Genomic DNA, 144,179 nt, shown 5'->3' with positions numbered 1-144,179 from the left:
TATGTTGGACGGCCAAACTTTTAGTTACCCATTTCCCTGTGGGCTGTGAAATGGATTCTGCACAGCAGATATTGGACGGCAGAAACGAAAATAAAAAACCCTGTCTTCTTTCCGTACAGCAAAAAGTCTCCACTCTCCTGTGTCGAACACTATTTCAGTCTGTGGGGGAAATTCATGATATGTAAATAAGTGATCTTTCATTAAAAAAAAGGCTGTTTGTTTTTGCCACTGTGTGGAATTAGACAAACTTGACAGCTCCGGTGCAGATATCAGAAACAACACCGTGGCAGATGCTATGTTTTTCCATCCCAATATCACAGTTTCTCTGGGATCGTTACTGTTTTCAAAAAGTTTGAAAGATGACACATAATATGTTTTTTGACACTGCAGCCTTATTTGAATTGCCTATATATTGGAAATTCAGGAACTTACTGTTATTTTAAAACTGCATTTTCTGCAAATGGATTGACAGAACCCCATATCAAATCACAACTTATCCTCATGAGGCCAAACAATCTGTGCAGCACACCACACCCTTTGACCATAAAAGAAGGTGCGGGGAATTGACAAATAGATCCAAAAAAACTTGAGTCCTGAATAATGCGTCCTCTCAACCGTGAAGACCTGGAAAGAGGATTGACCGGACAAGCATCATTCACACATTTTGGAGGAGAAAACACACACAAAGCAGATTTCTGATTAGATTTTGGTGTCTGGGGGTCACAGTGACCTCACATCCCTGTGAATGAAATATATCAGGACCATTCATAGGGAATTTGATTGCATCTAACACAATTCACTTGGACTCATTGATGACCTAGAGTAGAATTTGGTGGTCAATGGTCAAGGTCACGTTGTTTTTGGATTTTTGAATTTGACGTCTTAAGACGACCTTGAGGGAATTTATTCAACTTTTGATCAGTTGTCATTTGAACTAAACAATGTAGTGATTCGATTTTCAGTGTTCAAAGGTTAAGGTTGTCATAACCTTGTATGAATCCAGGGGGGAAAAATTATGTGGAAAAAGGTAGATGGAAACTGCAGTGGTTGGGAGAGGCATCATTTTTAAGTTAAAGTGTCATAACTATTTAACTGTCAAGGCACAACAAGGCGCTAAGCTGCAATAGGAGCGATCGTCTGCAAGCAATCTCATACAGGAAACATTTGCATTTGGTTTCCTGGGAACACAGAGTACGTGTCTTTTGGTTTATCTGTGTCTCATCACAACAAAGCCCCTTAAAAGATGGTCATAAACAAACAAAACCATATCCCTATTCTCTGTAGTGATGCGCCATCCTGCAGCTCGGTGAAATAAACCTGCACAGCTCATCATTACCTCCAACAGGTAAGGGACCAAAGACAATTACATCAGTGCTGACTCATCCATCTGGCAAACTTTGTGATCTCATACTGCCTCAACAAAATTGCTGCCGACATGGATTACAATGTTGCTAAAGCTAGTTGTTAAGCCTCATGTGACGCATTAACTGTTTCTACAGGTAGAAAGGGAACAGCGATCCTGGTGATGATAATCTTACAACGTTGATGATGGATTTTCATAATATGTATTGTTTAACCCTGTTTGCATGAGTGACAGCATTAGCTCACCCAGATAAGGGACCAGACACTTTCCACTTGCGTTCTGGAATGGGAACACCTGTATTTTTCCTGTCTCTGGGGCACAGACTGTGCTTTTTTGGAAGGAAAAGCATGCTCACTGAATTCCAGTAACTGTTGTGATGTTATTTTTTGTCCTCCTCTCTGATCAATACACAGATATTCACTGGCGTTGGAGCAGCACAGTTTGACAAAATCACGGGGTGCTATTTGCCGAGGTAAACACTTTGTGCAGCTGGCTGACAAAGCGGTGACTGGGATGTGTTTGTGGGACGCTACACTGGTAAACAAACCAACAGAGCCACGGGATAGTCAGTCACCTCCTGTACTTTTTGAATTGAACCTTTAAAAAAAAACACTGTGAGCTGAAACTGAAGTACTCACTTACCTAGAGTGGTGTGAAATGTGTGTTTGCTGGTGGTTGGAGAAAGAATCACTCGGCACACAATGCTCATGACAAATTCACCGAAAAAAATGTGGACCGAGAAGACAGTGTGTGGGTGTAGCGAGAGCTGTGCATGCATCAGTGCCGCAGCACCACTTTAATTATGAATTACCAAAATGATAAATTACTCATGTCTCCTGGTGCTTTGGAGCTAATGCATTGATTGCAGGCTGGGGAATGGAGGAGGAAACTGAGACAAGAGATGTCACATTAAAGCACACATTTATAGATTTAATGACTTCTACTACTGTTATTACTGATTTCTCACAGCTCCATCCACTGTTTTTTTTTGTATGTTTATGGATTATATAGAGCAACAAAGTGAAACGGGGGGGGGATTTGGGTGACTGGATTGGTCAACAAAACAACACACTTGGCCACAGGAGACGTCTCTTTGTTTACAGTGTGAAACTGATGAGCTTTTCTTTTTCCATGACCCTAACAACATCATTTTTTATTGTTGTTTTAACTAATAGAAACGGCCATGACTCAGCATAAAACAAAAAAGGAACTTAAATCTAGCATTAGCTTTTTAACAATTATTTCTAGAGCGGGACATGTTTAATTCATATTCCCATTTCCTATTCAGGGTAAAAATGGGGGCATAACAATCCCTTTCTTGACCAAGTAAATACCATATTTAAAATGATTTAAAAGAAGTCCTAGATCCAGATTGCTCTACGGACGAGAATAGTATCATCTACATATGAATGTGAATATGAACGCATTACCTTCAATATTTATAAAACTTGAATAAAAAGGGAACCAGTGCTTTTTACCAGACAGTGAAGGTTCTTTTATGTCCTCAGATAAATTCCAGCATAATTCATAAAAGTCATAATTTGATTAGTTTGAATTCACCATTGACTGAAAGACACAGACTGACTGACCCTGAAGACCGGGGCTGATATTTGCCATGGCAACAGCATTTATAGAATCACTACCTGTTCGGAAGTTTGGTAACGAAGTTGAAAGCACAAAGTTCGTTTTGTTGTTGCGATGCCATAAAAAGAGCGGAATTAAAGTGCTGATATTTCTTTTTGAAAAGTTGTGAAGTTGATATGACTTGGTAAGGCCAAAGAAATCGAAATTTGTAAATGATATTGTAACTTGTAATATTGTAACTATGACAATAAATGTTCTCTAACCCTAAGAACTGAAGTGTTCTTGGGCAAGATACCGAGTCTCAAATTGTCCCTCGTTGCACAATGACTGCTGATATAAAACATATTACCTCCAATGACACGACTAACAATCTAAAAACATCGGGTAAATAAGTGTCCTTTACATTAACATGTTCAGGAACGTATTGATCACTGTCTCTGTGATGATTATTGAATTAAATCCACATTCATTCTTTCTATTTGAACTTAATTTAAAGCCTGAATAGAAATCAACATCAAGGCTGCTATGGTTGGATTTATTCAGCATTTTCAAACAAACATGGTTTAATACATCGGATTGGGGTAGTGATGGAACAACCGATACAAATCCCCCTGTGTGTGTACCTAGGAGGATCAGTACATCATATCCTTGGAAAATGTTATTATTGCAGGATCAAATCAAAGTCAAGGCTCGCCCAGAGACCAGGCACTACTCTGGGTTTTTTCACTACTCTCGATTTTTTTTTCTGCAGGGGATCTCCTGTCCCACCCAGTGAGCGCACCGACCATATCAGACACCACATCCACTGGGAGTTGGAGCAGAATGGAGCATTTATGCCTACCCACTTCCCTGTGGACCAAGCAGGAGCAGTTATAGGACAGGCCACTTCCAGACTTGGTTTTAATGAGACATCAGAAGAATTGGGGCTAGTAAAAATAAAAAAATCCCAGAATCCCCTAATTTCCCCCCTCATTAATTAGACAGGATGTGCGATCATCAAAGGGATCCTGCTCTGAATCCTCTTGGTGGGGAAGTTGGCCCGAGAAGAGAGGAGCTTGTTCCAGCCTCTAGATATTATTGACCTATGAGTGAAATGGGTTGGCCCTGGTGCATATACTGGGGCCAGAAATATGGTGTAATCAGGTTGAATAGTGGCGAATATTGGAAATATGTAAGATGTTTTTTCAGCGAGAGGAATGTTTGACACAATTTAGAAAACACATTATTCATATTTTAAAATTTCCACATGGAGATAGATTGATCCACTGATCAGGGAATCGATCATGTTTGAAGATTCATTCTGATGATGATGATGTAAGTAGCCCAATCTATGTGTGTGCAAACTATTTAGATTTATCCAAGACTTGTAGGGGACTTGACGCTAAATTGATGTGAAAAGATGGCAATCGAGTTAAAAGTGAAATTATCTTCTACAATTCATTATTTAAAAAAAGTTGTGGATTCAGAAAAACTCCTTAAGCCACATGCTGGTTCCTATATTGGCAAGTTGTTGTACACATCTACCTACAAATTACACAAACCTCTGTCTGTCTATGGAGCGCATATCTCTGCAAACTGTTCAACAATTAACGTCACACTCTGCATGTATATTCTAAGCAGTCGTGAAAGTGCAGCGCTGAGTTTGGTGTGATTTAGACACGAGATACATTCAATATTAATGCAAATTCTATATTTAAGCAACCGGCGCTCTGTAGCAGTTAGTATGAGTGTGAGAGTGGGTGGGATGGGGGGGGGGGTTGCAGTGTGCTATAACGATCAGTCCATGGACCCAGTTGAATGTTATTCTTTGTTTTCAGTGGTAAGCAACTGGATCAACACAGCCAACACAGGTTATGGCATCAAAGTAAAAGCACAGTTTTGTTGCTGCACTGCTTCTTACCAAGCTGAAATAAAGAGCTTTTATTTTGTGAACTTGGATCTAAATATTGTGTCAATTGCTTAACACACCTTTGAAAAAAGCTGATATGTAACAGCAGTTAAGTAAATGATTCAAGCTTATATGTAAGCCACATACCTGGACTATAATAGATGTCGGTGTAGGATGAATGCACACTTCTCTAACGTCACTCTGCACCATAGGCTGCATATAAAAAGCTCTGCACACAATGTCAAAAATGAAAACAATAACAAGGTGACAGTATATTGTACAACAACTAAGGAGGACTCACTAATGACCAGGTATTTTTCTGAACACAGGACAAGCCAACAGGCCTGTTTAGAATGGGCACAGCACTAAAGCCACTGATGTTCTGTTGTGCTGTGTTGTTGGGAGAATTCTCGATTTAAATCTTGACCTGAAAACTATGTAGCAGGATCCACAGTGTCTTATGTAACATAACCATCTACATAACCAGACAATCTGCAGCTGCAGTTAACAGTATTACTTCCAATCTGACTTTTGCAGGAGAGAAAACGCCACGTATATGCTGAGGCAGCTCTTGTGACATTTGGCCCTTTTAGAATCATCTAGCCCTATTGGAGAGTTATTGATTCCATAATCACTGCTGTGCTTCTGACCCTCATTGTACACAAGAAAGGCCAAGTCACCATGTTTCCACGAGCATAATTAGAATGGACCTAATATCTTTTTTATATGCGTCGACGGCTCAACCGTGGCACACTGCAGCCTCCCCCCCACTGCCAGACCTTTATTTATCCGAGTAGGCCTGCCGCATTTTGATAAGAGCCTCTGTCTGGAGAAATGAATGTAATGCCTACCCGAGGAGAGGAGCAGGACATATTCAAATGGTATGAATTCAAGCAAAAATGCAACCGGCACCTCATCATGTACATGAGAAGAATATAGAATTCTTCCCCTCTTCTGAAACCACCTGCTTATGTCTGCCTCGCTGATTAGCTGTATACACTTCCATATTCAGAGCATCCATCCTCTTTTGGCTTGATGGACTGTCAGCGTGTACAGACCCGCAGCTCATTTGTGCACATTACCAACTTAGTCTTTCTTCGGTGGGGGGGGGGGGTCAAAGTGCTGTCCGCATGGCCGAGCAAACTTAAGATGCATCTGTAGGAGGCAGCTGGCTGAGAGGGCACTTGTGTCGCTCCTGACGGATGTAACCGGCATTTACTCATGAATTCTAAATCACCCGGGGGCTAATTAATGTGGAGAGGCCACGCTACAGCCAGACACCCTTTGGAAAAAAGCCACACACAACATATGTATCGCATGACAACGTATAGAACATGAAAAAGAAGAATTGTCAAACTGCTCAAAGGAGAAAGGGGAAATGCAGCTTTATATCCAGCCTGAGGTCGTCTCCACCTCCTTTCCTGTCTTCTTTTGATCTTTTCTTCTCCTCCTCTCACCTCATGTCCTCACATCACTTCCCTTTCCAACATCTCGGTCAGTTTCCACATCTTCCTTCTTTCTTCTCTCCATCCTTTTACTCTCTCCTCATCTCCTTCCTTGCTTTGTACTCCTCCCTTCTATTAACTGTCTTCTTTTCCTCCTCTTTCTTTCCTTCTTTTCTTATTTCCCTTTCTCCTTCCTCATTCTCTCTTCCTTAGCTCTCCCATCTTCCTCTTCTCCTCTTCTTCACCCCTTTTCTATAACTTCCTGTCTTCTACTAGCTTTCTATAGCCTTCCTTCTGTCTTTCTATTCTTATCTCCTCTCTTTGTTTTTCTCGTTATTTACTCTTTCTTGTCACTTTATGATCAATTTCACCTCTCTTCTTTTTCCATCCTCCCCTTTCTTATCTTTCCTCCTCTTTCCCACCTTCACACTTTCATAGTCTATTTGTTTGCCATCTCCTGTCTCTTCTCCTCCCTTCCCTTGTTCTCATATATCATGCCACACTCTGTCATCTATTTATTGCCTTTGTCTTCCCCCTGTCCTCCAACTTCATCTGTTTTATCTTTCACTTCAGTTCACGTCTTCTCCCTTTCTTCTTTCTTATCTTGTATCTTCCCCTTTCTGCCCACTTTGTTTTTACCCTCCCTTATAATCTTGCCACTCCTTTCTCTCCTCTCTATTCTCCTCCACGTCTTCTCTCACCTGCCACCTTTATCTTGTGCACTCACCTGTCTTCTTCTCCCCTCTATTTTTCTTTCCTGTCCTCCTCTTAACTCATCCGTTAGCCTCTCTTCTCATTTTTTGCCCTCTATTCTATTTTTGCGACCCTGCCTTTCTTTCCTCATCTAATGACAACCTAAAGCATCACTTCTCATATTCTAACTTCATTTTCTCCGCTGCCCGAGTTCAAAACTGTAAGGACACACTGGCTCTCCAAAGCATGGAAACAGAAACCCAGAGACAAGATTAATATCCCACTCAGATAAAATGATGTTAAAATGAATGTGTACACTATCCAGAGAAGTTGTACTTGAGACAACATCCAATATTCATTCTAATATTGGATGTTCACTGAACACAGACAAGATTCAATGATACAAGCTCAGTATGAGTTGGTGGTTTTTCAGAGTTGTTGTGCTGAGCTAAGACATATATGCATGCATTAATATTAAGCACTTGACAGATGAAGAAAAAAAAGAGATTGAAGTAAAAAAAAATGAACACACACTGGAATCAGAATGTTTAATTACATTACTTTGACACCAATTGCTTCTGAAACACATCAGGTTTAACTTACATGTACTATACTATCTCTAATACATTCCACATAAGTAATATAAACTTCTGCCCCCCTTTATACCAACAAAAAGCAGTACTTACTAAAAGCAAGGTTTATGTTTTAGATAAACAAACTCGTTTGCACCGTTTGTGCTAGAAGGGGAACAGGGTCAACTGGGGCCAGCCCGAAACATGGGGTATGTTGGTGGATAAATGCGAGCAGCTTTTAGCTCCTTCACAAATTGTCTCCACCACAAGACCTGGCCGCTCTGCATGGTCTAACATCCTGCTTGATGTCTACTTGACAGTACCTGTTAGGGAGGCTATGGATGAAGAGAATAAGAGGAAGAGGCTGTGCTATCATGAATGCAACTCGGAGGTTAACTAGTTTTTGAGCTGTTTTGAGGATTTGAGAGAGATGGAGAGAGAGACAGACAGCGAGAGAGAGAGAGAGAGAGAGAGAGAGAGAGAGAGAGAGAGAGAGAGAGAGAGAGAGAGACTGATGCCAGTCCAAGAGACAAGATTCCATTTCTCCTAAAATCACAGTTATCTCCCTTAAGTTTTAGTAACAGATACTTATATCATCATAATAAGACATTAGTTTGTCTTATTTTGTCTTAGAACCAATGAATAATGAGTCATAATTTATTGTGACCTGATAGACGTTGTAATGCTGTGTTTAAACGTCTGGGTCAGTGACATGTTCAGTTAAGGTCATTTCTGCCAGAAAGACCAGTGTTTTCAACATAAATAAATGAAATAAATAACAGAACAGAAGGCAACTTTCAGATAGCTATTTTTTGGGCTTTCTTTTTGAGCTCAGAATAAGACTGTAAGACAAATCAACCTACCTTTAACGACCCCTGCAATCATGTTGGCTCCTTCTAGAGGAAAAGCAAAGAGGAAATTTTAAGAAGTTTTGAAATACAATCTAATAACAGCGCTGTTTTATAATATCAGCTTCTGTTTCTCAATATGAGAGCAGACCGCAGTAACAAGTAAAGTAGAGGTTGTGTTCACACCCCCTTTATTATTCATGTATTCCTTGACAAACTTGTTAATTCACTACCTGGAGTTGGTGAGTGTGTGTGTGTGATCTGTCAGCAACTGTTGACAACAGTAAATCTAGCTAAACTAATTGGTAATTTGCATAAACCAACAGGAAGTCTGATATATGTGAAAAAAGGTGAAGTCAGTCAGTTAGTTTAGAAGAGACAAATAATTTGTCTTTAAAAAGCGCTTTTCTAGTATTAATTACCAATCAAAGCGCTTTATAATACAGTGACAGGTGGTATCCAGGTACCTGTCTCTCCTCAGCAGGATAATCAAACAAACATAGTTGTTAGAAACGATATGGCCACGTCTGTGTTTCATTACTCTGATATTCTTTGGACACTCTGTCTGCCTTCCTGCATTGCTAATGTGACTTTTATCTCTGTTCCAAGAACATCCAGCCATGCTTGAAATAACTGCTCACCCGGTCTCCACACTCAGCCTGCTCCCCTGCTGCCCTTTTCTTGAGGTCGTTGTTTGGTATTCTGTCCGCCAGTTGGTCACTGGACTCTGGACCGGTTGAAGAAGACTTTTGGATGTCCTACCTTGCACCTATTTCATGTTGTCTTTACGAGACTCTGTATTTGGACTTTCAAACGCCTTTCTCTCTTGAGTTGTGGTCCCACTCCAGTCCAGCCCAATACCTGTAACAGACGCCTATACGCAGTTGGGACTGTATATCAACACAATTTCTAAACTCTTTATCAACATTTGTATTCAGTGGCCAGCTGCACTGATTCATCTTAGGCTTGGTATCAAGCTTAGTCCATCGTCACTTGGCCTTCTAAGTTCAGGAGCCTACTAAGAATGTGTGATAACAGCTATTTATGGCTACTAAGTCTCTTTAGTCTCTCTAAGACCTCTTCTGCCCTATTTCTGTATCAGTGAACACTTGCCGCTGGATGGCAAATATGGTGGGGCTGATAACATCTAATATTATACTGATAGCAACAACTTTTTTATAGATCGCTGGACAACATGCAGATCCTCTGGACTTCGGGCTGTAAATGATCATTCTGACCATCATCGGTGCACAAATGTGTTCTCAATTCTCTGGTCTACAAAGACAGATTTTTTAAGTACAGACAAGTACATGTACTTAACCATCTGAATGTATATGACTCTCCAACATTGTTTGACTTGGGCCCAGCTTGACTGATTTGCTGTGTTCTGGCTGACCTGCTTTCTGATTAACAAAGGCCCAATCTGGATAACCACATGTTTACTTCTCGATCATTGTGTTTCTTCCCCCTGTGGATTCCTTTTAAATTTGTTTTTCCCTTTATTGAACTTAACATGAAGCTGAAGCACCACATGAAAAATAAACTCACAATTTCTGGCTGATACTTCAAGAAAAATGGAGAAGAAATCGTTTTGATTAACAGGTGCTTGTAAAGAATCGGATGTTTTTGTTATCATTGTGTTGTGCATGCCCATTGAATGTGAGCTCTAACATGGCTTCAAGAAAGCACAGTAGTGGGTTATTCTCTGCATCTTTGTGAGAAACCAGGTGCAGCAGATGTGGAGCAGACACAATAAGAATTTGTTTTAAATCTACCCATTTAAAAAAATCTATTTCAATGCACATCATCAAACAAACATGATCCATACAAATCTTTACCCCTTAAAATCATCACATTCAGCCCTTTTCTGGCTAGACTCGCCATTCATTCTGAATCCTCCCTGCTGCTGTGTCTCATATTTAATTGAAAGGTAGATTAAAGTTTAAACTCTACATTTGGTACATTGTTATACTGGCTTTTTTCTCCCTCAGCAGGGAGACTTGCCAGACAGTTTAAAGTTGACAGAGCAGAGCGTGAGGACCTTGAGAGGGCAGGGGCTGAATATGTGGCTTTGACTGTGGAAAATCCACTAAATGCTGTCAGGAAGCTACACTGTAACACCAATGGGCCTCACACAATTTCCCACTTGAGTCACTTATGCAACATTTAGATATCCCTGCCTTTTATATCACCATCTGCTCTGGATCGGGGAGGTTTGTTCCTTTTCCTGTTACACTTTTGCCCGAGGCAGGAGCTCCTTGAGCCAACATTTTGAGTATTTTATCATGTGTACAGTAAATCACCGCCAAGAAGGCTGGCTGAGGATTTGTTGATGCCTCTTGAATCACGTGACTTCATGTCACTCCTCATTGGTGGGTAGGATATAAATCATCACATCTGAAGGTGAGAAGTGAAAAGCAAATGTCAACAAACCAAGTCAAATGAATTCAAAGGAAAGTACCAGTTTAAAAATAGGAGTTTACTTGCATGTTGACCACATATATACATCGTCTTAAAATAGATTGGTATATTACGAGCAACCAAGGTCAACTACCAATATTTCACAGTCAGGTGTTGACTAACTAGAGTTAGAGCTTCTACCTGTGTCCTTTTTCTAAAAGAAAAAAGAAAGAGAATTCCCTTCCGTTCAAATTTTGATCATTAAGACTTTTCTGAGGTGTTGTGTCACCACAATAAACAACTTCTTATTGATCCAAAGATTGTATTTTAATTTTAGAATGATGAATTGGCTGTGTAGTCTGTATTTATTTAAAGGAGCTGTTAATATTCTCCAGATATTTTACCCACCAGTATGATCTTTCCCCATAGATGCACATTTTCATATAAACACGCTGGCACAAGGTAACACTTTGTAATCGACCCCACAATTTTCAGTTGACGGTAAAATACTGACACAGCTCAGACTGATATTAAATACAGTGGAAGACTATGAGAAACAAGGGAGTACCACCTATGCAATATCTTATAATAAAAGCTTCTAACGGCTGGACACCAGATTTTCAATTGGGTCAACCTACGTAATGACTGCCAAGAGCAAAGTCCTCCATCCTTTACTAGAAGGTGCAGCTCCTACTCTGTCATCGAAAGGACATAGGCTGGACCCTTACACTAAATCCACATTTCTGTCAGCTTATATTTAAACAATTAAGTCCCCAGGAAGTATGTCTGACTATATTCTAAGATTTGCTCCCTATTCTTGGTGCGTAATACCCCACAACTACATTGAGGAGAACTACTGTGATAATTTCAGCAACGTTACCCATACTGCTTGTTCCAAACTATATTATGTATCTTCAATTTTTCAGCCTCCAAAGCTTCTTTTCCTTTCGTACTGTCCCTGTTCAGGTTTTTCTAGCGCACACTAACTGTGAAATATACCATTATTACTTTATGGGCTTGGCTGAATATCAATGTTCTTACATCAATTTTTCCCAAGCTGTAGATTTGTCTCTGAGTATTGCACACCCAGACTGTACCCAGGATTTACCGATTTCTTTATTGTTAAGTCCATTCTATAGACATAGGCAGCACCACCAAAATAAATATAAATAAAACGGTTAAAAACAGCCATAGTTATGTCAACTTAAATGTCAATTTACTTAGAGCTTAATCAGGTGCGACATCCTTTGCCCTTAAAGGGATAGTTCACCCAAAAATTTTAATATATATCGGACACTTTGACCCCATAGAAGCAGAATGGAGGCATTTTGTTTTTTTTTCAATTGTTTTTGTATGTTTGAAGAAGAGAGTCCCATGTCTCTTGCAAAGTTATAACTTCTCTGTCACGTGAACTTCTAAATGTCTCGTACCGTTTAGACAAAAATAACAGATGGCACTAAGTCTGACAGACAGCCAATTGAGAATTTCATTATAACTTGCTGATTACAATAATTCCTTTGAAAATCATTTGAGACATAAACACACACACACTGTTCTGGCATTTAGTTTCAATGACTTGTTGAGTTCCTGCTACTTATATGTACTGTGTATGTGTACTTCTACTCGGAAGAGATGAATGTGGAATACACAGACACAAACCTATAGCCTTCTTCCTCATCTCTATTTCAAAGATTTTCTTAGGTCAGTAGTTTGTGACTGGTTTCCAGTCTACAGCCGAGGGATGGATTGATGGTGGCCGTTTAATTTCATTTAAATGGAATTTAAGAAAACCTGTGCCAATAGGCAAAACACAAGCAAATCATCTACAGATATTCAACCACACAAATTGTAGAAAATTACATCGTTTGTAATTAAAATCATTCATAAATATTGCACAGAAACAAATTAGTGATCCCTGCCTCATTAATCCTAAATCAGAAAACTGCAAAAAACAAAAAAACATGTGAAAGTTAAAGTAGAAATATTCTTCTCCTGCTCATTCCCGGATTCCGCGAAGCAGGGTTTAATCGTTCCAATTAAAAAGATCATCGTGCAATGGAATTTCAAATAATTCTTTGATTATTTATAAAGGCTTTTTCTACCCAGCGTGACAGGGCCACTAGAGCGGGTTCCTTTTACTGCATCAATTAACCCTACATGGTTTCAGCATTAGCTTTCTGGGACTTGCACTTGTCATAAAACATAGAAACCTTCAGCTGACTGCTTCAGTGAGCAAATGAAGAAATTAAGGCCTCTTTCTTTTTCCAAGGATCTCACATTGTCCCTGCTGCAGGACGACTTCATTGCTCAGCCCCCAGCTCTCTTTACGCAATCCAGAAACGGCAGACTGATCCTCACGCAAACCCCCCAAAGAACAGAGATCCACATTAATGAGATAGCAAGTTGATTCGGTAGAAAATGTAAAAAATGCATGTGCTGCCGACGTAGCCGAGCACTGAGCTTGCTGTATCAGTGAGGAAATTGGAGCAATTCTCTGCAATAATCATTAAATATAACACAGCTTGTAATATTCTGAGATTCCTTTCCAATTTGCTGCAAAGTAATTGGCATCCTGCTGCTGTGCTGATTATGACACAGAGCACAGTCTGCATGAGAAGATGTGTCAGCGTCTATGGAATGACTGACACGGAGTTAAAGAGTGATGAGACCCACTGAAAGCATCAAATCTTGTTGTGGGTAAATAAGTGGCAAATGGGACATTTATTAATAATATTCCATACTTAACTGCATTGATGGATTACTGACTTAAGCAATTATACATGCACCCAGTGACCAAATCTGTCAGTATGACCCTGAGACTGTAAAGCTTGAGTCAGATATGAAGTCCGGTGAATATCCTCAAGATTCGGTCTGGACATTTCCCAGTGTTTGCCTCTATTTTCTTATCAACTCATAATTGTAAGCCATTATTATTTAAAGTTTTAAAAAAAGACTTATAGCTCTATAAAAAAGGGGAACAGTTTATGCTCAGGCCAGTTGGTGGTCCAGAGTAAAAGCTCCAGCTCTAAGCTTACTTCTAATACCTGGCTTGTTTATTCTATGAATACTATTAAGTCAAGGATAATTGTTCAGTTGCACAGGGTTTCCAATGTTTTGCTTATAGAGGTTTGACAGGTCTGGAGTACACATACATGCCCACTTATATGTTTCAGTGTTATAACGGCACAGTCCAGGGAGGTTGAAAGGTTCCAGCAAGTAATTAGCTATTAACAATATTCATATTTGTACAGTTTGGTGGAGTCCAGAGAGCAGGTGAAAAGGCTGCTACTTACTAACTGCTTTGTCCAGATCAAAACAGTTAATTAAAAATAATTAAATGGTAAAGTTATGTAAGGAGAGAGCATTTCTGAGGTATTTGTGTAGTAGCCCACTGGTTTCAAAATATTATTTATCGAAAGGAAAAGAGAAGTTGCTGTTCTGATTTTTAATAATAAACTGAGATGTTTGTGATCCTCTGCTTTGCCATATTTTTGGGCCGCATTTATATTTGGTGCTGTTTACTCTCCAGCCTCAGGCAGATTATTTTTGTCAAACTCGCTGAATCACTATTTCTCCAGGGTGCTTCTACTGGACCATGTAACTGTTAAGAATTTCCTGGTGCAACATGATCAATAATTGGAGACAAAGCACTACACAAACCAGATGTCACATCACCTCCGGACAGAGGGAAGGGTGGTCGGTAAATACGCACTAATAAATCTGCCCCGTCTTCTAAGGACTCTCTTACAGAATGAACAAAGCTCTGGAAGCTACGGAGTCCTAAAAGTGAATGTCCATCTCTAATGACTAGATATACAAGTTTTACAAGATATTTAGCGTTTCCAAAGAGTGATATATTGTGTGTACAAGATATGTATTGTGTTCAAACAAGTTAATAACATGTGCACATGTTCAAATATCAATAATAGTTAAAGCTACTTTTAAAAATGGCAGTCTGACAACAATATGTCCACATAAATTTGATCTGAAAACAAACAAAAATACTTAAAATCCATCCATTTAGATACAGAGCAGACGTATAACCTTGAATTAATCTTAAAATGACTAAATTTATGTTAGTCAGATTGCCATTTTTCGCTTGTTGCATGTTTATTCAAATGTTATTAATATTTAAGATATCGTGTCTTCAAATCCGACAGTGCACTTCCCGGTGCCACTCATGAAACAAGTGTTAAGCCGGTAAGATGAACAGTTCACAAGATTTGCGTTCCACAGAAAGACGGACATTTAGATCGATTTTAAACATAAAAGAACAAATTAAGAAATCTGGAGTTTGCATGTTCTCCCTGTGCCTTCCTCCTCACACAAAATAGGAATGGATGGGTGGACTGATGACCCTCCATCTTCCTCTGCCTCATATTGAATTGGCACCACACAAAAAGGACGTATTACAAAGCTCTCTGTGTTGTTGTGGTTTATAGCATTGTGCAACTGTTCATGCTGACGTTCAACCCTTTTATCTGTGGACGTACCTTAATAGCAGTAATTGCAGGAAATGGATGTTTTTGTATGTGGTTCCTGAGAAACGAATCAAGATGAAATTTCACATTAACTCAATCTATGTTGTTTCATAATATTTTATATGTACAAATCTGTAACCATAGCGTCAGGGTTATAAAATGTGTATGTTTTGTTGCGTGTGCTCAATACACCGTCCTCTCCCTGACTCAGTGTTTAATGAGTGTGAACGTCTGTGTGTAATCCACAGATTGTTTATTGCCAGTCGCACTCGTTACCCCACAGAACCTCACAGCATGCCCTCATCCCATCGGTAACAAAGAGGATGAAGTTGTCTGTCGTCGCGGGTTTGAGAAAAATAAGCTCTGCAGGTGTGTGTGTAGGAGATACGGTTCCAGTCAGTGCTTAAGCAGCAGGGATGAAGTGGGATTGAATTAGACCGGCTCCACTGTAGAGAGAACTGCATTTCAAGAGGCTTTATGACTGTAGAACAATGCTGTCTTAACCTCAGACATAGGAGAGGATTGAAACATATTCAGATACCCCCTCCTAATGAATCATATTTTTTAAAAAACCACACTCCTGTAATTGGATAGTATGTATGAAGGTTCAAAGCACATCTAGAAGACGGTTCTCTGAATTCAACTAGCGGCTGGCTTTAGCGTAAATCACCGGGCTGAAAGGATTTTATAGAACAGCTGGCGGCGCACGGAGCTCTGGCCAAACAAATTTACTGTGAGAATACAGACAGGCACAAGATCAATAGTAATTAGATTTCTAATGTGTTTCACACAGCACAAGTTTGTTTACATGGCACAACTTTGGTTATAAACGTCCCAAGGTGAAAGTATCCATTGGAATTCATAAACCTTTAACACCTCCAGTAGCACAGGAGACGGCAGGAGAATATTGTGGCTCAGTTCGCTAAGTTTGTCTCCATTTCCGTATATCACGCTGTCCCCTGGAAATTGTTTTGACTCATCATCTCATTTGCTTCTATTCATTTTCATTACAGTCATGAGCTAATGGAAGATGTGCAAATGTGCCGTGACACGCCAAACATGATTGCAGCCCCGGTAAGAGTTGCTTGACAAGTGCGGCCGGCCCCTCGCCTCCGCATGCCGGGCAGCAGATAAGTGAAATGAGAGCTGTCACGAGAGAGGCATGCCAATTCAACCGGTTCCAGGTACAATCCTCTTCTCACCCAGATGGACTTGCAGCAAAAACACCAGCAGCTATAAAGAATAATGATCATGACAGCTTTTTGAAGAGGTTTATATTTTCCACTTTATACACACGTCATAAATCAGATGCACACATTTTATGGATAGCTCTGTTTGTGTTTTAGTATTATTTATCTCATCGTCCACATTATTGCACACCTATCATGTCTGTAAAAAAAAATGAGACACTCATTTAAACACATTTACAAAAAAAAGTAAATGGTTTATTTAATAGAAAATATATGAATTTATAAGAAGAAGAAGACGCGATATATGGCAGTAATGCATCTTGATGTTGGTTGCCACTTTCCAACATCACTAGTTACACCAGTGATCCTTTTTTGTCCTCACTAGTGTGACTAGTGAGGCTAAAAGTCTTTACTTGAACCTAGGTCATAAATTGAGGGTTTCTATTGGCTGTCCAGAAAGAAATCTGCCCAGCTGAATTTGAACTCTTTAGAGCCTGACTGGTGTTAACTGCCAGGCCTACTATTTATAATACTAAAACACAAAGCTCCTGGATATAATCCTTTCCTAGAGAGTGGGTGTTTAACTGAAAAGCAGCTCCTCTGCCTCATTTCTTCTTCATGACTTCCCTTTCAATAGAAATACCAAGGCAGCAGGAAGATACTTTGTCTTAGTGGTGCAGCAGAATGCAGAATTAGTGAAGACAACTTTGGGGGTTATCAAGGATATCTAAGACACACTATATAAAAACAATGGTCCTGTCCAACATGCCAACCTTGAGGCTTCAACATGGCACTTCAAAAAACCAATGGGTGACATCACTGTAGGCTGTGACTCAGGCAGCAAAGAAAACTGGATAATCCAACACAAAGGAAGCATTCATAGCTGTGTCTTACCATCAAATGATGCACTTTAAGTGTTTAAACATGTTCCGACTGATGTTGAGAAGCTCCCAGGGGCATATGTTTTATCATTAAGAGCTGTATTAGGGAACATTTAAGCGCATTAAAGGTCCCCGGACTATGACCTGCAACATTCCAGATTAACGGCTGGCAGAGACCTCTGTTGCATGTTAATTGTCTATCCTGTATTTAACTGATAAAGAAATGCTCAGAAAATAATCAAAACTTGGATCAGCATGTTATGCTGTGGACAAAATGTGCTAATACATCCCCTTGTGTTTCCTTTGCCTCCGATGCTGTGTATTTATATTAAAGTTTTTAAAACATTCAATCAGTTTTTTTTCTCATTGAAAACAGAATCAATCAAATTGTATTTGTATAGCCTATATTCACAGAACAGAATTTATTTCTCTCATAGGACTTAACAAGGTAATGGAAACGTGTGTAAATATTTATAAATAAGAATATGTCTGATAGAAATGAAGTGAGCAGCAATGACAATTGAGTTTTTGCCAGTAATGGTAAAATAAGCGAGTTGACATATTGTATATCAAGCAGTCTTGTTGTAATCACAATCCGTCACTATGATCATGAATGGCCCATTACTGCCTGCTACATCTAAATACGATGTCACCTCCTTGCCCTAGAGCTACGATTCAGGTCAGTCTGCTTGTCGCCATCTTCCCAACTGGTTTTTGATCGATTTTCAGGGGTCACATTTATCCCGGGGTAATAGTGCGCTGCTAATTGACCGTGCAGCAGATCCCTGTCAGTTTCTCAGGGGGAGCTGGTGGAGTATGGGCTGGGGTTGGTGGTGGGGATCATTAGATTGGTGAAAAGAATCAGCGGGAACAGCTGCTGCACCATCACCTCTACCGGCTCCTGTGGTGGGATGTCAGCTAACTTCGTCTCAGTCAGAAAAGGTGTGGATCCCTTTGAAGCGAAATGGGAGAAATCAACATTGACTATGATCCCCCCCCCCCTCCCCACTCCCAGCAGGAATCGTGGTCTCTTGAACTGTATTCATGGTGGCTGATGAGGTCGCAGCGGGGGGGCAGGACACGCTGCAGGAAGCCATGTCCCTCTGATGTACTCAGGCCCGAGGTCAGCGACTCCCTTAAACTGACAGTTCCACAATTGATATGGTGAGGCTGTCCAGCCATATGGATATGATTCCACAGTGGAATCACACTCATACACAATGTGAGACATGACATGCAGCATTAGTCAGGCTCTGACTATTATGTCCGTCAACAATTACATGACAGCTACAGTACAGAGTAAAAAACCGAGGAGGCTTGATAAATAAATAACACCAGGAAAAACAACAACTACAGCCACGACTTCCCTCAATACACCAGCACACATGTTTCCAGGTTCCTGACAGGTGGACAGACTGACTCCATGATGTGGAGTTCAGGGTCTTTGGGGGGGGGAGGGGGTCACACTCTCTGCAGGACTCCTTGTTCTTCACTCTGAAAACACGTTTGTTTTTTTTCTGACCCCGGCTGAACTCACTCTCCTGCAGCCGGAAGAAACTGGGACAGATGCTTGCCCGGTAGAAGTGTGTGATGGACAAGGGTCCACACATTCAGGTGCCAGACATCTCAGCGCAGCACTGTATCTCTAATACATTTGCTTTTTTACACAAATATACCAGGTCACCATCACAGTTGTATTGCAAGTGTGTCTGTGGTAAATCCTGCCATGCCCGTACTTAGAGTTCTAAAAGGATTTGAGAGAATTTGGATAACGGTTGAACCTTAAAAGAAAGATTAGTTTTGAAAACTGATGACTGATCAGTTTGTGTTTGCAGCCATTGTGCCACGGTTCCTGTTCAAAGGGAATGCTTGCTGCAAATCACATTTAGTGAAATAATCCAGTGGAGTTGGAATATGCATTCATTAAAAAGTACATTATCACATTATTCATCTGTAGGTTGGTTCATCTGGGTAGCTAATTAAACTTCAAACACACTGAAACATTGACTTTTTAAATTGAAGTAATTGAATTAATTAATTCAAAAATTGACTGAAACTGTCAATTATTTCTACACAGGCAAGACCTGCACCAGATGGGTTAAAAGCAGAGGTTAAATTTCCCTCCTTGCATGAGTGTGCTTGTGCATGTCTGTGCATGTGTTTGGGACAAATAAATGTATCTTAATGTTTTCTTAATGTTTTTTTATTTTGAGCTTCATTCTATAAGAGTCTTCAGTCGCTTCCTCAAATTGGCCATAAAAATAAAACCAGTGTTTGTCAGAACACTGTACTGGACGTCACTCATTTTGACAACCAATTCATATCAACTTCATGTGAATGTGTGTGTCATGGCCAGGTACAGTATGGATTGTGGAGTTGGCTATTGATTCAATATTTGGCTGAAAGAGAGTGATTTTAGGGTCGGCTGTTTCTCAGTGTGCATCAATATCAAGCAGCACATTAGTAATTACTGGCTGACGCTGACCAAAGTGTGAACCAGTCACCGACTAACTTGGAATTTGGTTGTAGGGCAGCTAAAAGAATGATTTTTGAATGAATTTCTGGTACATGCACGAGTGTGTCATCTTAATAAGCACAGCTGAATGATCTCTAACAAAGCTAAATGAAGCGCGGAGCCTTAACTCCTTCCACTAGAAGCAGTGAGCGTTCTGATCTCTGTTCACCCAGGCTTACATATTGCATTACATTAACATCATCTTGTAACACAAGTACGTAGAGATTATAGGTTAAAGTACAGCTCGTTTCCATGTAAACAGCTCAGCTCTTTATCAATAGCCTATCACTGCTGAGGGATCAGATACAAACAGATGATAGAGTCATTTATATCATCTGGAGTCTGGCTTGTCAGAACCCAGTAAAACGATGGATGATATTAGCCTGGGGCCGGTTCAATACCTAATTTAACCTCCCTCTCTACTGTCTCAAATGATAGATCAATCAAATGCAGTTATTCGATTGATTTACATTTCAAGAGCAACAGACGCAGTCACATTGAACATGAGCTCTGCTTCATACACAGACATCTCTTTACCCGAATGTATTTTTCAACCGTAGAAATGGTTGAAAAAACAATATTCGGCCTTGGGCAGTTACAAATATATTTTTTTCTATTTAAAAAAAATAAGTTATAAAACACTGTTTTAACCCTAACCCTAACCCTAACCCAAAGTGTTTAAAGGGAAATTTGAAGACTGCATGTTTTTTGCGGCCTTGTTGTATGTATGAGAATGTAAACGTGCTAGTGTAAATTCATCATCTGCTCCAGCGTAAGAACCCTCGTCTTCACTCCTCTGCCTCGGCTGCTAATTGGCCACTGGGTTAGTTTGCCAGCCGTTTCCGCCTCGCCGGAATCCTGCCATCCTGTCTCCGGTCAGATCAGTTCGCACATCGGTGCTCGAGCCGAATCATATTTACTGCAACATCTTTTCCCATAAAAATCTCTAACCTACAATAAATGTATATGTTCTGTGTTTATGTATCTTTTTCCTCTGTGTCATAGAGTTTTATTGTCTACAAAAATGAACACACACACACACACACACATTGTCCTGCTGAGCCAGATTCTCACTAGAGAAACAAGCATTTGGATTTGCACAATTTGCATGTAGTAACCAATGCATTTCTGAAAGGGCAGAAAGTACAAAATAATGTATTTACCTGAGACTGAAAAATCATAAAAAGATTGTAAACTTCACATAACCAGTACAACAATCTAAACATAAAACATGTATGTATTATATTTTAGGTTTGAAGTGGGGTGCGAGTCAGCATCAAGTCTGACTTTTACTGTACATATCTTTTAATAGGCTAATTGTATTAGGTTAGTATAGCAGTCTTTCACCTAGGATTGTGTGTGTGTATTCATCTCTGTCGCCTTTTATACACAAGCTATCACATTTATTAAGTTATCAATCGCACACACACACATTGTCCTGCTGAGCCAGCAGGACAATGGTGTTGTCGATGGTGTTGGATCATGAACTGTTCTGGTCACTTAAACACTGATGTCCTGGTTGTGCACGTCTCATGTTGTCTGTTGCAGGTAAACTGAGTTCGCAGAAAATGTGTCAATGTGTTTAAATAAAAACTTTGTTTTAAAATGAGTGTCTCATAAACTCTCAAGCGAATAAATAAACAAATTAAACTTCAGTACTGTTCATGGCCCTTATGACTTGTGAGAAACAAGTCCAAGAAGTCCAGCTCCTGCAGGTCTTAGGCAGTAGGGTAGCAGGGTCTCAACTTGGAGATGTGGGCAACTCTCTAGTCTTCATCTGAAGCCTCCAGAACCACTGTATCATTCACAGGCCCAACTTTCTATACTACCTGATATGGTCCTTGCCATTTAGGGACAGCATAGGATTTCTCTGAGGATGGGTTCATACCAAGACTCCTGTCCCTTAAGCTCCTGGTCTGGTCTGGACTGTTGAGATATGTTTGTCCCAATGCTTATGCTGATCCCCAGCATAGGATGCAATCATGGTCTTTAAGGTGCGCTTCACTCTCTCTCTGAGGTTGGTCTGGGGAGTGATATCTGTACACTGTTTGGAAGACCGAAGAGACAAACTGTGCCCCACGATTGGAGAGTATAATGTTGGGAATGCCCCACTGGGGAAAGGTGAGATGTGGTCTATGCAGTGGCATTTGTAAAAGGGAGCCGTTCCACCCTCCAGCAATAGAAGTCCATGAAAGTAGACATTTTGTAAGAAGCTCTCTGGAAATGGACACATCAAATGTATCCGTGCATGTTTGCTGAAGCTTTCCTGCTTGTTTTTTGGGTTTGTAAAATTGTTATATCTGACCATTTCTGGACATCCTTGTTCAGCTTCAGCCAGTTGCCCAAGTGTTGTTGTCTTCGGTGGCTTTGGGGTAGTCATTGTAGAAATACTCCAAAAGCTACATCGGTAATCTCAAGTATGAAAAGATCAAGGCTGTTTGGGTGTCTGTGTGTTCCAGAGATTTAGCGTTCAGAGTTGAATCCATACATGTATAAAGTACCTTCAGTCTCGACCCCAAACACAATTCAGTTCAATCCAGTTCAACCAAGGCCAAACAAATACAAAAACAGTCTGCTAAGGATTTTACAGTGGATCCTCACAAAGCATCAAATCAGGCAATTAAATCGTCTGTATCGAAGTTCAATAACAACAGTGTTTCTATATTCAATATACACAGGGAGCTCGCTGTCCAGTTGATGGTCAAGTCAGTCACTCAGTCAGGCATAAAGCCTCAGCCTTAACTCCGCCAAGGCCAGCAGCTCTGAGAAGCCTCCACAGGGAAATAACAATCCACTGAATGGTCATTCCTGACTGCGGCTGCATCGAAGAGACGTCCGCTCCCGGGTGGTGACAATCTGCTGACTTTAGCTTTCGTTAAGGCAAACCTGACAATCCTCTCCTGCTGTCCTCTCCGACCCACGCACTCATCGCTCCTATTAGTCACTTCCGTATGTTGGTTCAGACCTCGCTGTGGTGTGGGGTTGTGATTAGAATTTTTAATGATTGTGGATGTAACTGGGGAGAACATGACGGAATGAACCCTCTGACAAGTGGGCGGTGAAATGATTCAACACTGCTCCATACAGAATGCATATGTGTGTGATCTTGAATGTGTGAACTGTCTGTCATTTGCAATGTGCTCCGCTCTGTGGCCAAATCCAATGTCGTTCAAACAAATGAGGCATACGGAAAACAAAACCACTGTAGGATACAAATGCAAAATTATGAGATGCTTATGAGGAGGTACAGCAAACACATGGATTTAATACACACGTTAAGGAGACTTATGCAAAACTAATACAGTCCAGACAGGTTATCAACAAAGGAGGGAAACCAGATAAAGAGATGATGTGAAGTGAATAAGACACTCATGGAAATACGCTTCAAAATAAAAGAGGAGATAAAGAAGAAGATAAAATGGCGACAAAGATATAAACCGGCAAACCAAATATGGGCGGCTGTGGCTGAGGGGTAGAGCGGTTGTCCTAAAGCCTGAAAATTGGTAGTTCGATCCCAAGCCTTCCCTATCTGCATGCCGAAGTGTCCTTGGCCAAGATGCTGAACCACTAGAACAACAAGGTGCTGCTATTGGAGGCACTGTGTGAATGTGTGTGTGAATGGGTGAATGTAAAAGAGCTTTGAGTGGTCATCAAGACTAAAAAAACTATACAATGTATATATAAATACAATACCATTAACCATAACAATGTAAAAATCAATAATATAACTACTTTACCCTGCCCGCCTTCTGACAGCTCTGCTTGTAATTGTGCTTGAGCCTTTCAAAAGAAGTTGACTCAAGGATATAGTACTTCAAACTGCATTAACTCTCAAGTTCTTGCTCATTGTGGGAACTGTTATATAATTGTAAAGGTCTTCTATGTAAAGTGCCTTGAGGTCATGCATATAAATAAAATTGAATAGTATTGAATCTCTGCATATGACTCATAACTGCTTGTCGTGCCGTGTCGTGACAACATATTAAATAGAAAAACAGGAGATCAATGAAGAGCTGGCTCATAATTACACAACAATTTGTATAATAAGACATTGGAATTGAGTGAGGAAGAGTTGGATGGGTGGGATACAAACTTAAAAGAACAGAACCCATCAAAGCCAAGCAGACTGAATGGAAAAAAACTATTAAATCTGACCAAATAACCTGTATTCATTGCAATTCATGATAGAAAAGGAGCGACTTTATCCAAGTTTGTTCCACAGTTTTGCTTCATTCACATGAATTTCTTGCGTATTAAGAGATGAAACTTCTCTCTGAGACTTGTTATTTCTCTGTTTATTGACTTTGATTCTCCATTTTTCTTTCATCACCAGTCATGCAGAGGAGAACACCCATTTCAGAGGGAATTTTCACACTAATATCCGAACCCAGAGACACAAAGCAATTGTAGTGGGCAAACAGCTTTTTGATTAAGAGTCCCTGGTTGCCTAATGAAGAAAGCGCTGTGTGTTAACCCCCGTCCTGCTCAGTATATATATATAGTTATATTGGAGGGGAGGTTGGAATCTTTTAAAATGGAGAGCTCTTGTCTGGATATGTGAAATGGTTAGTGGAAAACATGTAGACCCCTGGACGTGAGGGATGAAGCAGGGGAGGCATTACAGATGGATGGAAGGTAGTGGGCGTATTGATCGCACCCCAAAACTCATCAAGCCATTCCAAGAAAATGTCCAATGGATCCGACAGCCAGTCCACTCAGCCCCCATGATTCCCTGGGTGGCTAATGACAAATCTACGGCTATATGTCATATAACCGTAAGGCAGGCTCTAGCATTTGTCAGCAACTCCTGTTCATATTTTTTTCTCTCCCTGCTAAGACGTTTATATACTTCAGCTGTCGTCCATGTGGCCGTTACGTGACGAGGCTGTGATGTCAACAGAAAGGCAAAGGGCAGGGGAAGCTGTAAACAAACACAGCTACAAATGAAAACCTTAATATATACGCGTGGATGAATGCAGACAGAAGGAATGGAAATTAGGACATATGGTGTGTGGACAATGGTTACTATTGGAAACGAGTAACATCGTAGTTTTTCATTTCAAAAAATATTTTTTTAAAATTCTCTGAGAGACCACTTGCTCCCAATCTCAGAGTTGATAATCACATACTTTATTTAAATTGTTCCTGTGACCATTAGTTTTACTGTATTGAGAGTAAGATGTTTTTCTCTCACTTTTGATGAGTTGGTTAAATTATAATCTCAATGTCGTTTATAATCTTAACAGAGACCCATACTATGAGGCTACGATAGGTATTATATGTTAATTTAATGTGATTAACTCTCCCTCCAACTTTTAGTGGCAACATTGTTCCACTCTGCTCATTATCATTTGTAAACTCTTTTGTCACTGTCAGCATCCTGTAGATTGATGACTCATGTTTTCCAGGGATCTTGGTCCATTGGCCGTTTTTCATCTCTTTATTAACTTGCTTCAGAGCAGGTTAGCGGTTGAGCTAGTTATCCTGATGCCCACCAGTAACAAATGATCCAGCTTGATAGCACATAAAACCCAGAGTTAAACCTGAAGTTACCTGGATAAGTGCAAATTCCGCTTTGTAGAACAAACCCCTGCACACTCAGGTCAGGCCACAGCCGAGCCAAGGTTCTCATGGAGAATACATGTGGTATTTGTGATATCAAGTAAATGGTCTGTATTTATATATCACCTTTCTAATTTTCCTTCCCACTCAAAGCACTTCACAGTACAGTTTACTGCCATTTACCCGTTAACACACACATTCATACAGAGCATCTATGTGCAGCACAAGTAAAGGAAAGCCATTTGTATCTATTTGATTTCATTGATACAACTTATGGGCAAATGCTATTTTCCTCCTGTATTGAATCTTTGCTCCGCCAATTAAAAATAAATTGAGTTGTAACCAAACTGAATTGGAAACAGCTCTACCGCAGAATATGAGATTAATACAAAACCCTAGAAACATAAATCTGATAAAGATTTCTGAATGTTGCAGTAATTTAAAAACAGTGTTTAATGTTAATCTGATGCTGAGGAGGCTCTCAATGATGGAAATGGCTGTTTTTACCTTTTTCTGATTTTCTGAATAGCATTTAAGTAAGGAACTTATTTTGTTATATTTCTCAGGACCTTTGTATTACCCCTGGATTTCCCGGGACCTCATTTGAAACACCTCTCCGGTGTATCCATCACTCTGTCCATGTGTCCGGCCTTGCTTCTCCTCTGCTTGCCCTTTCTGGTTTCGTAAGAGGCTTTCTGTGTCAGTGAATTTTCTTCACCCATGCGTCCCGTCCACACACTAACCCCAGGGGCGCAGCTTTATTTTATGCATGCCCTCTCCCCGTCGCAAGGCCCATAAATGGTCTCTCAGCGGGGAGAAGTGGGCCAGTGCTGCTGCATGTCACTCATGATGGTCTGCCCTGAGCCCTGTTTACTGTGTCTGATTAACCTCCTCCCCATCCTTTTACCCATGTGTCCGCCCTCCCTTAATATACTCTCAACCAGTGCACCCTCTGACTCCAAGAAACTGGCTGTGAAACAGCAATTGCATGGGTCTTGCACTGGGAAACGAGTTCATTTTTTAGAGTAAAAATATGACACATTAATCCATGACTCAGTCTTTTCAGTTAGAAAAGAGGGTAAAAAAAGTTGTGATGAGGAGCCTGAAATTCTTGGGAATACATTTTGTCTTGACATTCAAACAGATGTTGAAGGGACACAAGTTACATCATAAAGACTGCAGATAGGATGTTTTCCTTTTGTACAACATCCATATTTTGAAACCAAAAATCCTCCACACATTTCCCACGACTATAAATGAGTATTTCAAACATTCAGCATCCACTCCAGGGGAGATGACTCTGCAGGACAGGACTCGACAATATGAAGCCTTGCATCTTCCAGTCCTGCAATAATAAAAATACAATCTTTGTTGAAACAGATAAAATCAGAGTGCATTTACACTGAAAAAGTACAGGACGCGTAGCTAATAGTGGTGTTGGATCCTGATACAGATATCTCTTCAATTCATTCGTCATTGGTGCTCCTTTCATTTCTATCTGTCATTTTCCTATGAACAAATAGTTTAAACATTGACACACTTTTCCATTAGATCACAAACTGTTTATTCTAATCAATGTTGTAAATACTGTTGTTTTGCTGATGTTCTCGGTTACACGCGGTATCAATTTCACTGTTTATTTGCCACGCACGCTGAAAAAAAATAGGTGAGACTCTGAGTGTGGCTCATAAGGGTGTAATGGATTGCTCTTGCCTGAACATGGGCGTCGAAATGAAAAGCAAAAAATAATACAGTAGACAAACACACTACAAAGGAATGAAGAAAAATGAAGAAATAGTCGATACATCTCTTTGGAATTAAATAAAGGCTGCCTCTGTAAACATCAACTTTATTACAAATCTCTTTAGTGTCTCCAGGTTGTATATTTTTTCTACATCTCTTTTAGACCTGAATAGAGAACTTGCAAAACATTGATCCATAAAAATGATCGAGTCAGATTTTGTGAGAGAGAACAGAAACACTCTGTGTCACTGTCTGCAGATGATAACATCTGTCTTCCTTATATCCGTTCTTTTGGCTGTGCCACTGTACTGTCCTCCCCTCTTTTCTCTTCCTGTATTGTTGAGTGGAGTAAGGAACAGCTTAATGGAAGTCTGAGATGAAGATGGCACGGCTGAGGGTAATGGGAGGCTGATAAAGGTACAGCTCTCACAGTGGGAAGCACAGATGGAAAAATTAAGGAAGATGGGCTGATGTTGTGGTCTTCTTTTAAGCTTTGCCTCCCCGGAAGTGTTTGGTGGCAGGACAAATAGGCGAGGATCTGCCACACTGCCAGAAAACAGAGTTGGTTCTTTCTGCAAAACGCCGCAGGAAGCTTATCAGAACCGGCCACTGGTGCTTCTGGAGCTGAAATACCCTGCTTAAGAATTCCTTTGTCCTGGGACTAGCAACGCCTCCTGAACCTGGGAAAGACAAAACAAAAACAAACAATAAAATAAATACACGAGAGGTTGGGATCAATTGCTTTTTGAAAGTGATTTATTTGCAACAGAATGCCACAAATGGAGTCACACCTTTACTTGTATAACTGATTTACAGCAACTTAATATAGAGTTACACTCCATGAGTCAGCGATATTGTCCTGTAAAATGATTCAGGCTGAGATGTGTAAAACATGCTCGGCATTGCCCATCATTAAAAGCATATATGATACATGCAGTGGATGACTGTTTGTATTGACAACAGAAATAAACCATGTACTCAAACAAGCAATTTCGTATTGAAAAGTCTGCCCGGCAACCGCAAACTATCCATGTCTTGGGTGAGTGGTCAATCCTTGGTTGTAGCTGGGGCGAATTCTGGATGCGATGCAAGCCCTGATTGGCCGGAGCATCCAAATCCTGGTTGATACTCAGAAGAGGCCAGAGAGGTGATTGGCCCGTCAGAACCAAGATTCAACTCGACTCACATGTGGCAGGAAATATGCAACCAAAATCAATGATTTCTGCTGAAGTAACAGCGGCAAAACAATATTTAAAAATTAATTTACACAAAAATGTATATGGAACCAATGTCTAATAAAATTGACAAACAATTTAGATCCTTGCTGAGTCAACGACCGTTTTGAAATGGTTGAGTTACTCCATCTCATTACTGACAATCATATTCACATCGTTGACAGTGGATTAAGTTTGCGACCAGAACAGGTTCAAAAACTTTCACATTATTAACAACCAAAAGGTAAGTCAGTCCCAAGACTCCGCTAAATGATTGTCATACTCATAACAATCTATCTGAATAAGGGACCAGCTACTTGTATGGGATAATCACCATCTAGTCCTTATTCTAAAATGAAAAACATCTGAATCCACTGGTTTAGTCTTTACTCATGAACCCGATTCATAAATACAATCTTAATGTCATTTTAATATGATTATAAATGAAGCATACATAAGTTTGACAATATTTTCCACCTCGAATGAGAAACTTCACTGATATTTAAACCCTCTCGGATCTGAGCAGCACACAATCAAGACGCAGACCCCCTGTGGCTGGAAATCCCCCATTTGATGTCTAACAAGCAATCTCACTCCACACATGTCTGACACTGATTGGCAGGTGGGGGCCATTTTTGCAATTAATCAGGAACTCATCAGAACTGTGATTACATAATAGTGCTGTTTAATCTGCATCGTGCTAATCACCAGCTTCTACGTGTGTTTGTGTTTCACAAGGGGAAATAAGGATTCCTGCTTCCGAGGCAACATGAAATGGGAAACCAGGAAAAATTGACAAAGACGTTGAAGATGAAACTTGCAAAGGTCATGATTACTGTATAGTTAATGATAACCTTTCAAACAAACACGTGAACTGGTACAATGTGTGATTCACTGCGTGCTCCTTTCCTTCATAACCACATATTCATATTGTAATTTCTGTGATTACACTGATGAGCCGAAACATTATGATCACTAGGGGCGCTTCGACCAGTCTGCGGAAACAAAGCCCAATGCAGCAGTGTTTAATAGACTCTGTGTTCTGTCGGTTCCGACCAGATCTGGAAATGATAGTACATTTTCGAACTGAGCTGAATAGTTCATGTTATGGCTGCATCCGTGAGTTGTCATTGGTTTATCACCTCAGTTGTCTCTTGGATCATAATCCATAGGTATAATCAATTATTTCACCATATATCTAACCAGACGCACATTCAGGTATGTCACGGGTGCTGATCTCCACCATGACATTCAAATAATCAAGTCCTCTTATGAAAGTTGTCATGAAAGTAAATGCACAATGTCCATTTTGGTTCCGTAATTACTTTATAATGAGTATGTTGAGCCTGCTGGGCCACCATACTATTAGGTTGAAATGAGGACATTTACAATAATAAGGAGAACTGACAGCTTATTATCATGTATAGGTGAATAGACTGTTTTGCAGTCACCGACTTGTTCGCTTTCTGATATTCAGGATAATGAAAAAATCGAATGGTTTCTAAGTTAATGCAGCAATGTAATGCTGGCAGTCTCTGGATGCTTCCTGAAACAGATAAATTAGCTGCAGATTGCTCTTTGCAAACAGAATAAAAAAACAGAAACCACAATGTCTCTCTGTGGAAGTTTGGGGCAGACTGTAATGTCTCTTCGTTTGTATGCATTAACATCACAGTGCTTGCTGGGAATGTGCTCTGCATCAGAAGGAGGGCCGCCTCATGTTTCCACTGATCCCCCGGACTGAAAGTTCTCCTGCTTGTGAATATACACGTTGACAGTCCCTAGCAGTAAATAGGGTTGAGCCGAATTCTTGGATAAAACGATTATCCGGTACCGATAATTAACTTTTACGAGCACGTTTTTCCAATCAAAGTCCGTACGCGTGATGAATGAAAATGTTCACAATCTTGTTGTCGTCACACCCACTCTCTCCACAGGGACACTAACCTGTAACATCCTTATCTATGATCGTGTATTCTCAGCATCCACTGGTCATAGATTAATATACATAAATGCCTTTTATATGAATGTATCAAATATTCCAAATGTTAATAAAAACTAAGACTGTGATCCTACTCTATATTTCAGCTCTCACAGTAGGTTGTGAAAGAGAAATACCAAATGATGACAAGCACAAGAGCACTCAGCCAGGAGGAGTGCTTGCAGGTAGAAGGATTAGAGTCTCCTTGGAAGAGACCCCTTTTAAGTAGAGCCTTTATTGCTTTATCTCTCCCATATTCTCAATAGGTTTATGACCACTCACAGACCCGTCTGCTAAACTTAGGGCGACTAACAACCCTCCAAGCAGCAGACCACGCAGCTTCGGGAGTTAAAAGTCCTTCAAAAAAAATTAATTTATGTAGGCCAAAACGATGCTGCTAAAAAATTCACGGCGGAGGAAAAACATCACTGGGGGCCTGAGTGAATACTTAACAGTCAGCCTCCGTGTTTCTTTAGCACAGAAAGTGATGGGGTCAGTGCAAACTGCTTTGAACCATTTCATGGCCGAGCTTTAGCAGTCAGGTAAATCCCGCCGAGGCTCAGATCAAAGTGTCAAAAGACAGGCTGTGCAGCAGCGTTGACCAGCAGTTGAATGTCCCACTTGGATCTGCAGGGGATATTTTCTGTACTGTAAACACAACTGATAAGCTGTTTTTGCCTCTTATTTCTTTTGGGCCATTATCTAGAGATCACTGCTTAATTATCTCATTATGTAAACATAACAGATGGTGCTTTTTTTTTCCTCCAGCATTCCATCATCACGCCTAATATCGTCTGCAGACATCAGGTATTGTTCTGTCGTGATCAGAAAATGTATGTCCAAATATCAGGATACATTAATTAATGTGCTATCATGGTTCATCAAGTTTGCTTCTCATATGTTACAGAATTTATATGGAAGAGTGTGTCTAGATTTAACCTCAGTGGTCCATTTTCCTCTTCCTTTTTACGAAGAGTGCATTGCCTCATATCCCTCCCTCTACACGCCCACATTCAACTATAAATGGTCAATGCAAAGCACCTTGTGAATATTAAATTAATCTGCTGACCGATGGGTTTATACGGTAAGTCATGAAAGGGTCACGGCATCAAGCGATGAGGAGAGGAAGCGAAACTTTCCGACACTGAACATCGAGCTGTTTGCTAGCACACTGTCAGAATGTGAAGGAACTTGTTGTATCGCCTGTAAGTGTTTTATTTCTCCAAACCTGCAGGAATATAAAATTCAGAAACAGATGTCTTCAATCTATAACATTTTACAGAATAATATTTATATGCTTCGGTTTTTTACTGGGATGGTTCAGTTCCGTCGGATGATCTGTGTGATACTGGACTCAGCTCAGCACAAAGATCACAGATCACAGATCTATTCAATCGATATCAGCTGATCAGTCATCATCATGGGACAAAAAATCTTTGTGGTCGCTGAACCCTTGTTCCCTCCTCATCCTTCCATGCGCATGCATCCATAATGCGGCATTACGCACGAGTGTCACCACAGTATTTATATATATTTAGAACAATTGGACCCATTACTTCACACATCAGTGGATCCTAACCTCCACTTATATTTCAGCTAAAGCTGAACAGAAGAAAAAGAGGGGTGTGGTGAATAATCAGAAAAAAAAAAAGTCTTATTGGGAGCTGGCACCGTTCATTGACCAACCAGATCATTGAAATCCTCTGTGAAATTGTAGAATATGGAATTAAAAAAAACAACAAACAGAATATGTTTATTCTATAACATATGGTTGTCCCTCAGTCTTTGATCTGTGACTTCCCCTCTGCCATTTATCAATGATACTTACTTGATACCAGAGCTTGACAAAAATGAGACGTAAACAAATCACCCCCTTCCATCAGCCCTCTTTCCGTGATTCACTCGCTAACTTCTGAGTATCGTCTCTTCGTCGCCTTCATTTGTTGATGGCTATCGGTACACGAAGAGCATATCAACAAATACATGAAGTGTTTCAGGAGCGACTTACAAACGGTAACTTAACTGTCTGCCACTGGGATCACAGGTTCAATCACACAGTGGTACAACAGAGACATTATTTACTGATTGTTTGGGACAAAGAAAAGCAAGACGATCCTCCATCCCACACAAAAATTGTCGTTACAGGTTATCAAAGTGCAGTCCAGTTTGATTATCGGACAAACACAGACCAGAGGAACAATCGGGAAACCAACAAAAACATTTTTTTACAAGATCGACAGGGCAAATAGGGGCTGATTTGGAATTTTAAAGGAAACACTTATTTTTCAAAGGATCCATCATTTTGGAACTGTTTCCTAAAAGGCTTTCGTGACAGAACAATTCTATTTGACAGTAATTCCAGAAAAAGACTGGGGCAGAGAAGTACATATTTATAAATTTTTCATTTAATTTCATCAATGTTGAGATGATTAACAGACTTCCTGGGTCACAGAAGCGTTTCAAATGAAATAATTGAAAGTGCATCAATTAAATTCTGTCTCCATTCTCCCTATAATTGCAACAAAAATGCACAGTTCTTTCTAGGAACTTTCTCGAAAAACATTATAGGAAATAATTAATTAATTACAGAGCCGTGAAATAAGCCATTACCTCCATGACTAATGCAATAGGAAGAAGTTAAGTAAATACACTGCTCCTCAGCAGGTAACTGTTGTTGTCTGTTGTGTATCCGTGTAATTTTGTATTTGTGTGTGTGTTGTGGCTCCATAGCTGAGGTCAGCAGTGCAGAGCGGGAAACTGTGCATCATCCTCTTCAGACCCCTTCCTGCTCTCTGTAGGGTTCCACAGGGGTGGGAAACAGCATGTGCATTGAGACCCAGTGAAAATGAATTCAAGGCCAACTGTAAAATCACAAGGAGTTTCCATCACTCATGCTAATGAGACGGCAGTCAGAGTGCCAACCTCCATAAGAGCTGAACTATTTCTGAACTGGAGTTCCAGCCGGCAGCATCGTTTCTCTCTCTTAGATTTACCTTAATTGGCCTTCTTGACCCTCAAAACACACCCTGAGGATCTGACCTCTCGGACAGCTTCACAGTTCAGACTAACTTGAGGTATTTTTGGTAGAGATGCAGATATATGTTATTATCTTTGGTCCAAGGTCTGTCTACTTATTTCTGAGAGATGACACAAAAATACAAATCTTAATGCCGGACATTTTAAATAAAATGCCAAATTAAAGTATTTCCCTTGTCAATTCTAAGACTTTCCTTCTAAGACTTATATGTGAGGTTTCGTGTATGACTATTGTAACTCTTTCAAATAAAAGTAGGTCTATGCACTCGACCAAATGCTAGGACGTGAAGCTGTGCATCATCGAGTCCTGCGATAACAATATAATCCTTGAGAAAACAAATGAGTATAGATTCAGTCAACATAAACCCTAGAGTTATTTTACTGTGAAACGGGTAGGAAGTATTACAAATAATTTTCGTGACATGTTTGACGGATAGGCACTAAAAGCGTTCATTTTGCTGTCAAACTTAGAGGCTGATGTTTCTCAGATCACCATTTTTTTCTTTTCCTTGGCCTAAGGGGGAAAAAAATATTGAACTGCTCACCAAGATACTTACAGCAAACCTCTCCTCTTAAAATTTTGCATTTGACTCCTTTAATAGTAAGCACTTTTTTAACTTGCTTTTATTTTTATTTAACTACTGCTAAGCTGTTCACTGCAAATGACAAATAAAACTTTAAACTTAAAATATGTAAAGATCTTGAGTATCTTATCTTTTCACAATTTTACTAAGCATGCGTTTCTCCTCTACATAACTATGCTTCAGGTATATGAGGTTTCAAAGAGTGTAACATCAGACTCCATTCAGGACAGAGCTACAGTTTGCTACTATTTGGCTGTTGGGGGTGATATGGGTTGGATTCCTGTTCTGAGACGAAAACAGACAGGCTGTTTAATTTGAGTGCTTATAGGTTGGTTAATATTGTTTCTTAAGTGTGGAAAATAAACCTCAGGAGGGTTGATTTGTTTAGTATTATTTGTTATTTATGTCACCATTTGGGATTGTATGTTTTGGTCTTCCATTTGAATGATTTTCACTTTGTTGTTATTATAGCATCTGCTTTTGTTTTATTAATGGTATCTTGCAAGCCTATTTGGGCTGGGCATGTTTAATTCATGACACAATGATAAAATATCATTAACCGCTGGGACCTAACTCATGATATTTGGGCATGGGTACAGCCTTGTCAGGTCACCAGTCCATCACAAACTGACATATATACAAACACTAAACATTCACACTCCCACACACCTACGGGCAGGTTTGCATCACCAATTACCTTAATATGTCTTAGGACTTTTCGAAGGAAGCCTGAACAACCAGAGAAAGCCAACGCACAGTTTAACTTCCGGGTTTAAGTGACCTGGGAAGTTAAGGACGACTCAGAGCAACAACAGAATATTGTGATATAGAGGGACTCATACCTTTTTACACGACAAACACCACCGTCAACACAGGCGGGTTCCAGCCAATCAGCAGGCACACAGATTACTTTAGAGCCCAACAAATAATCCATCTTAATCTAACATGGCAGCTGTGTGTCTGCAGCCTCCCACCCTGCCACTTAGTGTCCAACAGATAGTGCTCTAATGCAGCTATAATGAACATTTGACATACTGTATTTTGTTTCCTCACGCTGCTGACTCACACAGCTTGGAGACATGCGTGATCGCACAAACTAATGTCCGCAGATTATGATTTTATGTGATTAAACAAGATTCCTAAAACCAGGCAGTGAGAGCTGCAGCAACCACACCACCTGCCAGTAACTAATGGGCTCTCTGTGGCTGGGGCCTGTTTTTACAGGTCAAGGTCGCGGAGTCATTTTGGTACCAGCTTTACATTCTGGGGTTTGTTTCAGTTCTCTCCCAGTTTCAAATACCCAGGGAGTCCCGGCGCTGAAATATTAAAGTCAGATTTGAATCCCGGTTGTGTGGGGGTCATGCAATGTAGAGTTAGCATCTTCTCCCCATGTCTGCATGGGCTTCTCCTCATACTCTGTCTTCCTCCCACAGTCTGAACCTAGACAGATGTGAGTGTAAATGGTTGTCCACCTAAGGAAAAGTGTTATAGATAATGGACGGATGGATGTTTGGTTGCTTTTCAGAGTCCTCAACTGTTTTGTTAGTTTCCCAGACATAATTCCTGTTGATCTCTTAGTGAGTCATATAATGGAACTTATAATAATTATAGCCAACATCAGCATCCAAGCTTTTAATAGTAGTGTATAAGTTTATAAATAAATGTTTAATAAGTATAATATAAACGTAATCAGTATAAGAATGTAGGCCTACATTACATATATTATATGGAAGACATATATTTCTTATCCTTAACTTATACATTTATTAAATACCTTCCATGTACAATTACATTTATTAATGGTATAATTACTTTTTTAGAATTATGACATCTCAATCCACTGAGATCCATGAGATGTGTTAATTTGTTTAAAACTGTTTATAACACTTTGTTTGCATGTAATTGTATATCATCAAGTATCACTGCAGGTATATGAACAAGTTATTGATTATTTATATATTTCTTGAATTGAAAAAGTACTTCAAGTGGCTGTGGCTGAGGCGGAGAGCGCTTTTCCTCCTACCGGGAGGTCGGCAGCTCGACCCCTGTCTTTCTAATCTGCATGTGGAGGTGTTCTTTGGCAAGATAATAGAAGACGAGTGCTGCCAGTAGATGCAATGAGTGAATGTGTGTATGAATGGGTGAATGGAAAAACTGTACTGTAAAGAGCATTGAGTGGCCATCAAGACTAGAAAAGCGCTATATAAATACAGAGCATTTACAGAGTGTAGCTTTATTCGAGAATCATATTACTCCTGTCAACCTGAGTTGAAGAGGATGTCATACCAACATGAATACTGCCATGAATGCCTTATCCAAGCTTCCCGCTGATGTGTATGGTTGAAATAGTCAAAAGGAAATTCTAGTGATGAATTAAATCAGCCCCAAGCAAAAGGGACAGAGAAATGGACTATTGCCGTACAGTAGGCTGGTCTGTTTTGGTGACCGTTACCAACCATGGAGGTGGAGCAACACCATGAATTGCTTTTCATTTGATTAAACCTTAATTTATGGTTTCACATGCAAAACATCTTTCGTGGACCCCTCTATCCACCCAACCTCGTCCTGAAATGGACTTTGTCTCTTGACTTTGTCCTATGCTTCCTATAATAAGCATTATATTGCATACAACAAAACGTGACTGTGATTCTTAATAGAATGAGAAGACACAACTGGTTTTACCTAAGTAGAATCATAAAGTGATGTTAAGTTCATCTGATTCTTCTTAGTGACTCTTTAGCACAAACCAAGGGGTGAGAGACATCTTATGTCTAATAACTTACAAGAGTGTTGACCTCATCAAAGTGGATTTGTTCTTGCAAATCCACTTGTTTCGCTGCATCGCTCCAGCGGTAATGACAAAATCAACTTTAATTTCACCTGTGTATTTGCGGACCTGCAAACTAGGCACACTGCCCTGTCTTTATTGTAGATCCATTGCACTTGGAAAGCATTGGCACCCTGATACACTGCATCTGGGATTAGTAAGGACATCACCATTATCCCTAAATTTATCTTTATCAGGCAGACAGATCCTAAAAAACACAGAATATGAAGTGCAGAACTTTAAGCAATCGTGGTAGGCACAACCTAGCATACGTGGATCACGATGCAATGCTGCACAAAGATAGGTTACACTTTAGGTTAGGGGTAGGGTATTTATGATAGACCCACTCCCTACAACAGTGGTGTGGCATATAAACACAACTTAAGACTTTTAGGGGCAAATTTGTCGGTTTCCTGTAAACATGCTGAAGAAGAATTGGACAATATCCTGAGATCAACTATACCACATAGCTAGCAACATGTTCTGGATCTTTGCAGTTGAGTTGGATTGCGAGTAAATTGGATGGATTTGTGCTCTTTGCCTGAAATATTTATCATAGTGGTAGCGATCGTATTCTTTCAGAATTGCTTCATGCATTCATTACACCTGTTCACTCCCTCCATCAGATGCTTAGATTAAAGCCAACTGGGTGTTGATGGACTTGCCGAGAGATTGTTTGGGGGATTGGATGCAATGGCACAGAAAAGAAAGCAAAACAAAGAAATGAATGACAACTCGGCTTATAGGATGAGACAGGAAAGCCAGCGAGAAAGGAATTGCTACAGGACAGCTTGTGAGAGGGTGAATCCTGAGTAACAATGCAGCAGTCGAACCCCATTCACGCCTATTTAAATACAATTATTGCCCTTATAGTCATTAAAAATGTTGATCAAAATACACAACAAACCCAAGCTGCAGTACCGGAATACGTGCTTCACCTTAGACTCCACGATATCCTGTACATACTGTGATCCATGACACCCCCATCTGTCTGTCTGCCCGTTCCCTATGGCAGCTGCCATTTGCGATTTGGATCAAAGGCCCAGTTGGTCAGTGGATTGCCTGGAAATTTCTGCGGTCTAAGGTCGGGGACAAACTGTGGGCTACATCAATCCCAATTTATGAGAATCGCGGATGACATGGTGCAGCTGCAAGGTGCACTTCACTATTCGAGATGCAAGGATCACTAACAGGTCAAGGAGAGGGACGTGGGGAAATATCCACGCGAGTCAGAGACAGAGGAAATAGTTTTGGCATAAAAAACAATATATACAAATTCGAATACAAATATTTGACCGATCTAAACTTCTTGGTAGCCATTATTTCAACATTTCTAATAGCGGAAGAGGTGAAAGCAAGCATTTCAAATTATCAGCATAAGCTCCAGTTGCGTTATGTTATGACAAGTCAGAAATTACGCACACACGCAACCAGAGGAGACTGCTCTCATACTGCCTGTGTTAAAAAAACATCTGAATTATCATAGTCCTATGAAAAACATGATGTTATGTCTAGCTCCAAGAGCAAATGGCATCTGTCACAATAGTATTCCACTACATGTAAAGAGTGCACTGCATTTTAGGGGGGAAGTAGCTTAATAGGGTGAAATATAGCTTTATTAACAATTATATGTGGTGCGCACTTTCAGTATTTGTCCAGTGATTTATGCTTAGTCAGCAAAATACATTCTAACCCAATCAAGAGTTTCTGTAGGCGCAAAATAACCAGAACTTAAGTAGGGCAAGCAACAAAGATATGTAAAAGTGACTGAGAGTTACTTTCTGACAACAAAACTTTTTACAAAAAACATGAATTTGTTTCAGTGCTGACACGGCATGACACTGAGAAGCCAGTTGTAGTTGCTCAGTTAGTTGTAATACCTGGGCCACGCTGGCTACAATAGCAGCACTACTTTATTTCCTCAACTATATGACAGGACTCTTCGGTATGAAGCTGTGTATCTTCCACTCCTACAATGACAATATAAACCTTGTTTAAATAAAATCTTATGATTTGAGTCAAGAGAAACGCTAGAGGAAGTACTGCAAATATCTTTGTTTGTGATATATTCAACAGAGGTGAAATATCATTTTCCCTGACTATTGTGCTGTGAATCACGCACGGTACACAGAGATAATTGGAGAGACGCTGACTTTGTAGAAGAGCAGCGCGGCTAATCTCATAACATGGATGTCGGAATGAAAAGCAAGACATTCCGCCCAGCGTGGCTCGGACGTAAAACCGATTTCCTTTTAATCTCAACTTTAAGAACACAATAATCCACTATTCTGTAAAAGGGTGCCATGTAAATCAAAGGAATGATCTGAATGGTTTCTGAGGTTAAACACCAGTCGTACAGGGCAGCGGCTCCTTCACTGCTGGAGAGGCCTGAGTAATTTAACCTGCACCCCGGAGCCATTAACAATCAGTCGCTCGGTTCCCATTTCCAGCCTCTGCCAGGAGGGTTTTGATTGTCTTGGTCAGAGTGGGAAAATGGTTGCACAAGAAATTCACACTTGTGAGAAAGAACAATTGTAGCAGAGTTGGGTGCGGGTACAAAAATGTCCAACAGCAAATAGTTTTTATCATCAATATGCTGAGGTTGCAGTTATGGTAAATAGTTTGTATTTATATAGCACTTTTCTAGTTTTGATGACCACTCACAGCGCTGTACAGTACAATTTGCCATTCACCCATTCACACACACACACACACACATTCATCTTTTACCAGCACTTTTTTTTTTCCAAAAGGGGATCGAACTACCGACCTTCTGGCTGGAGGACATCCGCTCAACCCCTCAGCCACCCAACTGTTTTATTCCTACACCAAATTGTTGTTACACTTTAAGAATTTATGTGCCATTAGAACAAAACTGGGGATCAAACTATACACACGGCTCTCAATACATTCCTGTAGATTTGCAATTTCCACACTACTTCAATCTTCACAATTCAGATTCATTTGGATTCCCACACAGCACTAATTGAATCAATACAAGAATATAGCCATGTCATACTCATCCCTCTGCTGCTCGTTTCCAGTGTTTTCAGCATTTATATCATTATTAATCATGGTAAATATAGAAACTGATTTAATATATTGTTTTTTTACTTCTGTGGTGGCACGATACAGGTCTAAATGGAATGTCTCTGGAGAACCTGCCTTATAGCTACTTTAATTGAAGACACAACAATAAACTATTTGTTAATGCAGGCATTAATATTCAACAGTTACGCCAGAATTCAAAGCAGTCTTATTATTTCACTATACTGTATTTACTGATAGAATAAAATGTATGAAGTCTGTAGCTTTGCAAATTAACCCATCTGTAAATATCGACTGGGAGTCTCCTAGCTGGGGGAGATCATTTAATCCATACACTTCTATATTGTGCATCACTGTGTGTTTATGATACCTGCAGATTGTGCGTTCAGGACACATTAAAGGATGTGGAAACTGGAGGTGCAAACAGGATTTCCAAGTGAGTGATACCCTTAACAAATTGGTCAAGATGTATATGATCCATAGTCAAATGTTTAACCAGAGTGGCAGCCGACATACAAGTTAAAATATCCTTAAATTAAGATTGTATCAAAGTGAGGAACAACAAAAGCTAAAAGATTGAAACTCACTGAATCAAACCAGGGTTTCCAGGGTCTTAAACTAAAAACATAGATAAAAGGGACCTTGCAATTGATCATGTAATCAGTTCTACTAAATTAAGAGTTGGAAACATTTGATTATAGTCCTATAAAATGCAGCCGGACTGCCTTCAGTCTTTTAAACTTAGGCTAATCCTAACTGAAACTTTGAGGGCATATTTTATTCAATGCAGCTCAGACACCATGTAAGCGTGAAGAAATCAAGTGGTTTCATGATTAATCCCCCCACTTAAAAAAATTTCTAATTTGTTACCGGTGATTATGTGAATGACTTTGAAAGGTCATACAGAATCAGAATCATTTCATAATTAAAGTCGGTGTGTAATATTTTTGGTGAACATGCGTGACCCTCATCTGAACTAGAGCAGGGACAGCAGGAATCAGAGATCTGTACATTTCTTAAGGGGGGTGAATTTGGTCTAGTCCGGAGTCCAGAGCAACATGTGCAAGTAAACTGAATTGTTCCTTTAATAACTCACAAATAAGTAGATAGAGGAGTGAATGCCAGAGGTTTGAGTGTCATTTTGTCGCGCTAATTCAGTGAACCCAAGCTCTATATAGGCTAAGCATGATATATTTCCCACCTCTGTTCCATCCTTCTTGGTGGAGTTTACCAGGTTAAATCACCATGGTTACTTATGCTCCAACAGTAACTTGCACTGGAGCAAGTTAAATTCAAGATAATATCTAAAGGGTGCTGACAGGGAAAAGAGAGTTTACACAGAAGGTCTGTGGGCGGCTGTGGCTAAGGGGACAGAGCGGTTGTCCTCTAGCCAGATGGTCTGCAGATTGATCCCATTCTTCCCCATTCTGCATGTTGAAGTGTCCTTTGGCAGGATACTGAACCCCAAAATTCTCATAGAGAAAGTGCTGCACATATAGATGCACATTATGAATTTGTGTGTGAATGGCAATATATGCACACCATTTATTATTTGACATATGTTCATGTTTTATAGAGAAAATAGAGTTTATAGTTTACACATCAATCGAAAAAACATTTTAATATCCCAGACTTTCTATGTGTCCACCTTGGCTTTAAAACAGAACATTTAATATTCAAAGGGATTGTTTGTCATACTAATTGAATACATCACAGGGATTTGCTTCATGTTCAAATGAACAAAAATTCTTGGATTCCTGACACAATTCTTCAATCTTAATGTTTTTATTTTATTTATAAAAGTTTTAATTGCTTTTATTCTGTCGCTGTGTAGTTCATCAGACAAAATCTTGTCTGATAAACTACATGATTAACTTCTAGAAGTAAACAAATTGTCACAAAGTGATAGATGTCCTATTCTATTCATGAAAGCATATTGTTTATAATACACTTTTGTTTAACTAGTGCAGTGCCCATTATAAACCCGACTGTTTGCTCAGCCTGTACTAATGCTCTGGAGCCTACTTGATCATTATTCCTGCCAATTATTCCAGAATATTTTTTTATAAACAATCAATGGTGCAGGGCTGCTAAAGAAGGAAATGAATGAGTGAGTGAAATTAATATAAGTTGAATGACAATGGCAATGTGGTTTTGGTGGTTATTTTCACCTCAAATATGAATATGACTAAGAAAACACTTTTCTGTGATGATGACAGAATCCATAATCCTGCCACATTCCAAAGTGGGCTAACTTTGACTTTAGTTTATGGTTTGCTTGGCCTACTCTGTGGCAGGGTTAGCCTACAGATTGTGGAGTTTTCCCCTAAAAGTTGAATCACACCAGGCTAAAAGATGTCAGCATGAAATGGGCTACTTGTGGTTAATTTCCTGCCTAGAGGCATTATTATAAAACATAAACATTGGTTAAAATAGACATTTATCCCAGGGCTAGTAGAAGTGCAGTTTGAATCATGTAGCCCTGGGCTTCGGCTAACCCTAGGTTAACACCGTGTTTGTGAATAGGAGCCGTGTTATCCCAGTGGTTCAGGCAGACTGGACCAGATTTGTCTAAGTAGAACAGTGCAGGACACATTTTCTTCCTCCGTGTATTGATCTGCCCTCTTCCCTTTGTGCAGAGTTAAATCAGACTGAAGGTTGACAGGTGAAGTCAAAAAGCTCCTTTATCCAGCCAGTTTGAAGAGAGGGCATGGAACTGACTGCTCAATACGAAGTGTGTTTTTTTTAAATGATGTCTCATTCACAACTCACAACTCTGTGGCCTGATGCTGTTGCCCACTGGGCATCCTAAGTGCTGCAGGTGTTGAACCCTGCCAAATTCACCTTTACAATTTTATTCTGAGTGCGACTTTAACCCTTACATACTGTTCGGGTCACCCGTGAAAATGCCCTAAATCTCGTTCTTTTAGCCTGAAATTTGATGACAAAATAAACAAAAATGAGTATGCTTAGAAATGTGGTACATATTTTTGTACATTGAGGTTGTCCAAGGTTATAATTTCGTTTTAGGGAATCTTGAAACTGTGAAGCTGTATATGCCATGTCTTGTGTGTATTTTTCACACCACATTTGTCCAGGTTCCTGCAGAGACAGGCACCTGCTGGTCTTTGAAAGGTCAGGGGCTGGGGAACAGATAGTGATTTGGAAGAGGATGTGTTGGAGCAGGAAGACAACATGGAGGAAAACTCTGATTACAGCCCATCAGTTTGTCCTCACTTCCACAGCAGGAAATTGTTCGAATGACTCGGTTGGAATGGTTATACATGGTTATATAATAAATCCCAACAGTTCCACAATGTTCTTGCCATTCTTACATTCAATAAAATATATTCCAATAATTTTGGCTGTTAAGTTGTCATGTCTTGGATAAAACAGGACATGATATTGTGTGGTGGCAGATGTTTTTCTCAAAAAACGATAGGTTGTAAAGGTAAAATAAATACTCTCCCTGCTCTCTGAAACATGAATTAAGGATTAATCATCCATTTATTACTGTCAGATAGTCTATTTATACATTCTAAAGAGATCCAAATTTGATATGGACACTTATGATGAGGGAAATTATTGGCCTGGGTCAAAATTGAACCGTGCTGTGGTCTCCACTTTAAAATTAAGACACTGACTAAGCACAAGCCTATCACCAGACAAGGATGTTTCATATTGAATGAGCTTGGAAAATCCTGGACAATGTTAAAGTTTTAATATATCAGCACTGTGCACATACCCTGACTACAAACAGACACTCAATACAGGTCCATGCATTGTAAAAACACAAAAGCTAGACACTCAACAAAGCCAATCCATGGCCCAAACCTCTACACAGCCTACTACAACGTCACATATATTCTCAGATCAAGATCTCCTCTAAAGGTTGGGTGGTGCTATTACATCATGCTACTCCCTCTGCTTCTGAAACCTATACAGTCATTGTTCACATAGCCATAGACTCAAGATGTATCTGAGTGTGGAATGTTACTTTGAGAGGAAGGTTGGGGCAAGTTTTTATCACAGCAGAATTGATTGCTGATCCCTTAAAGATTAGAGTTTTCTTTTTCAAGAAGGAAATGGAAGCTATCCGCTCCGTCTCTCCCTCGTCAACACAGAGACTTCTCCATGTCAAAAATCCAATGAAGGCAGACAAACGGCACTTGTTGCGAAGTACTCGCTGAAGAGACCTTGTCCTCGTCTTCACGTGTCAACACCAGAGAGCTGGCTGCGCCTGTAGAATCCCATTGTCATGCCTCAGCGGCCTCTTTACCGCCTTTATGTATCTGTTTGCTTCCCCGAGGCGACAGGAATCGTCTGTGCTTAAACACGGAGGAAGAGAGGAGTCCTCGTCGTCTCAGATCCCCCCCCCCCCACTCCCTCCCTCTCCCCTGTCTCTGTCTCTCTGCTTGCGGTTACTGCCACTGTTTGTCTAAATCATCAGAACGGAGCTTGTCGCCTGTGAAGTATGAAACGCCACACTTCTTCTGGTGTTTCTTTACGTCTCCAGGTCTGACAGTGTCTTTACTTGGCCACACACCCTATTGATTCCCACACACACACACACACACACACACACAGTCTATCCACTGTTGGATTTACACCGGCCTCAAGTCTATTTTGTCTCACTGCAGCATACACACAGACATTTGACGTGAAAACAATTGTGTTATTTTCCTGTGAAAACAGCAACTTCATAGTGCCGATGCTCTTTCAATACAAATAAGCCTGATGATGTCATAGTGATGTCATGAGGTTTGACTCCTTTTTAGGTCAAATGCAAATATTCTACTGTGTTGCATAATGTAAAATGTTTTTTGGAGCTTAAACTCACACTAATGACTTATACTTAGATTTACTTCTTTGTCTCACCTGAGTTGCCATCTTTATGGAACTTTACCACTAACTTGGTGGAGTAAAGACACAATCAGTGATATCCATGTGAATTTAGGCTACATTTGAGCAACACCATACATTATATCAAGGCTCTTCAAAGACTACATAAGGTTGAAACATTACAACGTTATAGAGAAACCCAACAGTTTGAACTGCGGAGAGTAAGAGATGTCCTGTTAATGGGTAGGAACCTCTTGACCCAATGTGGGCGGCCAAATCTGGTTAAACTTCTGTTAGTATGCTTTGGAACACAAATGTACTGCTTTGTTCTTGTGGTTTATGGAAACGTTTTGGCTTGGCTACATAGGAATAACTTGTAACATACTATAGGCAGTCCATTTTAAAACAGAACCAGTCCTAATATATTGACATCAGTTAGTATGCATTATTTACAGTGAAAGTAGGTTGAAGTGACAACCTGAAATTATTGTGCTTTGCTTCATTTGATTCAGGGAGAGGAACATGACATTTAATGAGCTATAACACTCCTCCCATCATGTAACGCTTTATTTAAAAAACTTTAAAAACCTTTCTTGAGGTATTGAAGCGAATCTCTAGATAAGAACCATATGGTTTATATGTCAATATGTCTAAACAACAATGATTTAATCATTTTAAATGAAAATACTCGATCCCCAAATAGATATGTTAGATAAGTGATAACACACACAAAAAGAAGAAGAGAAACATCATCACAAACCTTCCTCATTTGACAACCCAATTAAATGAATGACTTTCTAATTAAAAATGTATATCCGGAACATAAATCTAACTATTGTATAAAACCAGGCTCTTGTTATAATTTGATGACTTATTCGAGTCAGAGTTTTGTCTCTCTTTTTATCACTCCATGAATATATTTGTACTAATCAGGCTGAGAATAATATATTAACAGACCCCTCAGTAAAACCACTCACAATATAGATAGGAATAAAACTGGAGGTTTTAGTCACTTTAAATGAGAGATGAGTTTGATTAAGGACGAAATCATTAAGAAAAACCATGTTGTAATAAGATATGATTGTGTTTGGATCTATTAATATTGTCCTGGAGAAAGAGCTTTAAAATATACCTCCGCTAACATGATGAGAACTCCACTAACACAAATAGACAAAGTAAAGTACAATAAAATCATAAATGTGTATTTTGCGAGTTTTCAAATAAAAATAAATCAAGAGCACGACTTTAGTAGTATCCCAATACTCCGTAAAAAGGCTGTTGTGGCTGCATTCTGGATGATGGAATCACCAGTGACGCCACGTGCAACCTGTATGCTAATAGAGAGGGAGAAAGGTCACGTGTGTCACATTCAGAGGTCCATGGCCACAGGTCACAGGTGGATTTGTAATCCTGCCAAACATTTGATCTGGCTTCACCCAGGGCAGCAGTCACAGCCCCTCATCAGTCCCAGGAAAGTCACACAGTCAATCTGGGCCTCGCCGACGACTGAAGCCGAGACTTCAGAGGCGTGGGGAGGATACCCCCCCCCGACCGCTGAGGGTTATGATGTGGGGAGAGGGAATAAATGATGACGGCATCAAAGAGAGGCCTGCCTTCTGTGCGGCGCTCAGCCAGCCTCCTCCGGGCTCTCTCTCCGCTGTGCAGTCATGCTATAAGCTTGTTTTCACTGACATCATGATCACTGCAATCCATGACTTTACTCATGCTTATGTGAGATGAACTTGACATTGATATGACACGATTACTACTGCAGCCTTTACAACCTTTTCTATTTCTATTCCAAATATAGGCTGTTGAAAAAAAAACTGGGAGAACTGCTTTCATCTGTGTATAAAATAACAATTATACTGGAAAGGCAGAAGTCATTAACTGGGTTTGGAAAGATAAAGAAGACTTAAAAGGACGTGTATAAAATGTTTCATTAATAATGTCCCGTGTCCAAGTGCATCATTGAGCATCCTAATGTCCTGGAACCCCAAATTAATTTCGGCTGCTTTAAATGAAAAGCCCAGTAGAATAATAGCCAGCGATACACCCATATGCTAGAGAGGTGTTAAGTGGAGCATGACTTAGTTATAGCCCTGCGAAAGCCTTAAATGAGGAGGTCAGAGTGGATGGTTAGCACACAGAGAATTATACTTGATAGACCAAATCCTCTTAGCTCAACTGAACAATAGGCTTGTCATCCTACTTGATGATGTCTCATTCATTTTAAAATACATATCTGTATTAATCTATTCTTTCTCTGTGGCAGTCAGTGGGGGTGGACCATTGTGCCCTCAGACTGTGGACTGAGTTTCTTCTGCAGATGCACTACAGCAGTGGTCCGTAACTGGGTCAAGCTGTGGGTCAAAGACACTGCCAGATCGTTTTGATAATTTAATCATTTTCATTTCAGACACAGACACTCGGCAGCAAGAGATTTTATTTTGAGAAGTTGGGTCTGAAGATTGTGACCTCTGAAATATGCAAAAATAACAGCAGTTATGTAAACAGATATATTATATATAATGAATTGTTTTCGCACCCCACACATGGGACATGGGGTGATATGTCTTTCTCAACCTGGCCTGGGAGTTTGAGGGTTCTGCGCAGTACCTTAGTTGTTCCTGGGACTGCAATTTTCTGGATAGAGTCTTTAGATGTTGTACCTGGGATCTGCTGGAGCCACTCTCCCAGTTTGGGGGGCTACAACCCCAAATGAGCCTACTATCACTGGGATCACAATGTATTTCACCTTCCACATCTGTTCAAGCTGTTCTTTCAGCCCTCTGTGCCTCTCGGTCTGCTCATGCTCCTTTTTTATCCTGACGTTACTATCTGCTGGGCTTACCACATCTATCACTTGTTCTCAACCATTTAGAGTGGTATGTCCAATCAGGACCGGGGCACCTCCAATCCATAATCAGCACAGATGTTCCTGTACACCATCCCAGCCACTTGGTTATGCCTCTCGGTTTATGCTGTCCCAGCCTGAATCTTACACCATGCTACTATTTGCAGGGCCGTCTCATGGGGCATCTTTGCACAGCCTGCACCTTTGGTCTTGTCTGCTGTGGTCGACCCTATAGCCTCTATGGATCTTGTGCTTAGGGCCTGTTTTTGTGTTGCCATAATTGGGGCCGTTGTGCTGTTTGTCAGACCAGCCTTTTCCTACCACTGGTAGGACCTGTTTATATCATCCACTTCCTCTATTTGTCGGTGGTACATGCTGTGCAGCTCATCACTTGGGGCCATCTTCCTGATGTAGTCCTGGATTTTCATTGCCTCATCCTGGATAGTGGCTGTGACGCACACTAGTCCTTTGGCTCGGACATTATTCTTTCCATTCAGCGGACTTTTCAGGACTTGCCTTACTCTGTGTAGGTATTTGACTGTGGCTGATTTCATTGCAGCCTCCTCAGGGTTTCCATTTGCCTGTGGGATCCCAATGTATTTGTAGCTCTCCTGAACATCTGTTATGTTGCCTTCTGGTAGGTCTTGCCTATCTTTGATATCATCCGACCAGACTTGTCTAGTCCTAATGACATTCAATCATTGCTGTATAGATTCTGGTGGTGTGGATCTGTAAGTTGATGTCTCGTCCACTTTTAGCATACGTCCATGTAGAGAATGACACAACATGAGTTAAATCTTATGAAAAAACTATAAGATCGTCATTGCAGATAAACCATGTAGGAATAACACACAGTTCTAACTTCAATCGGAACCCGTAGACTCTTAATAAATAGCCCTGCACACAATGCTCAACATATTCACAATAACAACAAGCGACAGGGTATTGTAGAAATGTTTGAAAAGGACTCATTAATGGAAAGAAATACTTCTGAGGTAGACTCTGCAGCATCACCACAGGCCAAGCAAACAGCCCATTCCCAACAGGGAAGGCTTAGAACAGGCACTGCAGTAAATGTAAACCCATGCAAAGCTCATACAGCAAGTAAAAACAAACACAAATATGAATTCTGTGAAATAAAAACAATACATCGTGAGCACGTCTGCACATCGAAAGCACAAACCCAGTCTCCAAATTGCCAATTTAATAATTTCCTGAGTGTATAAGCTCTGCTGATGAGATAACAAAAAATGAACGAGGGGAAAAAAAAAAGTTGATTCGGCAGTTATGAACGTTTTTATTAATGAAGTACGGCTTTCATCAAAACCAATTAAAAACCAATTCCAGTCAAATGAGTGATGTGTAATTGAGCTCCCACAGCTTGCCCTGAGGTCACGCATTGTGTTCACCCTGCCCTGAGCAGACAGCATGTCATGGGCAAGTGCAGCAGACAACGAGTATGAAAAAGAAAAGGAATAATTTTTCATGTGTGGCCTGTGGGAGACCCGGACCCCGGCTTTTTGGAGAAGCAGCCGGTGCCATGTTCCAAGCTCCATGCCAGAGCTGCCACAACACAGCGGCTGCTTAAGGGTGATGGAGAGAATGCGGCAATCCATTGGCTGCAGGCTTAGTAAATTTCAGTCGGTGTAGTCCAATGGCAAACTAGAGAGAGAGTGAGAGAGAGAGAGAGGGGGAGCGAAAGAGAAAGAGAGAGAGACCTGGTTTCTCTATCACTAATCTCGTCCTCGCAATACACTCCCTGTATGAGAGCAATTAGATGCAGCACCGTTTCCAGTGCCTCTGCAGTGACTCATTGAAATATCTTCCGTGTTGATAAAGCTGCATCTCTATTCTGCCCCAGCACACACACACACACACACAAACGCACACACACACGCACACACTCTCGCACACACTCTCGCACACCCGCGCGCGTAAAGGACGTATAGTTGGGCTGCCTCCAGTGCATCGGGACTGCGCGTCTTACTTTGGATTTGCTGAGCAGCGGGCTGGACGTGGACTTTATTCTATTTTTTTCTTTTTTGTGTTACTCCCTCTGTGGTGCGCATTTTCGCCTGAAGTCGGGACTTACATAAAAGACTCGGACGGCGGAGATACAGGCTGAGGTAAGTGCGCCGGTGTCGAGCCCTCCAGCTTTTTTCCCCCCCCTCCAGCCAAGGAAAAGCAGACTTAAAAAAAAACAAGTGGCCGAATTTGTGTGCGTCTCCAGGCGCTGAACCCCCCCCACCCCTCCTCCTCTTCCTCCTCCTCCGTGTCCTCATCCTCATCCTCATCTTGTCCGGACGCACGGGATGAATCCCCCCCCGATGGCGCACGATCCACGGGGGGGGATTCATCCACATACGTTCGTTGTCGAGCTCGGCTTAATAGTCATTCTTTTATTACAATCACAACTTCTTTTGGGAAAAAATCTGAATCCATATGGAGTTATCAAAATAACCTGCTGCAGCTTTGGATCGTTCTTGCGCACTTGGCTGTGTCAAAAATATGGATGAAGGGAAGGAAGGGATGATAAAAAAAAAAAAAAAAAAGAAAGGGACCGCAGTGAGGAGGCTGATAACGGGTCTGCCACATCTCACATCGTGCGTGTCATCGTGCATGTACATCTGTGTGTGTCTGCAACAATTCCCACGAAGCAACAGCTCCGTTGACTCTAAAGCAACAGGGCGACAAGAGAGAGAGAGAGAGAAAGGCGCCCCTGGGATCCGACAGCACCGAGCGACCTTCTCCCTCCAGATAGCAAAAAAGCGTTTAAAAGCCATTTCACACCTGCGTCCCCCCCCACCCACCCACCACCCCACAACTCTTGTGTGTCTGAGTTGTGCGGCCGGAGATGAGGCATCTTCCCCCTTGCAGCTCCCAGCAGCGCATCCCTATCCGGGCAGCCACAAGATGGTGGTGTGGATATCTGGATGTGGATTTTGAGGGGAAAGGGGGGGCCTTGCATGAATTTATGCAGCTATACACCGCTGCTGTGATTTGAAGCTTGTGTTCACACCGGGTGGCAGTTGTGCAAGTCTGCTTCCGGCTGGTTTTAACTTGAGGTGACCTTGTGTGTGTGTGTGTTGTCATTCTCACACCGCTCCTGGACAAAAATCACAATGTCCGGAGTGGCCTTTTTAGGTTTTAAACTCGGTCCCAATGGGGCCACAGAGACACAGGCCATACTATCTTATACTCAAGAAAAAACAGGATTTCTCAGTGTTGGTACGTGGGTGTTAGGGAGCCTGGAATAGGTGTTGGTGTGACCTCTTAAGCATTTTAATCCAGCTCGGGTCTTCATTGGTATTGTACGAGGGTTTATAACTGATAATGAAATTAATCTCCAAGGAAACGGATTCCTGGAATGCTCTTAATATCTTTCTCCACTGCATCTAAGCTTTGACTCATTCTGGTGTACAGCAAATGCTTCCATGCTTCGCCATCTTTAGTAGAGATAAATACTGTATGAGACACCATTTGAACATATTAGTCATTTTTGAATTAGTTTGTGTTACACGTGTCCAACGTCTACGACATTTGCTCGGGTAGTGCAGTCCTCCTTCCAATCAAACGGTCGTCCTCTTAAAAATCACAGTTCCCCTTCTGGCTTGTGATTGTGCTGCGAGAGTCCTGTTCTCTTTTGACAAGCTGCACACTTCATCCGGGATGAAAGTCATGTCGTTCAAAATGAAAGTCAAACAATTGCAACACGCACACGACATCGCCTAATCCACTCGTCCTGCATGTTCCCAATATTATTAGAGATTGCTGAAAACAATGTCGTGGGACAAATGCAGAACATTGGTTTTATTCTCTTTCTCTTTTTCTTCATTCCATGGATTATTACTGCCGACCCCAGTGTTTCTTGTTGCCTTTTACCAATAACCAGATAGTGTTGAAATTTCAAACTGGAACTATATCTGACCAAACTGTTTTAGTTTGGTCCATTACTGTGCTTAATTTCCAAATGCAGGCCTCCCATTGTATAATACAGCAGAGCAACACATTCATCTGACAGTGACGACATGTGGCTGTCAAGCAGGCAGCTGTTTTCTGATCCATCCCAATCATATACACATAAACTCATGACTGATACAGATGTGAGATGTCCTGTTATATGCCAGTCTCTCTCTCTCTCTCTTTCTCTCTCTCTCTCTCTTACCAACACACACAATTCCAGAAGGCCTGTTTGCTGCAGTAACCGACAAAGACTTGCAGTAAAAAAGAATCACACAGATCTGTTCCCTATATGTTAAATCTTTAATTGTGCTGTATTTGGATCACAGAGGAGTGAGTGTTCAGCAGTCTCAGATGTACTTTTGTTCTTTAAACAAATGTGTTAATGTTATTCTTTACGAAATGTACTGCATATGCATGGGTTGAGTAGCTTGAGCTAGTTGGAGGGTGTGTTTGATTTGCTTGTAAATAGCAAATGGACTGCATTCGTACAGCACATATACTGTACATATATAGCAATAGGGGGCTGTGGCTCAAGCAGATCCCAGGTACAACATCTGAAGCCTCTGTCCAAAAATGAGGAACAGCTAAGATACTGCACAGAACCCTCAAACTTACAGGCCTCTGGTAGAAGTTGAGAATTATATACAAACCCATGTCCCATGTGATTGGGTGTGATGGAAATATATATATATTGGTTCTCTATTATTCATTCATCACAGTCACATAGCCATCAGGGGCAATTAGGGTTTCGGTGTCATGCTCAACAACACTTTAACATGTGGACTGGAGGAGCCGGCGATCGAACCATCGACCTTCCGAATGATGGATGATGCCTTTTACCACCCGAGCAACAGGTGCCTCATGTGTCTGTCAGTGAAAAGCACTGACTCTTAAGCAGCGTGGGCAGAATATATGAGAGGCGAATTTAGGGAGGGTGAAATAGCCAAACAGACTGAAATTACTTCTTAGGGAAATTGCAGGAGTATAAAGGAACCTAACTTAAATCCAAATGTAAAAGAGTTATTGACACTAAGAGACTCTAAAGGATGTGTAAATTAACTGAACTGCAGCAGGAATTAGCAGTAATACTATTAGTTTACAAGCTAACTGTGGTACATGGAGTAATCCAGTTAGCCCCAGTGATGTACAGTCGTGTTTGGCAGTTTTGGTGCTGGTTTTAAGAACTAAACAGCCTCTCTATGGTCATCTCAGGTCATCTTGAGTCAGTCTGTCACTACCTTCACTACTGAAAGCAAACTGAACATCATCAAACAGCACTTGAGTGAGTTTATGGCACTGTCTACGATGCTTTATATTCCACCTCAGGCCTGTGATCAGACACAACACCTGACCAGATAACCAGCATGGGAAACAAACATCCAGACCCCCCCTTTCGATAATTAACGGAGCCAAAATACAGACAACATATGTTAAATGCTGCAATCAGGATGAAAATAAACTGGGCCGCTGACGCCACTGCAAAATCACTTGGTTCCTTGCACACCTTTGTTGTAGCTCTCTGATCAATGTCTGGTTCATCTTCCAACTTACAAACAAAAAGTCAAATCTGCAGTCTGTGGTCAAGATTGTGTTTAGGTAAACCAACTTGTCAAAGCTGGAACTGCTCTAGTCCAAACTCAGCTGTGCTCCCCATCTTGCACATTATGTACATTTTCTTTGTTTATCTAAATGTTCTACCAGATTTAATCTAATTTAAATTAATCTAGCTTTTTAATTGTAAATTTGAATACCTTTGTTTGCTTTTTTCATGTTGTCGTTAACCTACGATCTTTAGCCTGCCATCTGTTGATGATGATGATGGGAGTCATGTCTTTTCCATCGTTCACGGCACATTTCTCTGGGGCTATATTTGATGAGTTAAGTGGTTAACATCTATTCATCCGTTATCTTTACGGCTTGTCTTTTGAGGGTCCTGGGGGTCGTTGGAGCCAATCCCAACTGACACTGGCCAAAAGGCAGGGTAGACCCTAGACAGGACGCCAGCGCATCACAGGGCCAACATAGAGAGACAAACAACCATTCACATTTACATCCCACGTTCAATTTAGAGTCTCGGATTAACTAAACTCTAATCTGCATGTCCTTAGACTTGAAAGGAGGAAGCCAAAGGACCAGGAGCTGGTAACCGTCTTGCTTTGAGGCAACACTTCTAACCGCTGTATCACCGTGCCACCCGCGTGGTAAACATATCATCAATATGCTTCCTTGTTTTTTCCCTACTTTGTAGTTTTAGATTTGTCATGATGGTCCAGGATTTGAGGGTTTTATTGTGCATTGGGACCAGAAGTTCTGCCGGCACCCTTGAGCTCAACCGTAATGAAAGGTTGAAAAATAATCACATTAACGGAATTCATCTCTTTTGGTTGTTCACTTTCTGCTGCCTTATGTAGTTTGGGGACATCATATCTGCAAGCGTTGAGACTAACGTCACAAATGGCTTTGCTCCCCCTGCTCGCCCTTGCCTACTTTACAGAAACAACCTGAGTTCTTGAATTTGCAGATGACACAATGGTCATCTCCCACATCTGAGCTGGTGATGACCCTGCATGCAGATGTTCCTCTGGGGCTCTCTTGGGGTTCAGCACACTCAACAATTGTGGAATTGACAGTGAACTTCAAGAGAAACGCTACCCGCTGCCTCAGGAGATGCTGATCCAGTGCTACACTGCAATCATTGACTCTGTTCTCTGAACATCCATCACTGTCTGGTTTTGGATTTGACAGTAAACAAGAAAAATACAGACTACGGAGGAGAATCAGGATGCTGTATACAGATATGTACACATGCACATACAAAACAGCCTGTATGTCAGTAAATTATACACACACAAAACCTATAGGATACGTGATATCACTAATGGATTGATGGATTATTAGGTTTTTATGTGCATTAGGCCTTTCTTCGCTGCTCTTTCAACGGAAAATTGAATTTATTGTAAACATTGGTTCATTGTTCATGGCCCTCAGAAGATAATATGGACAGGGTGACGCGTGGAGGAGTGGACATCTGAAATATGTAACTGGTGTGTAAAAGAAAAAGTGTGGTAATGTTAAGTTTTAGTACATAGAATCTATGCGATGAAAAATAACATGCTTTGGACCTATAGTCTATATGAGTCTATTTGTGTTTAGAGGATCATTTAGGTGTATGATGGCATTCGGTTGCTAACATTTGTATTGTTCATCACCTTTCCCTATGATACACCAAGCCTCATTGTTATTGGTACCATATATTTGCTGAATTCTAAGCTTTGTTCAGTTCAAAAAAATCCTAGATACCACTCAGTGGACTAAAAACTCCTACATCAATATATTCCTTTGATTGTATGTTAATTACCACTACACTTGCTGTAAATGACATGTGTGGGTCAAATACATCCGTCTCTTTTGATTGTCACGACAAAAATAACCTCCTGAGCAGAAAACGATCCACGTGAATGTGTTAATGAGGAAATGAAAGGGCAACTCAGTCTCATTAAAATGTTAGAGACATTAAAAACCTAGATATGGCTGCCGGAACTGATCCGTCTTTGCTGAGAACAAGAAGGAGAAGGGATGAAAGTGTAAGCATGCAGGCTGTTTTTTTTGTGGGACACATCATTGGCCAGTAGAGGACATTTCACTTAGAGAGAGGCGCTGCACCACTTGCAAGGTGGCTTAGCAATTAAAACTGTGGAATCCAGAACTGGCCACCTGGGACTCCTGTGTGTGTGGAGTTTGCATGATCTGCCTGTGTTTGGCTGTTTTCTCTGAATGTCTCTTCCATAGTCCAAAAATATGCAGTTTGATGGAGACTCCAAATTGCCTGCAGGGTCTAATCGTGTCTTCTACACTGTGTGACTTGGAATTGGCTCCAGACCTATGGCTGCTTAGTGAAGGATGTGCAGGTACAGATCAGATAGTGATATGTGAATGTAAAGGCTGGGTTATGCTTGAGGTGAACCGGTTCACACAAAGTGGCATCTGACCTTATCTGAAGGCAAAAGTTTCTTCTTGTGCCGAATGATCAAACTCAAAGGGAGGGTGTTCAGATGGTGACAGCCCCTCAAGTACTTTCAGCTCCGAAGCAGAGAACTCTCTTTCTTTTGCATTCTGTTGTTTTTCAGACTCTCATGCTTTATGCATGTGACTCAGGCTGTGCCCAGTTAGTGTGAGCACACTCCATGTTCTGCAAATATGAAAAGATAGGTTCAAGAAATCTCCCCTCCATCATGGTCCGAATGATTCATCACGTGTTTTATATCATTAAAATAATACATACATACATACAATTGTAAAAAGGTGAAAAACCTATGAACAAACACAGCTGTAAATGTTATACTAAATATATTATTTATACGTAGCTAATTATGAACCACAATAGTTCAAAGTGTATGTGACATTTTCCCGTTAGGAGGACAGGGCGCCTCTGACAGGATCATTTCATAATGATTGAAATGCAAATGACAGTGGGCGCCTTCATTGGTATTCATGGGCCTTATCTCCCACAATCATTAAGGGTGGGAACAATGTTCGCAATCTCCTGTGTGCGTCTGCCAAGGAGAGCCACGCCGCACGCTCCTCATTCAGCCCGAGCCGTCTGAAGGACAGTTTATCATAAAACGCTGCATTAGAATAAATACTGTACACCGTGTCAGTTTATCACAGAAACATTTACAAGCACATAACCTCAGTGAACAATATGCGGCAATTTGAGCTGCACGAAGCATCACTGCATTCACCTCTTTTACTGTTTCACCATTTCTGTGCTGCCAGGTGGTCGGTTCCTCATATCATAGTGCATTTTATCTCTATATAAACCCACTTGTAGACAAAGATCCAACGATGAAGAGCCTCTCGTTGTATATAAAGACAATTTCATTTGTTGTTTGGATATCTAAAGTATATGTAATTTGAATAATTGAAAATAATTATTTTCCGCACAGTCAGCTGTCTTCTATGAATACTGTGCTATAGTCATATATCTATAGCATACTGTACATTAAGCTGCTTAATGAGTCAACAGACACGTCTCTTTCTTTTGCTATTAATGTGAGCCTTATTAATATGCAAATGTGTGGAATGTAATCAGTGAAGAAAGAAGAAGCTTTGGGGTAAATATTAAGATTTATCATTTTCTGTTCTTGGGCGCGTTTTTTCAACTGTAACGATCCCAAATGGAGACAATTGTGCTTTCAATTTACTGTTGTTTCACGAGAGTGAAAGACAAAGAAAGCCTAAGTAATGTTAATTTAGTAACCTGGGTTTTTTCATATTTTACGGTTGTTGTTTGAAGTGTTGTTGCACTTTTTCTTACTGTCTAGTGATGTTATTGTGTTGTGTTTAACACAAATTGTAACATTCTTAGATGTGGGATTAATGGGTGACCATAGCTGGTTACTGTGGTTTAGCAAACAGAAAAAATTACTTTGGGTCTATCTTGTAGCACATTGATTAATTAATACTTATTAGTTGGATCGATCCACTACAGGTGTAAACACCGAGTATGTGAACTGAGGACCCAAAGGCACAACTCTGAAACAATGTCCAGTTTCCAAAAAAGGGTTAAACAAGCCTCCTCTAATGCCACTATTCAACCATATATGCTGATCTTATATATTAACATACATTTTATTGATATAACCTGCCAAAGCATTTGTATACTGGAGCATGAGTCCAGAGTTCCATTCATCATGCATTTAAAAAATGATTTGAAGTATTTGATGGACTCTTGCCACTAAATACTGTATCAACAGTAATGTTCATGACGGCAAAGACGACATTAACCGAATAATTTGTCATTGAAAACTATTCAGAAATGTTACATAGACATGAGTCAGTATCCGTCCTTCCTCCTGTGCACTGTTGTTCATTTTAGTTTCAACCAGAGCACTGTATGACTGATGTATGATAGAGGAAGTATGCACTGAGCCCCCCTACCCTGGACCGGCCTTTAAAGACTGAGGGAATTCAAACAAAAGGGCCTCATTAAAGGTCGGTGCTGTAGTTAGATTAACAGAGGCTCTTGTTACTATTTGACGATATAATAAAGTAGCCGGCTTTATAAGTAGTTTGTTAGTTTTGCTGAGGGAAAACACATCCCATCATGTTATTCGTAGTAGGAGGCTGGATCCAAATGGACAAGTGCCCCAGACCCTCAGGGGACCTCAGGGTTCCATGTCCAGTTAGGTTGTCATGGTTTGAGTGCCTCAAGATAATGTTTATTATAATTTGTCGCTATATAAATAAACTTGAATTGAATTGTTAAATTAATTTCAGATGTATTTGTCAATACTGCACAACTATATCACTCTAAAACTGTAAAGTACTTCATGTGATTACATGGTGCATCTTACTACATCAAATAGAAATCACCAAGTAACCACAAACGAGATAACCCTATGAACCATGACCTTTATTTCAAAATCATTTTATCGGTATCCACTCTTATGTAGATGATTCAGAAAAGTAAGCTACTTCCTCTTCACTCTAATAATAATACTATTATGCTAAAATACAAACCACAGGTTGGTTCTTTATTTTCCCAACATACAGTCAAATATCAAAGCAGAATTTGGGATTTGTCTTTGTACCATGAACAAAAATAAGATCTCTTGTTTGAGCTTTCAGATAGGGGGTTCAATTTGGGGACTTGTGACCAAATCCTTGTCCAGTTGAGCACCCTCAACTCTCTCAGCAAGGTATCGTCACCTAAGGACTGATCTAAATGACTTTTAAATGTCAACAGTGGCCGTGTGTTCCTGGGGGGGAAAAAATCAGCAGTGATATTGACTGTAACGTCACAGTCAGTTTAATCAATACGTGAACAACTCTGTCTCGGAGGTACTGACACTTTGTGGAGCCGCTCCATTAACAGTGTATCAGACCGAGACTTGGTGGACTCCAAGCACCATGTTTGCTTGGGTGCAAACAGGCCTGCGGTCTTTATTTCACTTTAACACACGACAGTATTTACTGTGGAATGTCCTCCGGGCTCTGTCACATGGTCTATAGAGACACTCACTGCCAGCACATGGTCATGGGACAGATTCTGTTTGCTTACATCCTCAGTAGATTTAGTTTTTTTCAAACCTAATTTTCAAATTATTTTGGAAAGGAACTATCTGGAGATTTGAAGATATGATACCAGTCTTGAATTTATCACGTATTTTTATGAATCTCTAGCATGATGAAGTTTATTCTGATGTCACATACTTTTTAGTCACGGATTGCAATAATAATGGAGGGTAAAATGCAGAAAATGGCACGTAGGATTTGTGCACATTAACACAACCGTATTTTTAACCGGTGTGGAGAACATGCACTGTCAGCTGCATGTTCTCCTCGTGTCTGCGTGGGCTATCTCTCCCACTTCCTTCCACGGTCCCAATGCAGGTTAGGTTGATTGATAACTAAATTGCCCGTAGGTGTGAATGTGACTGTGAATGTTTGACTGTCAGCTCGGGTTGGTTCCAGCCTCCCCTGACAGCTCTGAAAGGGCATGGCTAATTAAATTGATGGTTTTAATGTCGCGGCTGATCGGTGTAAATTTCACAATAAGCCTTTTGCATAACTGCAGCTAAATCCCGGGCAACCTCAAATAAACACACCATTTTAGATACAAGGTGATTAAATAGAGCTGAGTGACATATAAGCTGTTTCGCAATTCTGGGGCTGCAGCCTGTGGAGGTCGCATTCGAAAAGACTGATTGCATCTCAGAAAAGATATTAGTCTGAATGAGTTCTATCTTCCCAAACAAACGCCCCAACAGGTGGATCACTACCAGCTTTGGTGACAAATGTTTTCGATGCACTGGCGCTAGCTAACACAGAGATGTCCGATGCCTGAGTGCAATGCTTTAAGTCAACCGAAGAGATAACAGTCCCCATTACCAAAAAACAAGAGGCATTCTCGTTGTGTCCGACTTAAGCTCTTTTTCTCTCCGACAGCAAGAAGGAAATTCCTTTCGGTTTGGAACATAGCCAGTGTTAGCCCTGTCCCATTTAATCACTTTACAGCTTATAATAGTGAGATATTGTACTTCTATCACTACTGTTGCAAACCATCTGTGAGGTGTGGAGCACTTCTCCGATGAAAACATGGAACCTTGACTTTTCCTCTGTATCTCCGGAAAAAGGAGAAAATCAAACTAAGATTTGCACGTATGCTTAAGAAGGTGTAACGGGCCAGTTAAGGACTGGTTTAGAGTTAGAAGCTTGATTATGCCCCCTACACTTGCATATGGAGATATTTATTTGCAAAGTTAAAAGAAAGATTAAACCAAGTCCAGCAACTATCGTCATAAGGATAGATTTGAATATGCTGGCATTGAGAACACTGGACCTCTGTTGGATCACAGTGAAAGCTGAGCCATCTGTAGCTGATCCCTGAGGTGACCAACCACATGGCATCATGATGTCACCCATGTGTTCAGGCCCATAATCACACTTTGCTCTTTTTTTGGACAAAATGTAATAAATCTCCTCAGTATCTTCAATTTATTCTTAACCATTCCAGCTTGCAGTGTATTCTGGGTATTCTCCCTTCAAGCTGGGGGCATGCAGCTGGCTGCTCTACCACTTACAATGCGGCAGAAAAAAGTTCCAGGGAAATTTTCTGTCGGAAATACAAACGTGGGTGCAGCAGTATCAGGGATTTGAAAAAATATATTTTCTTCTCAAACATGTTTTTAGTTGTTTTTTCTTCTCACCCGCAGCTCCACAACATTGTTAGCAAAGCAGAAATTATGAGACATTTTTGCTTCAGTTTGTACCAGTTGTCAGCAGGTGTCATTGATCGTTACCATGGAAACACCTCTGCTGGTTTTGAAATAAGCTTCAGTATAGGATGTAAAATCTTTCATATACATATATATGTGTGTGTGTGTGTGTGTGTGTGTGTGTGTGTGTGTGTGTGTGTGTGTGTGTGTGTGTATCTACAATATATTACAATACATACAATACAATCTTAATAATTCATTATTTTCATAGTTTTTTTCCCTCCACAGGAGGAAATATTGCTAAGTTAATAATTGGGTCTGCTTTCAGAGCTGGATAAATGCACAGTTGGTAATAGGTGCAACAGGACAGTTAAGGTTCCGTGTAGATATTCATTGTGATGAAGCGTAATCCAGTGCAGCAGTGTTTGCAACTGATGGGTTAATAATAGTTTTTGGACAATGATGGAGTTCTATTGCACAAATAAATATGACAGACTTTGATAGACACAGAATCCTTGCCATGGTTTGGTATGTTTAGTTTCCACCTCTGGTTTATTAGTACCTCCTTGTGTTTCTTGAACATCCCTGTGTTTATGTTTCTTTGAGTTGTTTCTGTGTTTCATGTTTTCACACTCCGTGTTCTGTTTCCTGTTTTGTTTTGCAGTTTCTGTTCCTAGTGTGTTTTCTTGCTTCACTTCCTGTCTGTGATAGTCTGCACCAGTCCTCATGTGTTCCACCTGTGTCCAATTGCCCCTTCCCTTCCTGTGTGTGTATATAACTCTCTTGTCTTCCCTTTGTCCTTTGCACTGGGAATTTACAAATGTCCTGTCGGGTACAGAAGTTTTTTCTCAACAAATACCAAAAAGTTAAGATTACCTTCATTTCCTATCTAAAGATGTGGTTTGGTCTAAAGCCCAATAAAAGAATAAAAGAAAAAACTGCATGCATTCAAATATATTTTGAATCTTTTAATGTTTTTAACCATGTTTGATAACTTCATTGTTGCCATACTAAGTGGACAAGTATGACACTGCAGAACTATCTCTGAGGTTCTTCTCAGGTGCTTGTATGTGTTCATGTTCATCCCAACAATTTGCCTTTCACTGTCATATTACGTATTAATCCTCCACATTTATTGCCACTTTGATTTCTATGTAAAGCCTTTCAACATCTGTCTTTTTTAAAAGTGCTCGATCAATTTAACTGTAACTCATTCCCTAACCTGACCCATACTAAAACATTACAAAAGTCTCATGGTAGGCTGGGAAATAATGTAAACTTGGCTTTTGTATTACTGTCCAGTACAAGCATTCTTACAGGATGTAAAACATGGACACACATGTAGAAAATAAGACAGACGTCTGGACAAAGGCCAGTTTCATTATATTACTTTTGAGCTGCATCTTTAAAGACATCAAGTCTTATATCTACAGGAAGACAAATTCCACAGTGTCGAGGCCATTACTTCAAATGCATTACCTGTCATCTCACACTGATTACTGTATTGTAAGAACACCTTTATCCTGTTATTTGTCTTTCTTGCAGCACAATTGCTTCTAGCCATAAACTACATTTCCTTTTATTATATTTTGCCATTTCTCGCAGATGCAGTGAAGAAAAATGTTCCCTTTCTGGGGGGGAATCGACTTGTGACTCTGAGCCTAAAGACAGCCGATCGAAATGTCTAACATGTCAGAAATTCAGCAACTGATCAGTCCTCAGACACAGCTGTAAAGTCATGTGATTCAGAAAACACGTCACAATTGGGCACACATCGCACAGTGTATTTGACTTGGCTCAGTGACATGCTGGTAATGTGAGGCAGAAGCAGGTCAAAGATGGATCAAGCTGCAAATTAATCCTGAAATTAAACAGAGGCTATTGTAAAGAGTGGAGAACGGATGTGATGTGGGTGATTCTCTCTGGATTTGGTCAGCGGCCTTACAGGAGCATTTGAGACCATAGGTAGATGGACTGGAGATGACTTGCTGAGGGAGACGAGTAGGGAATTACAGTCGCCAAGTCTAAATGACGTGTGGCTAGAAATACAAAGCCTGATTGAAAATGGCACCAAGGTTTGTGAGAGTAGAGTTTATCTGGTCAAATTAACATACACTGAGAAACCTTGATGTTTTCTGGAACTATGAAGACCCAAGTCTTGTTAGCCATCCAGGCTGTAATGGCAGTGAGACAAGACAGATAGTTTTTAATGGAAAACATCTCGGTACATGTTCCAACCTGACTTTGACCCAAAACATGAAAGTTGACAGTACAGACGTCCGCAGCAACAGAGATTACTGCAGGCTGTTGTACCTGCTTATTGTGTGACATAACAGTGGATTCCATCTCTCAGTGATGATTCATATACTCTGTGTATCAATGGGTATATATGACCCTGTTAAAAGCTGTTTAAGTTTATGTTCAAATATATATTTGTTTGTCGCCAAATGATTGTATAGTAAACCTAAATTATGGAGTACTAAAGTATTAAATATATACATTACCACTGTAGTAAAGTTTTGGGAAACAAGCTGGGCCTGGAGCAGGTGACTGTGTAAAGGAATTGCGACAAAGTTGAAACAAATATTGGAGCTTATTGTTTTTAGAACAGTTTGATTCATGGGCTTTTGTCTCAGTGGGAAACTTTTACCTCATCATTTGACTACACTAATACATAGGATAAGCCAGCAGGTCCCCTTCACTGTTATATCATAATATTATTTCATTATGCAATGTAGCAAAGTGACAAAGTCCTTGCACCCACCTTGTCATACCCTTGCTCCAACATACTATGACACAATATAGCTTTTCCAGGGTGATAGTAAACTCAGGCAGCTTCTGGAACGCTGCCACACCCAGTGCATGACACTGAGTTTTCAGCAGGTATTTTTTCTCGTCTCTGGTTTGTTCCCAGGCAGACAGTCTCAGGCCCACAAGACAAATCCCCTATCTTAGCCGGGAACAGCTTGAATCCTCTCTGTTTTCGGTTCCACTAATCCTTGTTGGAAAACTGTTTTCGTTTAAATGTCTTGCTTGCAAAGATTGGCATGTACTTTGACTCTTTAAGCAGAATTCAAGTAATTTATTCATGCAGCTTTTTCATTTATATTTGATATCAGAAAGGAGTCAGTGCCGGTCATCGTGCGATTTAATTATTGATTTCGCCCGAATTTAAGTGGCACACAGTATTTATTTATTTATTTATGTGAGTAAGGGGGACAGTTAATCGACATTTTTCAACTGGATCACTCAGGTGTGAGATTTTTTTCCCCACACAAACCACTTAAAATGAGAAAAAAAATATATATATGTGATATATTAAGGCTTGGGGACAGTGGAAAGAGTTGAGCGCTCAATCAGGAAATTGAATAATGGGGCTGCATGCCATCTGGTTTTGATGCAATTGTCCATGAGATCCCCCCGAGCCCACAAGCAGATTTCTAATTGAAATTCGAGGAGCAGGGGAGTTATCTGTCATCAAGTTGTTTCAACCAATCTCATGACTTCGACAGGCCGCCACTAGCTTTGCAATTAGTTTTTACAGGTTCATTTTGACATAATTCACCATTGCTTCAGCTGTAGCATAGACTGCCAGCACAAAATAGCTTTTAAAAAAGCCTAATTTAAATTAATGTTAACAGAAATTAACGTCTCGAATCAATGACAACAATACAACATTTCAAGGCTTCGTTGTGGGTGGATAGGGAAGTCTTAGTGCTGTCACTTGAAAACTAAATAAAGCAGCTTAATTTATTACACACATGTATTTTAATAAATCGAACATTGACTAATCATAAACTCCTTGAATTAACATTTTTTTCAATCATTCATTGTGATGCTGCCATCTCACTTGAGTGATGAGCCAACAGGTGACTGTAAGCCAGCTGCTTTTTTAAAAACTAAGCAATCAGCAGACTTCTCTTTTTATTTTTCTATTCATGGTTTCAGAATCACAAATGCCGATAATTTACACATTATTTCTTCAGCAACACTACGAGACTGTGATTTATTTGTGTTATAGAAGACATAATTAATAGCCAAATTTATTAAGGACAAGAGGGCTGCAATTGATCAGAGTCATGGTGCCTTTTAACCTGTTCCAAGAGGGTTACGTTTTCCCCCCTGACAGTTTGTCGGCCAGTTCTCAGCATGATTATGCAAAGGTTACTGAACCAAGCATGTTCTCAGCATGATTATGCAAAGGTTACTGAAACAAATTTCCATGAAACAGGGTGGAAGTATGGGACATTAGCCAAAAAGAAGGCAGTATATTTGGGTGTAGATCTGGTCAAAGTGTCGGAGCCAGGAAATATTATATATCTGTCTTTATCATTGCAAGATAGGGCCTTTTTTATTTTTTAACAAATTTCCAAGGAAATAATGCATTGATCTAGATAACCCTTGAATTGAGATTATTTAATCACAACACTGACATGACTGAATATTAAAGTAACAGGTTTACTGGCGTTGATAGTTTGTCAATCCACCAGATTTAGTCTTTTAAATTTAAAATACAAATCTCAGCAGAGAGCTCTGGTTGAAAATAAAGGAAATCATGTATTCTAGAGACCATAAATGTCTCAAGTGTACTGACGGATTCATGGCAGTTCATCACCAAAGTCTTTTATTTATCCTCTGGCACCCAAATATTTCATAGCTGTTTCGTGACAATTTATCCAATGTTTTGGAGTCATCAAATAATTGTCACCTCCTGGTGGTGTTAGATGAAATGAAATGCCATCACTTGTATTAATAAATGTGTCCCCCGATTTGCAAATTAAAAATATTGGCAATCCATTATAGATTTGACTTTATCCAAGTGGTTGACCAACACTACAACAACAGCATTGATGAACAAACACGTCAAATTACTGTTGTACACCTACTATATTGATAAGTGGATTGCAATAATTACTCATAATGGTATATTCAATCAACTGTTTGCTTTCTTTTTGTTTTCTCAGGATTTCCCATCAAGCTGGAGCCCAGGTAACCCAAGACCGCCCCCAGGCTCTCTCTTGTTTCTGGACAAGGGAGTCACACAGCAGCAGTCGGCCTCCATGCAGACTCTCAGGATGGGGAGCTTTAAGAAAGCTGCTTCGTTTGGCCGGGGCTCCCTCTCTCAGTTCAAAGTCTGAAGAGGAGCAGCGTCTCGGTGGAGTGGCCGGGGCTGCGCCTAGGACCCGAGGTTGACCTCAACCACAACCTGCCAGGCTCAAGCTCAGCACAACAGGAGCATGTCAGTGCCCAGAGGACATTCATGGATGCACTGCTCCACAGCCAAGGCCAACCCTCTGCTGTGGTTAGGGCTGATGTCCATCTGTGTGGCCACTGTTCAGGCCCAGCTGCACCCAGTGGTCACCACCAATTATGGGAAATTGCGGGGCGTGAAGGTTACATTACCCAATGAAATCCTGGGACCGGTGGAGCAGTACTTGGGGATCCCATATGCATTGGCGCCGACAGGGGAGCGAAGGTTTCAGCCGCCAGAGTCACCCATGTCCTGGCCGGGCATCAGGAATGCTACCCAGTTTGCTCCGGTTTGTCCTCAGTTCTTAGAGGACCGCTTTTTGCTCAATGACATGCTCCCTGTGTGGTTCACAGCCAACTTGGATACACTGGTAACCTATGTGCAGGAGCAGAGTGAGGACTGCCTGTACCTGAACATCTACGTCCCCACGGAGGACGGTAGGTCAACCGACTCTGTCGTCTCTCTGTCATGTCCCAGCTGTGTGTTTGTTGTTCTGCACTAGCTTGTGCAGGTCGATCCTGAGCTTGAAGCAGAATATTACAGAATGGTATACACAATTATTTGTCAGCTAAGATTCCAGCAGTACTTGACAAAACTGTGATTTTTGTTACGATACCCACTGGTTTCGGAATCCTGGTGTGTTTTAAGTGATAACTAATAACTAAACAATAACTACAATTTAATTTACTCATCAAACTTAATTAAATAATTGTCATAATAGCTGTTCAGGCCAGCATGAACAAATAAAGGCCAGGCACTAGAAGACGCACAGTAATTACCTGTTAACGTGTTTAATGTACACATCTTCAAAGCTAAATCCATCGGTAGCTGCTACAGACACTAGCAGAGTTTCTCCTCTTAACACCGTTTTCATTCATTCATCATGTTTCATACTTTCTACTCTGCTGTTTTGCAAATTGTTGTTCGTTTGCCATCAGTGACACTCGTTTTTTTTCCCCTGTAAATGTTTCAAACGAAAAGATTGCCAGGAAATGGAGAGACCTTTTTATCGACAGCCCAAACGAGCATTAATTAACCAGAAATGCTTTTAATTCTCCGTCTGTGTATGCAGAGAAGTCCTCTTCCACCCTGCCTACTCAGCTGTCAGTCTAACATTCACATCTACACAAAGAAAGAGGGAAGGAACACTGACAGCGTTTCCCTGAAGAGCTTTTGTTCTTCCGTTTACGAACAAAAAAACGTATTACAAATACATTTTAAAACCACTTTGACATGATTGAGCTCCTTTCAGTTGAAATTTTTGTCTGAATCTTTTGGTTAGATGTACTTTATTCTCAAAACTACCTATTTAACATACGGGACATAGTTATGCATGATTTGTCCAAAAATGGTGAAATTAAACCTTTTTCCTTACAATTACCTTCCTCAAAGATACGTTGGTTTTGCCAGTGAACGACGGTTAAGCCGAATGAGAGGAAATCCGAGCACTGCTTTGAATTTAGATTTGAGTGCTAGTTATCTATAAGTGATGTATAATCAAATAAAAAGCAGCACACATTGTGAGGTTCGGTAAAGCTCATCTATAATGGCTTACGTTCTCCATGCTCTCGTGTGAGCCAGCACTCATGACTGGGAGTTGCTGTGGCACTTGTAACAGACGAGCACTGCACCCATTCCACTCGGCTCCACAGCAGTCTCGGTGTTTGCCCTTTAAAAAAAGCCCTGTGTGTTGAACATAACCTGGAGTGTTGGAGGGTCAGGGGGAGCAGGCTGTTTTAGGATGCAGCGGGACAGTGTGGAAGGACGGCGAGGCACATTAAACGTGTGTGTCTGGCTACGATCCTTGACAGCTCCGTGCTAAATTTAGTTTGAGCTCTTGAGTACATGGTAGATTAAAAAGTGCAGGAGAGGGATAATCTCACAATCCTTCATCGGTGCAGAGTCGGGGGCTTTTCTCAAATGATTCTCGGAAAAAAAGAGAAAGAAAGACAAAACAACACAAAAATATTGTTCTCCACCGGCAACAATAAATCCGTGCTTAAGTATCCTGTACGTATAACACAATTTGTTTTTGTGTCCCTTTTATATGCCTTTCCCTCTGACAATGGCCAATAGTAGTGTAAGCTTCTAATATCATTTTTTTTCCATGGGCCTGGGTTATTCCCTTTTTGCCGTCCATGCCAAGCTGTGCCGACACACATTTCCATTACAGCCTCACAGCAGACAGTGGCCGGGGCTGCTGTGGTGGCGTGCTGCTCCGGTCCTGCAGGGACAAACCAAGGCAAGCGCGTCATGATCTCCCTTGTCTTGTGCAGCTGTGTGGCTAGAGACAGTTGTTTATCCCTCCGTAACTTTGCAGCTCAGATGTAGGTCTGTGGTACGAGTGCACTGTCATATTTTAGCCCTATTTAACTGTCTTTTCAGCTGTATGGCAGATCTTTATTATACGTGCTATCATTCAATAAACACTTGGCTCTTATTTTGGTTGATGATCTTAAGGGCAGAGGTCACACCGTGTTAAAACCTTATGAGAGACAACGTGATTTGTGATTATAAGCTAAACAAATCACATTTGTGATGATTGTTTGATTGATCGCACCTCAAACTGGCTGTGAGAGCAATCATTTCCTCCTTTACCCCCTCCTAAGGTTTCCAAAATGCTCTTCAGGCAATGTGCTGTGGTATGACATGCTCAAGCACAACCATCGAATCACACTGGTGATATAAGTTTTATCATCAAGATGCGAGAACTGCCGCAGTCACCTACTTAGCAAGGGGGCGGGCACTCTCTAGCTCCCACAGCCGGCGTGTGTGAATAATCAACCGCATCAAAATAAACACAGGTTCCTTCACAACAATACATATGAATAAATAAACAGTACTGAAATATGAATAACTAATTACTCAAGTTACCGCCTCCAACACAGGCCATCAATGTAAACAGCTATATGTACACTTGCGTCAGTGTGCACATGGAATGCCAGCATGACAACAACCATCCCAAAAAATCATTATAATAATAATCTGTAAATCAGGTGATGCATAATATTGTATGAGCTTATAGGGATGGGTGATGTGCCGCACCATAAATTATTCTCTGCGATAACCTTGCAATAAGTCATATTGGTGAAGTGTGACAAATATTCACTCAGGGTTGAACTACATCCTAGAGTCATTATCAGGTGTAGTTTGGTCACAGTTCAGTTACTAGAGGAAACCTTGATTTCCAGTGGTTATAATGGCTATGTTTACCTCTATGAGAGAAGCAGGCAGTGGCTTTTAATTTCTAATTCTCACTCTTCCTGAATGCAAAAGCAACATGCAAAGGTTAACAGCGTTTTATAAATAGCTGTTATCAATAGACATGACTGCTGCACTGCTGTGGAAAATTCACATTTCTCTGAGTGCTTCACTCCTCATTCAAGTGCATGGTTGTAATTGCGGGTGAGGTGGAGACTGCAAGTGCTTACACTCTACTGTACGGTGTTATTTGTGTTTCACTGAATTGCAGTACTTTGGTGATGATAAGCTTAACTGTGGTATTCCTCGTATTTGCTACTAATTCTCTTTGTGATGAACATCAGAGGCAAAAATTTCACATTATTTACACACTAAACTGTTTTTCAATTTTCAAATAAATTTTTTTTGCCCACATTTTCAAAATTGACGCTGAAACTGAAGATTTTAAATACATATGATATTCAGTCATAGTATATATATAGTTATGCATGCATATTATCAATTACATAATTGGTTGGTAATTGAAAAAGCTTGATTGGTTGTGGTGGTAGTGGTCTGTATGATTATCTTCAGTGAATGGCCTTTCTTGTGTGTGTGTGTGTGTGTGTGTGTGTGTGTGTGTGTGTGTGTGTGTGTGTGTGTGTGTGTGTGTGTGTGTGTGTGTGTGTGTGTGCTCTTCTGTCTAGCTCTGATCTCTGTTTGAACACTCAGATTTATTTACATATTAATTGAAGGTGCTGGAAGTCAGATCCTTCTAGCCCACGTTAAGCCCCAGTCAAAGGGAAATGACAGGGGTGTGAGAGAGAATTATAACTTTGAATAAATTCTGAAGTTGTGAATATTTAACTCACGTCTTACTGTTGACTCACATGAGTTGAATGTCCACTACGACTGCCCCCTCCGTGGGCCACATGAACCACAATGGCCAAACTGAATTGTGCTTCAGTTTGTTTTGTTGTTCCATTAAGTTTTTTAGAAGCGGGTGAACACCTAGTTTAGTTTCCGGCCCTTTTTTTTAATTTTATAACACATTCTATAGTTTTGCTACAAATTTGCTTGATATTAATATGGAAAAACTTGATTAATTTGATGGACTGTTCATTTTGTGACCACTTCTTTTGTATGTGTGAATCCGACTCACATATGTTCATTAGAACATTGTTGTTGGTGTCACAGTTCCACCTCTATCCATCCATCCTATAGGGTTTGCAAGTTTTTTTTCTTTTTTATCAGAGCAGGTATTGAAACACAATATACTATGTAAGTCGAGACAGCCCTGTGTAAATAAGCTATTTTTAATGGATATTTAATGGATTTTGTTCAAATCAACAGGAGTCTGTTTGGAAGTAAGGCAAACCTGCAGGGAAACCACATCACAGAGGCTTGAGTGCACATTAAAACCATCCAAAGTGGAGTTACTAGGTTTCTACCTGAAAATGGTATGGTATGATAAATGGACCAAAGAGGCGCCTGTCGGTGCAGATAATGTACTGAATTCCATTTTTCTATCTCAATATTTCCCGTTATGACTCTTTTATCCGTTCTTACTGACTCTTTTGGTTTGCAAAGATAATATGTCCCCACAGTCCGAGCTCAGTGGGGGTGACATGTCCGTCCCAGTTAGAGCTCCCCTCACTGCCCATCATCTTTATATCCTCCATGTTGGCCTTTTCAGAAAGCTGGTGTAATGTCAAAATATCCTGCCAGCCGAGGATCAGGGACAGATTTATAGTTTTCCTGCACCTCAAGTGGGTTGACAGATTAAGCAATTCCTATTCTTTGTCATCTGATTTGAGTCGAAAGGGGAAATCCACAATGGCCTGCTCCAGGGACACTGAAATGACTGTATTGTCATAGCCTTTGAGATTTGCTGCTCAATTCACAGACACACCAGACATGGCTGTGCCGCTGAAACGCTCAAGTGCTCTTCTAATTTGTGTGTGTAAAGAAATCGGATAGTAAAAAAAAGAGAGGATAGTTGTAATTTGTACCAATTAGCCTCTGCATTTAAACTGGTGTAATTTCTCTCCGAGTTAATTCTTAAAAAGCAATATCTAATTATAATTTTTAATTACACTAATGCCTATCTGTGTGTGGAATGCACATCTCACGAAACGCTCAACCTATCCACTTCACACTTGGCATGTGTGTTGTAAATTGCCTGAGAAAGTGAAGAGCAGAGTTTAAAGCAATTTGACATGCATGGTTTCAATATGAATACATTGGATGTTAGGCAGTTTGCCTTAAAGGGATAGTTCACGTATAAAAAAAACATTGACTTTACAAATCACCATTGCAGATAAACCAGGTAGGATGAATGTTAAGTTTTCTAACGTCACCTTTTTGAGGAGGACTCACTAATGCCAGGCAATAATTCAGACTTAGGTGCATTGCCACAGACCGAGCAAAACAGGCAGGTTTAGATAAGGTTCTGCATTTGTGAGTTTTAAATCACAGAACTGGTGGTTCCGGATGAAGTCCTTGAATGTACAACACGGTGCACTGATAAGCCACCAAATTGAAAACACTTGCATGTAGTTGTGAATGATCAATGTATCTGTATGAGTGTGTGTGTGTGTGTGTGATGTTGAGGCAGCAAGGCCGGCTTTATCAGCCTCTGCAGCAGCTGCAGTTTGACTGGGGAGGTGGCCTGCTGCTGTTGAGTGAATTAATCAGTGGGAAGATGTTTCCTCAAGGGGCTTTCTCCGAGAGGGAGACAATAGCACGGGCGGCCTCGTCTTCATTTTTTAATTGTCGACATCTCCTGGATTCGTTCTGTTTTACTGCTCTACACTTGGCTCAAATGTAAGACCCAGCGTGGTGTCAAGCAGCCTGTTCCTTTCATATTCCCTTCCACGGGCACTACCAGCAGCTTAATGTTTCAGCTCCAGCTCTGATTTATTCCGAGCTTGCGAACCAAAAGACATTTTTCGGCTTTTTGTGCAGTGTTGGAGAAAGCTGTTCCTTAAATTAAAATAGTCTTCGCTCCACTTTGCAGGGCAAAGATGAAATGAGGTAAACCGAGGAAAAATGAGAGAGGAAATAGCTCTAAGGCTGGATTTTTCCTAGGCACTGCTGTTCAGTTTATTCACCTGCATCTCCATGCCAACACATCAAGTGGTTATGTAATTTTGTTGGGTGTGTAGTCAGCACTTCCACTTTATTGGTGAACCTTATAGTCCAAGTTTGTGCTTGACTCACAGCCTCCCCGATGTGTAATAAGAAATAAAGTCAACTAACATCAACTTCCTATTTTTCGACTTTGTGTAATTAAGGTTTTAGAAAATTGTGCATAATTATTAAAGATAGAAAGCATAATTTGTGGGATAATTACAATAACAAGATAATGTAGATTTCACTGATGAAAAAAAAAGACTGATAATCCTATTCTCTTCTTACATATATGAGCATGTAGTTTGTTTACTTTATACAATTTCTGATTTGTTTTAATTCATGCATTTATAATATTCCATACTGGAGTTCTTGCTGTGGTTAAAATGTAAAAAAACAAAGTGTTGATTGAGTTTGAAAAGAGTAATTTTCGTCAGCATTCCGTTTTTAGACTTTAATTATTTCAGTTTAGATTGTTCCCACATGGATCATGTAAATAAAGCTGTTTTTTATGAAAGGCCTCCAACTGACCTGGGGCCAGGTACTTTGGCACACGCAGGAGCATTGGTTGGTTTAATCATTCAAACTTGGAGGCAACAGGCACAGAGGGCCAGGCAGCACTAGGTGCAGGTGGTTAGTGACATGTTGTTGACCCCGGGGCCCCATAATACATAACAATATTCATTCAACATATTATGTCCTTGTTCAGTTGCCAAATGTTCTATTCACATACAACATACAACCAACAAGACCATTAGTTATACCCTCCATTACTGAAAGACATTGTCCGATATAAACACACTTCAGCTTCATCATTCTGTTTTTGTACGTTTATCAAATAAGAGCAATTTATGGAGGATATAAGTAAATTATAATATGAAAGATGAGGATGTTGTACCACACTATGCACTTAAGTAATCAGTTTATTGCCATGCAGAGTTCCATAATTTCATGCTAGTTCTGACATCTGGCACGAAACTAATGTTTCTGCCTGGAGGGAACACAGCACCCAAAGTATAAAACAAAAAAAACTGAAACTACGGAAAAATAGAAATCTCAAGGGAAATCCACTTTTACAGTTTCTCTCTAAATCAGGTCCTTTTAGTGCAGCTGCTCTTACCAGAGCTATTGTAAAAGCACCTGGACTCATCCAGGTCTCCTGCACTTATTACTTTCATTTATGGAAACATTTTGTTATATAATGCATTAGAGTATTTGCTCGTAGCAATTTTACAAGCTACAGCTGACATTTGCCTTTCACGAGGTCATGCATAACTTGAGATCTTAATCTAATTACGTAACTGTAATATTCTCCCCAACAGACACTACAGTTGAACAATTTATCAGTATTTATTTGTATTTATTTTTGTCAAAGAATGTCTGATTTCGTTGTCCACTTATTTGGTTAAATAAGTATATACACACACACACACTAAACTTAAATTGAAAGCATGTGTGTTTTGTGTGTGTTAACCTTTGGAGATACAGTACATCAAAACAATGTTTCAAAATACATATTATGCAAATAATAGGGCTACAGAGACAATCAAGCATATTGATGATTGTAAGAAGAATATTTCCCATCATATGATAAGTGAGTTCATGAAGAAGTCAGAAAATGAAATCATCAGCATTTCGCAAGGTATGTCTCTTTCCTATGTAGACCAAATCCTCGAAAAAGGATTGAAAAATGCACTTGCTGCACATATGGTAAAATGCTCGAATTTCCCTCAAGCCTTTGAACTTTTCAGATTCCAGATTTATGTATGAACATGAAATTGCAGCCACAGCCTGGGTCCTTTCAGAGAATAAAACGCTTGCCTGGACCTTTTTGTCAGTCCACCTCCAGTATCTGCATAACCAACTCAAAGGAAAGAAAGCTTCTTCGTTTCTTTACAGCAAGTCAGTCATACCTAGGGAAATGACTTCAGGCTGGGTTGCACCATAGCAGAGAGATGCTGCATCTGTGTCATAGACTCCTCTTCTCTCATTCCGCTCAAAAGCTCCCATCAAATGCCAGAGATAAAACAACAGTTAGGATGTTACATTCGGAGCATGTGATCTTGTGACATGTCGAGCTGTCTTCGAGGGAGCCCTGGAGAAATGCATGACACCAACTGACACAGATCAGCGTGGAAACTTTTAGGACTATTCTTCCACCTCAGCTCTTTTTTAAGAATGCCTGGTTCATTGTGATGCAACTCGTGTCCTCCAGCAAACCACATTTGCGTGTCTTTAAATAAAAAAATAGTAGCATCCTTCCTTCTATTGTTTATTATTTTACCGTATACTTGCTTAATTAACTTGGAAAAACAATCCCCATAGTTTCAAAACACTCAATGTGAATTGCTTTTACACAAGGTTATTATCATGAGATATGAAATGTGTATGTTATTATTCAATCACTTGCACCTTTATAGCTGCTTCGCAACCTCAGAAAATAAAATATCTCAAAACCATATTTTCTGTAGTGTACTCACATAACGTATACATTTAGTTATACCTTAAATTTAAGCCCAACAATTGTTATCCTTCATTCACTCCAATTGTTGTCTAACATGCTTATAGCGGTTGCATGTATTGTGGGTGTAAAGCTACACTGGCCAAATACTAAAAAGTGCTGTGAAATATTGATTTCATAAGGCTGTGGGTGTGACTATTCATCTACAGTATATTTATACTGATTTATTTAAGCTTGCATGTATGCTGAGCATTTATGTGTGTGTGTGTGTGTGTGTGTGTGTGTGTGTGTGTGTGTGTGTATGTGTGTGTGTGTGTGACCAGGCTGAGCAGATGTGGGCGTTCATGCTTGGCTGGGTTACATTGACATGGCACTAGCCCGTGTTTGTGCAGCTTGCTCTCTCGGTGAGCAGCTATATTGTGCAAACACTCCACCATCCCAGCCACGCTGCCACATAATGGGCCTGTTGAGAGCTATTCTCCACTATTGGCTGATCAGCTACAGACCTTGCATACATCATGGAGGGTACAATGAGGATGTAAGGATGATACCGTGTGTTCAGTTTTAGAGCTCAAGGATTATTAGGCAGCAGGGATAATGGACCCCTCTTTTTTTATGTGTGTTTTGTTTGGATTTGAGGTTGTTTAAACAAATGTCTATAGAATAATTAGTAGAATAAAAATAAATAGTATCCTTCCTTTCTGAGAGTACGTTTTAACATTATTATCAAGCTCATACCTTTGTTCAGTAGAAAGCTTCAGTCATGACACAGTTAGCCAAGCTTTAGTACTTACTAATTAAGATGTTGATCTTATTTGTTTAAACTGTTCACAAGAAGAAATGTTGAAAATGAAATGAACTGGTTTGAAGGGCAGTTATGGGCATGGATCTATGTCTGGTGAAAGCCAGGTGTCCAGTGCAGAGATCATAAGGGCTGTGGCTCAGGAGGTAGAGCGGGTAGCAATGGGTCAATCTCAGTATTCCCCCGTTCCACTTGCTGAAGTGTCCTTGGGCAAAATACTGAGCCCCAGAATTCTTCCTGACAGCTGTGTCAGCAGTGTATGAGTGATGTAATGATAATGTAAGTCGTCATTTAAACTGGAAAAGCGAAATCCAAATATTTACCAATAGAGCTGAAAATGCAATACAGAAACGCTGGGTGGATGTATATGCTATTACTTGTCAAGAAACAGATTCAAGACCTAAGAACAAAATATCCGGATTTTACATTAAGCTTTACAGGATTTTAGTCCGTTGACTGTCACTTCACTTCCCTGTCTGGCACTGTCGATTAATAAGTAAATAAATGCGAGTGTCTAAACAGAGAGAAGAGTGAGACAGATGAGTAGAAACACACACACACACACACACAGGCAGGAGAGAAGTAATTCCCTGCAGATCATCACACAAGGTGATAGTCCTTTTAGCATCATTGTTGCAGAGGAAGCGACAACCACTTATCCCGAAACACATAAAAGCTTTGCATTATAAATTCATGATGGTATTATAAAGATCAGCTCCACGGGAGATTAGAAAAGAGCAAGATGGCGTGTTGACCGGCGTAGAGAAAAGAACATCTGTTGGCACTCGACAAGACATTTTACAAGAGGAACAATGGAAATAATATGTTAAGTAAGTCCGTGAATAAAATGGAAGCTTCATGAAAATCGTATGCTTGATCCATTAAACCACTGAAGACTGTTACTTTCTCTATAACCACACCTGAGGCCAAAAACCTTCAGCAATAAAATAATAATTCTACGCAAAAGAAAGACATGAAAGTTATGCTACCTACTTACACACAAAATATATATTGTGTCTTTAAAGTTCATGAGGAAATTAGTAATCAGCTGGAAGAAAACATCAATGCTTTAGATGTAGACTTGGTAAATTGGTCACATCATAGATGACAACCAAAAAAAATATATATTTTATAACATATTGTTGAGCATGAGCCTGAAACCTGACCCTGGACCTTACTGTCAGCTACTATTGGTCATTGTGTCACAATGTCACCAGGCCAGTAAAACCTCAGCTCCCCTCTCCTCTATCTTCCCACTTTTCTTTCAGGAGAAGTGTGTCTCTTTTCTCTCTTCTCAGTCTCCAGCACGGGGAGTGCAGCTCTTTCCTCAGACCTCTCAGCCCAGACCATCACCTCTGGTCCCAGTGCTCTCTCCCACAGCAGCCATCGTGCAGCTGTCTGCCTCAGTTTCCCTTTTAAACCAAGATCACCAAATGGCCAAATCCCATTTCGCCCTTTGGCCTTACCCCTTGTTTTTCAAGGGGTTATCGTGCCACATGGAACGGAGTCACGAAGGGTAGTGGTTGAAATCCACCCCTACGAATAGGGACAGCCCTTCAAGAAAAGATTTTGATTCACAGATAACAGGAGGAGGTGGGATCGGAAGGGATACCAGGATTTTACCTTCATGGAAAAGATAACAAACACAGTTTAGATGGTGGAATGGTCATGGTTGGGTTAGGTTAAGGAAAGGTCCTTGTTTGTATTTAAACTAATATTTATTTAAGGTCATGCTAAGTCTGTCTCTATGTGGAATACATATTTTGCAAACAGTTCATCGAAGGGACTTCACACTTTCCATGTTTACTGTAAATTGCCTGCAGTCGCAGATGCTGTTCTCTGTCATGGCAATAACGTCCATAGAGTCACTTCCTCTTTAGCAAACTGTTTTCAAAATAAAAGTTATGAATTTATGTCTGAAGATTGCATTGATTGCTTACGAGTCCTTTGAAATAACAGACATGCAATATATCTATGTACCAATTAAGGAAAGACATTCAAACCAGACGCTTGAACAGGAATAAAGCAAATTCAGTTTCTATCTTCAGTCTGCACCATTGACTCTTTATAAAAAGCTCTGTGCACAATATTACGTGCAACAATAACAACAAACAAACAATAAAGAAGTGACATTATGTTGCGGAACTGTTGAATTAGCTCAGCAACAAGTGGAAGATACAGTGTTCGTGGACATGAATCTCATCTGCGACAATTGATTTTAACAGAATAACAGTCATTGTTACTTTGAATGTCTTCAAATTAAAGAACCAATCAAAATGCAACCTGATTGTGGATCTAACACTCCTGAGTAACATAAGCTCTTCATGTCTGACTGATGGGGCTGCTTTGCTGCAGCACACTGACAGTCGGCTTAATGAGAGCCTGTATCCCACTAGTGTGGCAAATTTGTCTTAGCAGATGGAACTGTCACAAATTGCTGCTTGGGCCCGGCCATGCTGCCTCTGTTCTCCTCATCACACTGAGGCCTGGTCGGCTCACTGTGAATCCACTCCCTCTTGTTTTTCTCACAAGGCAACCTGACCTTTCGGATGTTTTTTCTTCTTTTGGGCGGAGAACTTTCTTTTCTTCCTCTCTCTCTTTTAAAGAAAAAATGTTTCCCCTTATTCTACTATTCTCCTCAACACCAGGGGCCAGCTCAAACAGTCAAGGCACAGATTTTAACAGTAATGATGGCCATAATAAAGGTATCTTTTCTGTCTTTTTTCCCCTTTTAGACCAACAAAAGAAAATTCTGGCACTTATGCATGACAGCAAACGTACAGACCTCTTTTTTAATCAATCAAAAAACTAATTTGACCCCTTTTTATCGCCCTCGATTTTTCTCTCCACTTGAAGTGCTTCTGATTGCGATCTTCTCAGCTCTTATTTTTTTGGTGACAGCCTTTTTCCTCTTTGAAGTCATGCAAAGCAGATTCTCGGCTAAGGCAACAAGGGCACCTCTAAACAGGAAGGAGATCCCAGTAAACCTTTTCTAACCTTTTTCTTGCCAACTCAAAAATGTGATTTCTGAATTCAGCTCTGCATGTTCGTTTGCCTCCTCGGATGAGTTAAACATTTTTAAAATGAGCATGAGCACTAACCAATGTTGCCTTGACAGTGGCAATTTGTTCATCAGCAGTACAGCAGCCACATTTTATTCTTATTTTTCAATTAATATCTCACTCCTCTGCATGATAATAACCAAATAGTGCCGTGTTTTTTCATCTGTGTGTTCTGTATTCTGTGGGGACTGACACATAACTGGAGGTGGAGAAATCCACAGGAGACATTTTAGTTATAGGACAGCCTTTGTCTTTTGGGGGCCACAAAGCAAGTGACATTTCTCCAACACATTATTATGGGCGGTTTTATCGATGCTCCTCCAGGAAGTGATGTTTGATATGGTACTCACTGTGCATTGTTCTCCATGAGTTAGCATTAGCCGTGCAGCTCTGTGTGTGTGTGAGTGTAAAATGCAACTAGTCTTTCAAACAAAGGGTTTGAATGGAGGAAAATTATCTGTAATGTAATGGGGTATTTTGCTTCATGTTTGCCTTCATGAGTATTTAGAAATTTAGGAAGACGACCAGATCAATGTAGCTATTACAAGGGATTTAGCTTCTTCTGCTAAAAATGGAGCTCCTGTGCGGCTTTATGTATTCAGGTTATCCATCTGTCCATCCTTTCATCCTTTTTTTTGTGAACACAATATCTTTAGAATTCAGCACACGCATTCAGTTGGACTCACGGATGAGGTGATTACACGTTGGTGTCTAAAGGTCAAAGTCACAGTGACACACAGTCGCAATCAATTATTTTTGTCTTGCGAGCGCAATATCTCAAGAACACTTTCAGGGAATTTGGTCACATTTCTTTGCAAGCGTGCATTTCAACTGAGAGATGACGTGATTAGATTTTGTTGGTCGAAGATCAAAAGGTCCAGGTTATGATGACCTCACATGACATTTTTTTCATCTTGTTAGCGTGATATCTCTTGTAAGCCACAAATCCGATCAACTTTGGCACAGATTTTCATTTGGAATCCTGCATTAACTGATTAAATGTGGGTCTCAAATCAGCCTTAAGAACATTCAAACAATTTTGACCAGATGTCTTTTGGACTCATATTTTAACTTATTATATTCTAATTGTCAAAGGTAAAGGGGAGAGTGACCTCATATGACTCTTGAAAAAAAGATATGTTGACTGAAACTGCACTGGTTGGTGATTTCATAGTTGCTGCTTCCCACTATCACCAATGGGTTGTTTAAGTCAAAGTACCCAGAAATAGATAATTAAGTAAGGCTTTATTAAATCTCCTGTATCAATAAATTCATGCACATTATGTTATATTAAAAACGCTTTATTTAATGAAAAGTTGAATTCATTATTAGTTTTCATTTACCTTGCAGGTCATTTTTCAACAGAATTCCAGGATTATTTTAGTCCATCTTTTTTCATCATGCAACTTTTATGTTTTATTTCATAATGCGCCATTGTTCAATCTTCACTTTGATAGAATAATAATTACTATTTCACAACACACTTTCTACCAATGTCAGCTAGGATTGGCTCAAGCTGTGACCCTTACAGGATAATTGGTATAGATGATAGATGGATGGATACATGGAGATGATTTAACACCTCTACATGTATAATATATTTTTTTGGAAGATTTTGTATACTGTCACCTTCTTCCCACACCTAAGCTGCTTTTGTGCACCATGCAATGACTGATTTCCTTTACATTCACATCAACTTTGGACTATAGTGTTCTGATTAGTCCACAACCTGCTCTAGCTCATCAGCAACATCTGCCCCTATAAGGGATTTACTATTATAGGATTTAATTAACCTTGAACCTGATGTTAGACGTTTTAGCTTCTACCCGCTCTACTTTCACACACTGATATTGTCCCTGATGAGAAGCACATTTCACATTATATGTAGTCATTATCTCCATCATGGCTTTAATGATTTGTTTCATCATCTAAATCACCTCGGAGCATGGGTCGAAACTGCAGTCAGCATTTTGGTAGAATGGCAAAAGTGGAGTGAGAAAAAGAGATGCGTCAGGGAAGTTGGAGGATGGAGGGGAAGTAAAATCAATGAGTCATGCCATGTGTGGGTGGCTGTGGCTCAGGAGCTAGAACGGGTCTGCGGTTGTATCCCCGTCTCCCCCATTCCGCCTGCTGAAGTGTCCTCGGGCAAGGTACTGACTCCCAAATTTGCGACAATACCTGTATGATGTGTGATAGAGGAAGTGCTGCAGTATGAATGGGCGGATGGCCAATCTGCACTAGTCATTCAAATATACTTGAGAGACATTTCTTGGCTTTAGACACACAGGTGTCAAAATCCTGTCAGAAAGTTGACATAGGTTTCCTAATGTAACTCAATAACATCCTGCATTAGACTCTTTATTTCTGGTACACCCTCGTCTTCAAAGCTCCTCACATGCACTTGTAACTCCGTTTTTTAACCCCTCCATGTGTAAAAAACCCTGATGGTATCACCATGACATCATCAGAGGTATTTTATCATACTTCACAAAGCCCTTCCAGAGCCACAGAGAACCATGATGCAACTGTGTTCACAGGCTGAGCAGTGTTTGTAGAGCAAGACACTGAACTCCACACTGTATTGTTGTTGGTGTGTAGTGGGAGTTTCTCAAAGCTTGAATTCCATCTGTGGGAACATCGCCTTATATTGGATTTGCATCTAACGGATGTAGCAGAGATTATCTCAAATTAGAAGAGCCAGAGCAGTGGAGGAGGATACTGTGTTGTAAATCGAATTTTCAAAAAAGCATCTGCCCTCACCAGGTGTGGAAAAAATGTTACATATTGGAATTGCAGCATTAAATCCCTAAGCCTGTGATGATGTTGTCAGAAGTGCTCCTATTGAGACATCTAACCCAGTGTTACTGTAATACAGATGAAGATGGAATAAAAATAAATATAAAAGGGTTAACTTTCAATGCCCTCTTTTCCTTTGCACACATGGACAAAACGTCTGTATACGGTGGAAGACCTGGAGGGAGCAGGCACTGCTTTGGCCTGCCTGCTTTTTTCAGGAGGGCGTGCAGGATCGATGCGCTCTGACTGTTTGAACATCTGCAGTGGCAATGAATTACTCCTGTGGCTCCCCTGTGGTTCCACCTATACCTCCGTGTCTGCTGCAGAGAAACCTCGCGGCACTGCAGACTGCCTCTCTCCGACCTAACGAGCTGTTCTCTCCCACATTACCCCCCCCCTTATGGAAGTTTGCTCTTTACCATTACACGGGATCCTGTCAGGGGTTTGAAGGAAACCAGTTCTTCTCGGTTATAATTACGCACTTATGTCCCGGGTGCAAGTGTTGCTTTTGACATTTTAATTGGGGTTTCGTTTGAAAATAGATAAATCATTCGAGAGGTTTAAAAAGTACAAGGTCTGCATATATACACTTTTACAAATCCATTATATATATATCACGGCGGTAGCATTGGGCATGAGCAGGGGGGGGGGTAACCTCTGTATGAGATGGATGTTGATAAGGTTGTATAGCGTGTGAAACAAAATGAACAGTACTTAAGGCTCTAGGCCGTCCTCGACCCTTAAAGGATGGATGTGTGCTCACAAAGTATTCCTGCAAAAAAAGCACATACAGTATATACTGAATGGTATGTGAAAAGTTACAATTGATTTGTTAACATTTTTTAAGTAGACATCCAGTGGGGATATTCAAATCAGCTTTTGCAGGTTAAACAGTAGAAAGCATGGCCACTGCATCACACACATGTCTCAGAATGGTTGTACTTTGCCTCTAAATTAATCCTAGGTGGGTTTTTGTCACAAGTGTCGTGTTCGATTCCCTTAAAAAACATTGCAGTGTCTCTGCAGAGGAAACATTTTTGTGTGTTTACCATGGAGAGAGCATGCACCCACATAGATGCATATTTCTGTCTCCATAACATGCCCTTAAAATATCGTAGAGATACTGCACCACTGACTTCAGACCAGTATCTTGTTGCCTCGAGATAGCGATGCACCAACAATGTGCCTGTTCACAATCCCATTTCGAGACCAGCGCATGGATGGCCACCTGCAGTGCATTTGGAACATGGCTGCTGAATGAGAAAATGACATGTGCTGGTCTGAAACTACCAAAGACACTGTAGTTGCTTTAGTTGTGGGTGTAAGACAGGGCTCAAAGAGTTAATTGCTTATATGGCTATACTCATTTGTCATCACACACTTGATTTTGACATGTTTTCTCTACTTTGCGAGTGCAAAACAGTCATTACACTGTTTTCGGTCGCTGTTTATCTGTTCCCGACAAGTTTTGGTTTGGCTCTGAGCCACATAATGACTTTCTGTGACTCTGGAAGGAGGGAGCTGGCTGTATTTTGGCATGTCAGTGGAAATGTATTGAGCAGGAAGTACACCGCAGTCTGTGGAGAGCACGGTGGGACAGACAGCTGTGATGGCAGTGGTTGAGTGGTGGCAGGGGGGGGCATCACGGGTGCTCGCTTTACATCACCGCCATTAACCGCCATTTGTATTTGTCCCGTTAACGGTAGACAACACTGGAAGCAATGGGAAATTCAAATCGACGCCCCCAAACAATCTCCCTCCTCCCTTCATACACCACCCCACCACCCCACCACCCTCACCCATATAAAGATGAGTAATGTGTGCAGCGCCGCGCAGCCAGTGAAGGAATATATTATCCCCCCGGCTCGGGGTGGCAGTGATGAATGTCTGGGACGGAACCCGCTGCACAGTCACCCAGGCAGCTCCTCGGGGGCCCCAGAGAGTGCGGAGAGAGTGAGAGACACACTGATGGTAAGAGAAAGAGAGGAGAGCACTCCAAGCAGTTTGATTTCTTTAGTTCTAAGTGTACTCCGCGCTGACAGGATGGGGACACGCGGGCCCGGAGACCACCCTCTCCTCTCCGGGCCGTAAAACATGGCTCTAAATCTGCAGGGGATCTCTCTGCTCTATCAAAGTGCCCTGAGTGGGTCCCCCCCCCCCCCCCTCCTCCTCCTCCATCCCTCCTGACTTCTGACCAATGGAGATGGGTAGTAACAGTCGATTTGCTTGTTTGTTTGATGGAGAGCCCGCTGAATAGTTGTGTCTGAGGCCCCGAATGCCTGCAAGCGACCATTAGATGTGTATCAGTTAGAGACTATGACAACTTAATGGCCGCGGTCTTGTTTTATGTGCGTCTGCCGCTTCAAGGTTGTGTTGTCTTCCCACACTGTACCGCCGGCCGTCTTCTAATGTGGAGCAAAGAAAAGAAACGGGAGCTTGCAGACAGCCGACCTTCCGTGCTTTAATTAGACGATTTGCATGAAGCTGCAGTGGGTCTTTGCAGGTCTGCTCCGGTGCTTGGACCCCAGATCTCAGAACCAGTGCATAGAATCCCCCCCATCCTTGGCCTTGGTTGCAGGCAGGGAGTTGCAAAATGACAAAGGCACATTAGCGAAGCAGAGAACTCCCTTTTTTTTATAGCACAGTGGAGATTGATAACCTGCCACTGAGACTTGCTTTTGACTAAGCTCACTGTGTTCTTTGGTGGAGGAGGGGGTTGATGTAGTCCACCTGCCCCACGCCTGCCTGCCTGCCTGGCTCTGTTGCTTTCTGCCAGGCCTACTTAGCTGCAACATACACACCACACAGCAAAGCCAGTTTCCCAGTTGTCATGGCTCACAGCAACTGGGAGAGAAAGCAATAGCTGGTGTGGACAGGAGGCATCCTCTTTCAAACCAAAGCACAGAGTGGTGTTTTAAGATGATGTTTAAGATTTATGCTCCTGAGTATACAGTTTAATTAATTCCTTAACAAACACAATGAAAATCTCAAATAACAGGCAGCGTGACAAAGAGAGAGGAGAAATCACCTGTAATTTAAAAGCCGCCGTGTTAAATTCTCTGTAATCTACAATTTCACAGTAATGGTTGACTAATTTATTCATTTCCTCCCTTCTGTGTTCTGACTAGTGAGTGCAGGTAGACTAGCGATGTCCTTTTTGTACGCTTTATATGGACATCTTTCAACTCTATAATTAGTTTTGTCTGCATGTTATCACTGGGCACTGACTGTACTCTCTACAGTTTCCTTGGAAGCAGATATTGAGAACAACAGTGTGTCCATAATGTCCACATATGTCTGTCTGATATGGTTCTACAAGGGAAGGCTAAACTAACCAACCACTCACTGTGACATTTCAAGCAGTGATGTTTAAAACCCTTACAGTGATATAAGAGGGAGACATCTGTTTTTAAGTAACAGTGCAAGGATTTTAGACACTCGACCACCCAGCTCCATACAGACCACAAGCCCCTTATGATATTCAATTCAATATTATGAAATGTACAACTGAATAGCATGGCTGAAAAGACTTCAGCCTCCAGACTGCTTGCTATGAGTGCATGCACGCCAGAGTTTCAACATGAGCGAGGTAGGACCGGGTCACATATAGTACACAATTGATTCAGGGGCAAACCTTTACCTTCCGCTCACTTCCAATCTGTGCGAGCAAGGAGGCGAATAAAACATCCATTTCCACGCTGAGGCCAATTGCAGCATGGCGTCGAGATCAATGTCAGTTAGCTTAGATCCACAATATTTGCTTTCCATTTGCGTGTGTGTGACCTGGCCCTGAAGCAAATGACGTGGAGTTTTACGTCTTCCCATATATATATGAATCTCTGCGAAATTTGCTTTGTGTTTGGTGTGAACACAACAGGGTTAACCTCATGATTTTAATTTGAAAAGAAGAAGGTTTCTTTAGTAGTTATGCCGTCCTCTTGTCGAGGGTTAAGAACAGAGGATGTCTCACCTTGTTAAGCTCTATGAAATAAATTTTGATTTGTGAATTTGAGCTACACAAATCAAATTTGATTGATCATAAATTGCAAGGAAGTGTTACCTCATCCTGCCTAGAATTATAGGAATAGTGCCCTTTCGTCGTTTAATATCAAACATCTGTTGTTGGAGTGTTGCATTTCATTGACATTAACCATAATGGGAGAAACAGCTAAATGGATTTGCTATTGATGGCTGAAAATAATAACTAGATTAGAGAGATTCAGCGTCAGAGTGATATGACATGACTGCTCTAATGGTGTTAATGGTGTTAGTGTTCCGTTTGCCCTAACAGCAAATTACAACAGGAGCAGACTTCCAAATTAGCAATTAACATTATGTCTCTAATAAAAGCAATTTCCAATAAAGGCCTTTATTTTCTGCGGTTTGGGCAAAATAGAGGCCACTATTTGATCATTCACAGTATGCACAGTATCTGGAATCCTTGGCCAGCTTCCTTCTCAGTTTGATATTTCCCTCAGCAGATGCTCTCATCCTGAATGACATTTGAGAGACATCCAAGCAGCCTGGTCGTCAGGGCCGGGGATAATGGGTTCGTTCAGCTGTTGGTTCCAGGCAACCAAAGCTTACTGTAGTGCAGGAGATCTGAGACACGCTGGGCCGTGTGAGGACAGCAGTGCTACTCTTTTTTTTTTTCTTTCTTGCATTTTTCTTTCGTGAACTGAAAGAAATATGTTCACAAACGTTACTTATGCATCAGATTGCCTGTTTCGACACAGCCAGAGGATTTCATGTTAACGCTAGCTGATCTGCAGATGGGGAAGATACTGCAGGCTGATATTAACCCTGCTTGTTGGGAGGATTTTTATCTCTTCCTTCCATCTCCTTGCATGCTAAGGACCTAGTCTTAATTTATAATTACCACCTACAAATGTACTAATCACCAAGCTTAATCACAACTGGAGAGCCTCATAAACAAGGTATTCATCTGGCATAATTGCAGTGTTAACTGAGCATGAGACAAAGAACGAATGGAGGAGGGAGAGGAGAGATGTAGCTATTGTAAGGTTAAAGCCATAATGCTCTCATCAGGATCTGGTGGAGAATATCAGACTTCAACTCCAACCCCAGCAACCCATCTTCTGTGTCTTATATGCACTACTGTAAAATGATCACCGACATTCAAAAAAGGTCACGCTAATTTCCCTGTTGTGCAGACATTGATAGTGTTGGATTGTTGATTACAGCATCAAGGGAAAGGCAAGAGCCATTCCAAATGTTTTATGTTAGAGACTTTGGTCTCAGTAAGTGGTGGGATATCGAATAGGATATTTCAATTTCCCCTATACAAGTTAACGTATTATAAAGTTATCTATCTATCTATCTATCTATCTATCTATCGATCTATCTATCTATCTATCTATCTATCTATCTATCTATCTACCCGCTGAGGGTGTCAAAGTTAGAAAGTTTATCCTTCAACAGGTATTTCCATTAATGGCGAAATATAATTCAAGGGTATTAGACCAAGAGTTCAGTACCAAAACTAAGTGTTTATCATAGAGAATGACCCCAGTCTGACCACTACTCTTTTAACTGCAATTTTGTATTTTAATTATCCTCTCATTTGGTTCAACAGTTCACCTTTGCATTTACTATGGTGTATGAAGTGCCTCCATTTCGATTTGTCACCCCTCTTATGTACACACATGTTTATATGGAGAGCCAGACTTATTCAAACTACTCTATATCTAGATTGTTACAATGAGTGACGGTTTGTGGGGTCACATGCTTGAACACAGAAGCAGTTTATTGAATTGCACTCATTAAGCCTAAGGATATGGGATAGTCGCTTTGCATTTCATTTGCTTTGGAAATGTATGCATGTCACTCTTTTGTCCTTTTTCATTATTACCTCCTCTGCATGACGTTATGAGGTTCACACATTCAACTTTCCTCATAAAGTAACGGAAATTGAAATACTAACCTCTGATATAATAAAAGAAAACTTCACTGATGTCTTTCTGCTATCTGTTTCCAAACACTGAATATAGTATGAATACAAAAATAAAGGCTTGATGCATTAAGGCAACCTTTTATATATTCTTGTTGCTTTTTCTTTGCAGATATCCATGATGAGAACGGATTGAAGCCTGTCATGGTTTACATCCACGGTGGCTCCTACATGGAGGGAACCGGCAACATGATCGACGGCAGCATCCTGGCCAGCTACGGGAATGTCATCGTCATCACAATAAACTACCGGCTCGGAGTTCTGGGTGAGTCCTCCAATCGGGGGGCTTTAATTACTTTGGGGAAAGGCTAATTGAATCAGAACATGAGTTATTGATTTAGTGATTGATTTAATGGCTAATTGGCTCCCAGCGTTTCACCAGCTGGCTGCTCTGGTCTTTGAAAGCTACGACGTTTCCATTGTAGTTTGGGGCGTACATGCAGTGAGGGTAGCAGTCAAGCTCCTCTTAGACTTTTGTTAAATACATGTTTTCAATATCTGATTGCTTTAATGGTGTGTATGTTTACATGGTTTTCAGATGTTATTCGTATTTATAGCGAAGAAAATCAACCAGGTCAATCCCTTCACACTCTCATACACACTTATGCAAAGATATGTGGTGGATGATTCTCATCCTTGATTGCGTGTGTGGGGTTTCATCACTTCCAGCTATCATGTGTTCCGTTCTGCCAATGCCAATCAGCTGCGAACCACAGTGTAGGAGGCACTTAGCATTTTTTCTGCATTCTTAACAGATAGTTGTGTTTTAGTGCAGCCTTAGATGGCCCACACAGCATAAGATAAGTACATGCAAATTAAAAGAAATACTCTTACATCACTGCCCTATTCAGTTACTTGAATCATTCTGCAGCAAAACATCAATAAGGCTGAACAATTTGGTGCTGGGAAGAGTGATCCAAGCTGGAATCTGCACCCGAGTGATGTGCATCTTACTTTGTTCCTGTCTGTGAGATGAAAGTAGTTTCTGGCTCACACAGGGATACTTTATCTAGACTCTGACATAAAGGGTCAGGCTCTAAATGTCTGGCGCCGGAGAAAATGTTGGAGTCTGAGAGGAGGCCGATAACGTCAAGCTTTGGAAGGAAGTAATTTGAAAATGTCCCTCCAGATGGGGGTATACCTGGAGCCCTTTTCCCCTTTTGAAACTCTTAATTGAAATATCAACTGCAAATAAAGATGTTTGCTTAGTTCTTATGAATCTAATAAATCTTCATAAACTCTCCCCTCTGAGTCCTAATTAGGGACTTCACGTGATGTTCAACAAAAACGAACAAATTTACATGATGAACTGGTTTGCATCAATATTATGCTATATTAATGATCATATGCAGCTGATGCAGTTGAGTTCACTTGAATGTATTGCTACTCTCATTGAGAAATGTCCCATACATGTCTTAAGAGTGAAGACAGTGAGAATTCTGAAGAAGTTATTCAAAATGGAAAGCTATATGCAAAATAGTATTTGTCTTTTTCTAATCACAGCTCTATCAATTATTTTTAATAGCTATAGGCAAACATCTTGCAGCTGTGGCTCAGGAGGTAGAGCGGGTTGTCCACTAACCATAGCTGAAGTGTCCTTGGACACTGAACCCCAAATTGCCCCTTACGGCTGTGCCGGCACTGCGTGAGTGATGTGTGATAGAGGAAGTGCTGCAAAGTTTTCTAACTCCACTCTGGACCATAGGCTGTTTATAAAAAGCTTCTGAAGTGGGCCGAGAGAACAGCCCCCTGCAAACCGACTTTAACTACATGCAGTGTGTGCTGCTCTGTAGATTTCACATTAATCTCTTTTGCTTCATATGGGATATGAGTTCTTACACCGTCCAGTTATATGCCAGTATTATTAGTCTTGTTACCACTTAGATACCATGTGTACTCATCTGAGCATATTTCGCGGTAATTTTAGAGATTTAGCCGTGATTTATAGCGCAAAAGCATTGTCACACTTATTTAGGTAAAGCACTCTTTATTGTTGGCATGTGGTTCACTATCTGTTGGAGCCACAGTTCACCCAAACACCGACACTGCTCTGTTCTGCTTACCATTCGTTATAAGGCCGAGCTGTCTGCACCAGTCCCTATATTTAGTTGCCTGAGAGCCAGGGGGGGGGGGGGGGAGAAGGTGTTCTGGAAAAAGTGTGCACTGCAGAGAGGGAAGAAAAAGAGAAGAGGAGAGAGAGGGAATGTAGATGAGAATACGGATAGAGACAAGAGAGGAAGGGGAGAGGAACACACAGAAAACCATTGTGACTGTAGAAATTGAGATGTCATTTTGATGTTTTACTGGAATATAATGATGCTCTCATTGGAGTCACAGAAAGTAACACAACTGAAAGACTGTAAGTTAAAATAGCAGTGAGCGTGCGGAAACACAGGGTTTTCCTCTAAATTCAATCTTGGCCCCTTTTCAAGTTTTAGAATATAATTTATCATGATCAAAATTAGAGGCATTAATGCAAAACTCTTAACAAACATGCATACAAACCCACAGATGCTGGACTGTAACTGCAAGTACAGTATCAAACATATACTAGCCCCTAAACCTACTAACTGACTTGCCTTTTATAATGTATTATGCCAGCAAATGCAATATTTAGAGCGGCTCTGTGTTCCGGAAACGTATATATATATTCAATATCTAGGATAAATTCAAATAATGGTGGCATTCTGAATAAGGATTTATTCACCTTTGGAACCGAACCAGGGAGTTCAGGTTTCAGTTTGACTCTCTGTGGTGCTGCGAATGCTGCATATTTGTAAATAAATGTGAGCAGATGGGTCAATGGGGGGCAAACTGTAAATGTTTGCCCCAGGGCACCCGAATATGTCAATCACTCCATGCCTGCTATGTTTAAAAGCAATAAGCTGGATAAACACTGCTGAGTTTGTCCATATGTTGTTTTGGGGACAGATTTTTATTTCAACAACTGCACAGCCAGCTAAGTTCTGCTAGCTCGGTCACAAATACACTCCACATCCTCGACTTGACAATAAAAGTATCCCACTGGCTCCCTGGTGGAAACCTTTTAATGTAAAACAGCTGCAGGACTTGTAGTTTTCAAGTAAGAATAGTAGAGGTAAAGTAAACAGTACAAATCTTGAATTTGCACGGATAACAAAGCAAGTTCATTTATTTAGAACCATTCAGACACAATGTTATACAAAGGCATTGACCCATATTAAAATAAGTCATTAAAGACCTTAAAAATACTATATTAAAAAACCTTTAAAAATAGTATATACAAATCTATATTAAAAGGAACTTGATAAAAGAAGACGTTAATATATATATATATATATATATATATATATATATATAATGTAATAAAATATAAATGTTGTAAGTGATTTACGCTGTTAAAATACAAAGGAAACAATAGGAAGGGATTGACCCCAGATATTTTAAGCTATTATAAAGCCAAACAATAAGAGATTAGTTCCACTATTAATTCAGAGAATTGAACATTGACTATATAATCTTCATTGCGGATGCCTGCAGTATTCTAAGTTCACTCTGCATCATCGACTTTTTTATAAAAAGCTCTGCACACAACGTCCAATACACAAACCCCTCCAAACAGACATGTTTAGAATGGGCACTGCACTTGTTATTTATAAATCTGCACAGTTGACAACTATGTAGTTGGCGATCTTCATGACAAGTGGAAGCAATTCCCCGAGTTAGCTTATGCATAGGCCAGCAACCAAGGTTTTTATTTGTCAAAACAGAGAAACCTTGGCCATCAAGAGTTACTCTGCTGACTAACTTTTTACTAAAAGAGATGGCATACTTTCCTCTTCTTTTCTGATTTTTCTTGGTGAGGTTTATATTGAAGGTAAGTAGCATTGGAGACCAATCATGCAGCTAGATGCAGCATGGGTCCATAACTTGAAGTATTGCATCAAACTTGAATCTGGAACTGATGCAATTAAATATCTTTATTGATCTCTGTTCCAGCCTGACCTGATCATGTTTTGGATGCTTTCTTCCCCATTAACCGATGGAAATAAGGATTGTATATATTATTTTTAACGGTGGTGTTTGCAAAAGCTGGAATAAAAGTGAAAAAGGACACAGCTGAATGTCTTCTAAATGTCCGGAAGCAGCAGTCCCCTCACCTCACTAATTGCCATGGCTTTGTGGTTCAAAGGATTCAAACAGATACCTCCAGCTGCTGCTGGAAAGGTGCGAATGTGCAAAGCTGTCTGGTGCAGGGAGTGTGTGAACAGTGTGACGCTGAGCTGAGGCAGACATCTTGTGCGAAGGGATGGTGAGCTTGAGGGGCAGATAAAGAAAAAGGGTGTGAGTGGAGTGAGAGAAGCCATTAGACACTCATCACCCTTCACCGCTCGCACCTCACACACCCTGTTGGGCACAAGGATCTGCTTCCGTTTTAATCTCAACAGTGACTCACCTAGAAACCAGTTCACTCTGGGCATGTGCAGGCTGGTGTTTACAGGAAGCATTTTATTATTATTTTGGGAATTCTCGCAGATAAATTGAATAATAGCTAGTCTCCCACGCATGTATGAAGTTGTAACATTTTAAAATGCAGACCTGTTAACAAAGACAAGAGAACAGAGGTCGGGAATGCTTGTAATTGATTATCCATATTGTGTTCTAAATTGGTAGCCAAGGCTAATTCGGGTTGTTTTCTCTCCAGAAGAGGATCATTTGATAGGAGCTCGACCAATCAGGGAAAGCTACGTTGTGACGTAAAGACCCAATCAGCTAGCGGTTTCCAAACATTCAATCAAGAGAAATTATTATCATACTTTGTGAGGCAACCGTGACCTTAGCCTTTGGCTATCAAAATGAAATCTAACTTCAAGTGAATATGTGTGCCAATGTCAAGGAACTCCCTCAAAGTGTTCCGGAAATATCACACTCACTCGGCAAAGAAAGGCATTTGTGAGGTCACATTGAACTTGACCTTTTGACCTTGGATCACCATATTTTAATCAGGTCAGCCTTGAGTCCAAGTGTGCCAGATTTTAAGACATTCCCTAAAGCTGATCTTAAGATATCTTGTTCCTGAAATACATTAACATACTTTGTGAGGCCAAAGTGACTTTTGACCTCTGGCTACCAAGATTGAGTGAGTTAATCCTTGAGTCCAAGTGAATATTTGTGCCAAAGGATTCCTTGATGGCAATACAGTGATATTTTTAACCATGTTGCACACATCTGTGTACCCAGATCAGTGTTAATTTTGGCAGCTATTTTTGATTTAGTCTTAGTCTTTTGACGAAAATGCATATTAGTTTTAGTATAGTTTCAGTCATTTTTATCCTTCTTAGTTTTAGTCTAGTTTTAGTCGACGAAAACAAATAACATTTTAGTCTAGTTTTAGTCGACGAAAACAAATTACATTTTAGTCTAGTTTTAGTCACATTTAATAGCCACATTAAACTCCTTATCTTCCCTTCTCAGGTCCAGGGACCCCTTGTGTTGTGTCTACAACTGCGTACTAGTCTAGACATCTAATGTTGTCCATTAGATGTCCCTCCTATAGGTCTATAGCAAGGGTCGGCAACCTTTACTATCAAAAGAGCCATTTTGCCCCCTCTTCCCCCAAATAAAATTTGTCTGGAGCCGCAAAACATATTTGATAACAAAGCTGATAAAATGTTATATAAAGTTATACTATACTAATCTGTAGATTATTGCATTTATGAAATTATAGAACAACAATAAAGAAAACTGTTGACATTTTATTTATTTTTACCTGTTACAACAAAGGGAAACACCAAATGCTTATGAAGAGGAGAAGAAAATACACAGGCAAGTGTAGGCCTACTTTGAAATAAATTAAACGCAGAACTATGTAGGGTTATTTGAGTCATCCCCATATTTGTGGGAAATGTATGAAATAAGAAGTACCCTATTTTGAAATAAATAAAAACATATAGCTGCAGCCTATATATTTTAGTTGCCGTTGGCGAAATGTGAAAACAAAAAGTGAAAGCAGATCAGACCGGAGGAGGAAACTGAAGCTCGGTAGAAACCAACTGCAGCCTCTGCTCTGATCCAGAAGCTGCGGCGCTGATCTCAGAGCAGCTGAGACCAGAGGAACTCTGTGTTTTCACTGTTTCCATAGTTAAGAAGCAGCCGGTGAGTCAGTGAGCGCCTGCTTCATGTGAACGATCTCTGATCTCTGTCTCTCTGAGCGAGTGCGCGGGGGCGGAGCCTCGGGACCGGTGCGCTGTCTGACAGACACACACACACACACAGACACACACACTCTCCGCTCCGGGTACTTCATGACGGCCTGATACGATTATGTTTTTAAAAATTGTTGTGACTTAGTCAACCGCCAACATTTTCGTTTCGTCTCGTCTCGTTAACGAAAATTTAAATAGATTTCGTCATAGTTTTTATTTTCAAAGATCCATTTCGTTACGTCTTCGTCTCGTCTTAGTCATGGGAAAAGGGGCGTTGACGAATATTTTTCGTTATCGTTATCGTCAACGAAATTAACACTGACCCAGATTATCATTTATTATGCATCAGTGTGTGTGTGAGTGTTTCTTAACAATTATTAAGCAACACTCAGGCAGTAGGGAGTGACTCTAATAACCATCAGGTTGATCCGGCCACCCCACTCACCCCAGCCTGTCATGCCAGCATGCCATATAGTTTCGGGAATGCTCTGGCTTAATATTTTATTTTACACTTGCCTTGCTGCAACCTACTGGTGCCTCTTGCAGCTGAGACCAACAGTTAGTGGTGAATGTCGTCTCACTACAAGTAGGAAACAGAAAACATTGGCAGAGAAAGTGCATGATTTATCACCAAAGATACCTTCCTGACAGGCCGGAGGCCGGGGCACAAGCAGACATTAGACTGACCCTTCAAGGCACAACACATTCGGGGGCAGTCATTAAGATTGCAGGATTGTACATCAACTAGGCCATGATCTAGGTTCTCTCTTCAGGGCCCACAGGTTGCAGTTTGCACCAGAGCTGCAGTGGACTATTAGTGAGGACAAATTTTGGTTCCAGCGAATGAGGTACTGGAGATGCCAGGATGAGCTCTCTTGGATAAGACGGAGTGCCATCTGGCCTCAGGAAGCTGTCACGTGAGCCAGAGTGACGGTGAGCTTCATTACAGCGCACTGGGATCTGTCACAGGCACATGACACTCTCCATTTTCTCTCCTAACCCCCTACTGCCCATTGTGGCGAGACGTGAGATGACTAGTGATGGCTGCCTGATGGAGACGTGCTGCTGCTTTGCTTTCTATTTGCTACAAAACCAGTGGGTGAGAGAGAGAGAGAGACAGAGAGGAGGAGAAACGCTTAAGCTTCATAGAGAGAGCCGCATGCAAAAGATCCCTCTCCCAGGATGGACAAAAGTTGAATAGACGACGCGTGTAACATCGACAAAATAACAATATTTAAAACATTCATAAGAGAATGCAATGCCTGACTTAACAGGGAGGTGCAGCAATGTTTAAAGTATGCAACAAAGCTTTGTAGTTGTAATCATAATCCATTATCAGATGCCATCACGATCACAAAGATGTTAAATCGGTGCTTGACCACAGCCTCGAACAAATAAAAAAAATTGATCAGAACAAAAGACGTGGTCTCGGTCCAGTTCAAATTGACATTAGATCTTTCTGAATTTTTTCATATCCATCACCTGCTTAACTATAAGGACAAAGAGAAAAATAACAGGGAGGAGTGAAAATTAACCACAGCAGGTGCAGGCAGAGAGGAGGAGATTTGATCGTAACTCTATGAGCCGTGCTGCCTGCAATAATGCCATTGCAATTATAATGTAATAGTAGAGTAGAGACTCATATGTGATGACAGCAGCTCTTTAGTCTGCTTGTAAAACTGCAATGTGAAACCAAATGTATATATACTGTATCAAATGTATAGTACAACAAAACCACGAACCGAAGACCTAAATGTGGAAACACTCCTCACTGTAGCAGCTTGAGAGGAACAGTATGACACTGTGATGTGATGGTGTTTACCATATTACTCAGTCAGAAGATTAGCATTGGTATTATCTCCATTTAGAACAGACATCCAGGGCCTCTTTATAGGCTTAATACAAAGCCTAAAAGCAAGTGAAACTGTCTTTAAGTCAAATATCTATCCTCACTTACCCTCTATATCCCCTCTAGTCTCTCTTTTCTGTCTGATTCCCGTTGTTTTGTTCTGTTTCACTGTGATTTATTCTAATTTGACATAGCGGACTCTCTAGCTGTAGGTCAGGTACCCAGCCTCCCTTCTCCTCCTGCTCCTTCATGACTCCTCCATGCATGCAAGGACAGCCGTGGCCAGGAGGAGGTCATTACTATTCAGCCCACCCCCTCTGAGTAATCAACAACACTTGAGGAGTAAGATGGAAATGTGTCATCGCCGTGCCTATCTCACAACATGCGGCAGCAGAGGCAGATATCCACCACGGCCGTAAGTCAGAGGGTGAGGTGATGCCTTCTGACGTGGCACAGAAAGGCAGAGGGCTGCAGCTGCAGCTCCGACCGTGCTGCAAGAGAGAGAAAGGAAAAGACATCTCGCAAAACATGCTTCTCGTCTTGGCCGGCACACATAACGTTGCCGAGGGGAGGGGAGGAGGGTGCGCAGAGTCATCTGTCGCCTTGGCAGAACGGTCATTAACATGACAAATGGTGCTCGGTGTGTGCTTTTGACAATGTGTGCCACTGCCATGTTCCAGACTAATCAGCGGCGTCCACTCGCTGTCAATGCATCACCCTTTGTCGTCCGCCCTCCTGTGACAGTATTTTTCCCATTGATTCAGGAAATCACCCTAAAGAAAGTTCAACACTAACAGCTGTTTTCCTTTTTTTATTCAAAGTAAGATGAGGAGACCTATATCCTGCCTGTGTGTTAAAGAGAGACCCTCAATCAAGTTTATCTTAGCTTCACAAGGGGGATCAGCTAACCTGGCTCTGTCCACAGTTCTGAAATGCAACTGCTAACGCCTGTAAAACTCACTGTGTTATTTGTTGGGAAAGAAGAGTGAGTCCAAACAATAATACTTATATTCAAACCTTTATTTATGCAGCACTTTATAAAACACAAAGGGCTGAGGCAGAACAAAGCAGTAAAATACACCGAGGAAATTAGACTTTTATAGGCAAATTAAGGATGAAAGGGAAAAATTTCAATAAAGACAGTAACTAAACCAGAGATAAAAGCAAATAATTGTGGAGGGTCAAACATTTATATGCAGCTTTATACATGTTTTGAGCAATCATTTAAACTGTTGCAGCAGCTTTTTTGAAAGCAGAGATTTTAGAACACTTAAAGTTTCAAACAAAGATCTAACAGTCATCAACTTGGTCTGGTAATATTTTGCTAAAATTAAATGCAGAAACAGTCTAGGGCCTTCAGAAAACAGGGAAAAGATGTTTCCAGTGCCACTGGCACTGAAGAGTTTCGGGCAAAATCCCCACTACTATGATTTAATTTGATAATGCACCCACTCACAGAAGTTACAACTACACTAGAGGTTTAGACGCACTAAAACAAAGAAGTTTGAAAAAGCCCATTTCGTTTGAAAACTGCACGGCTCCGTAAACCGAGATGTTTTGAAATGATGATGTAGACACGTACAACCGCTTGCTGATTGGATCTTTTGTAACCTTTGCTGATCTACCAGTGTAGAAGCAACATGCAAAATCAATTTCAAGCGTTTCTTACCCTGTTGCCTTTGCCAACAGCTGTCGTGCAGTTACATTTTTGCATTCTACAGTTATACAACTTCCTGCATGCATATAGGAGGAGCCGTTGTTCAAGCAATTCAAATCTTGAGTTATCCCTTTACAGCCGCTCCTCTGTGAAGCCACTACCTCTCATTTGGTTGCGGGAGAGGTAAACCGTGGAGCTATCTCTCACTTCACTCTGTTTGCTCTTATAACTCGGAAAGTTTCCTCTTATATAACCCGAGCCTCGGTTTTCTAAGCAAACCTGGCTTTTAAAGGTCAGCGTTGTCACAGCTCTGCGCTCAGCCTTCATTACGATTCTAAACAAAAACCAAACTATATTGATATTCATGTTGAAGCCGTGTACTCTCTCCAAACTCTGCTGTCTGAAACAACTTGGGGGTGGGGGGTGGGTTGTACGGAGGAGATGTTGCCGTTTCAAGCATCAGCTTTTTCAGAGCCGCTACAGACTGCGCGACAGAATGAAGCAGATGCACTGGAGGGATTTGATAGAGGCTTGAAAAATAGGCCCAGATGGTTTTGCCCTGAGAGGAGAAGGACGTCCCTGCCAGCTTTGACCTGCACATGGACACGGCTGTTTGTGGCCAATCACAGCTGATCAAATGAGCTAAAGCAGGATGTTGTTTACTAGTTTGTTTGTTTTTTAAGTTGCTCGAGTAAATCTCCCGGATACAAGGCTGTGTTGTTTTTTTGAATCGTCCTGGACAACCCTCCAATGACAGATGATGGAGGCAGCAGCACCAACAACCCCTCGACTACCCCCCGTCCTACTCGCCTGTTTTCCTCAGAGAAAGTGTACGACGAGTGTGATATACTACCCTTTGAATAAATGTTGTGAGCCAAGGATAGTGAAGATAATTGCAAGCTGCAAACGAATTTTCAGCAATTACTGCTTTGGAGATGGCGTGCTCATTTTGCCCATATTTAAAAAAGAGCACAGCACGTCTGGAGGATAATGAAAGGGAACAGCAAATAGCTCATCCAAATGGTTACTTTGACAGAGAACACAAAGAAATGTTCCCAAAACATCTACATCAGAGGTGGCTAAGTGGAGGAGAATCACCACGAAGATTCTCGCATTAGCTTCTAATCTTCGACAGCCATGTGTCGGACAGTGGACTTGTTATTCTGGAGCTGACAGAGCTGGTGTCTTTATTGGCTTAGCAGTCATGACTCACTCCTTGCCACCCCAACCACATTTCAGTTGGGTCATTGCCCTCAAACGGAAAATCTTAAAAATTCATACAGATGCCCAGAATGTTCTCAAAATGGCATATGCCATGTGTTTAGCATAATGCACCACCTATTTCGTATATGGCCCAGCACAGTCTGGGTTAGTGGACGTCAGGTCTCCAAGAATCGGTCCACCAATATAATTCAATATATAATGTAAAAACACATGCAGCTATTAAATATGTACAAGATTTAATTTCATTGCAATCATACAGTGCATCTATTAGCAGCCCTTTCTGTCTATGACGGGCAATTCAGGGTTCAGTATCTTGGCCAACAACACTTTGTCATGCAGATGGGGGAAGACTGGGATTGAACTGCAGACCTGCTGGTTGGAGGACGACTGCTGTACCTCTCAGCCGCAGACGATAAAACTATGTTTGTGAAAATGACCAGCATGCCTAAAGTGTGGATAGTTGAGGTAACACTGGAAAAATGCTTCAGGAAGATTGGGGTCAGGCGTTCAACCAGATCAGGACTATACTGCTACACTTTGAGCTAAGTTCCCACATCTGTGTGTTGTATGTTGTATGTTTGCATGTTAATCATCAAGAAAATGATGTGGGCACATATGTCAAACAAATGTCATGGCAGATAAGAGTCATGTCACTCAAAACCAGAAACGTGGATTTGTTATTTGGGTACTATGTGGAAAGTCCGAGGATCGGCAGAGATCTGGCGCTAGTTGATGTTTAAAATGTTGTTTCTTTGTTGAGGTATTTGATTTCAGATCAAAAGTGGTAGAATGACTCAGCAAAAATAAGTAGGAATCCCACTAAAACAGCTATATATACTGTATATGTGTGCGTGTGTGTGTGTTCGTGTGTGTGTGTGAAACACTGATAACATCAATTGCGTCCCTTCATTTTTGCAGATTATGAGGGGATTCTATAATTTGACCTATTTGATGTAGTAGACACTTAAGCTGGTCACACACTGTGTGACTGTTATTAAATTCCACCTCACACCGTGCGAGTAAATCATCTGAGATTAATGTGCTCACCATGTATGGACGGTTCTTTTTCTCCTATTTCCTAACAGTTACGCACTGCCTCGACCATATGTGCCATTCTGCGTGCAGTACATCTAGAAAGGAGGCGTTGATATATGGATTTGGAAGACGTGCACATTTTAGTTTCGCTGTTTAGCAGAACGGATGAAAACTACATTTGAGCATGCTATATTGTTTATCGATCTACCTCCACCCCGATTACTGTCTTATTCCTCCTCCTTGCAGTGCAATTCCTTCAAGCCATAAAACTCATTTACATTTGATTTTTGCCATTTCGTGCAGAGACAGTGAGGAAAATGTGTGTTGGGCTGTGAAAACTCAGAAGTCTCCTACATCGATGTGACCAAATACATTTTCACCCTTTTACACTCTCATTTACACGTGCTGTGCCCACAAAGAAAGTGTTAAGTGCCATTATGATGTGAGAGAACCACTACAACAGACTTTGGGCCAGACCAGCTATTGTCTGTTTCTTTGACTAATGTTCTGCAGGTGAATGACTTTTACTTAAGCATTGGACAACTGTTTGTTTCCGTTTTCCACTGACATGCAACACTGTTTCCCTTTGACATAAATTAATCACGATATTTAGCTAACGAAATGTCAAATCATACAGCAGTTTCATTTTTGATGGTGATGTGATCCTGTTGAGGCATCACATTAGAAAACATAAAAAAAAAGAAATGTGTTTCTGGAGACCATGGAGCAGGTGTTGTCAGTTTTTATTTGAATAACTTGTTCTAATTACTCTGGAATCACATTCTGCTTATGTCTCAAATAGACTCTTGTCTGCTTGGCTTTCAATATATTTCTCAAATTCATGTGAATCCCCCAAGAACAAACTAGTTGAGTTCATCGCATGGTTAACCCTTTTCTCAATAATGTTATTTTAGCCATTATCCTGATATCACAGCGGATATGTCACATTAGCATTTTTATTTTGAAAGCATGTTCTTCTGCACAGTTAAATATGTCACTGTGCCCAGGCCCTGGGACGTGAGTGACAACTGAGGTAAAAGCCATAATTTGAAGCAGTAAACAACAGTGAAGAGAGATGACAGCTTTGTTTCAAATGACTCACGCTTTATGTCTGCTGTGGCTGAAGAGCAAGATGTCTGCACAAAGGCTCAACCGCGGCACACAGCACATCAGAGACAGCGCTTCCTCACATTTGCAGAAAGGTAAAAGCTGCTGTCAGAGGATATTACTGAAGTTCTTTTATCTTCTCGCTGTCACATGCTGCATTAGGATAGAAGAGATATGGAGATAGAAGGGAAGGAGAGAAGGATGGACATTCCTTCTCCGAGTTACTGCTCGGGGCTTATATGATCAGTGAGCTTACCGTGCATGTCCTTATACAGTGACATAGTGGACTGTGGTGTCATCATTCTTCTTGTTCGTCTTGGTGAGATTCTTCCAGTGGATACCGGTTAATGTGATGTCAAATGGAGACAGCTCAGATAGCTACACTGCTACAGATTTTAATAGCTGCATGTTTCAGAGATCTAAATCATAAACAGTAAATGTCAGGTTTTTAGCGTCAGAATGAAAGAGACGGTTATTTCAAAAACTGTTCTGCAGCAACGTGCGGCAGTGATGGGGTTTAAACTGCACGTTTTGATTTACCGTGTGTGACAAAAAACAAGTTGCTGTCGAATGGGGGAGTTGCCTTGTCCCCCAAATGGCCACCATCATGGCTAAAGTTTCTGCAAGATGAAAGCTGCAGTTTCCCACAGATCTCTCCTTCCGACAACCAGTCTGGAGGCTCTACAGAACCTCCTATGGGCCTCTGATGGCCCGACTCATGATGCCCAGGAGCCCTTAATGCCCTGCATAGAAAGGATTTCTTTATCCCACTCCTGCTGGCACACTGGTGTGCGCAGTCTTGTCAAGAAACAATTCGGAGGACCACATAAGCCCTAGGTTTGTGTAATGGTGTGAGAGAGTTGGATCTGCCTGTCCAAGGCACAAGCTGTCAGTCAATCGCTGTATGTTGTCTCTTTGATGCCTAGCATGCAGGCTATATCGCTGCTAAGTTTGAATACATCAACAGCAGACAAGACCCCTCATATTCACTTGGGATTCAGGCCATCAAGACTTTATTGAGAAAGCTGTGGTCAATGTAGCCAGAAGTACCACGTTCAGTGACCCAGGGGCACACCCACGGCTACGGCATGAGCCAAAAGAAAATATCACTTTCCAGATCCAACTATCTAGAAGCCCACATACACAGCAAGATTCTTGCCAGAACGGAATCGAGGGTGAAGAGGTAAACTTTTTTTGTTCCTGCGAGACTACAGGAGAAGCAGCACTGCCTTGGCTCGGGCCCTGCACAAATTCAATCTTATGTAATGATGGAATACTCCGGTGCCAAGTGCCGAGCGGCAGACCACCAAGAGGAGTGGGCTAATTTGCATGTCCGTGGGGCAGAATGTTCCCCAGATGCAAGGCTGATTAAAGAGTGATGTCGCTCAACACAACTCATGGGCAAAGAAAGAGAGGAGTGAGATGGCTGACCACCAAGTGGACCAGCGCCGCTTTGATGTTCTGCAGACGCAGGCATAGACGCGGTGGCTGCTGCTTCTCTCCCTAATTAACCTGTCTGAATTCTAATGAAAGTGCATGATTATAAACTCATCACATAACGCAGGGGAGCAGACCAGAGGGCAGAATCATTCAATGTCTTCTGGGAAACAGGCACAGAACTCCTCTTACAATAAATACAAAAGACCGGGAACAATATCAGTTAATGGAATTATTGAGTGATTGTAAATATACAGCCGTTTGCAAATTTCATAATTTCAATTAATTGGATTCGGTGTCGAGTTACACCTGAATACCAATGATGTAGCACAAGGAAAACATTTTGACATTACAATAGTAGATTTAGTCTACTATGTGATTATGGGTGATTCAATTCAGTTCTATTTTTACTGCACTTAGTGAGGTTGAGATCTTACTAAGTTTCCACAACTAGCAAAAGGCTACTGACGAGAAAGAAAACTCCCCGTTAACTGGAAGAAAAGAGAGGAAGAGGGAGAGAGAGAGATTGACACAGAGAGAAAGCGAGCAACAGAGAGACAGTGAGAGAGACGTGACACACATTCCTGCAGATGGCAGCAGAAAAGTTCCAAGAAAAGAAAGAGAAAGACACAAAGAGAGATACAAGTAATGCAGGTTCAGTATCTTGCCCATGAGCACACACTGGCCTGTGCATTGGGAAACTCCACTTGACACCTTTACATTTAGTTTGAGCTTGTTTTTCAACCACATTTATTCAGTATTTCTTTCTATAGTTAAAATAAACAACTTAACAGATGGTAGGACCCACATTGGATCTACCACCTCCTTCCCCAAAGGTGTTGTAGCGCTGTGACATCACACCGATGTTTCTTCTTCTACTGAGTCCGACCCTGCGGTAAGCAAACCGCACACAACCACATCCTCTTAAGAGCTTTTACGCCGAGCTGACTGATGTGCAGTTTTCCTCATTTCAACATTTATCACAGCTGAATGCGGTGACCTGTAACAGTAGGACAGGTGATCGCCTCCGGGCAACAAGGAACAACAGGACGTCCGTGATCTAAAGGAGGAGGTCTCAGCTGCATGGAAGGGATTTAGTCATCGGCTGTGAACTGAGTTGGGTTTAAGGAGCATTGTGTGTGGGTAGATTGGTACGAGTACACTTGGTATTAGTACATGCTCTTCTCAGATTGGATCTCATTGTGCAATTGAAATAGGTACAGTTGGTGGTCTTATCCACAAAGACAGTGCATCTCTGGTGTGAGGACGCAATTCAAAATACTGGAGAATCTACAGATATATTCCTTTATTATCAGTTGTGTTTTACCTGTGGCCTTTTGATGAGGAGTGTGTCAATGTCGCGGAAGGTAATCACACACGCATGTAGTGGGAATGCCGAGAGGCTAACCTCATTTCAAAGGTTTAGTTCTTCAAATGACTCGCTGGTTTTGGATTTACTTTTATCCAAACTAATACCTTGCTGAGGTCGAAATATGAGTTTTGAATGATCTGGGTAAGATTTGTAAGAAATGTGTAATGTGTTTATTAAATTAATCATCTAATTCCAGGTGGAAGTGGGGGTTTTGTTCGTCACATGACTACTGTCTATCATCCTGAGGAAGGAAACCTGTCCCAAACAATAGATATCCTCACAGTTTCACATTATTTCTCTGTGTTTGAGCAAATTAGGAGGGAAGTTGGGAGGCAAACTTTGGCGTTTTAAAAATAGCCTTTCCAGTAATGCCTGGATTCATCCCATATGACTGTGATTCACTGCCTGAGATGAGTGATGGTCTGTTCTCTCTGAGCACCCACAGGACCTTGGTGTCACTCCGCTACACTTCACTGCATTCATGTGTGATAATTACAAGAGCAGCCATAGAACTTAGTGAAAATGCATTTCAGCCACTCATGTTAAAATAGCTGTAAAAGGTAAGGGCAAGTACTACAGACAAGCTACATAGCCTATACCATTATGCTAACTATTGGAACATAAATGCATTAAAGTGGACCTATTATTCTCATTTCCACTTTTATATTCTTATTCTTTGACTCCACTAGAGAAGCTTTGTATTAATCACAGCTCACACAGTTAGTTTTTATTCCAAACTGCCCGTTATGCAACCTGCCAGTTGAGTATCTGACTGTAACAGGCAACATTAGCCTAAGCTTCATTAAGAGGCGTCCTTAAAAGTACATTTTTTCCCCACTCAGCCTAACATCCAGTGTGGAGATTCTAAATGCAAACTTTAAAATTAAGTAACTAGTGACTTCTTCTAATGGGCAGCTGTGACTCAGTGGATTTAGTCTTTGAATCACAAGCAGCATGTATACCTTTTCTAGATTTGTACATCATGTAGTTGGATACTTGAGGACTTTGTTAAAATGGCAAATGGGTGGAACATGTGTCCATAACACTACTAGTAGACTGTTTTGAGAGAGTATATTTAGTGTTTAGAGCAGTGTGATGCCTTGTCTAAAAGGGACACTTCACCTCATTATTTGAGTTACATATATATGAATATTTATTACTTTTAACAGTCTTCCCAAAGCAATAAAGAGTGTAGAACGTCGGTGCACTGTAGCGACTATTTAAACATATTTGACCAATTCCAGGAGGGATTTCAAACTTTGTTTTTCAGGGTAGGTAGATGCTGTTTACGTCCCTGTCAGCTGCCCGGTAGGAGCGGCTCCCTGGAACAGCCGTGGCACTCTTGAAAAAGAGGATTAGCGGCAGCTTGGACATGTTTGTATACTTGCTTACTATTGATTACTTATGTAATTTTCCTGCTTTTGTGACCCACTTCTGTAGACAGGGCACAATTGGTTGAGCTGAACAAACACAGCCTGCACAAATTACAAGTCTTTGGGCCCTGTCATTTGAGGCGTAATCACTGATATTGATTGTTTGTTACATCCAATCTCTTCCCTCATCCTCCACATAAATCTGTCAGACTCAGCCCTTCGAAACCTCTGTTTGCTTTGGATGTTCCACAACTGTCCAGGTGCTGTTAAAACAGTTCTGTGGCTCGACACAACCAATGAATGCAAGCTCATGCTTGGGTGAACAGAATGTCTGCCGGCTCTCTTACCCCCTTGTTCTGCAGGAGAGGTCAGTTTTCTCATCTCCCTTGATTGATTTTCTGAAGTCAGACTGAACATCAGGATAACTGAAGCATTTTATGGTGGAGCTTGACATAAGATTCTGGCTGGAAAAACACTGGGTGTACTGAAGTTTTATCTGAGAATTCAGCTAACACGGCTGTTTCCTTTCCCCCCTGAGCTCTGTTGATCTTCCTCTGCCCACCAGACAATCTTTATTTTCTTTTTCTGCAGAAAGCATTCCATCCTCCTGTGTCTCTCTCAATCTCTTTCTCCCTGACTGTTCGAAGACCTGTTAGTTCTCCTTTTTATGGTCACTCCCATCACTTGGCCAATCCGTCGGCCTGACAGTATTCACTAGCAATCTGACCAAGAATGGTAAGGCTGCAATATGGAGACATTCCTCCATGGAAGGTTCTTGCTGCCAAGAAAAATACATAAATACCCATGGCATGATGGCAGTTGGATACATATGAGGGAAATGATGAAGTTGATATTTCCCTCTACTGTCTCAATTCTACCCTGCAACAGCAGTTTTAGGAAAAGCATGTTTCTCACATTGTTTCTAAGGTGAGGAATATATTTTTCATCAAGATAATGAGGTAATATTTTATACTTGTTCTTGATTTTGTAGATTTCTTTTTTTGCCTTTCGCACATCACCTCAAGCTCTGAGGTATTATAGGCTGTTCTGCTCAACAGTTAAAGCATTATTAAGATCTTCCCACATACTTTGGAAATTAAAGCTAAGGCCTTTGTCTCGAAGTGTGGATTTAGGGGCCTGCTTAAGGTCATTGCCCTGGTATGGAAACCAGCCTCTTTCCATCTTCACCTACTGACTGCATGACATCTGCTTCCAGAGTTTGCTTGCATGAATTTAAATCAATGTTTTTCTCAACAAATAATATTCACTGTGCCACTTGCTGTTTCCAAACAGCGCTAAATTAAAACATTTTCAGCCATATGCTTCACAACGAACAATGCGTCCTTTTCATCAAATTATCCTTTTTTTCTAGAGCTGAGGCAGAATAGATCATTCAGAAGGTCTGACCATCTGTTTCCAGCAGAACTCTGGATTATCCAGATTTGCATACAGTGCAGCACGGCTGTGCCCCTATTACCTCACAGCAAGAAGGTCCATGGGGCCTCTTTGTATGGAGCTCTGCCTACATCTGTGCACGTTCCCTTTGAACATACATGCAATCAATTGATGACTATTAGTCAAGCCTCTGATAAACAGGACACTTATCACGGAATCTCCCTACCTCTTGCACTAAGTCACTTCTGGTCCAGTAAGGCCCTACCCACTTGCAACGTCATCAGCAGCCAACCAACGTTACTACAGGGGCAATATCAGCTGATGTTATTATATTAACAAAAGAAATTGTCCAACATTATAATGACACATCTGACAACTGAAGGACAGACGGGACAGATTGATTAATTTATCAAAATACACAGTCAGTCAGTGTGTTTACATCGTTTTTTTCAATGTAATAATGTCTATGCCCATAGAAACTTCTGCCCTGCAATGAAAACGTTATAACATGAGTGTGTTTTTCATATACTTCATTTACGGGACACGGGAGTAACCTGCAGCAGTCGGCACTTGATTCATAAAGCATTTGGGAAATTACGTCTTGTCCTTCGTTTATACGGGGGTCCTAAATGGTGGTTGTTTGAAGGGCTGGTTGGCCACTACTCCTACATAACAGAGAAATGGGACAAATAGGGGTGCCGTCAGTCTTTGTAAGGTTAGGACAATTCCGAGGGCCCAGCACAGACAGGGGCCCTCAGAGAGCACTATATGTCCCGTATTATATACTGTCTTAGGGCATAAAATTCCTAGCAATTCGGGGGTTCAGCATCTTGGGGAAGACTGGGATCGAACTGCCCACCTTCTGGTTGGAGGACGACCGCTCTACCACCCAGCCACAGCCGCCACAAAACCTTCCTGCAGCTCCGTTGCAGTCACATGAGAGATTTCATGTTCTGCCCCTCTGCAAATATGCAGTCTTATGAAAGTTTTCTCAGTCTTCCAGGTCTTCTCCCTCTAATTGCGTTTTTTCATTTTAATCTGCACAGTGAAAATCTTCAAGGTGGAAGTGCGTTGACGTATTTTTCATACCCTCAGTCAAACCTCTGTTGCTTAGCCAATGTTTGTGGAGTGTTACCACAAGTTTCGAAGTGTCAATTAATTATCAACTGACAATTCTGCACCTATCTTTGAAATCGTAATGAATTAATTACTTAACCTAAATAACAAATGAATATGGTTAGAGGAGTATTTTACAAGTGACAATTACCATTTTTTCCCCCCTTCTTTTTCTTTAAATGAAGTTGACGAAATATAAAGCACAGTTAATTAACATTTAACAAAATGCATTATTAATGGCGGGTGTTTGCCGCAAGCCTTGTATTTGCATTGTTACTTCAAAAATAGTGTCAAATTAATTTCAGAACATTCATTTAAACTTTGTTTCCCTTCCTCATTTGCATGATGGTTATTTTAAGGTAACGCTCCTGGTGGAGGTTTGAAAAAAAGGGTAACAATTTTGTTGCTGTAATGCTTTATATTGGGCTAAATTACAGTGCTTAGTGACCTCCTCTAACCAGAAGGCTGGTGGTTAAATCCCAGTCTTCCACCGTCCGCTTGACGAAGTGTCCTTGGGCAAGATACTGAACCCCAAATGGCCCCTTCTCATAGAGAAAGTGCTGCACATAGATGCACTGCACTAATGTGTGCCAACCTGTACTGTAAAGCACTTGGAGTGGTCCTCAGGACTAGGAAAGCATTGTATGAATATAGACCATTTACCATTTGATTGCTTAACAGATCTCTGAAATAGTCAACATGGAAATTTGTGGAAAATAAACCTGGTAAATCATTTAGACTCTATAATATATGTATGCCACATACGTGAACAGTGTTACAGCCAAAACCTCAAAAGTTGACTTGGCTCAATCAGTGACCACAACAGATAAGATAGATGCCACGTCAGAAAAAAAAGATTAAATCAAACTATGAGAGCCAAGCTAAAAAGAACACAACTATGGGAAGATCTGGGCCAACTATGCCATGGGCCATCGAACTGAGAAACTAATCCCTGACTATCCAAGTGAGAAACAAAGAAGCACAAAGCAAAACTGAAAATTAGGACAACTAGACCCATAACTCAAAAGGACAAAAATAAGTGCGAAACAATAAAAACTGTGCCACAATGACAGAGGCTGCTAGAACTCAAACTGTAGGGAGGCAGAGCAAAATCAGTGTTGTCCAATTGGGGAATATAAAGTCCACATGCCGGGCCACTGTCATAAATGTTGGCCCAACATCTTCCTTACATGTTCAAATGGGTTGAGATGTGGTGACTGCCAAAGTCGATGTGATTCAAAACGTTTTTAAAATCGTCCAACCATTTGGTGACCACTGGTGCCCCTGGGAAATATCATCTGGCGTCCCTTCAGTTTTTATTTTTCCAAATTAAAGAAGTTTCCCTTCTTTAATTTGTCCACCAGTCCACACACACACACATACACACACACACACACATACACACACACTATCATATATATACAACACTATAATAGACTAATATTATAGACATAGCACATTTTCCACTTCAGTGCGTGTGGGTGTACGCGGGTGTATATACATAGGAAGACATAAAAAAAGACATTTGAGGTACTACATCACATTTATGGGACAACATTATGACCTTTGAGATACAACTTCATAATTATAAACTCACATTCATAATTAGAACATCTAGGGCCATCATTATGAGATATATTATAATAACTATCAGAGGCTTTCCACGGTTGTTAGTTATTACTGTACAATTAGGAAATTAGAAAATGGCTCATAGTTATTTATACATAAATGATTCACACTTTTCCTTGTCTTCCTATTGGACTTCTATAGCAACTAAGCAGCTCGTTATAATTTTGCTATTTTTTATAGATTAGCACTTCTAACACCTAATGGACTGGATCTGAATTACCAAACAATTTCCTTCATTGAATATAATACTATTGTCTGTGAACTTAAAAAACAGACAATAACACATCGGCATAGCAAAGTTTGTGAATTTAGTTTTCTACTGTGCTGCAGTGTTAAGAGATACCACAAAACAATTGATCTTGTTTCTTCTTCTCTTTAATAGATATCAAATTGCCACATTGACAAAGTTCTTGCGGCGTTGTGCACCTCTCTCATGCATATTGGGTAGTAAGACTTTATAACTAAACAGAAAAACTTAAATTTAAGCTGAATTCAAAACCATTAAGGGAACATTCTTGAGTGATTTAATACTTGTAAACATCGCCACTAAAACTCAAGCGATGAGCATGAATCGTCTCTTGCTGCAGTTGGATGATGTTCCTCCCCATTGTCAGCTGGCCAGTTCACGTGCGCCTGGCGTCTCTGTGGAGGATGACCTGTTAGACCCTGATGGATTTGATAGCCCAGCTTTTGAAGGACAGATGGTGTGTGGTGAGGTGACGGTAGTGGGTTGCAGTGTGTGTGTGTGTGTGTGTGGGCAGCTGAAAAACAAGGGGATTTAATGCCTCCTGACCCAGATCCAGCCTGAGCACTGACGTGTGTCCAGTGTTCAGTGCTGTAGCGGGGTTTCGTTGTAGATGCGTATATGTGAATAGCTCTACAGTACAGTCCAGTATGTATACACACTTCTTTATCAGCCTTCAGTGCACAAATCTGCAAACACTCCTGGGTTTTTAAACTTTAGAAGCAACAAGAAAGTCTGCAAGACAGCAAAGAATAGCACTGACTATAGGGACGAGATGACAGTTTGGTTGACGCTGCGTCCCCTCCATCACTGTCACCCAGCTGTCCCCCCACCTGGAAAAGCTGTCACTCCAGCAGGGGTCTCCATCTCCTTTCCTCTAACCCCCTCTAGTCCAACATTACTTGCTTCCCTCCTGCCTTTCCTCCCAGCTCAGTCAGTGGATTTGCCGCACACAGGCTTGATACCTGTGACAGCTCTGTCACACATCATACACCCCTGCCATATGTGCGCCGGCAGAGGAGTACAAGGAGGGGCAGAGCACAGCTGGGGTCAGAGCTGAAAGCTTGTTAAGCCTCACTGCCAGGTCCACGGTCCCTGCCGCAGCCTCAAATTCCCCCCAATTTTCTTCTTCTCTGTCTGCCGTTTCCCCAAATGACAAGTGTAAAGTGTTGAGTTGACAGCGAATCTACACCTCACTTCTCAAGGGTACCGTTGTGGAAGAAAGATTCTCATCCTTTATTCAAGATAAAGAATCAATAACACTGAGAGAATACTGTACGACAGGTAAAAACCCTGCAGTCCAACTCTTTACTCAAGGATAAAACGGTAAAATGTTCAAAATAGAAGAGAGATTAATTTACAGAATGGGGTAAAGAGGTTTTAAGGCACAAGGAAGGACAGAGACAGGAAGAGTAAAAATCATTTGTCTTTTATCATTAAGAAAGAAGGGAGGGAGAAAGGGAGTGCGGATCAAATGAGGACAGAATAAATGAGAAATCATTGGATCAAAGAAAAAGACTCAAGATAATAACACTTGAATACATCATCTTTTCAGAAAAAGAGAGAATGAGATGGACACGTACTAAAAGAAGGAATGAAAAGAAATAATAGAAACAAGACTTGACCAAAACTGAGTTTATGTCTGGTCAGTTTTATTACTGATGCTGTCGTCCATAACGTTTTTACCGTCCACGCAGACAGTAAGACCTCATGGTTTCAAATGTTGCGTGTTATGACCCTAGCCTGAGAGGTAAAGTAAATATACCAGGTGGGAATTGGGGGTTTAAATTGAAGTAATTTATTTACTTTTACTATTTTTTTGGTGAATGTTAAATCAAATACAATTGCATTAGCAGAAGAAATGGCTTGTACAAACAAGGGTCGGACTCTAACCTAGAGCTAATGATGTTACTAGAACTAAACAGACCATCAATTATTGTTTGCATTTAGCTGAATCCCAGTTCCAACCATTTATCTGTGTGCTTACAGTATTTTAATACAATCAAATTACAAATGAAGCATGGCACACAGACATGTAGTAGGCAAGAAAAATGTATTTTATTATATTTTAGAAATTAACGCCAATGTTGTATTGTGCCCTTTGCACAATATCAAACTAAAGAAAATGGAAGGACAGAAGCACGGAGTGAAGGATATGATTCGGCAGAAAATGAGAGAGGACAGATGGAAAAAAAGGAGAGCAGGAAAGAGCAAAAGGAAAAATTGTGACTGTGAAGACGAGAAAGCGAAGGAGAACAGCGGTTAGGATGGTGGGTGTGAAGAAAGATCGGGTAGGAAAAGAAGGAAGGATGTTAGAAAGGAATGAAGGCGATCGAAAGAAGAAAGAAAAAAAATCAAATGTCCAATCAAAAGAGAAGTAGAAAATCCCACACTCTACTTGTACCGGTTTCTCCCCGCCTCTGATGTTGTTTCTGTAGTTATGAATTTGATTTGAATTCTCATTTTTGCTGTCCAGTCATTTGCATCCTCATCAAAGAGAATCCTTTACACGTAAAAAATGCCCACATACATTACTGGGGTAATAATCAAATCATTGGAAATCGCCTCGTCGTCCTTCCACACTTATCCTGAAGGTTGGCTTTTATCCGCCGGTATGACTGAGTGACTCCTTCACCCGTTTTTAAAAAGCCTGTTTCCCGGGGGCCATCATGCAAAGAAACATCTACATGTTTCATTCCAGAAATGTATTCCTCTCTGTGTGCCCTCATTCCGTCCTCTGCCGAATGCAGATCTGCCATGGCTGGCTAGGTTTTGGGAGCAATTTGAAAAAAGTAAGAGGGGCCTGACATCCCCACTCAACTCACACACAAGATGGGAGGGGGGTGCGAGTGGGTGAGTGTTAGAGGAAGCAAAGGCAGAGACTATTCTGGGGGGGGGGGACACATCCTGGAGGCCTGTTTTTTTTTTTTTTTCTTCCAGTACCAGACACACTTGTGGGTGACCATTCTGATTCGCCCTTGCTCGCTGTTTAGCAGTAGTTTTGTCAGAGAGTCAACATCAAACCATCAGAGCTGTCAGTCTCCTACATGCTCTCGTGATGATTTTAATGATGTGGGTGCTGGAGCAGCAGCAGCAGCAGCAGCTCTGCCCTGGGCCTCCCCGTCATATGGATGGATGTTGAGAAGAGGGAGACGAGAAGGAAGTATCTTTGACTCAGACTGACACACGATCGCAGTGTGACATCTCCGGTGACATTTACGAAGCGACAAACAGTCGCAGAGTCACGCGCTTCAGGATCTCACCATCGCACACCACACTGTGGAATGTGACAAAACAAGTTTGCGGTGTGGTTTTCAATGTAATATGCACACATTTGTGTTTGTTTGCTCTGATACTAAACATTTGATTCGATTGCTGTTTGAACAGTGCTCACTGATGTGCATCTATCAAACGTGTGTCACAGTGTTGTTTAAAAAGTAGTCTGCATCTGCTCAACCAATCCTGGCTTTAGCAGGGTGCAACCAACAATTCCCACTGGGTCTCTAGTACTGGTCTCTGCTGCCATCGTCTTACTCAGCACCCGAATAGTCCAATCCATTTGAAGAGGCTGTCATTTGAAGATAAAGCATCTACTAGGAATCATACAGAGTCTGTTGCAGTTGGGTCAGACAGCATCTACGCTGATTAGTAGAGAGATGATAAAAGGGATTACTGAAGTAGAGAATTCAGGAATACACTGAACTCCCTGTGGAAAGGAAATCGTGTTTGATGCAACTCAGACTTGATGACATCTTTAATTTGTTGTGAGAGAGATGGATGCTGTTTTCGTGGAATATCTTTCTTCCATAACAAATGAAATGGCAAGAAACAAATGCTATAAATGTATTTGTAAATCCACCATTTCAAAATTCCCATATACAAATATATGTGGTGTAAAAAAATGTGGTAAAGACAGACAAAAGCTAAAGACAGTATGGTAGTGTTGTCATTTAAATATTTAGAGCTATGTGGAGACAAAATACTTTCTGTATATATATCTATATATATATATATATAGATATATATATTAATTCTGATCTCGTGCAGTCATGCCTTTGTTTTTAATTGGAAAATACAGATCTCACAATAAGGGAATGATAATTCATAAACGTGATGAAATGTCACTTTGTCCAAATTAGGAGATATGTCTTATTGTGATTATGAGAGTGAGATCTTAATTTAATAATCTTTTTAATCAAAAATCAAATGCATATGAATTAGCTTTAAGATTCTTCATTGTCATAAAATAGATGAAGAATTATCTTCATTGATCAATAATCAGATTGCCCTAATTGAATCAATTGCTAATTTGGACTGTTTTTCACCTTTCATACCTTTTGCATTTTACAAAATGACATTTCAAGTCCACACATTTTGAAACATAATTTGAAATAATTTACAATGCGATGATCCTTCAGCAAGGACGTTGGTCAGCAGGAAGAGAATACAAATGAACAATGATAAAAAATAAAAACAGTGTTGGCCTGCTCTTTGAGGAGAAGTAAAAGCCAAACGTGCTTTCATCACATATGTCTAATGAGACATTTCAAATTGAGTAAAACCACTTCCTTAATTTACTTACCGTACAATACCTTGCGTGCTGTACTGCATCTTCTCCCCTTTAAAATGCCTGCAGTGTGCACGGCTGCTTGTGCCCGTGAATTGTTTGTGCAGTTCTGCAAGCTGTGCAAATGTCTCCCAACGGATGTCAAATAGATTCTAATTAGCTCTGCAGAATTTAATGAACATACGCCGGTGGATCACTGGGGTAGCGCCCCGGCTGAATGGATGTGTAACCAATCACACTTTTCCACAGTTGAGAGGAGCCCACTGCAGCAGAATATCTCTCTGGCGCATTCCCACTCTGCCTTTTTCCCCTTGTATGTGGATGACTTTCACTCTACATATGCAGACCATGAAGAATTTTGCAGAGGGCAATAAAGGAGGCAGGAAGCGTGTTTATCACATTACAGTATTTACCATTGATAGTGCTTGTGTAAATGTCTGGTTTCTGTTCTGTTTCTCGTTCCTGTCCTTGATCTTCACATTGATTTACTTCAGTCAAATCCATTTTCAGCTTGCACAGTCAAATGTCACAGTGAAGTGGACACGGGAACCATTCCAACACCTGCAGTCCTCTTTCCCTGTTGATTCGATTCTAATTACAAAGAAATGCATCAAATCCACTATACCTGCTCCGGAATCACCATGAAGATCTCAGAGATTTGGCCATATTCAAATCAAAAGGGCTCATTGTTACGCTCCATGGAGCTCGATTGTATTAAGAGCTGCTATCAACATGCAGCTCTGGTACACACAGAGCGAAAACTGATTTCTCCCTATTTGTCAAGTTTCAATTTGAATGGAACAATCTGACCTTTTGGGAAATACGCACATTGTTAACCATTGTCAGAGTAGATCAATTCCAATTTCAACACTGTGAGTCCAGTACAGGGATCCAGATCCAAGATGTGTTTAGGTTAGCATAAAGAAAAGATACACCTAACAAAGCAACTTGCTTTTATTTTTTGATTTAGTTTTATACTTTTATACATTTAAAATCTCATCTCTGTATTTCTTACAACTGCAGTTTGCATTTGAATTGCACGTATTTGCAAGATGCTAATGCAATGTACGTTTTTAAGGTATTTGTACTTCTCATAATGAGCTTCTGGCCCCACCTCAACCAGCGAGTACAGATATAAATAATGTGTACTTTTACTTGAATACAGGATTCCAATCTGGAGGTGACATAGCCATTAGTACCAGACAGAGAGCTCCTACCACCAGAGTGTGATTCTGTCCCACACCCGATGTTCTGATACAGAATACACGCTGCACTTCGATGTGCGTCTGTGCCCAGAGCTGGCTTGCAGAGATCAGAAAACGAACTCGCTATTCATTCCCTTTGATGCCGTGAAACCGACATCCCTCATCGTCAGAGCAAACAACACCAGGAGAAAGCTACCGCCGCGTTACTGGGAGAGGAGTCGCCGCTCATCAAAGGCTTTCTCACTGAAAGTGAGGGGAAAAACTCCGACAACAGATGCATACTGTTTACCTGCTTTGAAATCGTCGCCCAAATAATTAAACTGGGCAACATCTGGGCTCTGCTGGCATTGTATGAACTATTAAGTGGGGGGGGGGGGTGGGGATGGCCATGCTCCCTTGAAGTGACTCATTTAATCTTGTCCATTGTTAGCTGCCTGTTTATTGTGCTCTTATAACGTGATCTGAGAACATACAGGGACAAGATATAATACTAATTTACTGCAGCTTTTAGGAAAGTCAGGCGTTTACCATATATAAAATAGCAATTTCATTAAGTATAGTGTATGTTTATGAGGTGGTTGATTCACAACTTTGAAAATAAAGATAATATAGACTCCATTCTACAGCTACAATTACACACAGTGGGTTCTATTGTTGTTATCCCGTTATAATATAAAACACCATTTCATATATTAAAATGAAGAAAAGAAGCATGTTGATGATATCGATGTGCATCAATACTAAAATTGACTTTGGGTTAGCCTAGAGGCGATTGGTATGTGTTTACAGAGGTTGTTGATAGTTGTTCAATCGTGATATCAGCTTTGAGCAGCCTTGAGCAAGCATCATTTCAGTTTTCCAGTTTTGCAACAACTGTCGGGCAGAGAGGTTTGCAAACGAAAAGTTAAGCAGGTGACATTAGAAGAGACAGTGAGTGGATGTAATGGAAAAGGTGTGTTTAGACGAACAAAATTAGAGATATATTCCAATGAAGCCACTGCATTGGAACTGCAGGGGCGCCATTACCAACTTTGGAAAACAAATCGAGTCTAAATCAACTTTGACCACATTGTGGTATGGTGATGGCCAATCGGCAAACAAGGAACTGGAAGGTACAAGGATTGTCACTGTGATATACTAGTATCATAGTGCTCATATTGTGTCTCTCGTATACCTGATGTTACAACACAACAATTCTAACAGTCGTGCATGTGTTTATTTGCTACAGTTGAGGTGTATACTGCTGTTAGAAGTTAATGTTTGAACAGAAATATCAAACCCCGGTGTTGCAATCCTTGCTCAAATGTCCACAGACTAAAGGTGCAAAGAAGGAGAATGAGAAAACTGTGGCACTGGACGATAAGATAGGATAAAAGAGATTCAGTTTTTCAGAAAGAGAGTTGAAAGAATCAGGATGTGAAAAGAAACTCACTTCTCTCTGTATTTTTACAGGCATGTATTATTTTCCTCTCCTCACATATCTGTTAAGAGGTCACAGGCTATTGATTGCATGTTACGTGCTTTTGGCTGACAGCGACTCTGCAGAGATCCTGTTGTGTTTTCACCTCCCACTCTGCCCTCTGCTTACGTGTCTTTACCGCCACTTTGGGAAAGTAATAAATAAATAAAACACTCCAATTGACGTGGTAATTAACTGTGTACAGCACAGCAGGACAAAACTGTGTTGTTGAACAAGATAGATGACATTTAGTCAAGGCAGCCCTGTGTCTTTGTGAGCTCTTTTTAATGAATTTGGGGGGCTTTTAGAAGAGATATATATATATATATATAGACACTGGTATAATCCTTTGAAATTACCTCAAATATTCCTGGTCTGTGGTGAAGGGAGGTGAGAGAAGAGCTTCCCTAACCACAGCTAATCTTCAATTTAAATGTCCACATTTGTCTTTTTCCGCCATTATCATAATGTCATTCTGAGTGACTCATTGCTCTGCTGTCACCCAGAGACTGTCACCTGATGTGACCCTCAAATGCGCCAGTGTGGGCTGATGCGCTCTGACAGCTGTGGTGTGTTTTTTTCCACCACTGCACTGTCAGTCAGGAGAGGTTATGTTTAACACCAGGCGTGCCCCCGTGTGGGCTTAATGCCTCATCCTAATTACAGAGCCCAGCCACGAGAAAACACTCGGCTATGGTCGTCTCCTTGTCACCTTCCCTTGTCTTTGGTGACTGTGCTCGGAGCCTGTCTGACCGGCCTGATGGGCGGCGTAGAATGTGACGGGCAGGAGGTTTGGCTGCGGCTGAGCTCAGCTGACCTTGCTGAGTTTATCCGAAACCATTCCCTTCCCATCATTCCCTTTGATAATTAACATTTCATCTGGTAGCCGCGGGAGGAACACTCTGGACAGTGAGCACAATTACCGGCTATTACTCTCACATTGTCAGGGTGCTTTGCCTCTCACCATAGGATGATAAAGGACTTCTACTTGTTTCCTTGCTCTATTAAAGTTATAAATGAATCGAAATGGGTTATTTGCTGCTTTTACTTTATTTTTTAATGATGCCAACCAGGTTTCCCAGAGTGAGAATTGAGAAAACCGAGGCTGCTCCATTTACAACTCCTGAGGGCGGACTCAATGGATGTTTGAGCTTTTATGGCTAAATTATACTGTCAGACATTTGTGCTCGCACTGTGAACCAGAAAAGTGCATCTGTCGGTATGTATTGAGTACTTCTATTGTGTTTAGCAAAGATGCAAATTCAAGATGCACTGAATCAAACATTTTCTTTGCCAATATTGATGAAGTCGAGGGTATCCTGTTAATATTGATTCCTGGTCATACACTGTATATAAAGATAGACAATGCGCAGTGTGAGTGATAGTATAAAGACTATAATCAGAGTATTTCACCACACAAGCCTTGTGGAGTGAGTCAAAATAATCTATTTATCTATCTATATATGTTTTATCTATTTGATTATGTTTTTTCTTTATCTTTTTTTCTCCTGGGGGGGGGGGGGTGCTATATGTAAAATGGGCCAAGGAGTGCTGTTTTAGTAAAAAGTGGTAACTGGTCTAATCTGGATAAAATCTGGATGAAATTCAAAACCACTGTATTTACAGTCGGACACATATTCATTTCTATTGGCTAGATTACAAATTCAATAACATTCTGTTTGAGTGTTCCTGTGCTACATGTGAATCAGAGTTGGCTCCTCAGTGAAGAAGGGTGAGGTTATATAATGTTGCACGTCATCAGTAGATCTAAAGCAATTGGCTGTAACCCTAATGCAAAAATAGGATAAATCATGTGCATGGACTACAAGCAAGATTGATGTATCATCAACTTCACAGGCTCACTCGCCCACTGAGGTCCCAGCTCTCTCACCTGCATATTCCCTACAACTGATTAGGTAGTGAGATAGGGAGAAGAGAGCAGCTAATGCAAGTGTACTGTTACTTCTCCTCCATAAGTAATAATAAATTATGAAATGCTGTAATGTTATGCATTCTATATCAAATATAGCTATAATATTCCAAACGATCTTGAAGAATACAACAAAAACCTGCATCTTTGTTTGTTTTTGCAACATTAGGGACATTTCTCCATTGAGTGATGTAATGACTCATATGGCACTCGGGCCTGTGAACATGTTGTGCTCAAAGCTCCCAGCGTTTGGCATTCCGCCGGGTCACTGTCTGTCCGTGGAGCTCCGACGCCACTTCACTCCGTCATCTGTGTCACTCCTGTTGTTCTGCTGTCATCTGATGCTCCGACTTTTAAACTTTGAACTGTGTGCAATCCCATGCAGTGGCATTTAGATCACACTGGTGGTATTTTCAGGACTTGGTAAAGAAGCTTTTTAAATTTCAACTCTGATATTTGGCACAGATTAAGTCAGTGCAGCTGCTCTGAATGGAACTGACTGACGGTGATTTAAACCTGAAGCAAACACATTTCTATTGTCAAGTGGAAATCGCTCATGTCTCCAAAATGCCAACATATAGTTGATTTGTTAGATGACCACATAAATTTGGACTTGTGCAGGTTAGAGGAGTATTTCTTGATCTTTTTGTAATTCACCAAGCTGTCTTTAAAAGCCATCGCACCAAAAATAATATTTTGGTTTTGAATGATCCACTCCAATCACGCATTTAAAGCTGGAGCACAAAATAAACATTAAAGGAAGAATGGTCAAAATCAAAGCAGAATAAATCAGTATGCTGTAAATACAATGGAATGTGCTTTAAATAAATCCTTAGATATGCTGATGTTAAAATTTCTTTGAAATTATACTTTTACCTTAAGGTCAAACAGTCTAAAGTTGTGGTCAGGTGGTCAAGATGGATGGTGGTTATATAGATAATTCAGGATTCTTGGAACTAGATTGTCATCCTGAGTCATGGATAAGTGTAGAGCTTACCTCAACCAGGAGCTGTGAGTAGAGAGAGGGTATGTGTCTATTGTTTTCTATAAAATATTTATAATTATGCACAACAATCAAAACAATAATAATAATTTGGCAGAGAGCATATGATATATTTAATATTATCAGTCTGACCACTACAATAACGGTCTTAATATGACAGCAATAATTGTAGAAAATTATATTAAAAGTAATATAAGATCATTTTTGAGGGGGGAAAAGTGTATTAATACTTAGAATAGTCTTGCCACTGCTAATGTAATTTATAATAATATCACCAATAATGAAAACAATAATAAACATCAATATTTATCATCAGTAACAATGATTATTGACATTAAGGTTTAAATTAAGTTGGTGAGAAACACTTGGTGAGAAAAAAGTTCAACCATTTTGATGGTTTCAAATACGTATTACATTTCAATTTTGGTAGTGACCTGCCGCATCAATGATTAAAATTGATATTAACTATTATAAGAATATAACCTCACAAAACAAAGCTTTCAGTTTCTCCGTCACTCCACCAAGAGTTCAAAATCAATCGGCAGCCATTCCTGCCACGGTTCAGTCCAAACCTTGTGCTTGTGTCCACTGTGTGCTTTTCATGACTGACCTACATTAAGCCCCCAGCCCCTGTCAGGGCAGCATTAATACAAATAGCGGAGGGAAGGGATTATTGCTTCCCCCCTAGAGCAGAGGGAGTAATGCTGATGATGAAGCGCTTCCTCTGGGCGCAGAGAGAGATCACAGTGTCACTAACAGCACAGGAAAAACCTTATCTGGAAACAATAATAAGATTCAGTTTGAGATATCAGCCAGAAAATATTAAAGCTGTTACATCCTGTTTGAGATCGTAGGTTTTTTGGTTGGGACATAAATGTTACAGGCGAGTCATTGATTTAGTTGGATGGATACACTACACAAATCTGCATAGGGCACTAGAATCCATCGGGAACCTGTGATAAAGTCACATGATTTATTTCCACTGAACTCCTGAAGTATAGGTCAGGAGGCAGGAAGAGGGAGAGACATGTATATGTTACGTGTATTAAAGAGAGTGACATATATATGGTATGCATATAAAAAAGAGTGACGTGTATATGGTATGTATTTAAAAGGGAGTGACATGTATGTGCTACTTATATTATTGTGACCTTCCTATATCATTAAGGAAACGGCTCTGTCACCAGTTTATAGGACACGGTCCTGGCTCAACTTCACTGAACACTTTTGGTCTATAAACATTGAAGAAAAAACATGTCAGTGTACCAGGATGTATTTGATGTTTCCTGTTAGGAACATAAAGTACAGTCATCTGTTATTCTGACGGTAGCTAGATGACAACATAACGCATCAAGGATAATCTTCTGGTACTGCAGATTGTCGAAAAACTTCCGTGTAACTATTGCTCGGATGCATCTGGGAAGTTGAAATTACTTCTTTGTTTTACTAATAACTAGACCTGCTTGTCTGTTATGCACAAGCTGTAAGTCACATATTATGGGCTTCCTCAGCAGATGGTGTCTCCTCAGTTGACCTTGCTATTTAACATTTTTTTTTAAATATCTAAAAAGTTGCAGTCGCAGCATGCCACAGGGAAGACTCACATGTTTATGGATAAGAATGACTTCAGGATGCTGCTAATTAAATGCAAAATCCATACAGTTATTTAAACCTCAGCGGAACAAATCCGTGTATTTTTGTGAAAAGTTAAATATGACGTTGTGTGACCTTGAAAGAACTGCTCACATCTGTCTTCCATATTTTTCAGCTTTATGTTTGCCCGTGGGTGGAGGCTCTCTAGGCAAAAGGAGTTTTAAAATAACAAAGATGTTTCTGTGAAATCAATCAGAGAGTGTAGTTGCTTTCAAGTGTTAGTATTGCGTTACACTCAACAAGCATTTGTGGCTATAAGTAGGATTGTGGAACAATTTATTTGAATTTCATTTTATTCCAATTCCATTTTACATGTACAGCACCAAATCACGACATACATTATCTCAAGGCACTTTACGTAGTAGGAGAGAAAGAGAGAGCACAGAATGGAGGAGAAAAAAACAAAAAGTTGTGACACGTGTGTGTGTGTGTTTGTGTGTGTGTGTGTGTGTGTGTGTTTTACGTGGTGATCCCATTCTACTCGTTATTTCATGTTTGTTAGTGGAAAGGATAAACATTGTGTTTGTGTAATTCATACTGCAGATTGTTTTTAATTGTGTTCCGTTTAAAAAATGGTGGGCCTGTCAGTTGTTTTAAATCAAGAACATGTCAGTAGAATGAATAGTTTTCTGAGCACCAGTATGAGCCTACTGCATCTCAGCCACTCTCTGTCTCTCTCTCTCTCTCTCTCTCTCTCTCTCTCTAAGTATGAAGCGCTCCGATCTGACTCATAACTATCTACACAAACAATCTGCATATAGAAATCTTTCTGACAAATTTGGAAGTAAAAACGGAGATGCGATTGTTTAAATCTTATGTAAAAAATTCATATTTAACATGTGAGTCAACGTATACAAGATAGTGTTGGCACAGGCATCTAATTCAATATCTTAGTAATTTTTTGTTGTATTGAGAATAGGCTGAATATACAACAAAAATAGCACAAAAACATTGCATTTTTTTTCATTAGTGTTAACAGCGTTTAATGGATAAATTCATTAAAACCTCCATTAAGCACAGGTCTGTAGAATTGAAGCACTTCTCATGTGTCTCTGTGAATCAAGATATTGCAGATATTGTATGTCACACTATACCGGCACATTAAGGCATACATTTCCTTAAAGATTAAAATATTGGATAAAATCATGACATGAAATATTGGCAATATATTGATTTGGAGCATGTAGCGTTAGTAGCATAGCAACTGAAGTAAGACTGACTTTGTCCACATACCCGTCAGAGGTCAAAGTCACATCCGACGGTGTTCTGATGTTTTTAAGGAGGCCTGGTTGAGTTTATGTTCGCTCCACACACTGACACGTAAAGGTAACATTAGCTAAACAGCCTGACATGATGTATTCAGGTTAGAGGAACAGATTGACAAGATGTTCATGAAGTTCGCTGCAGAGTCACAGGAAGAATGCATCTCGAAATGTTTGTCATTCAGGCGATAAGCTTGAAACAATGGCATGCTGTGCTTAAAAATGTATTCCAAAAAATGCTATAATAACACAAAAGCTACAAGTGTGTCAACAACGGAGTTGCCACAGGATGATTAGCTTCTTAAAATCATACTTTTGATGCAAAGTTACAATCCTGCACAGGTTTATTTTATCACATTTATATTTCTTTTTATTCCTACATTTTTTTGTTCTTCTTTTAGGCCTCTTTGGTTTCAGATAAGTCTGTTCTTTGGACGTCCACGGTGTGTCTCCAGGCGACAGGCTTAGTTATGTATGCACTCTATTTTCGGAAACATAGTGCTTTGAAATGAAGCTTTGACTAATCTTCACACGTCCTGGGGAGCACCTGGTAGGCATGCTTCTCTCCCCGGCTCCTTTGTGGTTTCGGTTTTGAGAGGAGATGGGAAAACATGGGGGAGCCGAAGAGAAATGAGTGAGAGTGAGGGGTGGGGGGGTGGGAAAGGTGGAGTGAGGAGATGTGAGGGCCAGGGCCTGTTGGTCATTCTACAGGGTGTATGAGCCTGCCAGAGGCCTTGTAATCCCCCCCGCCCCCCTGCCCTCCATCCCCTCTCTATCATCTCCTCCACCTCACCATGACAAACCGGATCTGCTCTTTATCAAACAACCTCAGGCTACCTCTCCCCTTTTTCCTCCTTTCTTACCCAGCGGTCCTCATCCCATTTGTCATTTACACTGCCTCGGTCTTGGTCAGCTCACAGGGACAGACTGTTGCTGCCAGGCTTGGCCGCCGAGCTCTCAGGCCTGGCAAGGAGGAGCCACCAGTTCCCCCAGTGGCATCATTTAGAAAGCCACTTAATGGGTTTAGGCGCATTTGCTAATTTGTCAACAAGTTTTGGATGTGGAACTCACTTCCAAGCTGGTTGGCCTGGCACTTGGCTGGAAGGGATCACCACTGGCCTACGATTTCTGGAGCCATGGGTGAAATCAAATTAAAAGGGAGCGTGTTGGTGCTTAAGGCTGCAGAGCTTCATGCTGAATGGCTTACAAACAAGCTGATGTACTGACTAATTATCAGTATTGTCCTGAGTCTCAATGGAGACAGATTCAAGGGGTATCTCAGTGGAGAAAAGAAGATAGGCGATGCAATAAATTAACCTTTTCTCTTATTGTTGTTTTGAGGATGATCAAATCTGTCCTCACATTTCTCATACATAATTAACATTCTCTTCACTGTTAAGGTAGTCTTATTCACAATTTGCGATTGTACTTCCGCTTGTCAAAGCAATTTCTCAGATGATTTACCACATGTTGTTTAGGTTTTCAACTCTTTGTAGGTCATTAACTTGGCATTTGGTTAAAAAATGGGGTTTATTCATAAAATAGGGGGAATTTGGAGTCTTAGATTACTTTTCTTCTACTACTGTTTTTATCTGTTTGTGTGTAAAAAGGGAATTACATACACACCATAACAATCAACCATTGTTGTCAATTCAGAAGTTAGATACAATGTCCAACGAAGAGTTCACGTTCAATCTCCATTGAGATAATTTCAGCATGTGCCAATTTCATCCATTTGGCCCAGTCAATATGTCAGGTCTATGGAATCAATATAAGTCCATATAAGACACCATTTAATAAAATATCTTATTTGACCTTGTACTTTTGATTTAATTGTCTCTGTAAGTCTGTCAGTCTGTGAAACAGGAGAGGGAACCTAATGTTTATTTTTCTTGACAGAGACAAAACACAGACCAGACAGACCAGTCATTAAAACCAGTGAAATACAGCCACAACATATTATCTGTCGGTTTGTGAAAAGTCTTATAAAACACTGAATTCAGGCCCTTTAGGCCTTAAAACTAATGCACTTCATTGAAATTACACACTAATGAGAAGACAGAGTTTCTGCAGGCACACCAGCGGGAAGATCAGCTCAGAATTGGGAAGTTAAGAACAAAAAATGTTTAATTTCAAATAGATTAATCCATTCATCCAATTTTACGCTGCTTTGTTGGCCCAGGTCACATTCACATAATTAGTTATTAGGATTCTTGATATATTCTGCTGACATGATAACAAATATGCAACAGAATTAAAGTGAGTTTGTTCATCTGGTGTCCTGAGGCTCTGTTATCCAACTAAATAGTGAAGTAAAGTTTTGCACTTCAAACAACTGGCTACATAAAAGGCTGTCATCCATCAGAAAAGCTCGGTAAAATGGCCGTTTAAAGTAGCTAAGGATCTATTAAATAATTTTTTTTTATATTGTTATAAAATAGTGAAGACCAGCCAGATAAATTTAGATGAGGGTGATGATCCTTTCTTAATTTTACCAATTCATCTCTTAAACGGTAATGATTAGGGACAGTTTAGGCCTCAGGAAAGGCAAGAGAATAGCTGGAGGATAACAGGGAAATGGTCTCTCCGCTTTTGTCTCAGGTTTACATCTATTCAATCCCAAAAGCCTTTCTGAAGTCAAGTTGAGATCACTTATTTCCTCTGTTTGTTTCCATCAATCCAGGTTTTCTAAGCACAGGCGACCAGGCAGCCAAGGGCAACTATGGCCTGCTGGATCAAATTCAGGCTCTCAGGTGGATCAAGGAAAACATCCAGGCCTTCAAAGGAGACCCAAAGAGAGTGACCATCTTTGGCTCGGGCGCTGGAGCATCGTGCGTCAGCCTGCTCACCCTCTCCCATTACTCAGAAGGTACGTCTACTCGCTCACAGGCATGCAGAGGAACACAGATTTGCTCACAAGCACGACACCCTTTCATTATTTTTGCAGAGCTTGCTGTATCTGCGTCCATGCTTTGATACATTGCGGGTGTTAAATCAGGAACATGTTTCAAAGTGAGCTCTGGGATGTAAGTGTTGTTTGATTCAAGGGAGGTGTGATGAGCAACAGTTAAACTCCAGTGACACAGAGTGTTTTTGATCTCAAATTCCAGTTTAAAGCGAGGGCAAAGGGAAGTCGAGTGTGATTCACATATTCAGCCTTTCAAAGTTTGTGCACAAACCTACATGGAAGCAGAATCAAATTCTTTTCTCTTAGGTTCAATTCATTATTTTAAATGTATATAGTACCAAATAATAGCATACATTATCTCAAGGCACTTAAACAATAATAGCTTTTTTTGCTGTTGGATCCTGCAGCTCTAGAGAAAGAGGTTATATCAGCCATGCTTTATCGTGAACATAGTCATGGTCATGCATTTTATAGATATTGGATAATCTCTGACCTTTGATTTTCATAGTCTAAAGTGGATTATTTTGACCTACTATTAGTTTCAACATTAGGAAGGCATTTCTACTGAAATATATTCCCTCTAATTTCCCCCTTTAATACAAATGACCTCACGACCTTGGCATTAGCACCGCCTTCAGGAACTGTCAGTTCAGTAAAATCAGTATAGTAAAATCTGATCTTAATAAATTCAAAAACATAAGAACAACTTAGTTACCACTATATGTTATGACTAGTTAAAAACAAAAAACGCAGAGGGTTATGCTAAATAAATGATAATAATTATAGAAATGTTCTATATTTTCCAAAACTTGGGAAGTCCTTAACCTTGATGTGGGAAGAGCTGGTCTGATTCATTTCAATCATTCATTGATCATCATTCAATCATGGGTTTAAGTTGACAATGAAGCATTTCAGATTCTCAAACAATATACATTTATTTTATTTGGTTGAAATAAAACACACAGGCAAAAGAAAGCAGAGCGGGAGCACAAAAACACACATCCGCCCCAGGTATTTTAGTTCACTAGTCAGTAAATCAAATACCGTGCTCTGTTTCTTTCTATCAGATAACTCCTGACATTACTTTCTATCACCACATGCAAAGTGTCCAACCAAAGCTTGTGTTCATTCAAGTGTGTATCCATGCCTCCGTCTCTAAACATCTGCATTGAAGGAGAAGGAATGAATGGGAACAGACTCTGTATTATCATAGTGCATTTGTATTTGTATGTATTATTAATAAAGGATATAAATAGAGGAGCTAAGACTATTGTTTACTTTTCTGACTATCATGGAAAGGCACTAATGAATAGTTCTGTGCAACCTCAAATTTATACAACAGGTGAAGAAAATCGCCTGTCCCGTCTGTCGGAAAAAGAGGGGCATTTGGAGAATTGAATTTGAAAAATGCTGCTGCAGTTCCCAGTCCATTTTTCTCTCCATGTGGGACGAATACAATCTTTGAGAAAAATGCACCTTCCCACAAAATCGACCTTATTATATTGCTGCTGGAAGTTCTTTGGGTTTACCTTAGAGGCAAACAACTGGGAGGGAGATTTCCCATTTTCCTCTCGGCCTTGTGTTGCAGTTGTTTGAACGGTTTCATCTTTCTTCTTCTTGTACCGGAGGGAATAGGAATGGCTTACTATAGATTAATATAATGTTCTGATGGGCAGCCGTAATGACCAAGAGTCAACAGCGCTGTGCATTGCCAAGCATCTTTGGCAATGTATAATACATCACTATGAAGGTTACTGCTCCCTTAAGCATTTGCTCCTGTAACCTGGAGCTCTGTTGGGAAGCTGCTATGGAGACGATAACATCAAGGCATTCAGCAAAAAACACTAAGTCATAAAAGGTTCTCAGTCGCTCGGTGTGTACAGTTTTGTAGTTGACATCTGACTTTTTAACTGATACTCGACTAGACTAACAGCGGCAGCAGTGAAACCTTGTATGCAGCTTACAAAGCCTTGTGGGAAATGTCTTCATTATGCTCCAAACATACTTTTCAAGTCGGCCTGATTGAGTCACAACGTGTTTGCGTGAGTATAAATAGCAATCTCTGAAACAAAAAGAATACACATAACTCCCATGTTTCTCGTTGTGTAGCCTACTTGCTTATTGGCAGTCCATGAAGCTCGCGCTACCCATTCAGGGATGTGGAAAGTGCCTGAGGTGCTGTTGCTAAACAAATAGAAAATGTATTTGGTTCATTAAGGACACACATATGTAACGTCTGTATTCTGAGTCATCCTTTCATTTGCCGAGAAATACATTTATGCTGCTAGGAAAGGAGAGAGGGAGAGAGTGAGAGAGAGAGAATTTTGAGTTGGACTGTGCTTGTGCTGGAAAATCAGTACCCAAATGGGTGAAATTTATATAATTTGGTTTCATGGTTGTGCGATTGTCATTTTCATTATCTGATTGCCAATGTCTTCATACATCCAACCTAAATCCTTCCATTAAGGTTGGCTTAAAGCTGTATTGTCACTAGTCTGTCACAAGCAGACACACACATGTGAACATGACAGCTGCCGCACATGAAATTGTTTTTAAGACCTAAAAATGCCATTTTGTTATGGTGTTAGTCAAAAACACTGCTATCAAGTTTGTGTGAAGTTCGGTCTTTCTATTTTTCATCTCTTCAGCGCTAAACGTGTTTCGAAACATGCCAATTGCCATGCTTTTTACCCAATGCAGTGTTTTCTGGTTTTTACCTCACATGAAGCATTGAGTCTTTGCTGCCAGCATTGTGTGTATGAGCCTTCCACTAATACCCGCTCCACTCTCAGATCTGTTCCAGAAAGCCATCATCCAGAGTGGCACGGCACTGTCCAGCTGGGCGGTCAACTACCAGCCTGCCAAGTACACACGAGCCCTGGCTGAGAAGGTGGGCTGCAACATGCTGGACACCATAGACCTGGTGGAGTGTTTGCAGAACAAGAACTACAAGGAGCTGATCGAGCAGTACATCACACCCGCAAAGTACCACATCGCCTTCGGGCCTGTGATTGATGGAGATGTGATCCCGGATGACCCCCAGATCCTAATGGAGCAAGGGGAGTTCCTGAACTATGACATAATGCTGGGGGTCAATCAAGGGGAGGGGTTTAAATTTGTAGATGGCATTGTGGACAGCGAGGACGGGGTGTCTGCCAACGATTTTGACTTTGCCGTGTCGGACTTTGTGGACCATCTCTATGGATACCCGGAGGGAAAGGACACCCTGCGAGAGACGATCAAATTCATGTACACAGACTGGGCGGACAAGGAGAACCCGGAAACTCGACGTAAGACCCTGGTGGCTCTGTTCACCGATCACCAGTGGGTGGCGCCAGCAGTGGCCACGGCTGACCTCCATGCCCAGTACGGATCACCCACCTATTTCTACGCTTTCTACCACCACTGTCAAAGCGACATGAAGCCCAGCTGGGCCGACTCTGCCCACGGCGATGAAGTGCCATACGTGTTTGGAATTCCTATGATTGGTCCCACGGATCTCTTCAACTGCAACTTCTCCAAGAACGACGTGATGCTGAGCGCTGTTGTCATGACCTACTGGACTAACTTCGCTAAAACAGGGTGAGCACTCATTTCCTATGTCCTACTCCTTTCTTGCATTTGTCTGAGAATTGGTTCACTCAGAAATGCACAATCATTAGCATTGAATTTGCTTTCCTTAGGTCACCTGCAAACACACTGACTCAAACACATACAGCTGGAATCTCTACAACTTTAGATTGGGCATTAACAATACAAATCCACAATCTTTTTAGAAGCTCTGTTAATATGATAACATCAGAACTTTTCTCCTGATGTACTAACTTACAAAAGTATTTGTTAAGTATGCACGAAAGGTTCAGTCGCTCAATTTATTCATGGGAATCCCAATTCTTGTTCCCTTTCAATTCAACAGACACTGATTACAGAAGACCAGAAAAAAATACCACAATAAACAAAGCAGTGGATAAAACAATAAACAATTGTTTTTCTAGGGAAAGAGGGCAAAGAAACCATTTAAATCAAAGCACACTAAATTAACATGAGAATGAATATAAAATCCTCGTCGCACCCTCCATGTTTCTGGTTGTGTTCACATGTGTCTTGATGGAGGGAGGGAGGGAGGGAGTTAGGTAGGGAGGGAAAGATGGGAGGGAGAGAGAGAGAGAGAGCGAGAGACTGTTCAGTATGTGTGACAGGTGATCTACATGTACAGCTTAAACATGAAATCCTAGGAGCTATTACATTATACACCATAATTTACGTGGTGTATAATGAATACTCAGAGGAGAGTACTTGATTCTCCCAAGACAGATTTGAGGTGGGGTATCAACACATAATTGGTTGTGATTCGTTTTTTAATGATTAGCACAAAAGTCAAAGATATCAAATGGAAGTTAATAAAACACATCAAATCCTCCCCTGATGCTGTGGAGGTGCCGGATTTGATAAGAGGAGCTGCTTGCTCTGTAAATGTGGATTATGTTTTTGTTTCACTTATCTTGGGATTATGTATCTGGGTGTTTTTAGCCCAGTTATACTGATAAATTCACTTAAAGGTGTATACATCAAATCGTGATCAGCTTCATAGTTAGTAGGCTGCTCTCTGTTTCATGGTGATTGGCTGACTTATAGACATTTTGGGAGGACTCTATTTTTCCTCGCTGCTCTTTTTCCAGTTTGTTAAAGCAGCAACTGACGGCTAATGAATCACTGGAAGTGTTGCCATTTTTCAACTCTCCACCACTCTTTGCCAAGTCTCTTGAGTGAATTGTGCCATTATGATGTCTTGAAACCTTTTCCTGATGGGGTACAAAGGAAATGGATAGTTAGGCACAGGGTGGATGAGTGTGGTTTTGTGTGGAAGTATGGGTTTGTGCCACAGAATGGAACCAAAACAAGGTTGTAAAGACTGATATATTGATGTTAAACTGATGAGTTTGATCGATATCACTTTAGCAAATACGTCTGAAGAAGGACTCACTATCGACTTCAATTGTATTTGATTCGGCTGCTACACAAATTTACCCATGAATCTCCAAAAGTGTCTAACTGTGACACCTGGGTAGATTTCTCACTAGCAATCCATATCAAGATCTACATATCCTTAACCCAACGTTCGAAACATGTAACCCAACCTCAATATTCACGAGATATCAAACGTTTCTTATGCAAGAATAAATTATACACACAAGACCTAGTTTCATCAGATTTGCAAATGCTCAGTTTGAAAGCTTGCCTGCGCTAAATATGTTACTAAGTGCAATCATGTCAATACATCAGAAGTTCCTTTCAAATTCAACTACTGAAAGGATGGTAGCCTGTCAGTGGAAACTACCACATGCAATATGAGAGAGGGAATAGCTCTCTGCTTCCTCCACAGCGAAATAACATTATGCCCAAATAAATATTATTTTCTGATCAAAGCTCCTGAAGAAAATTTGTGCTATATTAAATATTTATTATTAACTGTCTTCCTACTAAATACTCTTGACTATTTCCGTGGATAGCATCACGGATGTTGGCGCAAATTAGCATTATTGTCTAGTTATATTTTAGCTGGGAATGTTGCTGGCTCCACCTATAACATTATGATAGATCTCTGAGCATATAGTAGATGCATGGGGAAAACTGAGGAGAGGTAGGAATAATTGTTTCTTTACATATTGTATGAACACTTTCCCACATGTGCCTTGTGTTGACCATACAAATAAAGTGAGAGACAAAAACAAAAAATTTTTTTTTGCTGTATTTGAAATCAAGCTATTTAATAAATGATAAAATCAAACACCAGAAAAAAGTCAGGAAAAAAAAAAGATTTGTGATGATTAAAAAGAAGCTAATTCAGGAATATAGTTAACACTGAATGATGGAATTCACTTACTGGAACGATATGTAGTAGAAAGTAGAAAATTTTTGTTAATTTAAAAGTTAATATATGATTCATATTTAGCCTACACATTTAAATATACGCATATCCAATATACATTTATAATTTATCTGGTGTCAGACAGTACAAGATAACACATTATACATATCCAAAAGCATCTGCTCTAACACCCTGGTGACAGGTATTGTAACTGTGATATTTCTGTTTTCATACCGCTGTCACATTGAGGAGCACAGAAATAGAACCGATAGCAGGAGTTATTTAATCAACAGATTGGAGGCATGATGGGAACATATGCAAGCAAGGCATGTAGTATTCAGTTCAATTAGCATGTTAGGCCTCAAGCATTTCTCGGTTTTATTTATTTTCCTTTTTTTCTTAGCAAATCAGCTGCAAAGGAGCGGCATATTGGTCCAGCATAAGCTAGAACTGAGATAACAGGAGTTAAGTGAAACCCTTCCACATTTCAGCAGTGCAATGTGTACAATTCCATATGCAGCCACCAGTTGGAGGAAGCAGAAAGCAGCCACACTGCTTTATGGCTGAGTCCAACTGGTAAGAGGCTAATTGAAGTTGTTGGAGGCCCCCAGAATATACTGGAGAGACTATACAATGGTTCTCTTCTGGCCTGGGAATGCCTTGGGATAAGGGACTGGAAAGCTGAGGAGAAAGCTCTCACATTTGAGCAAAACTATAGATAAATGTTGTTGTCTAGACTGACATGTATGGAGTCAGGTCAGTGGCTCTGACTGAATCATCCCCGCATGGAAACACTAAGCTCAGTCAGGTAGGACTCTGGAGGGAAAGGAAGACTCAGGGTTTCTGGGCAGATGCGTTGGTGGATGCAGGACTGAAGAAATGCTATATGAACAGTAACAGCACTATTAGCAAGTTTCAGCATAACTAAAGGCATGGCTGCTAAAGAGTGAGCAGAGCACTAACAGCATGCCACAATGAACATAAAGAGTGAATTGCATGTGCCGTAAGAAAATGTAGTCATCTCACATATTCTCACGTTAACACTTTTCAAGGTCAGCTATGATTTAAGCTGTTTGCGTTCACACATGTACCACCTTCGGATAAAGTAAAATAAGCAGGACCTGCAGAGTCCAGTACATGATAACAGCTTAAGACATTTAAGAAATAAAAAAACAGCATGCTATTATATTCTGAAAGACAGAAAACAGTCCAGCATTAGGCTGTTTAAAGAAACACTAAACCTTAGTGTGTTGATCTTTTTACTTGCTGAAAGTTAATGGAATGACTCCTGAACTGTTAAAGTTACTTTATCTACTTATGGATGTAGTACTTATGGACTACACATGTAGTACTTATGGACTACATGTGTGTGCTTCAATGCTTCATTCCTCCAGAAAATAGTTGAGGATGGTGCCAAATGAAGACATTTTTTTCCTCACAGAACATTTCCATGATTGGAAAGTATTCAAGGAACGTGAGGCCATCTTATCTGTGTTGAATCACATGAACTAAACTAAAGCTTCAGAAGTGAGTTCGACCCTCTGTGTTGTCCTTGAAAACAGTCCTGATGGCATTTGATCCTCTGTGCAGTAACCATAAATGTGGGCTTGTGATTGGGTCTTTATTGGCTGGTTATAATAGCCAGCTGACACATGTAGTTTCATGAACACAGGAATATACCAACCCTGAGCAGATGGGTCATTTCCAACAATATTTTGGGCTTTAACAAGATACGCTATTGCTTCTTTTTCAATCTCATAGAACGGACTAATATTAAACCTAAAATTACAAATATAACATTTTTACTGTAACATTTCAGTGTTCAGTGAGGTGAATGGAAGGAGTCCCTGAATGTTCTCCTCATCACAACATATATCATATCCAGGGCTGTGCAATATGATCAAAATCGAAATTTACTCATTAAAGAGGCTTTTGCATATCTCTTGATAGTTCTTCTCTCTCTCATCCATGGACTATCTGTACTATTTTACATGATTTTTCCATGATGCCTGATTTCGTTATTTTCAGTCTGTTGAGGTGATCTGCCTGCAGCATAAATTGCAGATACCATTTTTCTGGTATGTCTAAGTTAAAGTATGACACATATGTACATTAGTTTTCCTATATAGTTACATAGTTATATTGTTTGCGTAATGGTTCCAACCAATTTTGTTATAACGTATAAATGGAGGCAGAAGACCACACAATAATAAAAACATGAATATATGAACCTGTGTATTATTTGAATAGCTTAGTATTGAATGCACAATAACAGGGTAGCTATGTTTATACATGGCACTAGGCCTAGTTTAATATAAAACACAACTTTATACAATATATATAGAAGGGGGTCCCTGCTCCATCTCTCCATCAGCTTGGGGGTCCTTGGTCTGAAAAACGTTGAAGACCCCTGCTCTATTCCATGTATATGCAGTATACTACACCACTACTTGGATAAGTGCCCTTGTCTACACTTATCTATCCAAAACCATTTTCAGTAACACATGTCAACGCACAAATATGCCCTCACTGATTGTTTGCCTCTCATACACGTAAACGTTCATCAGAGTTTCTGTGTGGCCCTCCAAATGCGATATGTGACTCAAGAGGAGTCCTCCCTGTCGAGTATTTAAATATACAATCCCCCATTCACACAACAGCCCACACACATGCATTTACAGACACACAAACACCCCAGTGTGTCATCTCCAAGGTTGTTGTCTAGCCTTTTCTCCCCCTCACCCCATTCGAACATAATAGAATCACTGTCACAAAGATGAGAAAGGCAGCTGTGTTCCAAATTACAAAAACTGTAGAAAAGAAAGAAAAAAAAACCACATGTAGTATAAAACAGAAAATTAAGAAAATGGACAGAATACCTGGATGTATCATTGGTTTGTAGCATACTCTGAAAATGTTGTTCGCTTCTGCATTCAAATTTTTTATTCACCTGAAAAATCCATTAGATTTAATGTGAGGGAGAAGAAAAATTGAAGAAGGCTATGACTTTATTGAGTAATGACTCATCTGTAAATGTTACAAATTACTGCTAAGTGAATCTAATGGACAGTTATACTGCTGACTTGTATCATCGGGCTGTTTTAACATCTTCTGAAGGATGTTCTAGTTTTACAATAAATGCCTGTCATTAAATAGGTCATTATGTTTTAAATGGTAATGAAGGAACAGACTATATTTAGTATCCTATTTATTATTTTGAGATGCCATGTATACATTATCCAGCTTTCTGTCCAAAACTGTATAATATAGGTACATAGAAGTATTTCATCTCTTCTCTATTGTGTTTTCCTCTTTCAGGGATCCAAACCAACCAGTTCCCCAGGATACAAAGTTCATCCACACAAAGCCCAACCGGTTTGAGGAAGTAGCCTGGACCAAGTACAACCCCAAAGACCAGCTCTACCTCCACATCGGCCTCAAACCTCGAGTCCGAGACCACTACCGAGCTACCAAGGTTGCATTCTGGTTGGAACTAGTCCCGCATCTCCACAACATCAATGAGTTCTTTCAGTATGTATCCACCACCACCAAGATACCCCCACAGGACACCACGCCCTACCCTTACACCAAACGGTTCCCGAACAAAATTAACTGGCCGTCCACCACCCGTCACCCAGGGGTGCCGCCTGCTAACACAAAACAAACCACCGACCAGCGCAAGAGCGGTGACCTGACCGACGAGTCCACCGTGGTGATCGAGACCAAGAGGGACTACTCCACGGAACTCAGTGTCACCATCGCAGTCGGAGCCTCGCTGCTCTTTCTTAACATCCTCGCCTTCGCCGCGCTGTACTACAAGAAAGACAAGCGGCGGCACGATTCCAACCGACGTGTTCCCACGCCGCAGCGCAACTCCGCGCCTACCAACACCCCATCCACTGCCAACGACGTGGCCCACCTGCAGAGCGAGGAACTGATGTCACTGCAGATGAAGCAGCAGCAGCTGGAGCTTGAGCACCACCACGAGTGCGAAGCACTGCAGGTCCACGACGCGCTACGCCTCGCCTGCCCGCCCGACTACACCCTCACCCTGCGCAGGTCACCCGACGACATACCCCTGATGACACCGAGCACCATCACCATGATCCCAAACTCACTGGCTGGCATGCAGCCTCTGCACAACTTCAATACTTTTGGAGGCAGCCAGAACAGTACCAACTTACCCCACGGCCACTCCACCACACGGGTATAGCTCTGCTGGGACAGGAAGAGCGGTGGATTCCCTCTGGGCCGGCGACTTACCACACAAGGCAAACATTAGTGACTGACTGTGTGAAGCACAGACTGCAAAGTCTCAGCAGATGCTATTTTGCTACCATGCCTTCTTGAAAAGTATAAATAGTATAAATTGATCATGAACTCATGAAAATATTCAATGTGAATGTTACTATAGTAATAACTCTATTTGGAGCTAAGTTTCATGGAAGGATATTGAGGAGTTTTACCAAAACAACAGGCAACCAGGGGATGACTGTTAATATTCTTATAATACAAGATGAACAGATTCCGAGTGACAGAGAAGAGACTTTTTGTGCCATATAAACACAATAAGAAGACAGTGGCAAAAGTTGTTGAAAAGCAACGATTGAACAACCGGAACATCATGAAAATATGATCCGTCATGCATCAGACACCTGACTTAGGCACACAATTCTACACCCCAGCCTGAAATGTATTTATGAAAACTTTGTTAAAAAAGAAAAAAAAGGAGAAAAAAAAGGTATATAGTTGTGTGTGGAAATTTATGGATTTAAAGAAAAAGAAAAAAAAATTATATTCAAAGAGCTTCTGTTGTTTACATTTTGGCTGTTTCCTTATTTTTTTTTCAGCTTGCTGTTTCTGTTGAGGTGCTTGTAAATATATTAGAACATCCTTCATTCTTTTCTTTTCCAATAACAACCTGTGTTTTATTATTTTTCACACAATGACCAAAATGCGAACACAATCCCATCCTTAAAGAGTTGCACTTTGGGCGTCTGCAGGTCATCACATACGGTGCTGTCTTGTGTGTTGCTTTGTGTTCACTCTCGAGACATTGCATGTCCAGGAAGAAGCTCTACTCTATATTCTCAGACACGTCCCCTGTCTGAACGTGAGGACTGACTGGATCTCATCACCTGCTCTCATTCTGTTATGCTTGCTGTACTTTTTCGTTGTGGGCTTTTTCTGTCTTGCAATCTCGGCAATGCCTGAGCTTACAGTGTGACCAGCAATGTATTATTTAGAAATAAAAAAAGGCAGTGATTTTTTTTTTTGGTATCACTATTAGTTGGATATGTTTGTAAAGAAGTGTTTGTTAGGTATTTCAAATTGTCATATGCTAGCAATATGTAAAGTATTGTGCCAGGCTTGTGATATTTTGGGCAAAAGCAAGTGAATGTGTAAATAGTAATGATATTATTATAAAATTATAACAAAGTAACCATTAACTCTCTTTCTGTTTTGCATCCTAATATTAAAAAAATGGAAGTACATCCAGAAGGTTTTAAGCTACATTTGTAAATTCTATAAAAGATATATTCTTGACATTTGATCCCTAAACCAGTCAAGATAACAAGGGTTTTAATATAGTGTTTTAAAATCCTTGGTTTGTCTTATATTTGTTTGCAGTTTTGCCTTAAGTGATAATAGAGATATTTCTGGCTGGACACCTGTATGAACTTTTTCTGCAACATTTTTAATAAAATATCACAGTATTTTCTAAAAACAGAATATACACAGAAATGGATTCGGTTGCATGATTTTACAGTGTGCGGTGTGTTTGAATGATGGTTCGGGATGTCAGTTTAATAATACTAGAAATTTACTGAATGATTTTAATCTCACCTCTATGAAATCCAACTTTCCTCACACATTACACCCTCCAGGAGCTCAGTTGGCATCCCCTTCTTTGGCTGGATTCAGCTGCTATCCAAAAAAAAAACTTAAGCTTAATGTTAGAAGGGATACGAATGGAGTTGCACCCCACCTCTTGTAAAGCTGAAAAAACCTGCACAAATTTGGTTAAAAATGACATAACAGATAACTTGAGTTTCTTATGTAAAGATCTTTATCGGGTATTAAACACAAAACATGCTGAAAATCATAACAAACATCAGCTCATTTGTTTATTGTCACAGACCCAAATTTTAAGCCCATAATGGGAGCCGCTGTGGGTTAAATGTGACTTACTTTAAGTGCTCTCCTTAAGGCAGTCTCATGTATGCATACTCACAAAAAGTATTAGAATTTCCTAACACATAGTCATCTCACACTACTAGCAAAATATTATGCAGGGACTTTTGTTTCTTTTAATGTGAAACATCAGTAGAAAGTGTTGAATTTTGTTGAACATTAAGGTTCAATATCATTTGTTGGTCAGACATGACTATTATTGTGGTGATAGAATTCACCACATGAGCCATTATTATGCTGGAAGTCCATTTCCCTTCATTCTTTGTGTGGACCATGAGTTATATACATTAGAAATTATAGTATACTGCATAACTACAACTATGTTGTCCAGGTTGCCTATGCTAATTTGAAAGAATGTAGATTGAGCTATCCAGCTGAATGGTGCCCATTGAGTTTGACTTAATCAATTCCAGCAATCTAACAGTTGAAACGTTTTAAACATTGAATTGCATCTGAAAACTGTTTGGTCTCTGCCAGCTAAGCTGAATTCTCTGGCTGTTTCAGCCTTGTGTGAACTGTTGTTCTGCTCACTAAGGGAAAACAAGACTCTCTTTTGAGATGAATAGCAAAGAGTGCTGCTACAAGGCCTTCCCCTGACACTTGCATCTAGTCGCTAAGCATGCTGTATTCAGTGAAACTGTCTTTAAATCACCACCATCACCCTACCTCGCTCCCCACTTATCAATCTATTGATCCCCTTTGTAACAAGCCAAGCAAATTAGCTTTTGACTTAAAACTAAAGTGACAGGGGAGAAAATTGAAATCTTTAATAGTAATCTCCAGCTACTGAGGCGCAGTGGATATCTCCATGCAATCCTCTGTGACATTTCAGAAGCTCCCTCATAAGTAAAGGCTGATGTCTTAAATTATTTTCATAAGAACGCGAAAAACTTCCTTTCATTTGCAAGATAGTTTGATCCAAAATATACAATCCACCAATGAGCCTCATAGATGATGTGAAAAATATCCATTTTGTGGTTGAAAACAAAGCCGTGCAAATGTGCAGGCATCCTTTTGATTGGCATATTGTTTATGCGGTGGGAGAGTTCATCGTGAATACTGGAGACTCAACTGAAAGTTAATTAAGCTAGCAACAGTGCTCAATCGCTCAAACCAATCCTTGAACTGTCATTAAAGTGCACCCCTCTCCAGGCAGCCATTACCAAGGCATATCGATCGCCACGGTGACGAGGTGCACCCAATTGGAATGGGCACTGCATATGTTTGTGTGGCTATTGGAAAACGGGATGAGCTGTTTCTAGGTGCTATGAAAAACATACAAACCCAGTGAGCAGCTCATCCACAGTGTTTACCAAACATGAATTACAATGCAGGTGAGTACCTCGGCAGCAAAGCCAGTTGATTGCATTGAACTCCCTGGGTGGCTGGATCCTCAGCAGTTGAGTCTAAAATATTCAGACTCAATACGTATATATTGTAAGTGTTGCGGTAGCAGTGATGCCCTCTACAAATCTGTGTCGACATCTTTTTCTTTTAGATATTATTGTCCTAAACTTGCATCCAGTCTCCTCAACAGTTTTCTTGCCATTTGCATTACGAAGGTTATGACCTGAGGACTATTCGACATCACTCGTTGTCCGTGCAAATGAATGACTCAGAGGTGAAGGCAGCAACGGATCAACCCATGGAACCCATGGCAGCTGTAATTCTAGATGACCAGCCACAACCTGCGCATCCACAACATGTCTAAAATGGCAGGCTAATTCATGAATTGCAAGATTGTGTGAGTGAGTATATGTGTGTGTGTGTGTGTTTGCATGGAAGGCTGTTGGTGGTAACCAGGGGCCGGTATTTCAAAATGATCCGACAGGATTAATCCACCTGGATTGGATTAAATCCTGATCAGATCCTAAAAACGGGTATTTCAAAGCAAATCTGATCCTGAAGATTCAGATTCAGATTTGGCAATCCAATCCTGCCTTTGATCCGGATTAAAAGCTGCTGTTGAGTATTTCAAAACTTAAGTGGGAAATCTGGATCAGTTTGATCCTAAAAATCAGGATCACCCTGATCCCACCTCAGAGGTGGATTTGAGGGAGATTACATGTTAAGATTTGAACAGTTGAAGTGTAACTGCTCCCAAAGTTCTTTGTTTAATACAACTAAGCTTCACTGCTGTTTGATCAATGTTTATTACCTTTTCACGTTCCTTTTTTTTTCTGCAAACATGCACGCTGTTCACTGCAATGCTTTAACAAATCGGCGTCAGAAGTGCAACACAGAATAAACATTACACTACTGCGTGTAAGTGACATTACAAACTCCAATTAACAAGGAATTATGAAGGAAAAACAATGTGATTTATTAAAAAAACAGTGTTAAACTATGCAGTATACATTTCAGTCTTTTAACTGCTTTTCCAGCAACTGAATTCTTAACTTCACTTCTTCTTGTTTAAGAAGTGTTAGTTTGATTTGTTAATTTGTTAGAATTATTTGTTGCTGAGCCCGTTCCGTTTCCACCTTCAGTAGTTCATTGTAGCCATCCCCCTTCTCAGCTTGCCTTTTGCGCTTATATGGTGGTGGTGGTGCCGGTGGATTCCACATCTCCTCCAAGACAGGGCTCTGGCTTGTGCTGGGCTCTTCAAATGCCAACTCCACAGGGGTGAGGGTGACCAATTCAGCAGACAGGTTCAGAGGCTCCGTGGGGTCGATTGACTCCCCTGTACCAGCTGGCAGTATTCCAAACAAGGCTTGGGAACTCTCACCTCCTATGATGTCCAAAACCATATCAGTGAACTCCCCACGTTTTATGGACTTGTTCCCTGTTTGGGGGTTTTTCGCCTCAGAATGGTCCTTCGTAGCCTTTTGCTTTAAGTTTTTCCACCTAAGCCGAACCTGCTCAACACTCCGCCGTTGGCCACTACCAGTGGCATTAATTTGCCTTGTTATGTCGGCCCATATTTTATTTTTTACTTTTGAGGACAGAGAACTCTGTCCAGGACCACTAAAACCTCCAAAAAGGGCCTGGTAATTGGCACGAACACCCTCCAAAAGGGCCGTTGTCTCTGCTGTTGTGAAATTACTTCCTTTATTCTTCTCCATGTTGTCTGAGAAAGCCCTATCACTAAGGAAGGCCTTAAATACCATAAAGCTAAATTGAAAGCAGGTGAGAAAGAACAGGTCACAGACTTTAAAACTGGGCTCGTTAGGTCAATGACCTTTGCTTCTGCAACATGACATCCATAGTACATGTCCTGCGGCACCGTCAGAGACGATACAAGCCTCGTCAGTATGTCCAACGAGGTAATTTAATTGAGCAGTACTCAAATGATGAGCTTTATGCACGGTTTAGATTTCGAAGAGAAGATATTTTGTATATATGTGAAATTCTTCGCCCACATCTTCAACGTCCTACAAGAAGGAGTCATGCCTTAACTGTGGAGGAGCAGGTGCTTATTGCCCTACGTTTCTTTGCCTGTGGATCCTTCTATGAAGTCATTGCAGATGGCCTGGCTGTGACAAAGTCTACAGTGGGACACGTCATGCATTCAGTGGCAGCAGCCCTGGCTGGTCTAATTCACCAGTATGTGAGATTTCCAGATACTGAGGAAGAAATAACACAAACCAAGAGAAAATTCTTCTCAATTGCCAGGATGCCTAACACTATTGGTGCCATTGACTGCACCCACATACACATTCAGGCACCCCATGAAAGAGAATGGGAATTTGTCAACAGAAAGGGACGGCATAGTATCAACGTGCAGCTCATAGGGAATGCTGACCTTAAAATAACCAACTGTGTTGTGAGATGGCCTGGTTCTGTACATGATGCACGGATTCTAAGAGAAAGTCATCTCTACAGAAGACTGCAACAAACTGCGCCGGATGGTATCCTCCTGGGTGACAGTGGCTACCCACTTCTACGGTGGCTTATGACCCCCTTTGCTACTGTCACATGTGACCCACAGCAGAGGTATAACAATGCACACAGCGCAACAAGGGGAACAATTGAGCGTATCAATGGTGTTTTAAAACGCAGATTTGCCTGCCTGAACTATCTTCGTGTGGAGCCGAAGCAGGCCTGCAATATAATATCTGCCTGCATTGTTCTTCATAACATTGCCCAATTGAGAAGAGTTCCTCTGAATGAATACATCCTGGACAGACCACCACTTGAGGCAGAAGTACCACAGCTGCAGCCACCACCACCACCACCACCACATCAAGCAGATGAACCAGCAGGAAGAGCAGTTCGAAATGCCATGGTTAATTTGTATTTCTCTTGATCCTCATTGATAAGGTCTGGTGCTTTTGTTTAACAAAACTTCGATTTGTATGTTTAAGTTTGAATATGAATGCCTTATTTAAGTAACAGTTTTTTTTGTTAAGTTACCCACTGATAAAGGCCTCCACTGAAACTCTGTCAAATGTTTTTATTCACATGCATTCAGCACACACACTTAATTTTCATAGCCAAAGCTCAAAAAGTAATGCCATTTGGAGCAAGTCTGTGCAAGTCTCTTCCCACAGACATCTGTAAAGAAAATCTAATATTAAAGTTTTAGGGCTGTCCCCTTTGTTAACAACTGTTTCCTAAAAAGATATGTACAACACATTTTAAAATCTACACACAATGCCTTGCGAGTGAATGCATTCAAATGGACTGTGGACCGCGACATACAGACGCTAGCCTATTTACTAGCTTGTTAGCTCCTTAACACAGGAGTCAATGGAGCAGCGTTAGCTCGTATTAGCGCGAACTCTGCTTAATTAGAGATCGCCGAGCTCTTCTTTCAACTTTGTGCTGATTTACATAATTGGTTAACTCAATATAATGATTGCCTTTCATCTAGTCTGAGGACGCATCAACACTGGCTAAGATTATACTTTAATTCAGAGACAATAGTTGAGCTAGCTTCTCCTTTTTCTGTAAAATGTTGGCTCCATTTCCTGTTTCCTGTCTGTGATCCAGGGGGCGGGACGGATTTGGACATCCCAATCTGCCGGTATCAGGATCACTCTGATCCAATCCAGCAAAGTTTTGAAATACCGGGATAGATCAGGTTGATCAGTGGCTGAGGACAGGGGGATTTGGTTATCCGGATCATTCTGATCTGGATTACAAGTTTTGAAATACCGGCCCCAGGGGCCGGTTTTTCAAAAGTAATCTGATCGGATTACGGCTATCGGATTGGATCAAATCTTGAAAATGGGTATTTTAAAAGAAAAAAAGGATTCAGAAATTGGATTGGATAACGTAATCTAATCTTGTTGTTGATCCGGATCGAACCTTGAGTTTGGGTTTTTCAAAACTTTGTGGTAGGATTGGGATCATTGTGATCCCAAAAATCAAGATTAAACTGATCCCAGCAGGAGGGTGGATTCATGGTGGATATCAGTAATAAAACTAGGTAACTAAAATTGGTTAGTTAAATAATACAACATTTATATCATGCATTTTACAGTATTTATATTTATTCATCAATTTCACTTGAATTGTTCAACAGGAAGTACATAAAGTAGGTAGGCTATATAGGCTAGCAACCTTTCAGTACAGCAAATTATAAATTATAAATATTTCGGCCCTATAAAATAATCCCCCAAACAGCTGTCAATATTGAACTCAAATAATAAATCAAGGCCAGACTTGAGATCCGCCTCCTAAAGGCCAAGCTTGGACAAGCTGGTCTCTCCACAGCAGACGAAGCAGATGATGATGATGATGAAGAAGAAGGAGAACTCATAAGAAGAACTACTCATAACAAGAACTAAGAAGTAATTTATTTTGTTAAGTATTGGACATTTAAGCCTTTTTTTATCCAGTTCAATTCAATAAATCTTTGTTTGAAACCTGTTCGATTTATTTGTTGTAGGTCTCAGATGAGTGGACTGCCTGTTTCCAAGAAATGGACAATGGAGGGGGGATGTTTATATTGTTTGTTTGCTGTTCCGTTCAGTCCTATTTTCTGTTCAAATAAAGCATTATTGGAGTGACCCCAAACTATTCTACCTGTTGTTCTTTTCATAGCTACATTGTGATAGTCCCATTTAGACCACAGGTAATCCAGATTTGGTAATCCTGAAAAGTTTGAATCCGGATCAGAGTAATCCAATCCCACATAGCTTTGAAAAACCAGCATACAAATAGAATGGATTACGTGATCCTGGATAGCAGAAAAAGGGATTTCCAAATCTGGATCAGTTCGATCCAGATTAAAACTTTTGAAAAACCGGCCCCAGAGGTTTTCATAACGTTATCATTTATTCAACATGGTAGGGTTCCACAGTAAATCGGAGGTCAGGACTCTTTGGCTGAACTTTAGTCATGTATGTTGACAATAGATAATATGGACAACAGGAACCTGTGAGGACTAGCCAGACTCGCTTGCTTGGAGGCTTTTGGACGGCGAAGAGAGGGGTCTTTCAACACCCGATCCTTGGTATCCTGACGTGAGCTGGTGGAAACTTTGGCTGCATATGTCATGTTTCTTTTTCCGAACAGATCTGGTGCAGAAAACGAGAACGTAAGAGGAAGAGGGGGAAAGGAGGATATTTATACACTGCAGAAAGATGTGCGGTTGATGTGTAGTCCTGAAACTCTGCTAGGTGGCTTCAAAAAGAGTGATGACAAATGTTGTATTGACTCCACCTAAACTCCCCTCTCTGCAGATTGTATGGGTCTACAATAATTTCACAGTGTTTTCCTAACTTTCTTTTTTTATTTACTTGGGAGGTCAGTTTCCCCATTGGTGCTTTTTTGAAGAGTTCCTAATCTTATCTCTGTTTGTCACAACAGGCTTACAAACTACCTCCCTTTTGAGAAAACATGTATTTGTCCTGAAACTTGGACAAGCAGCAATATATAGTTATAGTATATATAGTTTTTTGGAAACATAATAGATTATTGAGGATGACAGTACCTCACTCTGGGCAAACATTACATTTCCACCGACCAGTATTTTCATACCAGATTAAACATATGCAAATATGTTTTATGGAGACAGAGATGTAGATTAAGATTCATGATATGACCTCTGTTACAGGTAAATGACATGCAGGCTGATGACCAGTTCCATCCGATCATCTATTTTAATTTCAACCGTAAAAAATATGGTGGTTTTTGATTTGCTTGTCTTAACTCAGTCTTAGATCTGGATTATTGCATGGGCTTCATTTGTGTGTAATGACATGGCCAGCAGGACCCAGGCTATCCCGGATGGACTAATGCTGTAAGCTGGGGGCATCTGGGGGAAGCAGCTGGCCCGCGCTAATATTCTCATTTCTCTCCACTTCCCCATTGTCTCATCAAACAGCATCAAACTGATGCCATTCAATTAAAATGTTTACAGTCGCCGATGTGAACTGGGATGGCAAAGACGACAGGGATGAATGAGAAAGCCTGCTTTTGGTTGCAGGAGGGTTGCAGTGTAATTATGCAGCTGAATGTGACTTTGTGGCTTCCAAGCAGATGCACTGCCATCTTGTTCACTAAACTGTTGTACAGTGGATCACATCCAACTTCACTAACTCTCTTTCTCATGGCAGACACGAGAATCAGTTCAGAATTCCACTGTTGTTATTGTTAAGCACTTTTGGTCTGGCCAAAACAACTGTTGCCCCTATTTATGTTATACTGTGTGGCAAATATGG

General features: G+C 40.6%; 1 protein-coding gene across 5 annotated transcripts; it reads left to right on the top strand.

Annotated features, from left to right (window-relative positions):
• Positions 1-65,474: 65,474 nt before the first annotated feature.
• Positions 65,475-134,584, top strand: nlgn4xa (neuroligin 4 X-linked a). 5 transcript variants are annotated; one of them, XM_061067063.1, is made up of 7 exons: positions 65,592-65,929; positions 74,933-74,949; positions 77,733-77,768; positions 87,005-87,157; positions 124,278-124,463; positions 127,295-128,084; positions 133,690-134,584. In XM_061067063.1, exons 1-7 carry the CDS (start codon positions 65,736-65,738, stop codon positions 134,582-134,584), a joined length of 2,271 nt encoding a protein of 756 aa, XP_060923046.1. In that variant the 5' UTR covers positions 65,592-65,735. The 5 variants fall into 5 exon arrangements, with proteins under 5 accessions (XP_060923043.1, XP_060923044.1, XP_060923045.1 ...); XM_061067061.1 differs by lacking the exon at positions 74,933-74,949 and having other exon boundaries at positions 65,523-65,925; positions 77,712-77,768; XM_061067062.1 differs by lacking the exon at positions 74,933-74,949 and having other exon boundaries at positions 65,583-65,929; positions 77,719-77,768.
• Positions 134,585-144,179: the final 9,595 nt, after the last annotated feature.

Source organism: Limanda limanda, chromosome 23, assembly GCF_963576545.1.
Source record: "Limanda limanda chromosome 23, fLimLim1.1, whole genome shotgun sequence".
Lineage (NCBI taxonomy): Eukaryota > Metazoa > Chordata > Actinopteri > Pleuronectiformes > Pleuronectidae > Limanda > Limanda limanda.
Note: the sequence above shows the minus strand (reverse complement) of the source record. Positions and strands in the feature narration are given on the sequence as shown.

Coding starts and splice junctions, on each gene's coding strand:
- nlgn4xa (XM_061067060.1), top strand. CDS start 65,475: ATGTCAGTGCCCAGAGGACATTCATGGATGCACTGCTCCACAGCCAAG. Junction 65,926..87,004: donor CTACGTCCCCACGGAGGACG/GTAGGTCAACCG, acceptor TTTTCTTTGCAG/ATATCCATGATGAGAACGGA. Junction 87,158..124,277: donor CTACCGGCTCGGAGTTCTGG/GTGAGTCCTCCA, acceptor CCATCAATCCAG/GTTTTCTAAGCACAGGCGAC.